This window comes from Bombina bombina, chromosome 6 (assembly GCF_027579735.1).
Source record: "Bombina bombina isolate aBomBom1 chromosome 6, aBomBom1.pri, whole genome shotgun sequence".
Taxonomy (NCBI): domain Eukaryota; kingdom Metazoa; phylum Chordata; class Amphibia; order Anura; family Bombinatoridae; genus Bombina; species Bombina bombina.
The window spans coordinates 651,570,515-651,692,410 of NC_069504.1; the positions used below are offsets into that span (position 1 = coordinate 651,570,515).

Sequence of the window (121,896 nt, forward strand, 5' to 3'; positions counted from 1 at the left end):
AGTTTAAACTTCACTCCAGAGCAGGAATGCACTACTGAGACCTTGTTGAACACATCTGGTGGGTCACTGACAACAGGCATATGTGTGTAGCCACCAATCACAGTAGTGCATTGCAAAGTAAGCAAATTTGATAATGGAAATAAATTGGAAAGTTGTTTAACCCTTTCGTGACAGGGTTAAAGTGCCTACATCGGAACAACTGTTCCGATGTAGACAAATTGAAACTACGTGATCGTGCATACGATCGCGAGATTTCAATTATTGGATCGCATCTGGGGGGCGTCCCTACATTCCTAGGAACGCCCTCCAGACCGCGATTAAATCCCTGAAGCACAGAAGGCTTCAGGACAGCCGTTAGTTATGACGTTCCATTCCGTCATAACGGCTTTAAAGCCCAGTCTAATTATGACGGAATGGAACGGCATAACGGCTTTAAAAGGTTAAAGTTGATTGCATGCTCTATCTGAACCATTAAAACGTTATGTTTTACAGATTATAGATTTTAGACAGACATAGAATGCGTGAATATATTAACAGAGAGTTCATAGCTCAACTTCTTGCACACATATTTTACTATATCACATAGTATATCAAATAGGAAACACAAGCTTAGCAAATTATTTGTATTGTATGAGTAGGGGAGGGGGTGTACATTATAGATACTGCATTTCATTTTAAGAAAACAAGTTTAAAATATTTCACAATGTGGTTTGGTAAACAAAATGTCAACTGCATTTTGATAAAAGTTTTTTTTTAACCAAACCCGAAAGTTTTTTTTTCCCCTTTGGCAGGTCTGTCAGTCAGATGAATTTGCTACAACATATACGTATTTAAATGTAAATAAATCTGAGTTCCTCCCACTGCCTCTAGCCAGAGGTGCAGGAGGGTAAATCCTATCCGTGCTCAGTGACTGATTTCCCGTGTGTGTCACAGGTCTGCTGCGGGCGTGGCTGCAGGGAGTGAGGGCAGAGCTAGAAGTGGAGGTGGAGCGCAGTCTCACAAGCACTGGAAGTTTTGCAACCTTAGAGAAGAGCCCAGCTCTGTCCCAGCATCAGGATTGATCAGGCTCGTTCTGCTGGTTCTTGTTTGGATTACAAATCTCAAGTTTATTCAGGAAGAGGAGCAGGAAAAAAGAAAACGGTGAAGAAAGAAAACGCACAGAGGAGTTATCGGATTTAAAAGGATATACAAACAGCCCTGCATGCTTTCTCAGCCAGCCATGGGGACTACGGTCCTGCTCTTTGTCGTTGGTCACATACTGACCACTGTCTTGACTACGGGAGCCATAGACGAGGTCATTCCAAGGGTCACATTTCACTATGGTAAGTCAACTTTTTCTATTTTTAAACAGTTGTATGATAATTACTTTTTTATTAGCTCTATTTTTTTTTTTTGCTACCTGTCCTGCACATTAAATGTTTACACTATCGGATAACAGAACTCTATATGGTTGTGTATCGTTTTTGGATTTAAATTGACTGTTTATTAGATGTTAGATTTTGCAGATGTGTTTACTCCCTCTGAGAAAGGGAAAAAAAAGTTAATTCTTAACAGAAGCTAAATCTATTAAAATTCATATGAGGGGTGCCAGATGAGTTCAATGCTAGGATATTTTTCAGTAATGGTGTTTCTGGAGGAACGTTTAATTTTCCTTCATTCCCAGATGACAGCACCATTGTATTCATCCCAGCATTTTGATGTACACATTGGCAGAGTGACCATAAGCCCCCTTTGCTAGTTGAAGAATGTAATAGGCTTTCATAGTATACTTTTCACGCCTTGTCATATGCTATGGACTTTGGTAGCTAAGACTCAATTTTAGCCTGTATTGTTTCCAGGACCTATGCTATACATTAATACATAATAGTGTTAATAATTGGTAACTGGTAGGAAACTTCTCAACCTACACTGCTGTGTTTTGTTAGGGTTTAACCCCCTTCACCTCTTCTCTATATAGATTTGACATGTTATGACCAACCTTTCTATTTGGAGGCTGGCCAAATGGTCACTTAACTCTTGCAATGCCTGTATAGTAGAGTAACACATGTAACTGCATGCTTTATAAATAATTAGCTAAAAGGACTTGAATGATCTGAAATACAATTATATATATGTATGGCAGTACATTGTCATAGCATGATTTTTTGCATATCTTTATATCAGTAAGACATTTAAATACTTTCTGTACAATTCTCTTCCTTTTATAAAGTAATATACATTTTTATAATTTATCTTACACACAATACACCCTTTCTATTGCTTGCTCCTGATTTTAGTTTTATCTGTGGAAAATATCTATTTTACTTTCATTTGTGTTTTATTCAGTGTTACCTAAGGCTTGTGTGCATAAATCACATTAGAGAATTCTTCTTTACTTATGGCCAACTGCCAAGGATTTGTAACCATAGGACTTGCACTTTCTTGACAGTCATTAGACATTTATAGCCACTAATTCTGTATTGTTCATTATTTTTACTTATATCCACGTGAATGTAAACCTTTGTAACTTTATCCACTGGCACGTGTGGTGCAAGAAAATTTGTGGCACTGAGCAGGAGGTTATAGGCAGCATAGAGGATATATAGATATATATATATATATATATATATATATATATATATATATATACACATTGCTGGGTTAGTTCAGCTTTTTATGGATCAATATATATATATATATATATATATATATATATATATATATATATATATATATATATATATATATATATATATATATATATATATCTATCTCAATGTAAATATTTGCATAGGAAATTAGTACATCTAGGCAAGTATCCCCGCTTGCTTTTCCCCAGAAATTCTTAATATACAATGTTTCCAATGCACAAGAGAATTGTGGGTAATATATGCAAATTAGATATGCAAATTCTCAGTTTTTTGCTTCAAAAATACTGTTTTGACACAGCGATCCTTTTAAACAGGATTATGACAGCAAACCAGAAATCACTCACTAGACAAGCCTGTTTCGTTCTATTTGGAACTCATCAGTAGGAGATAGATTTCTGGTTGCTGCATTGTTAAAGCTATTTTCATGGTTAAACCAAAATTCAGGGAGATAAAAAACTGAAATTAAAATCCTCCATGTCTCAAAATTAAATCAATGTAAATATTTGCATAGGAAATTTAGTACATCTAGGCAAGTATCCCCGCTTGCTTATATCAGAAAAAAGACTTGCACTCTCTGGTCTTGTTCAAGCAGTTATTTACTGTGAAAAGTAAGTGACGTTTCGGGGACAAAGTATCCCCTTCCTCAGACTATCCACTAGCACCCTGGCAGTTGTTTGACCAAGTGAGAGTGCTCTTCCTTGCTAAAATATACGTGTGTGTGTGTGTTTGTGTGTATATGTATAGAGATAGAGAGAAATCTCTTATTTTAGCGTATTTTATTCTCTATGGGAGAAACAAGCGTTTTAAATTCCCAGCCACTGTTGATGTTTTCTATGCAATGTTTCTTAATACAATGTTGCATCTTGAAGAAACTGCACAGAGAGCTTCTAAAATGAAAACAGCACTGTCCTTAGTGCACATATTGACATACTGAATTCAATCTTTTCTATTAACCCTTGCAATGCCATCAGTTATAAACTATTAACCCCATTACTGTAGGCAATAAAGGGTTAATTTTACAGTGCATAATACTAGTTACTGTAGGCAGTAAAGGGTTAATTTTACAGTGCGTAATACTAGTTACTGTAGACAATAAAGTTAATTTTACAGGGCATAAATACTTTTTAATGTAGGAAATAAAGGGTTAATTTTACAGGGCATAATACTAGTTACTGTAGACAAAGGGTTAATTTTACAGTGCATTATAGTAGTTACTATAGGCAATAAAGGGTTAATTTTACTGGGCATAATACTAGTTACTGTAGACAAAGGGTTAATTTTACTGGGCATTATAGTAGTTACTATAGGCAATAAAGGGTTAATTTTACTGGGCATAATACTAGTTACTGTAGGCAATAAAGGGTTAATTTTACTGGGCATAATACTAGTTACTGTAGGCAATAAAGGGTTAATTTTACTGGGCATAATACTAGTTACTGTAGGCAATAAAGGGTTAATTTTACTGGGCATAATACTAGTTACCCTAGGCAATAAAGTGTTAAAATAAGAGATTTTATTTATTTTTATATATAATAAAATATATATATACACACACACACACACACACACACACACGGAGGTTCACAGTGCCTCACATTTTTGCGTCCACAAAAAAATTAAAGGTTCCTTTATACCATTACATTGCTGTGTTCAAGACAACTTTACAACATAACAGGAATAGAATCTACAGAGACAAAACTGTATATATCTAGAGATTAGAGTTCTGCTATAAACCTCTTTTTTTTGTTTTTTTTTGTTCGAAAGCATCAAACAGGATTAAAGGGACAGTAAAGTCTAAATTAAATTTTCACGATTCAGGCAGAGCATTCTATTAAACAGCATTCAATACTATACTTCTATAATATGATTTACCTAATTTTCTTGATATCCTTTGTTGAGAAGCATACCTAGGTAGGCATAGAAGCAATTCGCTACTGGGAGCTAGCTGATGATTGGTGGTTGCATGTATTTGCCTCTTGTCATTTGCTCACCTGATGTGTTAAAACTATCTCACAGTATTGCATTTCAGCCTTTTCAACAAAGGATTCCAAGAAAATTTGATAATAGAAGTAAATTGGAAAGTTGTTTAAAATGGCATGCTCTATCTGAATAATAAGTTTCATTTTGATTGAGTGTCCCTTTAAACTGGTCTTCTAGAAATGTGTTAATGTTAGTTTGAGTTCCATGATTAGGAAATAAAGGCAAACACATTCCTTATTCCATAAAAGTGATTTTTTAATATTAGTTGAGAAGTGTTTATGTAGTATTCATGTGTTTTCAATAAAAGGTTTCCTAAAAATAAAGACAAGTTTTTTTTTTTTATTATTTTCCTTGGGTATTGACTCATTAGACATATGCTAGTTTTGTAAAGTAGGTAGATCAGTAAAACATTTAGGGGAATGTAAACTGCAGATTCTAGGAATTTGCCTAGCTTTGGAAATCTTTGACCTATTTAATGGGCACACCAGCCGACCACCCATTTAAAATGTAACCACTATTAAGTTAAAATTAACTGATATTACATTACATTTATTTTCAATGTTTGAGCAAATTATCATTGCATCAATTTATATGAAATTATTTATTTGTGCTTTGGATAACTTAAAGGGCCAAAATAATAAAAAAATAATTTGATTATCATTTTAAGACTAGTATTGACCCTGCACTACTGTGTGTTTAACCCTCACAAACACAAAGAAGAAGTACCACTCTGTACCCAAGGGGAAAACTCTTTTCGTTGCAACCTCCTAATTTTAAAATCTCCTATCTTCTGTACAGCACTTGCTTACCACGTGCATGCTGGCCTGCTGCCCACTGTTCATTTCCTTCAGAAGTAGGCTTGAGACACATTGCTTACCTGTGTATGCAAGGGGGTCGTTGTGCTCAAGAGATGTTGTCAGAAGTAAAGTGATATTTTAAGATTATCAGGTTTCCTATTGACGAATGTGGGGTCTGTATATGCCAGCGTTGGAAGGAATTGGTTGCCTTTCTCTTAATGATTTCTCCAGTATTTTTGTTTTCATTTGCACATGTTGCTTTAAAGGGACATTAAAGTCAAAATTAAACTTTCATGATACAGATAAACCACTGGTTTTAAAACCTGTCCTCGGGACGGATTTTCAGGATTGCCTTGGATGAGAGCAGGTAAAATAACAATGTTTACTAATCAGCTGATTGTTTCACCTGTGATCTAGTTTAGAGATCCTCAAAATGTGACCTGTTAGAAAGGCATGAGGACAGTTTTGAAAACTAGTGAGTTAGACTGTACAGTTTTAAGACTTTTCACATTTTTCTTTTTTTTTTTTTAAATCAAATTTACTTTGTTCTGTTTGTATCATTAGTTGTAAAGGATAGCTATGTAGGCTCAGGTGCAGCAATGCACCACTGGGAGCTAGCTGGCGATTGGTGGCTACACACATATTCCTCTTGTCATTGTCTCACCAGTTTTTTCAGCTATAAAGCTGTAGTTTTTATTTCTGTAAATGCTATGGCTCTGCATCTAAAGAGTAGAGGTGAAAGGTGCATACAGCTATTATACTTTTTGTTGCTATATTGTGTTACCCAGTAATGTAAATCAAACAAGCTCTGTGTATTGTGAACAGCAAATGTAGAGTAGTTACATGGGCTCCTGAACACATTATGTAATGCTACATACAAAGAGCCTGGGGTTACATTGATTCCCAGTGAATTTAGATCAGTGGTACCCAGTTAAAAGCATCTTGCTTATGTGTAAAATCAAGCTTTTTTACTACGCTCCCTAGAGAGGTAAAAAGCAAATTGTGTAACCTGGAAATTCTGCTTGGAGGCATTTTGCAACACTTTGAAAGCCTAGCTTGTAGATTTAGCTTTTTGACCTCTCTAGTGAGCGTGGGGTAAAGCAAAATATTTACACAAAAATAATTAATTAAAATCCCTTTTAATAACTGTTCACTGCTGACAACACTCACAGAGATGTGAGCAAAATAGATAGTGTAAGGGTATGATGAATACAACATGACAGTAAATCTTCTTAAAGAGATATAAAAGTGCAAAAAATAATGTATTTTATTATTGCACAGTAACAGTTTTCACCATGTTTGGTATTTCTTGTAGTTCAAAAAATTGCTGTCCTCTGTTCATAGCACCTATCTAATTACAACAAAGAGACTGTGGGTGTAATTCTCCAGCTATAGAACAGACCCATCTAATTTTAAAAGATTAGGATAAATATCGGGGGGAGTTCAGCGGCCATTTCGTTTTGGAAAACACTGCAAAATAATTTAAATGTTGTTTACAATACTCTCTGCTTATGAAAGCTGTATAAGATGCAAGAGGATACTCTGGGGGAAATCATTACAGTGAAGGTAAAGTTTGCTCTATTCTAATCTATCAATGCATTCATTAATCGTACTATAATCTAATCGCTAACTTTATTTTTCAAATTTCTTATTTATTTTTTTGTTTTTATATCACTATTTTTCGTTACCGTTTAGAGGATAGCTCCTCCCGATCTCTATTTCCTGAAGTTATGTCCTCTGACGTATAGAGCGGTCCCACCTGCTCTATATGTATAATCTCACAAGCATGTTCACGAAATACAGTCTAAATGCGCATGCGCAAGTTCACAACTGCTAACGGCAACGCGTGTGTAGTCAGAGAGGAAGTGTTAGACTGTTGCGCATGAGCGCTTAATAAAGTAGGCGGATGACGTGTGGTCACGGCCGCCTAACGGCCAGAGTAAAAATAAATAAATCAGCAAACGGGTTGAATTTGCGGATCGGAAAATAATGAAATAAAAACGTAGAATACTGCATTTAGAAGAAGATTTAAAAAAAAAAAGCATGAATGAAACTCCTATTAAATTTGGATAAAGAATTCAATTTGGGATCAGCGTAAAGGTAACTTTACCTTCACTTTAAAGTGAATGTCAATTTTGATCTTAAAGTGCCCGGTTTTTAAAAATTCAATTAAAAACAGGGGCACTTTAATTCATCAAAATTTACATTTCACTCCTGTTGTGAAAAAAAACTTGCCTTTTAAACTTGACAGCAGCTCCAGCTTCCTCCGGTCGTTACAAGCCATTTCTGATGTCAGAATCAGTGTCTGATTCAACGCCGTGATTGGAGGAAGCCAGATTCCTCATTTTAGACCCAGGAAGAGGCTTTGCGATGGGTGGAGGAAGCTGGAGCGGCTGTCAAGATTAAAAGGTAAGTTTTTTTTTTGTTTGTTTTTTTTTTCACAACACGAATTTTTAAAAACCGGGCACTTTAGCATCAAAATTGACATTCACTTTTAAGAAAAAGTAACTTTATATTCAATGTAGACTGTCCCTTTAATGTAAAGACCATGCTTTAAGACTATCTAGTTTGTGATGTTTTACAATCCTTTATAATTATTAAACATTTCACTCCCTTTTTTATAAGATTGATAATTAGTGCACTCGATCACAAAAATATATATTTAGTTGTTGTTATAACCTCGGTTTGGACTTTATTGTGGATTTGATGATAAAGTGACATTGTGCTGTAAAATTGTCACCACTTTAATGTATTCCAAAGAGCTGTTTTACATGCAGGAATGTTTAAAATTGTTTATAAATCGCTAATTTGCCTTTATTTTTTATTTATATTGGCTGCTTTTTCCTGTTGAAACAACCATCTATACTGAAAATGACTATTTTAGTATTCTCTATAGAAGAGCTATGTAAACAAGAGGCAGCAAGCAATTTCCCAGTGGGGGCGGAAGAGAGGTTATATTTTCCATTTAAATTGCTCTTTATGTTTTGACCATTGTCTATAGACAGAGAAGTAAAGGGACAGCCTACACCCAAAAAGGACTTACATTATTTGAATTCCTGCCTATTGATTACAGCAATGAACATTATCCCATGCAGTAAAAATAGAGTGTTTGGCATCGCTTGCCATTTTGAAATGGCCGCTGTACTCCTCCTACCGTTACGTATGCATGTCCTAGGGGTTTTGGCTGGGGGCTGCGTGTCGTGCACAGCAAGATATACTCATGCACAGCGATTTGCACATCTGCAGTGAGTGCATAGTGGCACGGCAGGACTTTTATAACCTGTAACGAAACTTGATTTCATTATAACAGCAGACAGCAAAGAGGGTGGAATCAATAAAGAGAGTGGAATCACATGACAGATAATACGATTGGATGTTAGGATGAATAGGATATATATTGTATACTGCTACTCCAAAGTTATGATTATGAATGGAGAATAACTGCCTTTTATCATAGGCCAGGTCTCTGTGATTTTAAAAAATAACTATTGTGCATTACTCTTCCTAACTTGTGATCAGATTGAGAATTTGCAGATATTATCCTCGCCTATGCTATTTTCAGCACATATAATAAGGGTTTGGTTTTAGTTTTCAACTATTTAATATATATGTTTCCATTTCATATATTTTTTTTCCACACAATTCAGTGTTTGTCACTACAGGCTGATTATGTGTCCTTTGAGCTTTGTGGGTGTATATATATCAAACATCAATCAGCAAAAACAGCTACTTCATATACAAAAATAAACATAAAGGAGCAATATGCCATTTTATATTATATTAAACTCTTTTTACATTCTTGTTTAAAAGAATCAAGGTTTGTGACTTGAATTAATGAAAGGATTAATTCAGTGAACATTCATCTGACACACTTGGCATATGGCAGTGGTTTGCCATCAAACTGTCAGGGAGGAGAGGTTATTGGAAGTTTAAAATCCACCCACCACTCCCTAGCACAAAGGTTTGCCCATACATAATATTCCTCACCCACAAATCTATAGTAAACTTGAAAAATGTAAATGGAGAGCAATCTTTAAACATGTTAAACTTTTTTCATACAAAAATGTTTTGACTTAGTTGATTTTTTATTTTATTTTAAGGGTAATAGCAAGGTATTTTTTTTAATGCATCTGGACCTCAAGGACTGATTTCTCACTGGCTGATAAGCACAAATCCCACCTCACAGACACATTTAAAAAAAAAAAAAATACTTTTTATGCCAGCCCAGGCACTGAAAATTTTATATCAACCTGATCTAGATAAATCTAGAGATGTAAAAAATCCAGGCTATTCTAGATATGTCCAGAGATGGAAAAATCCAGTATATTACTCGGTCATACAATTCATTCAGTATCAGTATCTCTGTGTTCCATTTACCTGCCAGTTACAAGTTCTGTCTGGCTCTAAACATTCTACCTGGTTTCCAAGGTTTATATATTTGTACCACTACTATCTGTACTTTCAGGTTTGTGAAAATATATCAGGTATCCATTGCAGTATGTATTCAGATTACCTTGTTATCTAACTTTCCACTGAATAAGTGTGTTTTGTTAATGGAGGCAGCATTTTTTTTCATTATCCTCTTGGCTGCCAAAACCCATGCAAGACTTAAAGGGACTTGAAACCCCAAAATGTTCTTTCAAAATTCAGATACAGCATCCAATTTCCTTCTTAATATGAGGAGAGTCCACGGCATCATTCCTTACTGTTGGGGAAATACTGAACCTGGCCACCAGGAGGAGGCAAAGACACCCCAGCCAAAGGCTTAAATACCGCCCCCACTTCCCTCATCCCCCAGTCATTCTTTGCCTTTCATCACAGGAGGTTGGCAGAGAAGTGTCAGAAGATACGGAGGTTCGAGCTTTGAAATTCTATCTTCAAGCTACTAAGGATTTTAGACAAACTTCTTCTTTGTTTATCTACTCTAGGAAGTGTAAGGGTCTGAAGGCTTCTTCGACTTCCTTATCTTTTTGGTTGAGGAGTGTTATACGCTTAGCCTATGAGTCAGCAGGACTTAGACCTCCTCAGAGGATTACGGCTCATTTAACTGGAGTGATGACTTCCTCTTGGGCCTTTAAGAATAAGGCCTCTATGGATCAGATTTGTAAGGCGGCTACCTGGTCCTCCTTACATACTTTTTAAAAATTCAACAAATTTGACGTTTTTGCTTCGGCTGAAGCAGCTTTTGGGAGAAAGGTTTTGCAGGCTGTGTTGCCCTCAGATTAGGGTCCGCATTTCTTTTACCCCTCCCGTTATCATTCAGTGTCTTCTAGAGCTTGGGTATAGTTTTCCTAACAGTAAGGAATGATGCTGTGGACTTTCCTCATATTAAGAAGGAAAACATAAATAATGCTTACCTGATAATTTCATTCTGTATGAGGAGAGTCCAGGGCCCCCGCCTGTATACTCCGATGGGCGGACCAAAATTTATTTTCTCTTCCGGCACCATTTGTACCCTGATATTTCTCCTACTGTTCCTTGTTCCCTTGGCAGAATGACTGGGATATGAGGGAAGTAGGGGGAGTATTTAAGCATTTGGCTGGGGTGTCTTTGCCGCCTCCTGGGGGCCAGGTTCAGTATTTCCCAACAGTAAGGAATGATACAGTGGACTCTCCTCATACAGAAGAAAATGAAATTATCAGGTAAGCATAATTTATGTTTTTAAACAATTTTACAATTTACTTTTATTATCAAATGTGCTTCATTCTCATCGGTTGAGCCAATGACACAAACCATATACGTGCAAGAACCAATCAGCAGCTAGCTCCCAGTAGTGCATTAGTACTCCTGATTCTACCTAGGTATGTTTTTCAACAAATGATACCAAGAAAACAAAGCAAATTAGACAACAAAAGTAAATTGTTTATGATATCTGTATAGCATAGAGTGAGCTTGTGGTAGACAATAATATTTGGTTCCATAGCATTACCTAATGTTTAGAACAAGGAAAAGACAGTAGTAGGAATGAAAGTGGTAAACTGGTAGTCAAGTATTCCTGTGAGAGTACTTACCAGTAAGAATTAGTTAGTTGCTGAAAAAACAATTTCTTATTAATGAAAGGTTTTCCTTTTTTTTTTTTTTGGCTTTTTTTTTTTTATTCTAAGTCATTTTTGACTTCTAAAATGTTACATATAGGCACTGCTTTCAAGTATAATTTGAGGAATTGAACCTTGATCCAGAGGAAAACAAAAAATATATGAATCAAAGAAGACCTCCTTGTAGGAAGGAGAAGCATTTGTAGAGGTTTATTCTGCTTTTTCTGTTTCTGCTACTAAGCATTTCATAGTTTCTACATTGGCAATTCTATACAATTTTAGGAGTCTGACACGTCACAGAATGTGTAATACATAGAGTAATGGGTAATGACTCCTCATCAGTCAAGGTAATTTAGAAGCCAGTAAAAAATGCTAAAAGCTGTGGTCTAAACCTTTTTTTTTTTTTTCTTTTTTTTTTTTTTTAAACCCCTTCACTATTCGGAATTTCAGAGAACAACTTGCCCAAAATACCAAAGAATTTTTAGCATTTCTGCTATCACTCCATTTAACCAGAAATAGAGCCTTGTTTTCTTATTTTCCTATCAAATAAATTATATATATATATATATATATATATATATATATATATATATATATATATTTTAGTAGGCAACCTAAGGTATTGAGCTAGGCCCATTTAGGTATATTTCATGCCACTGTTTTGCCGCCAAATGCGATCATATTAAAAAAAAAAAAAAACCTTTTTCACAAACTTTGGGTTTCTCACTGAAATGATTTACACACAACTACTGCAGTCATCAGACAAATGGTTGTAAAAGGTTCTCTGGGGCCCCCTTTGTTCAGAAATAGCAGACATGCATGGCTTTGCAATAGTTTTTAGCAATTAGATGGCCGCTAAAAGTGTGCACCACACTTCTGAAATTCCCAGCAGTGAAGGGGTTAATTAGTTAGCTGGTAAGGGTAATAGTATTTGAATTCCCACCTGACCCTTCCCACCTCCCAAACAAATGGATGCAAGTTACAGGCAGTGACACAGACCGTGTCACTGTATGTAACGATCAAGCAATCTGCCTTCATATGGTAACGGAGCACCTTTCATGCTCCGTTACCATATGAAGACAGATGCCTGTAGCTCTCGGCTGTCACTTGACAACCAAGAGCTGCATGGGCTTCCTAAAGGTTGGACGTATATATAAGTCATGCGGTACAATGGACTATGCACCACATGACATATATATACGTCCTGTTGGTGCAATGAGTTAAACCAGTTTTTTATTATACACCATTGCAGCGTTATTTGAGGAGTGTAGTGTATATGAAAGCTCTGTTCAAAGTAGTGAAGATATATTAAACTTTTGCCTGAACTAAAAAATAAAAGCTTAAAGGGACAGTCAACACCAGAATGTTTGTTGTTTTAAAAGATAGATAATCCCTTTATTACCCATTACCCAGTTTTGCATAACCAACACAGTTATAATAATACACTTTTTACCTCTGTGATTAAAGGGACACTGAACCCATTTTTTTTCTTTTGTGATTCAGATAGAGCATGCAATTTTAAGCAACTTTCTAATTTACTCCTATTATCAATTTTTCTTCGTTCTCTTGCTATCTTTATTTGAAATAAAAGCCATCTAAGCTTTTTTGGGTTAAGAACTCTGGACAGCACTTTTTGATTGGTGGATGGATTTTTTCCACCAATCAGCAAGAACAACCCAGGTTGTTCACCAAAATGGGCCGGCATCTAAACTTAGATTCTTGCATTTCAAATAAAGATACAAAGAGAATAAAGAAAATTTGATAATAGGAGTAAATTAGAAAGTTGCTTAAAAATTCATGCTCTATCTGAATCACAAAAGAAAATGTTTGGGTTCAGTGTCCCTTTAACTTGTATCTAAGCATCTTCTGACAGACCCCTGATCACATGACATTTTATTTATTATCTATTGACTTTCATTTTAGCCAATTAGTGCAGTGTCTGCCACAATCCACGGGCGTGATCACAATGTTATCTATAGGTTTACCAGAACTAGCTCTCCCCTGCTGTGAAAAGCAAATACAAAATCATGTGATTAGAGGCGGCCTTCATTGGCTTAGAAATTATCATATGAGCCTTCCTAGGTCTAGATTTCAACTAAGAATACCAAAAGAACAAAGCAAAATTGGTGATAAAAGTAAATTGGAAAGTTGTTTAAAAGTACATGCCCTATTTGAAACATGAAAGTTTTTTTTGGACTTGACTGTCCCTAAATTAAAATGTTCGATGGAACTAAAGAGAAGTTTGAGTACAATGCCACCTTAATGTGTTGGTTACTTTTGAATAGTATTCCAGTTCTATTGTATTGTGTTTTAGGTAGTCTTTCCTACAGTCACAGTATAGATCCAGTTGGGGATATGTATAGTCGCCAGAGCCAATCAGTGGAAGACGTTGTACCACCTGGGACTATAAAGTCAAAATTAAATGTTCATGATTATAAAATAGCATACATTTTTAAATAACTTTCCAATTTATTTCTATTATCAAATTTGCTTCTTTCTCTTGGTATCCTTTGTGGAAAATAAACATACCTATGTATTCTTTGGAGCAACAAGGGAGCTAGCTTAGTTTCTGCACATATCTGCTTCTTTTGATTCGCTCACCTGTTGTGTTCAGCTAGCTCCCAATAGTGAATTACTGCTCTTTCAACAGTGAATACCAAGAGAAATAAGCAAATTAGAGAACAGGAGTAAATTGGAAAGCTTTTTTATAATATCGTGCTCTATCGGAATTATGAAATAAACATTTTGGGTTTCATATCCCTTCAATGCGCTGACCTTTGTTTTCAGACGTGCAGCAGTATAGTAAAAGTACTGGAGGCCTTTGTTTTGTAGGGATATTTACATTATATATAAAAGCTTTTCCGGTGTGAGATAGAAATGACTAGACACATTTTAGTAATGGGGTCTGATAACATCCTGTGTATAAAACATATGTTCTATATCACCTGAAACCAGATATTCACATTTCCTTGATAGTGATAACTTCTTATGCTTCCTTCCAATGCTTCTTGTTGCAAGCGTATTGTGCACCTGCTTGTAGTTAACTTGTGCTGCGCCTCTCACGCCACATGGCAGCTTTCCCAGATATGAAAAAGTCATTTCTTCTCAGGCCAGAACAGCCATTTGCGCCAAACTTATTGACTTCCAGTGTTCATCAAGCAGACTCTGATGGAAAATGCTGCTAGGTACTGCTTAATGTGCAAACCTTTCTCATGTGTCTGCAATGAATTTACGTTATTAGCCTCTTGCTTTTTTATTGTGATAGAGAAGATTGTGCTTTTTAAAATTAATTTCTTGTACTATGAGTGAGCCATTAAGATTCCACCTTAAATGGATATTAGGCTGATAGTATACTGGAGCTATCAACAGGGATAGGCACAGACAAAGGCTGTGGCGGACATTTTCCAAAGTACAGACCTTAGTGAAGGACACCAAGGTACATTTGAAATGGAAAATCATTATTTTATAGTGCTTGGTGTTATTATACTGATGCAGATACCACTGATCCTATAACCAGCCCTCCTCTGGCTATACCCATGTGCCAGTGTCACTACTGTGTCATTATATAGCGCTGGTTGTTATTATACTGATGCAGATACCACTGATCCTATAACCAGCCCTCCTCTGGCTATACCCATGTGCCAGTGTCACTACTGTGTCATTATATAGTGCTGGGTGTTATTATACTGATGCAGATACCACTGATCCTATAACCAGCCCTCCTCTGGCTATACCCATGTGCCAGTGTCACTACTGTGTCATTATATAGCGCTGGGTGTTATTATACTGATGCAGATACCACTGATCCTATAACCAGCCCTCCTCTGGCTATACACATGTGCCAGTGTCACTACTGTGTCATTATATAGTGCTGGGTTTTATTATACTGATGCAGATACCACTGACCCTATAACCAGCCCTCCTCTGGCTATACCCATGTGCCAGTGTCACTACTGTGTCATTATATAGTGCTGGGTGTTATTATACTGATGCAGATACCACTGATCCTATAACCAGCCTTCCTCTGGCTATACCCATGAGCCAGTGTCACTACTGTGTCATTATATAGCGCTGGGTGTTATTATACTGATACAGATACCACTGATCCTATAACCAGCCCTCCTCTGGCTATACCCATGTGCCAGTGTCACTACTGTGTCATTATATAGTGCTGGGTGTTATTATACTGATGCAGATACCACTGATCCTATAACCAGCCCTCCTCTGGATATACCCATGTGCCAGTGTCACTACTGTGTCATTATATAGTGCTGGGTGTTATTATACTGATGCAGATACCACTGATCCTATAACCAGCCCTCCTCTGGCTATACCCATGTGCCAGTGTCACTACTGTGTCATTATATAGTGCTGGGTTTTATTATACTGATGCAGATACCACTGACCCTATAACCAGCCCTCCTCTGGCTATACCCATGTGCCAGTGTCACTACTGTGTCATTATATAGTGCTGGGTGTTATTATACTGATACAGATACCACTGATCCTATAACCAGCCCTCCTCTGGCTATACCCATGTGCCAGTGTCACTACTGTGTCATTATATAGTGCTGGGTTTTATTATACTGATGCAGATACCACTGACCCTATAACCAGCCCTCCTCTGGCTATACCCATGTGCCAGTGTCACTACTGTGTCATTATATAGTGCTGGGTGTTATTATACTGATACAGATACCACTGATCCTATAACCAGCCCTCCTCTGGATATACCCATGTGCCAGTGTCACTACTGTGTCATTATATAGTGCTGGGTGTTATTATACTGATGCAGATACCACTGATCCTATAACCAGCCCTCCTCTGGCTATACCCATGTGCCAGTGTCACTACTGTGTCATTATATAGTGCTGGGTTTTATTATACTGATGCAGATACCACTGACCCTATAACCAGCCCTCCTCTGGCTATACCCATGTGCCAGTGTCACTACTGTGTCATTATATAGTGCTGGGTGTTATTATACTGATGCAGATACCACTGATCCTATAACCAGCCTTCCTCTGGCTATACCCATGAGCCAGTGTCACTACTGTGTCATTATATAGCGCTGGGTGTTATTATACTGATACAGATACCACTGATCCTATAACCAGCCCTCCTCTGGCTATACCCATGTGCCAGTGTCACTACTGTGTCATTATATAGTGCTGGGTGTTATTATACTGATGCAGATACCACTGATCCTATAACCAGCCCTCCTCTGGATATACCCATGTGCCAGTGTCACTACTGTGTCATTATATAGTGCTGGGTGTTATTATACTGATGCAGATACCACTGATCCTATAACCAGCCCTCCTCTGGCTATACCCATGTGCCAGTGTCACTACTGTGTCATTATATAGTGCTGGGTGTTATTATACTGATGCAGATACCACTGATCCTATAACCAGCCTTCCTCTGGCTATACCCATGAGCCAGTGTCACTACTGTGTCATTATATAGCGCTGGGTGTTATTATACTGATACAGATACCACTGATCCTATAACCAGCCCTCCTCTGGCTATACCCATGTGCCAGTGTCACTACTGTGTCATTATATAGTGCTGGGTGTTATTATACTGATGCAGATACCACTGATCCTATAACCAGCCCTCCTCTGGATATACCCATGTGCCAGTGTCACTACTGTGTCATTATATAGTGCTTGGTGTTATTATACTGATGCAGATACCACTGATCCTATAACCAGCCCTCCTCTGGCTATACCCATGTGCCAGTGTCACTACTGTGTCATTATATAGTGCTGGGTGTTATTATACTGATGCAGATACCACTGATCCTATAACCAGCCCTCCTCTGGATATACCCATGTGCCACTGTCACTACTGTGTCATTATATAGTGCTTGGTGTTATTATACTGATGCAGACACCACTGATTCTATAACCAGCCCTCCTCTGGCTATACCCATGTGCCAGTGTCACTACTGTGCATTATATAGTGCTGGGTATTATTATACTGATACAGATACCACTGACCCTATAACCAGCCGTCCTCTGGCTATACCCATGTGCCAGTGTCACTACTGTGCATTATATAGTGCTGGGTATTATTATACTGATACAGATACCACTGATCCTATAACCAGCCCTCCTCTGGCTATACCCATGTGCAAGTGTCACTACTGTGTCATTATATAGTGCTGGGTGTTATTATATTGATGCAGATACCACTGACCCTATAACCAGCCCTCCTCTGGCTATACCCATGTGCCACTGTCACTACTGTGTCATTATATAGTGCTGGGGGTTATTATACTGATTCAGACACCACTGATTCTATAACCAGCCCTCCTCTGGCAATACCCATGAGCCAGTGTCACTACTGTGTCTTTGTATAGTGCTTGGTATTATTATACTGATGCAGATACCACTGATCCTATAACCAGCCCTCATCTGGCTATACCCATGTGCCAGTGTCACTACTGTGCATTATATAGTGCTGGGTGTTATTATACTGATACAGATACCACTGATCCTATAACCAGCCCTCCTCTGGCTATACCCATGTGCCAGTGTCACTACTGTGTCATTATATAGTGCTGGGTATTATTATACTGATGCAGATACCACTGATCTTATAACCAGCCCTCCTCTGGCTGTACTCATGTACCAGTGTCACTACTGTGTCATTATATAGCACTGGGTGTTATTATACTGATGTAGATACCACTGATTCTTTATAACCCAATATCACTAGCAGTCTCTTGACAAGCCACTAACTTTATTCACACTGCATTTTTTTTTAAATTTCTATTATTTAATCAGAAAGAAAGATAAAGATATACTAAGGTTGTGGTGGACACTGCAAGGGCTAATCACGGACACCAATGTCCGTGTGTGGACACCTTGCCTATCCCTGGCTATCAAGCAACAGAGTTCAAAGAAAGGCTGCTTTTTTTCACACAACTTTTTTTTATTTTTTTAACACTCCTAGAGTGAAGATCTAAGTGATAGCACAGGTGTCGATTGGTAAGTTGATAGAGAAGTATAATTGACAATCAGCTCCAACGCTTGTGCAAGTGGAGCTGATAATTTGATAGAAAAGAAAAATGCTTATTTAGCCTTTCTTTATTTTCCTTTCCTTTTTTTTTTTTTTCCTTATTATACATTATCAGCAAAATGTATCATCCTTGCAAGCGGACATGTTTGCAAGTAGTGAACCTGTACACCTGCAATCGCCACTTCCCATGCTGCAACACATGGAGAAATATAACCATTAATCAAGAGGTTTCTCGTGCAATGTAACCACCTGCTCCTGCACAACCAATTGCGCAAGAGCAGGGCATGTCAATCACCTTGAATAAGCGAGTGTCGGGGTGATTGATCTTGCTACCTCTGAGGTGGCAGAGAGGAAGAAGAAGCAGTTTCCGCTTCTTAAATATGTGGCAGCAGACTTGTTTATGTGAACCTGCTCCACATAGCCTACAAAGCTGCAAACACAGCTTCATAAATGTAAATATGAGTAAAAAACATTTTCTCTTTAAAAAAAAAAGCTATGTAAACAGGAAACAATGTCCCTAATTAATCTCCTAGTGGGGTAGGAGGGAGATACGGATTTTGTATCTGAAATAGCTGTTTAGCATTTCAATACCTAACATAGATAACATTAGGTAGGTTTATCAAATCATATTAAGGGGAAGCAAATTTATAGTACAGTGTCCTTTTTAAAATTCTGCCAGTAAGTTTTTGAAGGAATGCATCACCCTTTTTTATATTATTTATTTATTGTTCGCTCCAAATTTCTACCTTTTTGCAAATTAAATGCATACCATTTATTTGGTGCAGTTATAACAGGATAGTAATGAGGTGAGAGTAATTATTAAGTTTAACAATTTCTTAAAATCTGAAAAAGTTTTAAGTCTAATAAAACAGGGCTTGACAAATTTAAAGGGCCAGTAAACCTAGAAAATAATGTTATTTAATTCGGCACATAGTGCAGAATTATATAACATTAGCTTAGCGCCAGGTTGCTAAAGCAAATTGTTAGATAGATATTTAGCAAAGAAAACGGAACGCCGCTCCTGGCTCTACTGAGCGGGTCTGTTTTCTTCTCATAAGCGCATCTGGGCACGCGGTCTAATCACAGCCGGCCCGATCGCGCTATTAAACTCAATGTAGCTGGTTACCAGAGTGTGAGCGAGCTACATTGATTTTAATAGCGCGATCAGGCCGGCTGTGATTAGACAGTATGCCCAGATGCGCTTATGAGAAGAAAACAGACCAGCTCAGTAGAGCCAGGTGCAGCGTTCCGTTTTCTTTGCTAAATATCTATCTAACAATTTGCTTTAGAAACCTGGCGCTAAGCTAAGGTTAACTGGCCCTTTAAGAAAGCTGAAGAGCCTAGTTACATATTTTAGGAAATTGGCAAACTTAAGGGATTTGCTTAGTTCTGTTTGTATCCATTGTTGAAGAGTAAATATTCAAGTCTCATATGAGCTCAGGAGCGGGCATGTGTCTCTTATATTCCATGGCAGCAGTGTTTGCAGCATTGTCTGTAGCAGTGTTATACAATGTGCATACTCCTGAGCTAGTATGAGACTATCGATTTAGACTTCAACAAAGGATATCAAGAGAACAAAGCAAATTTGATAATAGAAATAAACTGAAACGTGGTATAAAATTGCATGTTCTATCAAATCCATGAAAGTTTATGTTTGACTTTCTGTCCCTTTTAATATGTATGTACAAATCTGTAAGCTAATCTAAAAAATAGGACTCTGAGGTAATAGTCTAGGGTCTATGATTTCCTTTCTCCCACTTTATTAATGGTCGATAACTTTTAATTCACATGTAGCGGTTCTTCTATTAAAAACATAGCAATGTAGCCTGCACTGCACGAAGTATGATATCCGTTTTGGCTTCAAGGATGGTACAGTAATTTTTTTTTCCTGTAAGGACTCAAAGGAAAAAAATGATTTTAATGGGACAATAAACACCTTGATATTTCTACATAAAATGTTTAGTTATGCATTGTAAAACAACTTTACAATACACTTGACTGTGGTTTGCCTTGTTGTCTGCAAACTCAGGTCTGGATTGGCTCCTCCTAAATGAGGCAGGTGGTGGATGGAGTTGCAGAAAAACAAGATGTTAATTTGTCTAAAAATGTTTAGATATGGCTGCTGTGTTATTCTATAGCAACATAACAGACTTCTTGTAATTACAAGGTATTTCCTTATGTTCTAGAAATAATCTTAGCAGCTAAGAAAGGAGTTAACTTATATTAAAGGGTGGGATGATTCACAAAAAAGATTGGAATATATTGATTAAATGGCAATTTGGAATGTAATGATATATAAAAAAAATAAAAAAAAATAAAAAAAAAAAAATATATATATATATATATATACACACATTACACACATATACACAGACACACATATATACATATTGTCTTTCAAAAACGTAAATGTTTCTAGGTGGTGACTGTTCCTTTAACGACTCACGTGCATGCCATTTTATTTGTTTATGGAGATTAATTGTAGTCAGTTAACTCTTGGGACTTTGGAACGTATCGGGGCAGAGCTGTTGACAAGCTGCAAAAGGTGCATTGTGTGATTATAGATCAAGCCAGGCTGAGATGTGCAGATCAGTTTATCTGGGAGGGGCTGGTCCTGTTCAAACATGTTGCTTTGCCTGCAACTTTTCATAGGACACAAAAGGTGCAGGGAGATGTTTACCTCCTAGAATCAATGGGAATTACTTTCATGGTTAGACCATAGGAATATACAAACTTTTTTTCTTTTTTTTTTTAAAATGTTTTGTCCTCCTGCTTTTTTATCTTCATAGTGTTCTGCTGCTGATCTCTTGTGATCCGTCACTAGCCATAACCGAAAGCTTCTGTATAAGCTCTGATGACCTAACTATAAAATAATTGTGTGTACTGCACCCAGAATGGTTTGAAATGGAGCTTCACATATCCTGGGATCCAATGACAAAAAGAATATTAGTTTGGCTACCAATTTTTTCCCAATGTACAGAAAGTAATAATTGTGTGTGTGTATATATTTTTCAACCCCTGCATTACCCTCTCTAAACAAATAGATAAACAATCATAATAATGTAGTGCTGTGGAATTTTGAAATTTTAAAACATTCATTTCTGCTAATCCATAAACTTTGATGACTGCTTTTTCAGGAGAAAGGCAAGGGGCTTCACAAATCCTGGGAGCCAGGCAGCTTTTTGATTATTCTACATTATATTTTTATAACACACATTATTGCTGGCTCCTAAGTTTGATATAAATGTGTCAACTCCATGACAGACTACAAAGTTCCTGTGCAGAACACAACTGGCGATTTGTGGCTACATGCATATGCTGTCTCTAATATACCAGCCATATCCTGCTCATTATCTGCCATGTGTTGACTATAATAGCCATGTTGACAAACCCAGGCACTAGGGAGCCACTTGTGTCTTTAATATGAAGCCTTGGCGGCCTGGTTCAGAGTCCTCAAGACACTGAGGCTGAATGCTTTCTAGATCTTGTGTTGTATGTGTTTAGCCCGTTTACAATGCTTAAACACATAGCGATATATTCCAGTGTTGTAGAAGAACTTATTTATTAAAGGGACAGTATACACCAATTTTCATATAACTGCATGTAATATAAAGAAGAATATGCACAGATACTGATCTAAATATCCAGTATAAAACCTTTAAAAAACTTACTTAGAAGCTCCCAGTTTAGCACTGTTGATGAGGTAGTCTGGGACACCTAGTGAAAGGGGCTGGGTAAACAAAAAGAGCCGATAACGTGTGTTTCTGGCGTGTCTGAAGGCTCGCCAGAAACACGGGCCTTCAAGCTCCATACAGAGCTTGATAAATAGGCCCCTATAGGCGAATTGTGTAGAAAAATCATTAGATAAGCTTTTGTAAAGAATTAGAATATACCCTACACTTAAAGGGACAATGTACAATAGAATTGTTATTGTTTTAAAAGATACGTAATCCCTTTATTACCCATTCCCCAGTTTTGCATAACCAACACAGTTATATTAATATAATTTTTACCTCTCTGATTACCTTGTATCTAAGAACCTTCTTCCAGCCCCCTGATCACATGACTGACTGTTTATTATCTATTGACTTGCATTTAGCATTGTGCTAAATCTTAAATAACTTTCTGTGCCTCAACACAGCCTTTTTGTTGTGAAAAGCAATTTAAAAGCATGTGATTAGAGGCAGCCCCCAAGGACTTAGAAATTAGCATATGAGCCTACCTATGTTTAGTTTCAACTAAGAATACCAAGAGAAAAAAAGTAAATTGGAAAGTTGATTAAAATGACATGTCCTATCTGAGTAATGAAAGTTTAATTTTGACTAGACTGTCCCTTTAACTAGGGACACTGATGCAAAACTAACATGGGCCACCGGTAAAGGCTGTGACACACTGCAAGCAGAGCAGTGCGCAGCGTTACATGCGGCGGTGCGCGTTCAGTGTGTCCTGCCTTTTCATCTCTGAGCACTCTGCTGCGTCAGGTCGCGTAGCTGAGCGCTCAGAGATGAAATATTTGAACTTCAGAAGCGATGCCTCGCGCCACATCATTTTACAAAGTTACCCACAAGAATATACTTTAAAATTTGTGGAACTACCAAACTCATACTAAGTCACAGTAAGATTTGAAGCAGGTTTCAAAAAAGGAGAAAAACAAACAAAAAAAATCTATAATGCACTAAAATCTATATGTTATGTTTCTTTATGTTACATTCAAAACATTTTGGTGATGATTATGAAGTGTAATTCCCCCCCCCCCCCCCCCCACAAAAAAAAAAATATTATAAGGGACATAAAACCCCAATTTGTTTGATGATTCAGATAGAACATACAATTTTAAACAACTTTCCTATTTTCTTCTATTAGCAAATTTTCTCTTAGTATCCTTTGTTGAAAAGCAGGCAGGTAAGCTCACATGTTTAAAACACTATATGGCAGCAGTTTTGTAAGAATGTTATACATTAGCAAGAGCAATAGAGAGCAATATTTTTCCTGTCATGCAGTGCTCATACAGCAACTTGATGATGTAAGTAAATTGGAAACTTTTAAAAATTGTATGCTCTGTCTGAATCATTCATGCTTCATGCCCCTTTAAAGTTGCTTACATTGAGTGTTGTCCTGTCTTGCAATTAATTAACAAAGTTTTGCTGCAATTGTTTTTATAGCCAGTCTGCCCCATCAGTTGCCATATCGTAAGAACCAATACTGACTTGTTACCCGAGTTCACTAGGTTTGCCGCTGCCATTTTGGTAGCAAAACTTACATTGCTTTGCATTATTTTATCTGATCATCTCTGCTGAGGGAGATAAGAAACAAATATAGCGAAAAGCTATTTTTCAATGCATAATGAAACATTTTCTATTACAATCTCAAGGTGTTCCACATTCCTTTAACATCCATATATGTGGTAAGTGTCCCTTTAAACACTTCCTTTGTATTTTCTGTTACAACTAAACAGACACGTACATATTCTGTGTAATGGATAATCTGGGGTCAATGCACCATGTCAATAATTTACCTTTACTATCTACTACACATAGCTCACTTTAGACAGCCATTAAATAGATACTATAGAGTAAATACATGGCAGACATAATGATGTATTCAAAGCAACTATTAGCCTTATATTTTTAATATTTAAACAAGTAATATAATTGTAAACATATGTCTACATATTATAAGTGTAAAGGGTTTATTTCTATAAAGTAATGGGAGCCGCCATGTTTGAACTAGTTTTCTATTTATCTCTGTTTGTGCAGACAAAGCTGTGTGGGATCCCTTTTTTGGACAGTCTCTTTTATTGCCTGATTTATATCTGTCCCTAATTGTCTTCAGCAGGCGAAACAGATAAGGGGCAACTTAAGTTCAAACATGGTGACACCTATTACTTTATAAAAACTCAGTGTAATTTAGAAAAACAATAATTTAAATTACAGGAAATGGGGAAAAAGGTAAATAATAAAAGTTGTACACAAAATTAAGCATTTTTATTATAATCTCATACTGTTTAATATATCTTTAGTGATCTCCTATTTCCTTATTATTTTATTTCAAGAAAATTCTGGGCTGTCACATACATTTCAAAAGATGCGCCAAGTAGCAAATCAGAAACGGGGTGGGAGCTGCTGCTCTTTCATTCAAATAAAGAACTGAACAACTTGTACTAGTTGATGGGCTCTAGATGTTTTGCCAAAGTCTTCAAAAGCCTGCTCTTAACCTTCAGTCTTTTTGTTAGGTGTTCAGCAAAAAACAACAACAAAACAGTACAATTTATGTAATATATTCCTAAAAACAAGGTTTGTCACGTGGCACATTCTTTTAAGGTAGCCAGGGGGTTAAAAGATGATGCAGAACCTTATTTAAATACAAATTTTTCTTAAAGGTTTGTTGATGGCGAGGAAAATACTTTTCTACTTCTAAGCACAATAGCCTATTCCAGATATAATATACAAAGAGCAATTTAGAAATAGGAGAATTAAGATTCTGCAGTTTTTTTTTTTTTTTTTTTTTAAATTAGACACTAACAACGGCATTTACATGGAACATATAATAGAGCACCTTTAAACAGGTTAAAATCTATTTGTTATGTTTGTTTTGGCATATGAAAAAAAGCTGTTTAAACTGATTTTGAAACAGGGAGTGCATGTGTGAGAAGAACTCCTCATATGAATGGATTTCTCACTGGCTGATAAGGACAACCCCCACAGCTCTGTTATGGACCAGTGTTCTTTAAGTTTCCACAACCTCATAAGAATGCTGGACTGCGTCACTTCTTGTGATGTAGAATCAGCTGTTTGACCACAAATTCCTTGACTATGCATGTGCGTCCCCACATTATTCAGCGCATCACCACGGTCCAGCATTCTTCTGGGGTCGAGAAATTGAATCACTGCGCATGCGCTCCACCACAGAAGCTAATGTCTACAGCGGAACTGCTTACTAACCAGACATATATACAACGCACTGTAATTCCCCCATCAACACTATTTTTTTTGCCTCCGCTTGGGGGGTTCAAGGGGGCAGCCCCGCCTATCCTCTGGCATCCACCCCAAATGAACCTTGGGGAATGAGGTTTACAAGGGGGGGTTGCCCCCCCCTTGAACACTGCAGACAGAGGCTAAAAAGATAGTGAAGATGGGGGAATTACAGTGCATCGTATATATGTTTTATGCGGTGACTTGATGAAGCACATTTGAACTGAGTGGATTTGCAGTAACACACCTCCAACAGCTGATTCCAGCATTCTTATGGGTCAAGGAAAATAATAGAACACCGGCACATCTTCATCAACATGAATATAACAAGTACTTAAATTTGGGGCAGGGACAGTAAAAATAATTAAAAACAAGTAATTTTTAAATGCTTCTTTTTAGATGCAACAAAAGGTGTTTAGTGTCCCTTTAAATATGTAAAGGCAGTGGCAGTGTGATAAGTATAGGTAAAATGGTCAGCAAGCATAATATTTGTTAAATTTGACTCCCATAATGAACTGACTAGAAGCGGTTATATAAATCTGGCTCTTCCTCATTTCATTAATAACACTTATTTTTTTCTGTTCCTTGTAGGCCACCAAATGTTGTTACCACAGCAACAAAAATGAATTTTCACATAGACGAAGCATGTCAGTAAATCTTTAGTATTCGCTGTTTTAGTAAACTACCTTTCATGACTGCCTTTTTCATTTCCAGACTATTGACTTAAAGGAACATTATCTCAAATTCCCCATAAAATGTTTAAACACAGAAAAGGAAAAAAACAGCTATTCAATAATTTTGCCATTTCTAATCACTCCCCTATATTGTTTTCAGCGTATGCTTCATATTTATGTATGCTGCATTTAGGCCTTCCTTTTTACATGCTACAGTGCTGTGACATAGCAAAAAAACTGATAAAAGTGGCATTTTAAATGCTTTGAAGCATTTCTTGTAAGTAGTTATTCTGCTCTTTCTGCATCTTTTGTATACAATATGGTAATATCCATTCAGTTTTCTGGATGTTAACTCAGTCTTTACTCTGACAAAAGGAAAGAGGCGCTTTACGCATGCGCAGTAACACTTTAGCTAGGGGAACACTAGAACTTCTGATTGGTGCATCATACTTAAAAAAGATGAGAGATTGACACTTAGGTTCTGATGATTAAAACTCGCCGGCATGGAGGAAAACTATGCACAATTTGTTTAAGCATGATATTATAGTTGTGTCTCTCCTTCAAATCCAGAGCCTTGCATAGGAAGATTGAAGGGACACTGAACCCAATTTTTTTTTTCTTTCGTGATTCAGATAGAGCTAATTTCTAATTTACTACTTTTATCAAATTTTATTTATTCTCTTGGTATCTTTATTTGAAATGCAAGAATGTAAGTTTAGATGCCGGCCCTTTTTTGGTGAACAACCTGGGCTGTTCTTGCTGATTGGTGGATAAATTCATCCACCAATAAAAAATGTGCTGTCCAGAGGTCTGAACCAAGAAAAAAAGCTTAGATGCCTTCTTTTTCAAATAAAGATAGCAAAAGAACAAAGAAAAATTGATAATAGGAGTACATTAGAAAGTTGCTTAAAATGGCATGCTCTATCTGAATCATGAAAGGAAAAAAATTGGGTTCAGTGTCCCTTTAAGTTAAAATGTGCCTTTCTAAAACTATTTGAGGGACCTAACATTACTGGTAGTTTTGCAGAGATTTAGGTCATTAGGACCTTAAGCTGCAAAACTATATAAATATTTTTTATGTTAAGGAGAAAACAAAGTATGCAGATTCTTTTTAAAGGGAATTCTTGTTTATGTAAAGTAACATATTAAACTTAATTTATATCTTGAATGTCCCATTAGCACTTGGATCAGTCATGCAAATCGGCAAACAGCTCTGAACCTTTGGTAACCTTTTTGCTGATGTGCATCTGTTACAGTCATAACTAAGCATCTAGTACTAGAAGATGCCATTGCACCTACCTTCATAACATGTTGCTACAAAAATGGTGGTGTAAATAAAAATAATTTAGCGGCAATCAGCGCTGTTCTGTATAATTAATTCCAGAAAATTAGAAACTTTACATCAGTTTCAAATATTCTTTTCCATCCATAGTCTAGAGTTTTTACCAAGTCTCTGACATAATTATTGTTATGACATCATAGTTCAAAACTCTCCATTTAAAATGACACTAAATACATTGTCACTACAATATTTTTTCTGAAGTTTTTGAATAAACTAACATAATGCATAAATGTGTGGAAGACATCACCTTTTTGTTGTTGTTTTTCACTAGCCAAACTTCACTCGCCATTTGCCTTATTTGAAGGAGCCAAATCAGACTTGTTATTGGTTAAACAAGGCTAACCACTTTTATTATGTTAGCAACAAATCATTGTTTTGCAGTTTTTATCTTATCAACTCTGCTGAAGCCAGTTAGAGAGAGAGATGGTGCAGCTTTAGTCTTGGGAAGCCTGCTGTGTTATCAGAAATGGAAATCTCAGACTTAAAATACAAGAAAAGATATCAAATTCAATAATTAAAGGGACACTGAACCCAATTTTTTTCTTTTGTGATTCAGATAGAGCATGCAACTTTCTAATTTACTCCTATTATCAAATTTTCTTCATTCTCTAAGTTTAGATGCCGGCCCATTTTTGATGAACAAACTGGGTTGTCCTTGCTGATTGGACAGCACCAATAAACAAGTGCTGTCCATAGTCTGAAGCAAAAATATGCAGGCTCCTTAGCTTAGATTCCTTATTTTCCAAATAAAGATAGTAAGAAAAATTGATAATAGGAGTAAATTAGAAACTTGCTTAAAATTGCATGCTCTATCTGAATCATGAAATAAAAAAAGTGGGTTCAGTGTCCCTTTTAAACTATTCTGCAAGGTTTTTACTACACATTATCTAATATTTTAAATTACTGTTTGAAAGTGTTTGCTGTCCATTTAACTTGCATTTGTCAGAATATACCTGTGAGCTCTGCAGAACATATCCAGCCCCATCTCAAGTAAAATAAAACTGAATTTCCTGGCGTGCACTCATTTGATTGTGTTGCTTGCAGGGAAAATGTAATTAACACCAGATAAAAACCACAACTTCATTGTTTGCCAGGCCCTTGGAGGACAAATAATTGAATACCTCTTATTATAAAAATAACGCAACTGCCAGCATTTTAGTGCCACAAAAGCATCATGGGAGTAACGGGGAGTAGCACTTTTGTTTGTTTTTAATTGTATTTTTGGAAATGATAACAACTATTAGATGTTTGGGACAAGATTTGTTAACCTTTCTCTTCTTTCCTTAAAAGGAAATTTGAATGAATAAATGTCATGCGCTAATTCATTTAAAGGGACGTTTTACACTAGATTTTTCTTTGCATAAATGTTTTGTAGATGATCCATTTAAGAACATTGTGCTGATTTTAAGACTCCTAACTAAGCCCAACAGTACCAGATGTATACACTTGTTTAGACTACTGCAGGCTCCTGTTTATGTTGTCTTTTCATATGCGGGGGGGATGTTGCTCTCTTTGTTTACCCAGCCTCTCTAAGTGGGTTTCCCAGACTACCTCATTAACAGTGCCAAAGTGGGAGCTTCTTAGTAAGTTTTAAAGTTTTATACTGGATTTTTTTTATAGGTATCTGTGCATATTTTTCTTTATAGTAGTGTCTATTAGATGCAGCTATGTAAAAATTGGTGTATATTGTCCCTTTAACCCCTGCCAAGTGGGCAAACACTGGTATAGTACTGCTCTGGGGCTGCAGCACAATGTAAGGCAGAAAGCTGTCTGAGATTGGCAGCTATGTGCATTTGTACTCCTGATTGGCTCACCAGCTTGTTTTCTGCTTGGGTGCTTCAATGCCTTTATCCTTGTGTTTAAACCTTTTAACAAATTACACATAGACGTCTATCACAATCCGAAAAGTTTAATGTGTTTTTTGTTGTTTTGTTTTTTTAACATAATGCTCCATAAAGTCTTTGGGAATTTTAGTAGATATGCAGCATAATAAAGTATATACAGGTGGCCCTCGTTTTACAACGGTTCAATTTACACTGTTTCAGAATAACAACCTTTTTTTCCAGTCATGTGACTGCTATTGAAAAGCATTGAGAAGCAGTGCATTTATTAAAATAGCCAGTAGGTGGAGCTGTCCGCTTGTGTTGCAGCAAAGCCAAGCAAGCTGAAATCAATCAGTTTAACCAGACCTGAGCTATCGAGCAGATTTCAAAGGAACAAGATCTTCCTGTCTATAACTCAGTCCAGATTGGAATGCATAGAAAGAACTGTTTGCAGGAAAATGCAAGTGAAGTCTGTGTTGTGTGATTATTTTATTAGATTTATAATGCTGTTTAGCAAATGTTTTTGTTCATTTAACTTAGTTTAATTATATATTCTGTGTTGTGTGATTATTTTATTAGGTTTACAATGCTGTCTAGCATTTAAAGTCTTCATTTCAAAGCTTTTAAAATAATGTATTAGGTGTTACTTATGACAATTTTGAGAGGGGCCTGGAACCTAACTCCCCCACTTCCCATTGACTTACATTATAAACTGGGTTTCAATTTACAACGGTTTCGATTTACAACCATTCCTTCTGGAACCTAACCCCGGCGTAAACTGAGGGCTACCTGTACATTTATTCTTTATTTCTTTATTTTTTTAAAATAGTTTGTGCTGCCGATTTCTTAAAAAAATTAGTATTCACATAATTTGTTTGTAAAGATATTAAAAAAATGTTCTGTGGTGCATTTACATTTACTATCACTTAACCTTTTTTCATATAACAGTATCTTTGACATGTTTAAGTTAAAGATATAGAAATGTAAAGTGCGACTAACATGAATTGAATTCCTGCGACACTGTGTGCTGGATGATAGGGACATTTCCCACAGACAATGCTGATTTATTAAAGTGAAGGTCCATTTTGATGTATTAGTGCCCGTTTTTTAATAAACCTTTTAAAAACAAGGGCACTTTAATTCATCAAAATTGACATTTCACTGTTTTCTTCAAAAACTTACCTTTTAATCCTGTCAGCCGCTCCAGCACTTCCTCCGACCGTTGCAAGCCGTCTTCGAGGGTCCAAAATGACGAATCCAGCTTCCTCCAATCACAGCGTTGCATCAGGCCAAGATTCCCCCGGGGGGGAAGCTGTGATTGGAGGAAGCCTGATTCGTCATTTCTGACGTCTGCATTGGCTTCCAATGGCCGGGGGAATTGATGGAGCGGCATTCAGGATTAAAAGGTAAGTTTTTGAAGAAAACAGTGAAATGTCAATTTAAAGTGCCCTTGTTTTTAATTGGTTTATTAAAAACCGGGCACTAATTCATCAAAATGGACCTTCACTTTAAGCACTTTTATGAAGACTTTTTCATGGGGCAGAGACAAATTTTTTTGAGTATTGCGTACCTTTAACTAATTGATTGTTAGGCAACTTTTGAAAATATTGACCTCTTCTATTTTTACATCCGTTAAAATATTCCCTCCAGTATTATTTAATGCATTTTTATCTTTATTTTCGCCTTGTTGCAGTTGTTGTTATTAGTCACTGTATAAACATCTTTAAAACTGCCACTTTGCATTTTCATGCACATATAAGATATTCATTTACTTCCTCTATGAATCAATTTGTAAAACTGGTCTAAATAAATAATGCAGCGATCTTCCTATTTACTTGTGTACGCAAGCGTTATATATATATATTCCTATAATTGCTGTGAGGACTCGCATCTCAGAAATGAGTGAATTCTGTGAACTGATTCAATCTGTTTCATTCTTATTCTGTATGTCAGAAGTTCTCATTTGATAGAACGGCTGCTCTGACTTTTTTCTTTGCGCGCAGTCCATTTTTAATGGATGTTTGTGAGTGTTTAGTTAGTCAGTAAAACGGTAGGAAACTTGAATGATGTGCTGTGACATGAATGACTGACAGGAAATCAAGGGTAAGTTGAGATAGCAATTTATTCACAGACAAGCTAGAACACTAAAGTGAAAGATTCAGAAGACTCATAAAACAAAACGAAAAACAGTAAACAAAAACCTGCTTACTTGACATAAAAGTCAAAATTAAACTTGCACGATTCAGATAAAGCACACAATTAAAAAAACTCTTGAATTTACTTCTATTAAGAAATATACTTAAAGGAACAATAACCCCAATTTCTCCAACATAGGTGTGTCCGGTCCACGGCGTCATCCTTACTTGTGGGATATTCTCTTCCCCAACAGGAAATGGCAAAGAGCCCAGCAAAGCTGGTCACATGATCCCTCCTAGGCTCCGCCTACCCCAGTCATTCTCTTTGCCGTTGTACAGGCAACATCTCCACGGAGATGGCTTAGAGTTTTTTAGTGTTTAACTGTAGTTTTTATTATTCAATCAAGAGTTTGTTATTTTAAAATAGTGCTGGTATGTACTATTTACTCAGAAACAGAAAAGAGATGAAGATTTCTGTTTGTATGAGGAAAATGATTTTAGCACCGTAACTAAAATCCATGGCTGTTCCACACAGGACTGTTGAGAGCAATTAACTTCAGTTGGGGGAACAGTGTGCAGTCTCTTACTGCTTGAGGTATGACACATTCTAACAAGACGATGTAATGCTGGAAGCTGTCATTTTCCCTATGGGATCCGGTAAGCCATGTTTATTAAGATAGTAAATAAGGGCTTCACAAGGGCTTATTAAGACTGTAGACTTTTTCTGGGCTAAATCGATTCATTATTAACACATATTTAGCCTTGAGGAATCATTTATTCTGGGTATTTTGATATGATTATATCGGCAGGCACTGTTTTAGACACCTTATTCTTTAGGGGCTTTCCCTAATCATAGTCAGAGCCTCATTTTCGCGCCGGTATGGCGCACTTGTTTTTGAGGACAGCATGGCATGCAGCTGCATGTGTGTGGAGCTCTGATACATAGAAAAGTCTTTCTGAAGGCATCATTTGGTATCGTATTCCCCTTTGGGCTTGGTTGGGTCTCAGCAAAGCAGATTCCAGGGACTGTAAATGGGTTAAATATAAAAACGGCTCCGGTTCCGTTATTTTAAGGGTTAAAGCTTCCAAATTTGGTGTGCAATACTTTTAAGGCTTTAAGACACTGTGGTGAAATTTTGGTGAATTTTGAACAATTCCTTCATACTTTTTCGCAATTGCAGTAATAAAGTGTGTTTAGTTTAAAATTTAAAGTGACAGTAACGGTTTTATTTTAAAACGTTTTTTGTGCTTTGTTATCAAGTTTATGCCTGTTTAACATGTCTGAACTACCAGATAGATTGTGTTCTGACTGTGGGGAAACCAAGGTTCCTTCTCATTTATCTATATGTATTTTATGTCATAAAAAAATTTAGTAAAAATGATGCCCAAGATGATTCCTCAAGTGAGGGGAGTAAGCATGGTACTGCATCATCCCCTCCTTCGTCTACACCAGTCTTGCCCATACAGGAGGCCCCTAGTACATCTAGTGCGCCAATACTCCTTACTATGCAACATTTAACGGCTGTAATGGATAATTCTATCAAAAACATTTTAGCCAATATGCCCACTTATCAGCGAAAGCGCGACTGCTCTGTTTTAGAAAATTCTGTAGAGCATGAGAACGCTGATGATATGGTTTCTGAAGGGCCCCTACACCAGTCTGAGGGGGCCAGGGAGGTTTTGTCTGAGGGAGAAATTTCAGATTCAGGAAACATTTCTCAACAAGCTGAACCTGATGTGATTACTTTTAAATTTAAGTTGGAACATCTCCGCGCTCTGCTTAAGGAGGTGTTATCCAATTTGGATGATTGTGATTATCTGGTCATTCCAGAACCACTATGTAAAATGGAAAAGTTCTTAGAGGCCCCGGGGCCCCCCGAAGCTTTTCCTATATCCAAGCGGGTGGCGTACATTGTTAGTAAAGAATGGGACAGGCCCGGTATACCTTTAGTACCTCCCCCCATATTTAAAAAATTGTTTTCCTATAGCGACCCCAGAAAGGACTGATGGCAGACAGTCCCCAAGGTCGAGGGGGCGGTTTCTACTCTACACAAGCGCGCCACTATACCCATAGAAGATAGTTGTGCTTTCCAAGATCCTATGGATAAAAAATTAGAAGGTCTGCTAAAAAAGATGTTTGTTCAGCAAGGTTCCCTTCTACAACCATTTGCATGCATTGTCCCTGTCACTGCAGCCGCGTGTTTCTAGTTTGATGAGCTAGGAAAGGCGATTATTAGTAATTCTTCTTCTTATGAGGAGATTATGGACAGAATTCGTGCTCTTAAATTGGCTAATTCTTTCACCCTAGACGCCACCTTGCAATTGGCTAGGTTAGCGGCGAAAAAATTCTGGGTTTGCTATTGTGGCGCAGAGCGCTTTGGTTAAAATCTTGGGCAGCGGATGCGTCTTCCAAGAACAAATTGCTTGACATTCCTTTCAAGGGGAAAACACTCTTTGGCCCTGACTTGAAAGAGATTATCTCTGATATCACTGGGGGCAAGGGCCACGCCCTTCCTCAGGATAGGTCTTTTCAAGACCAAAAATAAACCTAAGTTTCGTCCCTTTCGCAGAAACGGATCAGCCCCAAGGGCTACGTCCTCTAAGCAGGAAGGTAATACTTCTCAAGCCAATCCAGCCTGGAGACCTATGCAAGGCTGGAACAAAGGAAAGCAGGCCAGGAAACCTGCCACTGCTACCAAGACAGCATGAAATGCGGGCCCCCGATCCGGGACCGGATCTGGTGGGGGGCAGACTCTCTCTCTTCGCTCAGGCTTGGGCAAGAGATGTTCTGGATCCTTGGGCGCTAGAAATAGTCTCCCAAGGTTATTCTCTGGAGTTCAAGGGGCTTCCTCCAAGGGGGAGGTTCCACAGGTCTCAGTTGTCTTCAGACCACATAAGAAGACAGGCATTCTTACATTGGGTAGAAGACCTGCTAAAAATGGGAGTGATTCATCCTGTTCCATTAGGAGAACAAGGGATGGGGTTCTACTCCAATCTGTTCATAGTTCCCAAAAAAGAGGGAACGTTCAGACCAATCTTAGATCTCAAGATCTTGAACAAGTTTCTCAAGGTTCCATCGTTCAAGATGGAAACCATTCGAACACTTCTTCCTTCCATCCAGGAAGGTCAATTCATGACCAAGGTGGATTTCAAGGATGCGTATCTACATATTCCTATCCACAAGGAACATCATCGGTTCCTAAGGTTTGCATTCCTGGACAAGCATTTCCAGATTCGTGGCGTTTTCTTTCGGATTAGCCACTGCTCCTAGGATTTTCTCATAGGTACTAGGGTCCCTTCTGGCGGTGCTAAGACCAAGGGGCATTGCTGTAGTACCTTACTTGGACGACATTCTGATTCGAGCGTCGTCCCTTCCTCAAGTAAAGGCTCACACGGACATTGTCCTGGCCTTTCTCAGATCTCACGGATGGAAAGTGAACGTGGAAAAGAGTTCTCTATCTCCGTCAACGAGGGTTCCCTTCTTGGGAACTATAATAGACTCCTTAGAAATGAGGATTTTTCTGACACAAGCCAGAAAAACAAAACTTCTAGACTCTTGTCGGATACTTCATTCCGTTCCTCTTCCTTCCATAGCGCAGTGCATGGAAGTGATAGGTTTGATGGTAGCGGCAATGGACATAGTTCCTTTTGTGCGCATTCATCTAAGACCATTACAACTGTTCATGCTCAGTCAGTGGAATGGGGACTATTCAGACTTGTCTCCGAAGATACAAGTAAATCAGAGGACCAGAGACTCATTCCGTTGGTGGCTGTCCCTGGACAACCTGTCACAAGGGATGACCTTCCGCAGACCAGAGTGGGTCATTGTCACGACCGACGCCAGTCCGATGGGCTGGGGCGCGGTCTGGGGATCCCTGAAAGCTCAGGGTCTTTGGTCTCGGGTAGAATCTCTTCTACCGATAAATATTCTGGAACTGAGAGCGATATTCAATGCTCTCAAAGCTTGGCCTCAGCTAGCGAGGGCCAAGTTCATACATCAACCATCAGGGGGGAACAAGGAGTTCCCTAGCGATGGAAGAAGTGACCAAAATCATTCTATGGGCGGAGTCTCACTCCTGCCACCTGTCTGCTATCCACATCCCAGGAGTGGAAAATTGGGAAGCGGATTTTCTGAGTCGTCAGACATTGCATCCGGGGGAGTGGGAACTCCATCCGGAAATCTTTGCCCAAGTCACTCAACCGTGGGGCATTCCAGACATGGATCTGATGGCCTCTCGTCAGAACTTCAGAGTTCCTTACTACGGGTACAGATCCAGGGATCCCAAGGCGGCTCTAGTGGATGCACTAGTAGCACCTTGGACCTTCAAACTAGCTTATGTGTTCCTGCCGTTTCCTCTCATCCCCAGGCTGGTAGCCAGGATCAATCAGGAGAGGGCGTCGGTGATTTTGATAGCTCCTGCGTGGCCACGCAGGACTTGGTATGCAGATCTGGTGAATATGTCATCGGCTCCACCATGGAAGCTACCTTTGAGACGAGACCTTCTTGTTCTAGGTCCGTTCGACCCACTCCAGCTGACTGCTTGGAGATTGAACGCTTGATCTTATCAAAGCGAGGGTTCTCAGATTCTGTTATTAATACTCTTGTTCAGGCCTGAAAGCCTGTAACCAGAAAAATTACCACATAATTTGGTATATCTGTTGGTGTGAATCTGCAGGATTCCCTTGGGACAAGGTTAAGATTCCTAAGAGTCTATCCTTCCTTCGAGAAGGATTGGAAAAAGGATTATCTGCAAGTTCCTTGATGGGACAGATTTCTGCCTTGTCTGTGTTACTTCACAAAAAGCTGGCAGCTGTGCCAGATGTTCTAGCCTTTGTTCAGGCTCTGGTTAGAATCAAGCCTGTTTACAAAATTTTGACTCCTCCTTGGAGTCTCAACCTAGTTCTTTCAGGGGGTTCCGTTTGAACCCTTACATTCCGTTGATATTAAGTTATTATCTTGGAAAGTTTTGTTTTTGGTTGCAATTTCTTCTGCTAGAAGAGTTTCAGAATTATCTGCTCTGCAGTGTTCTTCTCCTTATCTGGTGTTCCATGCAGATAAGGTGGTTTTGCGTACTAAACCTGGTTTTCTTCCAAAAGTTGTTTCTAACAGAAACATTAACCAGGAGATAGTTGTGCCTTCTTTGTGTCCTAATCCAGTTTCAAAGAAGGAACGTTTGTTGCACAACTTGGATGTAGTTCGTGCTCTCAAATTTTACTTAGCAGCTACTAAGGATTTCAGACAAACTTCGTCTTTGTTTGTTGTTTATTCTGGTAAACGGAGAGGTCAAAAAGCAACTTCTACCTCTCTCTCCTTCTGGATTAAAAGCATTATCCGATTGGCTTATGAGACTGCCGGACGGCAGCCTCCTGAAAGAATCACAGCTCACTCCACTAGGGCTGTGGCTTCCACATGGGCCTTCAAGAACGAGGCTTCTGTTGATCAGATATGTAAGGCAGCGACTTGGTCTTCACTGCACACTTTTTCTAAATTTTACAAATTTGATACTTTTGCTTCTTCTGAGGTTATTTTTGGGAGAAACGTTTTGCAAGCCGTGGTGCCTTCCATTTAGGTGACCTGATTTGCTCCCTCCCTTCATCCGTGTCCTAAAGCTTTGGTATTGGTTCCCACAAGTAAGGATGACGCCGTGGACCGGACACACCTATGTTGGAGAAAACAGAATTTATGTTTACCTGATAAATTACTTTCTCCAACGGTGTGTCCGGTCCACGGCCCGCCCTGTTTTTTTTAATCAGGTCTGATAATTTATTTTCTTTAACTACAGTCACCACGGTAACATATGGTTTCTCCTATGCAAATATTCCTCCTTAACGTCGGTCGAATGACTGGGGTAGGCGGAGCCTAGGAGGGATCATGTGACCAGCTTTGCTGGGCTCTTTGCCATTTCCTGTTGGGGAAGAGAATATCCCACAAGTAAGGATGACGCCGTGGACCGGACACACCGTTGGAGAAAGTAATTTATCAGGTAAACATAAATTCTGGGTTTTTTTTTCATGGTTTGGACAGAGCAATTTAAATAACTTTCCAATTTATTTCTATTATCTAATTTGTTTTGCTCTCTCTGTATCCTTTGTTGAAATGTATACCTAGGTTGGTGGCTGCTTTAAGCTAGCTCCCAGTAGTGCATTACTGCTCCTTCAACAAAGGATACCAAGCGAATGAAGCAAATTAGATCCTAGAAGTAAATTGGAAAGTTGTTTAAAATTGTATGCTCTATCTGAAACATGAAAGAAAAATGTTGGGATTCATGTCCCTTTAATTCTCTTGGCATCCTTTTGTGGGAAAGCATACCTAAGTAGGGTCAGAAACAGCATTCAACTATTGCAACCTTGCTGATGATTGTCGGCTGTGCACATATGCCTCTTGTCATTGGCTCACCAGATGTGCTCAGCTAGCTCCCAGTAGTGCATTGCTGCTGTGGAGCTGGCTTAAACTGTGTTTAACCCTTTCCAGCGGTTAAACAGTTATATGCAATAAGATTAGAGCATTTTTATTTCTGTATTTGTATTTCCCTTTAACCCATTTCATTTTAATTAACCTATAATTGTGATCCAAAGGGCCCCATGTATTAAAAGATGTGCGGACAGCTTCTCAAGTTGAGAAGCTGTCCGCACGCCTTTGCTACATACGGGCACTGAATCTGTTAATCCGTTGGTTCATATGCAGCATTACACACTCCACTGAGTGTGTAATGCCTGCCCCTTCACTTGCTCGACCAATCGCGCTAGAGAAGGAGCTCTCAGTGATTTCTCTTCTAATGGCCGCTGCTTTTTACATTGCGAGAAGCAGGCTCACATGTGCGAGCCTGGCCCGCAAGGACTCTGAAGCAGCTTACGCTGCTACGTACATACAGCCCTATGTGTTCAGTTGCAGGCTTTTTGTTCTATTTTTATAACCGTTTTATTAAATAGGACTTGATGGCTCATGCATGTTTTTTTTTAGGTGACATTAAAAACTGAAACACTGAATCTTGGCTACTAACACGACTATATAAGATCATATATAGCCACATTGATTGCTGATCTGTAATGCATAATAATCATATGTAAGGATTTAGTATTTAAATAGCAACAGTAAAATATCCATATCAAATAAAAAAAAGTCCCACTGTTTGCCTACATCATCATGTAAACATTACAAAGTTATACTGACCACACCTAATACCAAATGGTAATCTATACAGAGGCACTTACCTATTCTCTGCATGCTGTTATGTTCTCATTACAGCTAAATCAGCACTTTAACTCTTAAAGGGACAGTCAACATCAAAATTGTTATGTTTCAAAAAAATAGATAACGCCTTTACTACCCATTCCCCAGCTTTGCACAACCAACATTGTTATATTAATATACTTTATAATATTTATACCTCTAAAGTTCTGCCTGTTTTTAAGCCACTACAGCCAGCCTCTTAATCACATGTTTTTATTGTGTGACATATAGATAACATTGTGCTCTCTCCCATGGCGTTGTGCAGGGCCAAAATGTAAGTCAGTAGATAATAAATAAAATGTCATGTGATAATGGGGCTGTCAAAAGAGGCTTAGATTCAAGGTAATCACAGAGGTAAAAAGTATATTAATATAGCCATGTTGGCTGTGCAAAATGGGTAATAAAGGGATTATCTATCTTTTTAAACAATAAAATCTTTGGAGTAGACTGTCCCTTTAAGAGTGTGCAGAGCAAACAATGAAATTGTATCTGTGCTGATTCTCAAGCATTGTAGGCCTGACTTTAGCTATGTGTTAGCCCCTTTGCAAGTGTTAAACACATGGGTATATGCAAGCAGCAGTGCAATAATACAATTCAATAAACGCATTAGAGCATTTTATTTTTGCACTTTTATGTCTCCTTAAAGGGACAGTATGCACCAATTTTCATATAACTGCATGAAAAAAAAGCCAATGAAAGTGGCTGTATAGCAAAAAGAGCAGACCCCCCCCCCCTTCCTCTGCATATGAAAAGACCCTTTACACAAACAGGAGCATGCTGGAGTAGGTAGACAACATTCTACTTCTAAAACTATGGGGCTTGGTTAGGAGTCTGAAAATCAGTGCAATGTTATTTATAAATAAGCAAAACTATACATTGTTACAAAAACATCCCCAGATGGGCTATATAAATAGATCATCTACAACAGTGTTTCTCAACAGCCGGGCCGCGGCCCACTACCGGGCCGCGACGGCCCTGCTGATGGGCCGCGACCCAACATAACCTCCAGACACTCGCTCTGACAGGCCAGCCTTTACACATCTCCGAAATGTTGGACGGGCCTGTTAGAGTGCCACTGCACATGTCTGTTTGCGCAGTGTGAGCGGGTAGCGGTGCACTGTGAGTAGTGGCGTGCAGAGACTGAGTAGCGACGTGCAGAGCATGAAGCATTGTCTCACAGGTAAGGAAGTCCACTGACACCAATGACATATAACTACAGCCACTGACACTAATGTGTATATTTAGGGCGCTCACTGGACACCAATGTGTATGTGTAAATATATATATATATATATATATATATAGATCCCATTGACACCAATGTGTATGTGTAAACTGTGTGTACTGACACCAATGTGTATGTGTGCTGTGTGTATATATATATATATATATATATATATATATATATATATTATAATTATATGATAATTAAGTGGTGTCAGTGGGATCCATAAGCAATATATATATATGTATATAGTTTACAGTGGGTTAATTTTATAATTCATAAATATATATATATATATATATATATATATATACATATATATATATATATATATATATATATATACACATATATATACATATATACACACCCACTCCCGATGCTTACCGGGCCTTGGACAGGTCCGGTTAAAACTTACCGGGCCTTGAGGTCACTTAGGTTGAGAACCACTGATCTACAAAACATTTATGCAAAGAAAAAAAATCTAGTGTATAATGTCCCTTTAACCAATAACAATGCTGCGCTTTGTATAGGCAGTGGTGGAATTGTATTATGTCTGATATTCATATATGATTCTCTGCATGACTAACAAATGACACGGCCAGATGGAATATTGCTTCTGGCTCGTCTCCTGGTGTCTGCTCGTCCAACAGGCTAGATGGGTAGACGACTCGCATCATATAGTAATCATAAAGTGATTGAACTTTGGTCACATAAATGAATGTTTCCATAGCTTTTGCAGCTGATGATGCAAGTTTTAATCAGTTGAAAGTTAATTATTACATGGAAGAAGGGATAGATGTAAAAATACACCACTGTAGACTGATTACTGGTTTGTTAACAGTGCAACTTATTCATCCAGATGGTAATGGCCTCAGAGCTTTAAAGGGATGTGAAAGTCGATTAAACTTTCATGGCTCAACTAGAGCGTGTCCTTTTCAATTTAGTGCGGTTATCAAATTTACTTCATTCTCTTGGTATTCTCTGGAAAAGCATGTCTGGGTAGGCTCAGGAGAAGCAATGCATTACTGGGACCTAGAAGGGGATTGGTGGCTACACACATATGCATCTTGTAATTGGCTCAACTTTTGTTCAGCTAGATCCAAGTAGTGCATTGCTGCTATGGAGCTGACTTTGATAGGGATAGGAAAGTAAAAATTAAATTTGCATGGTTCAGATAGAGCATGTATTTTTAGGACACTTTTAAATTCACTTCTAGCTTTGTTCTCTTTGTATCCCTTGTTGAAAAAGAATATGCACATATACTACACTAGTGGGAGCTAGCTGCCGATTGGTGCCTGCCCACATTTGTCTCTTGTGATTGACTAACTAGTTGTGTTCAGCTAGCTGCCAGTAGTGCAATAATGTTCCTTCAGCAAAGGATAATGAAGCAAATTTGATAATAGAAGTAAATTGAAAAGTTTTTAAAATTGTATGTTCTATCCAAAGCATTAAAGAAAATTTTGGGGTTTCCTGTCCCCTGGCAACGGCTTATATGTGTGTAAACTGCAATATAGTGTAGTCCTCTCTAGCAGCCATATTTTTCCATGATAGCATTTATTGAGTATATGCTGGGGCATCCGTTAGGAAATTATTTTCTGCAGAAACTTTGCAGATTTAAAGGCCATGAAAGATGGAATTAGTGAAGTGAAGGTAGACTTTCAAGAATAAGTGCCGGGTTTTTAAAAACCCTATTAAAAACGGGCACTTTCAATCATGAAAGTTTACATTTCACCTGTTTTCTTAAAATACCTTTTTATTCTTGAAACCGCTCCAGTGCTTCACCAGCCCGTCGCAAGCCTCTTCATAAGTCAGCAATGGCGATTCCGGCATCCTCCAATCCCGGGGAAATCGTTGCCTGAGGCAACGCTGTGATTGGAGGCAGCCAGTTTTGTCATTGCTGGGTAAGTTAATCAGGAAGAAGCAGGCTGGGGCATCGTTTCAGAACGGTGATCCGATGTTTCAGAAGAAAAAGGTAAGTATTTTTAAAATCCGGTGCAATGTCAATTTTCATGAATGAAAGTGCCCCTGTTTTTAATATTTTTTTAAAAAAACTGGACACTTTCACATGAAAATTGACCTTCACTTTAAATAAATGTTGCTTGTTATACTTTATGCAAATTAATTTATACTTTTGTTGGTCTTTCTTGCTAAATAAATATGGCGGATGTAGCGTGAGTAACATTTCACAAGCCTTTGTGAATACTCCGTGGGCTAAGGTAATGGAGATAACTACGTCTGTACAACTTATTCTCAGAAGGGAAAAAAAAATCTAAATTAAATGCTGAAAATAAAAACTAGATTCCATATGCAGAGAAGCCAGTAACACAACATGTACTACCCTTTAGCTATGAGCAAATATTGTATTTTCCATCCCTAAAGCATTGGAGGAGCAAACAGTACTTGTAAATGTGTCAGATGAATTTAGTGGGAAAATGACTTCGTTGTATAATGTGAGGTGAGACTGAACACCGCAAACCTCTCCTTTTTTTATTAGTGGTTCACAACAACCTGCTAGATTAGAGGCAATTCATTATGATGGTTTCCCATTGTTGAATGTGTGAATTTCCAATCGGATAATTGTGTTACTTATCAAATCTGTACGCCGCCAGGGTTTTGTCCCATGGCGCCAGGGTAAAAAGGATTGTTACGGTTTGTAAATTGTGTTTTGTTAAACTCTCCAGAGCACCAAAGCATAACACAGCTCTTTCTATATGAACCATGTCCCTGCCTGCTGTTAAATTTTATAGATTGTCACTAAATTAAATTGCCTGTTGTATTAATAATGGAGAATCTTCAGTCACCAGATTTTGTGAAAAGACTGATATGCTCTGATGAATGTACAGGCAAAATGTACAGCTTCATAGTCATACATAACTTTTTTTTTTTTTTTAAGAAAAGAAATACTTGGAGGGATGTTTAATTCTAAACAAGGAATCTCACATACTGGAAATAGCTACTCTTGTATCATGACATACAGCATTGCTTAGTGGAAGGGACTAGGTAGGCTGGAATATGTTTTTAACTGGACTTTGTAGTATTTTTTTCCCTTTTTGTTTTATCTAAAATAAGTAAATTTTAGAATATATTCTATTTTGTGGGGTCACAAAACTATGGCACATGCCCCTTGTTAGACTAGTGCAAAAGGCTGCATGTGGCCCATTGTCCAGCAGTAGGTCACCCTGGCATAGTTTGCATGTGCAATTAAATACTGATGTGCTGAATTACTGAAAATAAATGTTTTAAAACGGTCCCTTTTATTAAAGGGACATTCAGGCAATTTATAGTATTTTAAAGGAAACCTAAGTTACAGAATATGCTTTTTAGCCTCTCTATAGATACTGATACAAGCACAATTTTACACAAGCAATATATTTTACAACAAAAATAACATATATTACAATTTATTTTAAACAATGCATAATGAAATATATTGCAATCCCAAGTCTTTCACATCCATTTTAAAGGGATATTAAACAGTCGGTTTCATTGTAGTAACAAAAAAAGCATTAAGCAGTGGCTTATACTTAATAGAAATCATTGCAATATCTATTGTTCATTATTTTAGAAGGATTTTCTCTTTAAATCTTTTTTTTTTTATTAACTTAATTTCTGCGGTGTCCTTTACTTCCTGTCCAGCCCCTCAAGGAGGAGGAAGGCTTAGCAGGAAGACAAACCTATAGTGTTTCTTTTGAAGCGTTGCTAGGAGACACCATAAAATAGCTCCAGTCAGTTTATAGCCCATGATCAGTACAGGAGAAAAAAATCATTGAAAGAAAACAAATGTGGTTTGCTTTTTTTTTTTTACAGGCTGTTTCTTTTAAGTAATAATTGTTGTTACTAAAGAAGTACTATTTTATATCCCTTTAAGTTTTCACTTAAGTTATTACAATAACAGAATATTAGTTACTCTGATTTTATGTACATTTTGTGATGCCAACCTTTTTAAAACATGAATGATTATTTTAAATGTGTGTTATTTGGAATCTAAAAGCGCTTGAGCTAATATAGATTTTAGTAGTTATTCTTCTGAATGACTTTTTTCATTGTTAACAGATTTGATGCTTTAATTTACTGACGTGGCGTTGGGTGCTGTTTACTGTTCCATTTTTATTTATTTGTTTTACTGTTTATCTTATAAAAAGAAATGGGAAGCTTCCAAATCACAGCTGGCTTTCCATTCTAAGAAACATCAGAATTGGCTTTTAGTAATTGTTGTGTTTTTCTGTTTCTTTAGTTTTTAATTAGCAAACCCCTGGCATTTCATGTGCACATAACTAGTGATTATTTCACTTTGATAATATTTGACACTACAACTATGGGGCCTATTTATCAAGCTGCGTATCCCCTTCAGGCTCAATAACCTGTCAATAACCTGTCCGCCTACTCTGAGGCGGCGGACAGACACCCCCTGCTGGCGGCCGATTGGCCGCAAATCTACAGGGGGCGGCTTGCACCAGCAGTTTACCAGAACTGCTGGTGCAATGATAAATGCCGATATCGGATCATGTCCGCTCGCACAATGTTAAATCAGCCCCTATGTGTATTTGAAATTCTATACTAACCTAGTCTCATATCTACATGGACAAATAGAATTTTTTTTTTATAAAAAAGAAAAAAAGAAAGAAATTTGTAATCTAAGACACTGCACTTTATTTGATTCGGAAAATGTTTCCTTTCGTTTTACTTTGAGATTAGTTCAAAATGGACCACAAATTATGAGGAACAAACGTCTTCCTATGTTGCTTTTCTAACTTTACATCTGGCAAGTGTTTGTGTCTAATTAATTTGTGTGCAGCGTCCACGTCACGCATTTTGTTTATGGATTGAAGCGCACTTGTTGTGCAGATGGCAAAACATCAGTTATTGTATGAAGGCAGAAAAACAGAAGGCAGATGCAGTTAAAGGGACGTTGTACTGTGAACTTTTCTCCCCTTTTAATGTGTTCTGAACAATGCATTACTTGCTGAATTGGATTAAATGTGTTCCTTTTTTTTATTTATTTGAAATAACTTTTAGCCTGCTTAAACCACCATCCATATTGAAAATATGAATACAGCTGTGCTAATTAAAGGGATAGTAAAGTCAAAATTAAACCTTCACGATTCATGTAGAGAATACAGTTTTAAGAGAATTTCAAATTTACTGTGATTATGAAATTGTGCACAGTAGTTTTATATGCACACATCTGAGGTACCCGCTACTACTAAGCAAGTGCAAAAGTTCACAGTATGTATATGTATATCAGTCTGTGCTTGGCTGATAGCTGTCACATGAGACAGGGGGCCAGCAAATTGAAATAAAATTTTAAATTTAGAAAACTTCTAAAATTCAGAGCAAGTGACATTGCATTGATTTTTTTTATTAGGCAGTTGTTGATTATTCATTACTTATGTATTTAAAGGGATACTAACCCAATTTTTTTTTCTTTCATGATTCAGATAGAGCATGTAATTTTAAGCATCTTTCTAATTTACTCCTATTATCAATTTTTCTTTGTTCTCATGTTATCTTGATTTAAAAGAAGTAATGAAAGGTTAGGAGCCGGCCCATTTTTAGTTCAGCACCTGGGTAGCGCTTGCTGATTGATTTGCTACATTTAGCCACAAATCAGCAAGTGCTACCCAGGTGCTGAACAAAAAATGGTCAGGCTCTAAAGCTTACAGTACTGCTTTTTCAAATCAAGATAGCATGAAAACAAAGAAAAAATGATAATAGGAGTAAATTAGAAAGTTGCTTAAAAGTACATGCTCTATCTGAATCATAAAAGAAAAAAAATGGGTTTAGTATCCCTTTAATGGTCCTTTAACGAGTAAAAACAGCTATTTTAAATAAAAAAATAAACATGAATGAACAATTTTTCCATACATTTAATTCTTTTTTTTAAATAATTGCTTCAGATATAACAAGTCATTTTGAACAAATTAAAGAGACAGAAAATATTGGGGGTGTCATGATTCAGATAGAATTTTTACCAACTTTCTAATTTACTTCTATTACCACATTTGCTTCATTCTCTTGACATCCTTAGTGAACCAATGACACAAGAGATTTCTGTGCAGTCACCAACCAGCTAGCTCCTAGTAGTGCAATGCTGCACCTGATCCTACCTAGGTATGATTTTAACAAATATATGCCAAGAGAAAGAAGCAAATTATATAGTAGAAGTGTTTACGATTCTCTCCCAGGTTTATAGTCTAAAAGGTTGAATCCATCACTTATGTAAGTAGATCATATTTTTTTTTGGATGCTTAAAATCTTCTGCTGCAGAGAATGTATATGGTTTGTAACAGGTGCGTTTTATGATGACATTCAATAAAGATTTTTTTTTTACTCTTATACTTGCGTATCACTTGTAGCTCTTCAGTATTTCATGTATTCTGTTTTGTTGGTTTTCTGCTGGCTCGGGATATACTACATGTAAAGTCTTTTTGAGTTTTGTCGTTTATCTCCTCTGCTGTTCTGCTGTAACCATTTAGGGACAGCTAGAAATGAGCTCCTGCAGTGATCAAGCAATTATGGTGTAACATGTTGCAGGGTCACAGATCTGAAATCTCCAGTATGCACTGCAGCCTCTCTCGGATATTAAAAAAAAAAAAGATCTTTTAGATTTCAGATGCAAATTTCCTGATAAGCAGCCAAAATAAAGATTGAAAATTAACTGCATGCATTTTTTTTTACTACACTTAATTTAATATTTTTGGGGAAATGGAACATTGAGTTTAATATCTCTATATACAATTGTCCTTATATTGTAGAGCTTATCTTACCCTGGTATATGTAGCAGAAATTACATGACAGATACACAAATATGCAGCTCTATACCTTTCTCTCCTGGGTATTTCTTATGTGCTCCTTCTCTTTCTCCCTTAAAGCTGTGTTTGACTGTCTTCGTGCTTGTTCATCTCTCCATGTGTGATATTGCACTTGCGCTACAGTTAGCGCACCACTCGTAATCTAGCCCTTAGTGTTCAGCTCATATAGTGTCTACTGGTGCCATTATCATTAAAGGGACAGTCTACACCTTTATTATACACTAATTTTTTCTTTGCATAAATGTTTTGTAGATGATCTATTTATATAGCTCATAAAGTTTTTTTTTTTTTTTAAATGTATAGTTTTGCTTATATTTAAATAACATTGCTCTAATTTTCAGACTCCTAACCAAGCACCAAAGTTTTATGTGAATACCGTCAGCTACCTTCTCCAGCTTGCTCCTGTTTGTGTAAAGGGTCTTTTCATATGCAAAAGAAGGGGGAGGGGGGAGTGTCTTATTTCCCACTTGCAGTGGGCTTTCCAACTACCTTTTCAACAGAGCCAAACTGACAGCTTCTTAGTAGGTTTTTAAACAGTTTTATACTGGATTTTTATAACAGTATCTGTGCATCTTATTCTTTATAGTAGTGTCTATTACATGCAGTTATATGAAAATGAGTGTATACTGTCCCTTTAACTACCCTATAAGGGACAGTATAGTCAAAATTAAACTTTCATGATTCAGATAGAGAGGCCTGAGGGCAGGTTTGAAAAACCCTGCTCTAACAGGCCAGAATTTCAGGATTACCTTGGGTGAGAGCAACTTGACAATTCAACAAAGCATAAAATGTTTTATTACTGCAAGTAAAACATTATTGCAATTTCTTATATCTGTGCTAAACCACCTTAAGGGAATACAAGCGTGCAGGCTACCCCAGTCTGCACATGTGCAAACAGAGTTTGTGCTGTATCTGAATATTAGTTTGTGATTGGCTAGCAGTAGGGTCTTTTGTTCTGGGGGACAGGGAAATCAGTGAAAAGAATAAATATAAAAAATATACTCATTTCACAAAACAAAGCTGCAGTTTTCATTGCAAAATGATTCTAATATATGGTGGTTTGTAATCATGTAGTTAACAATTTGTGCTTAGTGTCCCTTTAATAACTATGTTTACTAATCAGCTGATTATTTCACCTGTGCTCCAGTTAAGATATCCTGAAAATCTGGTCTGTTAGGGAAGCCTGAGGGCAGGTGTGAAAACCCCTAAGATAAACCAGATCATTTTAAACAACTTTCCAATTTACGTTTATTATCAAATTTGCTTTACTTCTTCTTTTAGTATTGTTTGTTGCAGCATAAACCTGGGTAAGCTGATTTGAGTTCAGGAGCATGCACGTGCCTATCAGTCTATAGCAATAAACAAAGTTGCAAACACTGTGTCAGATGGCTATAGACACATGCTCACTCCTGAGCTAACCTAGAATTTACTCTTTAACAATGGATATCAAGTGAACTAATGAAAATTGATAATAGAAGTAAAAGGTTTTTCTTTTTAAATGACTCATTCTGTCTGAATTATCAAAGTTTAATTTTGACTTTCATAACCCTTTTAACTATTTTTGTTTCTGCTCAGTTTAGGGGATATTAAAATATTTTATACATGGGGGGGCGGAGCCAGCAGCCTAGATGACTGGACGTGCTAATCTGGAGCTCCCAGGCCTAACTCTAAAAAATTATCTTTATTCTTAGAAAAAACTGATTTAATGACACAGGGATGCTGTTTATCTAATCCTTAGCTGAAGGATAACTTGCCGGAGCTAAAACTTGCTTACAGCTTGAAAATTAACGACTTCTCTGCACAGCAGTTAAAAGGGCCTACTCTCTCTAATATAGACCTTAACCGGACCTTGAGGTTACTATCAATATGGCAGAGACTCCGGAGTCACTATACACTTTGCTCCGGGACCTGGACCGGTAGCTAACTAGCTGTTTCCTAGACCTATCGGCTACTCTAAAGTCGGAGGTGAGGGGACCGTCCTACCGTACCCTTTATGGCGAAAAGCTTGGAGCCACGTGGATGGACCTACCTCGAATAATTCAGCCTGTCACACTTGCCCATCCTCCTCCGTTGGGCTTTATTGGTGAAGATGTAGGTGCTACTTCGCGGGCTGAATGTGACACGCTGCTGGGGCATGACCCTTTAGCTACCTCAAGCCTTCCTAAAACACCGGACTCGGTGCAACTAAGTGAGGAAATGGAACAGCCCGCTAGCCCTGACCTATACCTTACAGATCATGAGGAGCGGTGCTTACCGCTCACCTTACCGGCAACGCTGGGGAAAACAATTGCACTCCCTGTCTCTCCAGATGCAGATGGTGGTCGAGTTCCAGAGCTCGCTCGCACCTCGCCCACATTAAAGGGACATACATTAGAGGAACAGGGACCCAATCGGCAGACGCTCCTAGGGGCTTTTACTCTGGCAGCGGAGGCTAGCTGCGACGCGGCTTGCAGTCTCCTAAAGATTGTACCAATGCTTCTATGTACAAGGGTGGGTGGTACCCCTTACCCTTCGGACTGTGCAACATGTGTCTCTAGCAGGGGACTAGCACCCGTACGGCAGTACCTCATGGGATCCTCCTTAGCAGGTATAGACGTGCTCTCAATCCCATATACTCACCAAGCATCCTCTACCCGGGTAGCAAGATTACACTTAGGTCTTCTCCGGCAATATTTTACCATACCTTGCTCAGCCCTTGGACATGACTTTAGCCGTGGGGTGACTACCGCCTCTAGAAGTGGAATTGGGTAACGTTCCAGTACCCCATGCAGTTCCTCATAGCGCACTGATGATCTGTTAGCTTATTACTTCGGTGTGATTTGGGGACATTAACTGCACACACCCGGCTCTATTTGTGGACTTAGCATGAAGAAGCGCTATAAGACACTCTCACTATTATGGATGTTATATATTTATTTTTTTTCTCACCATTTAGGATTTGAGGACTGCTTTGCCTTAACCCTTTAATTCAATGTTGATTGTTTTAATATGTTGCCCACAACTTTAGGCCCATTATATTGTTAATTGCATATTTACATATTTGTAATCTGAGCCTATGGTATGCTTTTTGTTTCTGTATCTCTCATTGCCTGCTTTCTATATTCAACAACATCTGCTCTCTGTTGTGTGTGAAATTTTACCTAAAATGGCGATCTTGAGGTCTGATAAATAAGTTACAGAATGTTATTAAAACTACCTGAGGTCTACATCTAAATCTCTGAATACCTATAAAATTAGAGCCCAATGACCACCCTATGTAAAGCAGGTCTTAATATTTACTATTACTACTATAGACTATTACCTAGATGGGATAAGTACATATTTACTGTATACACTAAAGTAAATGACCTAGCAGTTGGCCTCACTCCCCATCTCCCCACTTTTAATTACTATGAGATATTTCCTGCTGTGAGTGAAATTTTACCCAAATGGGCGATGTGTAAATTTTATTGTTTGGGTCTGTTTAACCATGTCTACCTATAGTTCACTAATAGTTTATATACTTGTAGGGGTAAGCGTATCCTGACACACAGTTAATATCCTCTCCCCTTCTCAAGTAAATATGGTAGTTAATTCGGTTTATAAAGGAAGTGATCCTCCACATACAAAATTATGCTCAGCCTCTTCCCACTTACTCATAGCAATGGGAATATATAGATGCTTACCTTAGACTTACCATTTCGCTAGGAGAATACAATCCCAAGGATATTAATGAACCACTAAAATTTTCTGTAAAATTAAATGAGATTTTAGCTACAGAATTTATGTTTAATAATTATATAGTGAAGGTCTGCAACATAATCCTTAGCTCTCTATTCCTTTCATATTCTTCTTATGGTTTGTAGATATTGTGCAGTGTAGCTCCTGCTCTCTTTGTACTATGAAGACATTCTGTTTCATACCTGATGTACACATGCTGAAAACCACCCTACAGACATTACCTATGTATTAGGTCTAAATTGATGGTTCCATGGAGGTATCAGGGTAGGGCAATTTTAGTAAAGGTAACCACCGTATGTAGCTGCATGTTAGGCACCAGATTGTTTGCTGCTAATATTTGTAAGTTTCTCTTAGGGCTCACCTCCATTCTATACTTTAACTGGTTATATTAATCCTAAAGTTGTATAATGGCGAATCACCTTGCCATCTGCTCTAAATCTATTATACCCTAAATATGTATAGGGGGCTCAGTTTCCTTACGATACCACCTTTTGTGAGCTTATAGGGCACTCCCCCCCACAGAGTTACTTCCCCTTGTTTATGTCGGCTCATCATAGAACTATGGGGACTTGACCTCATGAGATATCACACCATATTCTACTTGGCAGTAGTGGCTTATTGACACCCCCTATCTATGATGTTTCCACACATATGCTTTAGCTAGCTTGTATATTTCACTACACCTTATTTTGAGTGTCAGTAACCTAGGGGAAAAACTAACAAACACCTAAGTATAGATTAACCGGTCTTATCAAAATGTACATATGCCTAACAACACTATATGCCTTGAAGTGAAATTTTAGATAGTAGTGTCCCAGGTAGGGTTTATAGATGAGAACCTGATATATGTATGCAATTATTGCTGGATGCCCTAAATCTGATAGGCCAAAACGCCTAACTCACGTCTCACCTTTATATTTCAAGAAGAACTGTTTTATATTGAGATAATTCCAGGTAAATGGAACATGCCTATAGTGTCTTTTAATTTATAAATACCAGATTATTTGAAACGTTTTGATACCTAATACAGTTAGTTCCCGTAAGGAACGAGTTTGAGTAGCCTCTGCACTATTCCTAGTATGATTTCTAGTATTATAGTATATTATTGACATGGTTATTTTTGTAGATAGTATATCTCGCAACAATTGTATTTTGTATGACAAGGTTACCAGTAAATATAGACATCTTACTCTAACTTACTCTATTACAGCTATTTTTAGCCCACTCCTCACAACCTTTCTCTTTAAGCCCAAATAAGTATTTTCTAACACGTCCTCCTACCTCTCCTAAGCTTGGCAACTAGTGCAGGCCACATCTACTACCCTTCAATGGATTACACACCCTATATGTACAACATTAACTTACACCCCGGCTCCCCCCTAACACTTAAATGCTTCTATATACCCCGGTACTCCCAGACGCTAAAAACCATATGTTCTATGCTGACTTTCGGATCCACTCCTAACCCTTAGGCAACTTTCTTAAGAGATTCCATTAAATTTTTGCTGTTGCCCTTCTATCTGGCTCCGCCCTCCCACACCCACATACCCCCACATTTGACAAGCGGTGCTAACCCGCTGAATATCCCCCCCCCCCCCTCATATTGTTACACCTATTAAAAAGATATCTTTTTGTCCACCAGTTTTCTATTTTCAGAGGCCGTACAGCCTAGGAGTAGGTTCCTAATTGGACAGTTATATACGCTATATATCATAAAATCGAGGTTCCATTAGCTTGCTTTTGTATTTGTTATAAGTTTTGGAATAACTTACTCAATCTCAATTGTATTTTTCATCTATGTTGTTAACAGGCGATTTTTGCTATATCTTTGTTTTGTAAAACCTCAATAAAAAATATATTTTAAAAAATATATATATATTTTATACATTTTGAGATTAATGTCCCTTTTACCCATTTATGCCGCGTTGATAGCAGTGGGTTTAAAGGGACAGTCTACACCAGAATTGTTATTGTTTAAAAAGATAGATAATCCCTTTATTACCCATACCCCAGTTTTGCACAACCAACACTGTAATATAAATACACTTTTTACCTCTGTGATTACCTTGTATCTAAGCATCTGCAGACTGCCCCCCTTATCTCAGTGCTTTTGACAGACATGCAGCTTAGCCAACCAGTGCAGACTCCTAAATAACTCCACGGAAGTGAGCACAATGTTTATCTATATGACACACGTGAACTAGTACTGTGTAACTGTAAACAACTTTCAAAACACTCTGAGCTAAGAGTCGGTTTTCAGCGGTTTAAAAATCAGTTTGAGCCTAGCTCAAATGTTATGATAAAAGTCAATTGGAAAGTTGTTTAAAATTGCATGCCCTATCTGAATCATGAAAGTTTAATTTTGACTAGACTGCCCCTTTAACTCTAGCTGCATGGTAACTGGGTTAAAGTACTTAATTAGATTGGTCACATTTATTTTGTTCTAAAATTAACTTTTTTGGGGGGGGCACAAAGTCACTTTGAACTTTTTTAACTTTGTTTTTCATGGCTGCACACAAGTGATTGAAAGAAAAAAAAATGTCCCAATGTCAAGTTGCTTTTTTTTTTTTTTTTTGTCTTGTTTTTTTCTCTTCAACAAGTTCCAACTGGAAGTTACAAGGCTGCTTCCAACAGCTCACAAGGCAGCAGTAGCAGTGAGGCCTCACTGCGTATGCTGTGAAATGTAGCACGCAGATAACAAAAGGTCACTGCGCTTTACCTCATGGGAGGCCCATGTCTGTGCAGAGAATTCAAGCCCAGGCATCAGTTTCTGGAGGAGGAATCAAACACTATAATCTCTTCAAAGAAGCCATTGTCACTTAGATGTCAGTTTGACTCATTAGGCTTCTTTGCTTTAGGAGGATCCATGCAAGCACTGTAGGTTTATTAGAGGGCTGCAAAATAATTTCATAATCCTAGTTTACTGATCCCAGACACTATTACTATATCCATGTGATTTACCTACTAAATGTAAGCTTTACAACATCACTGAGATTAAAGGCTGCCTGACAATGGAGACAGCTATCCATCTTGCCTATAAGCACCAAAGATGGTGTCTTGCTGTGATGTCCTAACTGCAGCCACTGCACTGTGTGAGTGAATAGCCCCACAACACCCAGTGCTTAGAGAGCTTTGTGTGATACCTAAACAAAGTGACATGCAGATAAAAGTAGCAGCAGTAAGGAAACCCTTCAAAGCAAAAAGAGAGGAGAGGAGGTACAGTATAAATGCACAGCAGAGGTAAACTGTATGCTTAAAGGGACACTGTACCCAAAATTTTTCTTTCGTGATTCAGATTGAGCATGAAATTTTAAGCAACTTTCTAATTTACTCCTATTATCAAATTTGCTTCATTCTCTTGGTATCTTTATTTGAAATGCAAGAATGTAAGTTTAGATGCCGGCCCATTTTTGGTGAACAACCTGGGTTGTCCTTGCTGATTGGTGGATAAATTCATCCACCAATAAAAAAAGTGCTGTCCAGAGTACTGAAACCAAAAAAAAGCTTAGATGCCTTGTTTTCAAATAATGATAGCAAGAGAACGAAGAAAAATTGATAATAGGAGTAAATTAGAAAGTTGCTTAAAATTGCTAGCTCTATCTGAATTACAAAAGAAAAATTTTGGGTACAGTGTCCCTTTAACCCTTTGGCTTCCATTAATAGTGGTAAAATGTGGCTATACAAGAGATTAAAGGTAAAACAAATGTCTTGTTTTGTCTATAGTCCTTCAAAGGCTTCTTCTCTCTTTAATGCAAACTTTTACAGTTGTCTTACTCTTTTGATGTTCAGTTGAGAAGTGAGTTGTGTTACAAGATTATTCATTATTGTTCTCACATTTACAGGGTTATTTTAGGATATCCTAATGCTTTGGAATCCTAACTTGTATTGCTCAATGATGTTGTACTTCTGCAAGCCATCTGTGTCTTTCTGCAGTATAAACACACTTTTTTAAATGGTTCTTCCCATATCCTATCTATCTATCTATCTATCTATCTATCTATCTATCTATCTATCTATCTATCTATCTCTGTATTTAAATACTGTATACGTTTGACTGTAGGTAGTCATGCTGAGGAGCTGCAATGCAACCCTTAGAAGGACACAAACAGTCAAGAGGGTGTATGTGGGAACAAATCAAAAGCCATGTCTTGAGTTGGGTTGCAATAATAAAATTATCTTTAACACAACAATCATTTTTTAAAAATAAATAGCATATGTTATATTCACAACAAATGTAATTCATTATAAAACATATGCATACAAATGTGTTCTGTTCTCTTGTTGAGCTTTGTTGAAGAGATATCTAGATAGTTAGTGGGCACATCTGGAGAACCACATGACAGGAAATAGTGCTGCCATATAGTACTGCAGATGTGCACATTCCTGAACATACTTTCCTGCGTTTCAACAAAGGATAACAAGAAAACAAAGACAATTTGGTAATAGAAGTAAATTGGAAAGCTTTAAAATTATATGCTCTATCTGCAAAATGAAAGAAATTGTTTTGGTTTTATGTCACTTTTAATTACAGCATTTAACATTTTCTGCTAGACATAATTAAACAGTTTTATGGGGATTAAATTTATGAGTTTAAAGGAACATGAAACCCAAAATTTTTTCTTTCATGACTCGGATAGAGAATAACATTTTGAACAACTTTCCAATTTACTTAAATTATTTAATTTGCTACCTTCTCTTGTTATCCTTTGCTGAAAGGTTTATCTGGGAAAGCTCTAGGTTCTAGCTGCTGATTGGTTGCTGCATATATATACCGATTGTCATTGGCTCACCCATGTGTTTAGTCAACAACCAGTAGTGCATTGCTGCTCCTTCAACAAAGCATGCCAAGAGAACAAAGAAAAAATGATAATAGGAGTAAATTAGAAAATTGCTTAAAGGGACACTCTAGGACAAAATAAACTTTCATGATTCAGATAGAAACACACGCATGTAATTTTAAACAATTTTCCAATTTACTTTTATCACCAATTTTGCTTTGTTCTCTTTGTATTCTTAGTTGAAAGCTTAACCTAGGAGGTTCATATGCTAATTTCTTAGACCTTGAAGCCCACCTCTTTTCAGAATGCATTTTAACAGTTTTTCACCACTAGATGGTGTTAGTTCACGTATTTCATATAGATAACACTGTGCTCGTGCATGTGAACTTATCTGGGAGCAGGCACTGATTGGCTAGACTGCAAGTCTGTCAAAAGAACTGAAAAAGGGGCAGTTTGCAGAGGCTTAGATACAAGATAATCACAGAGGTAAAAAGTATATTATTATAACTGTGTTGGTTATGCAAAACTGGGAAATGGGTAATAAAGGAATAATCTATCTTTTAAAACAATAAAAATTCTGGTGTAGACTGTCCCTTTAAAATTGCATGCTCTATCATCTGAATCATGAAAGAAAACATTTGGGTTTCATATACCTTTAATGTTCCTTTAATAAATGCTACCCAGGGTAGAGATCAATGAGCTTTGTCTCCACTGAAGAGTCCTCTGGATTCTTCATGTATCTAGGCCCTACAGATCCTGAATCCGGTAGCCCCCAGTTCATCATGGCTAGCACTTACTACAGAAGGTTTTCATTCAGCACACATAGAACATGTGCACATTATGTTAGTTTATCTTCAGCTCATCAGAGTTGCATCAAACCTTGCCGATATATTCAGTTTCACTATTTGAAAAAGAAGCTGTCATGTTTCTAAAAGTATTCATATGTTTTTCAGCCAAAGATCTCCGTGTCACAGAAAATCCAGGGTTAGCTCTGACACCGGCCTTATAGCTACACAAAAGACTAGCAATCTCTTCTTGATTATTAATGAACCGTACAGCCACGCAAGGGACAGGGCTTGTCCTTTGTTTGCTGTTGTGCGTATATGGCCACTGGGGAAGTGGGTGCTGAGGTGTCTGCTGGCATTTAGGAAGCTGATACTTCATTTCAGAATATCCTACTTTAATTATTCATCTAATCCGCTCTCCTGTGTACCACTACAGCGTGTTTCCAGTTTCCTAATATCTTGTTATGTTACAGTCATTTTCCATGGTCGTTATCCGTGTTTTATTACATTAATTAGCAAATAGCTCTGTAATAATGCCTTTTAATTTAAAACTAGTGGACAAATCTGACAATTTCAGGTGCTAAAATGCCTACATTTCTTGCTTCAAAGTACTTTATGAAGATTTTTGTTTTTAATACTTTTTATTTAAAAATGTAAAAAATAATGCGTTATATCCATGGATCAAGTGCTGACACAGTTCATTTAAAGGGACTTGCAAACACTACTGCCATCTAGTGTTTAAATGTGTATAACATTGTTACAAACTAATACCTACACTGCTTCCATAAAATGGTCAACACCTAGGTTTGCTCTTCAACAAAGAATAATACCAAAAGCACAAAAGTAAATGCAATAGACTTTTTTTTTTTTAAATTGCTTGCTCTGTTTAAATCATGAAAGTTTAATTTTTAAATTTCAAGTCCCTTTTAATTAAAAAACAGAACATTTATAAATTTAAAATAATTCCAATGAGTATTATCTTGTAACCTGGGATAAAAACAAAACTATTCAGTGTGGCATTATGTAGTAGCTGGATGGGCGCAGTATAATATAAAATTTTTTGTTATTTATAAATGTTACTTAAAGGGATACTAAACCCAATTGTTTTTGTTTAACGATTTAGATAGATCATGCAATTTTAAAGTGAAGGTCAATTTTCATGTGAAAGTGCCCGGTTTTTAAAAAAACTATTAAAAACAGGAGCACTTTCATTCATGAAAATTGACATAGCACCGTATTTTAAAAATACTTATCTTGTTCTTCTGAAACACCGGATCGCCGTTCTGAAACTATGCCCCGTCTGCTACTTCCTGGTTTATTTACCCAGCAGTGACGAAACCGGCTTCCTCCAATCACTGCATTGCCTCGGGCAATGATTACCCTGGGGGGGAAGCCGTGATTGGAGGATGACGGAATCATCATTGCTGACGTATGAAGAGGCTTGCTACGGGCAGGTGAAGCACTGGAGCGGCTTCAAGAAGAAAAGGTAAGTATATTTAAAAAACGGCTGAAATGTCAATTTTCATGAATGAAAGTGCCCTTTCATTGTTTTCAATAGTTTTTTTAAAAAAACGGGCACTTTCACATGAAAATTGACCTTCACTTTAAGCAACTTTCTAATTTACTCCTATTATCAACCTTTCTTCTTTCTCTTGGTATCTTTATTTGAAAAAGCAGGAATAAAAGCTTACGAGCCGGCCCATTTTAGGTTCATCCCTGGAGAGCGCTTGCTTATTGGTGGCTACATGTTGCCACCAATAAGCAAGTGTAACCCAGGTTCTGAACCAAAAATGGGCCAGCTCTTAGCTTTAGATAGCAAGAGAACAAAGAAAAATTGATAATAGGAGTACATTAAAAAGTTGCTTAAAATTACATGATCTATCTGAATTGGGTTTAGTATCTCTTTAAGCTACCCTAAGCTAGGGATGGGCGAATGTTTTGCAACATTCAAAAAATGAAACTAATTTTAACACGTTAGTTCGAATCGAATTTCGAATGTTTACATAACATTCTAACATTCGATTTTCGAATGTTCGGTTTCGAATTTTACGATTACATTCGAAAATATTAGTTTAGAAAAATTTGAATTTATATTTGTAATAGTATTTCTAATGCTTTCTTTAAATGTAATACTGTATTCGAATTATGCAATATTCTATATAGAAACATTCAAAATATTATATTTGTATCTATTATGTATCAATTTACTAGATTCCTGCCCTACCACATGAACTGTTGAACTTCTGACTAGTATTTGTTAAATAGAATGTTAAATTCGAAATTTCGAATGTGGACATTCGATATAATTATAAACATTCGAATTCGAAAGTGACATTCAAAAACTGTAAATAGCATTTGATTATAGAATTTTTAAGAATATTCGTTCTTATCAACATTCGGATTTATAATTCGATTTTCGGTAATAACATTCGTTCTAACATTCGAATTCTGAAATTTACACATTCGCCCATCCCTACCCTAAGCACAAATTAATTGCATTTTGAACTTTAATTGAGCATTAAAAACAACTCATTTTAGCATAATATTGGCTATAATAATATTGACATTTTTATTAAACTCAGCTCGGTGACATTCCCATTAAATAGGTCCTGGGGAGAACACTGCTATTCATGGCAAGATAACTGTGACCGTAAGATGTATGAGACTGATGCCAAGGTGACAAATGCATGGTGCATACATGTAAGGTGAGGTAGTTAGTATCATCTTGGCATGTAGTCTTCGATTGGAATATTGCAGTTTCTTTTCATTCTTTTAAAGTAAGTTTATTATTGTATTACTTATTTGTAGTTTAAACCATTATTTTATTGTGCTTGAAGAGACAGCTTTCTTGGATAAAAACAAATTACAGAATTTGGATTTTAAAAGTATAGTCATGGTCATAATGTTAGTATAAAGAGCATTGTTTTTTAGTTATCAGTTAAAGCAGTGTGCTTAGAAAATACATTAAAACATTGGAGGCCAGCCCAGCGATCTAGGAGCTAACACACACCACACTATTTTGTGGCCACCCAAATAAATTCTGGCTCCTAAACTAAATATAGTAATATAAGTTATAATATTTAATAGCAAAAATCCTGCATGAACCTGAGCCTTTCTGGTTAGACAGGATGTCACAGTGAACAACTAACTACAAAAATGATAATGCTACAAATAAGCACAGGGCATAATTCCCAGATGTGTGTGCAGAAACATGCAACATCTAAGCTATGGAATAATCTCTGCCATAGTGAGGAAGTAGCTGAAGCTATCACGCTGGCTGACTGGAACTCCCCAAGTTCAATGTGCACTTCTCTGCAGTAATGTGATTGTACCCAAATCAAGGCACAATCAGGAAGTACTGATCGCCAGTGTGGAATGCACAACAAAGAGCAGCCAGAAACTAAATTTCAACTCATCCAGACCAGTTACCTGGGGATGGACACTGACATCTATCTTCTCATGGAATACCTAATTTTAATTAATTAGCAAAATTAGCAAAAGTTTTTTTTTTCTGGTTAGAATTTAATTAAAATGAATATATATAGTAAATACAGACACAATATTGGAGTGATCTACTCCTCGGCTGCACATAGCCTAGAAAGGATCAAGCTACACCAAGTTTAAAATGTAGTTGTGGCTATGAGAAGCATGTGGCGGTCTGGTGCCCAGATTTGTTGAGCCCTGAGTTAAAACCAATTAGGGAAATATATGTAGCAGAATTAGCCTATATTGGTTACATATCAGCCAAATCTTTAAGTTTTTAAAACAAATTAACATTCTTATTACTGCAATTTGTTTTCAATTGCTAAATTCCACCCACCTTTTTTACCTTATTTGGAGAAGCCAATCTGAGCTTTAGTGAGCAGACAGCAAAGCTAGCCACTGTTGTAAACGTAGTGAATTATTTTTCCAATTGTTGTTTTAAAGCCAATTCGGGACAGATATGTAGCAGGGTTATAGCCCCGAATTGTCAGTAATGTGCATTTCAATTTCTGAGAGTTAGAAATTGGTCAATTTTCAGAGTTAATAACAAGAAAGGGGAGCATAATAAATAATTTAAATATATTGCAAAGTCGTTTCACTACATACAGTTGTATGCAAAAGTTTAAGCACCCCTGACAATTTCCATGATTTTCATTTATAAATAATTGGGCATTTGGATCAGCAATTTCGTTTTGATCTATCAAATAACCATTCCAGAACATTGTACTTGTTCCTCTGCATAAATGCCAGAGACGATTTTGAGCAGTGTTTTGGGTTGTTGGGTTATCCAGCTCCGGCGTAACTTCAACTTTGTGACTGATTCCTCAAAATTATTCTCAAGTATCTTCTGATATTGAGTGGAATTCATGCGACCCTCAACTTTAACAAGATTTCCAGTACCGGCACTGGCCACACAGCCCCACAGCATGATGGAACATCCACCAAATTTTACTGTGGGTAGCAAGTGTTTGTCTTGGAACGCTGTGTTCTTTTGCCGCCATGCATAACGCCACTTTGTTATGACCAAATAACTCAATCTTTGTTTCATCAGTCCACAGCACCTTCTTCCAAAATGAAGCTCGCTTGTCCAAATGTGCATTTGCATACCTCAAGCGACTGTTTGTAGCGTGTGTGCAGAAAAGGCTTCTTCCTCATCAATCTCTCATACGCTGAATTGTTGAATGATGCACAGTGACACCATCTGCAGCAAGATGATATTGTAGGTCTTTGGAGGTGGTCTGTGGGCTGTTTTTGATCGTTTTTACCATCCTTTGCCTTTTGCCTCTCCAATATTTTACTTCTGGCCTTAACAAGAACTGTGCCTGTGGTCATCCAATTCCTCACTATGTTCCTGTCAGGGTTTTTTCCCTGTTTTGTTTGCCATGTGCTGCTGGCAGCCATTTTACTCACCTCTCTTGCTGACTGGTGCACACTGTGTGATGCTGCTCATTTCCTGCATTTCCTTTTATGGCCAGACTGGTGTACATCATCCGTGTGAGACAGGATGCACTCTCAGAATTGTGATGTCATCACTTATTATTTAAAGGGCCTCTGTTCAGTATGCTTTGCCCTTGCGTTATTTAAGACCTGTTTGTGAGAGCTCCTGTGTATTACCTGGCTGTCTGACGTCCCTCCTGGTTCCTGTTCCCTGGCTTGTTCCTGACTCTTCTGTTCTCATTGTTCCTGATTCCGGCTCGTCTGACTACTCGCTTTGGCTCCTGGCTTGGCTCGTCTGACTACCAGCTCTGGTTTTGATTCCTGGCTTGTTATTTGACTTGTGACTTTTTATTATTTTTTGCTATTAATAAAGATGTGATTATTTTTGCTCTTCTCGTCTCAGTCTGATTCCTGGCACCCTAACAGTTCCTCACATTGGACACTGACAGCTTAAATCTCTGCGATAGCTTTTTGTAGCCTTCCCCTAAACCATAATGTTAAACAATCTTTATTTTCAGGTAATTTGAGAGTTGTTTTGAGGCCCCCATGTTGCCACTCTTCAGAGGAGAGTCAAAGAGAGGAACAACAACTTGCAATTGGCCACCTTAAATACCTTTACTCAGGATTGGATGCACCTGTCTATGAAGTTCAATGCTTAATGGGCTCACCAAACCAATTGTGTGTTCCAATTAATCAGTGCTAGGTAGTTACAGGTATTCATATCAACAAAATGACTAGCCCAAATTTATGCACCTATCTAATTTCGTTTTGATGCATATTGCACGTTTTCTGTTAATACAATAAACCTCATTTCACTACTGAACTATTACTGTGTCCTTCAGTTATTTGATAGATCAAAATGAAATTGCTGATTAAAACACACAATTAATTTATAAATGAAAATCATGGAAATTGTCAGGGGTGCCTAAACTTTTGCATACGACTGTATACCTAAAATTTTTTATACCAAAATGTCAATGTGTTTAATTTTTTTTTAACCCACCCTGTAAGGTAACACTGTTGAGAATGTTACAACTGTTGCAGTTTAGCAAGAGGACTCAATCTTCTTTACCTTTAAAGTGAAGGTCAATTTTCTCCAACATAGGTGTGTCCGGTCCACGGCGTCATCCTTACTTGTGGGATATTCTCTTCCCCAACAGGAAATGGCAAAGAGCCCAGCAAAGCTGGTCACATGATCCCTCCTAGGCTCCGCCCACCCCAGTCATTCTCTTTGCCGTTGTACAGGCAACATCTCCACGGAGATGGCTTAGAGTTTTTTAGTGTTTAACTGTAGTTTTTTATTATTCAATCAAGAGTTTGTTATTTTGAAATAGTGCTGGTATGTACTATTTACTCAGAAACAGAAAAGAGATGAAGATTTCTGTTTGTATGAGGAAAATGATTTTAGCAACCGTCACTAAAATCCATGGCTGTTCCACACAGGACTGTTGAGAGCAATTAACTTCAGTTGGGGGAACAGTGAGCAGTCTCTTGCTGCTTGAGGTATGACACATTCTAACAAGACGATGTAATGCTGGAAGCTGTCATTTTCCCTATGGGATCCGGTAAGCCATGTTTATTACGATCGTAAATAAGGGCTTCAAAATAGGGCTTATTAAGACTGTAGTCTTTTTCTGGGCTAAATCGATTCATTATTAACACATATTTAGCCTTGAGGAATCATTTTATCTGGGTATTTTGATATAATAATATCGGCAGGCACTGTTTTAGACACCTTATTCTTTAGGGGCTTTCCCAAAGCATAGGCAGAGCCTCATTTTCGCGCCGGTGTTGCGCACTTGTTTTTGAGAGGCATGGCATGCAGTCGCATGTGAGAGGAGCTCTGTTACTTAGAAAAGACTTTCTGAAGGCGTCATTTGGTATCGTATTCCCCTTGGGGCTTGGTTGGGTCTCAGCAAAGCAGATACCAGGGACTGTAAAGGGGTTAAAGTTCAAAACGGCTCCGGTTCCGTTATTTTAAGGGTTAAAGCTTCCAAATTTGGTGTGCAATACTTTTAAGGCTTTAAGACACTGTGGTGAAAATTTGGTGAATTTTGAACAATTCCTTCATGTTTTTTCGCAATTGCAGTAATAAAGTGTGTTCAGTTTAAAATTTAAAGTGACAGTAACGGTTTTATTTTAAAACGTTTTTTGTACTTTGTTATCAAGTTTATGCCTGTTTAACATGTCTGAACTACCAGATAGACTGTGTTCTGAATGTGGGGAAGCCAGAATTCCTATTCATTTAAATAAATGTGATTTATGTGACAATGACAATGATGCCCAAGATGATTCCTCAAGTGAGGGGAGTAAGCATGGTACTGCATCATTCCCTCCTTCGTCTACACGAGTCTTGCCCACTCAGGAGGCCCCTAGTACATCTAGCGCGCCAATACTCCTTACTATGCAACAATTAACGGCTGTAATGGATAATTCTGTCAAAAACATTTTAGCCAAAATGAACACTTATCAGCGTAAGCGCGACTGCTCTGTTTTAGATACTGAAGAGCATGACGACGCTGATAATGATATTTCTGAAGGGCCCCTAACCCAGTCTGATGGGGCCAGGGAGGTTTTGTCTGAGGGAGAAATTACTGATTCAGGGAACATTTCTCAACAAGCTGAACCTGATGTGATTGCATTTAAATTTAAGTTGGAACATCTCCGCATTCTGCTTAAGGAGGTATTATCCACTCTGGATGATTGTGACAAGTTGGTCATCCCAGAGAAACTATGTAAAATGGACAAGTTCCTAGAGGTGCCGGGGCTCCCAGAAGCTTTTCCTATACCCAAGCGGGTGGCGGACATTGTTAATAAAGAATGGGAACGGCCCGGTATTCCTTTCGTCCCTCCCCCCATATTTAAAAAATTGTTTCCTATGGTCGACCCGGAAAGGACTTATGGCAGACAGTCCCCAAGGTCGAGGGAGCGGTTTCCACCTTAAACAAACGCACCACTATACCCATAGAGGATAGTTGTGCTTTCAAAGATCCTATGGATAAAAAATTAGAAGGTTTGCTTAAAAAGATGTTTGTTCAGCAGGGTTACCTTCTACAACCAATTTCATGCATTGTCCCTGTCGCTACAGCCGCATGTTTCTGGTTCGATGAGCTGATAAAGGCGGTCGATAGTGATTCTCCTCCTTTTGAGGAGATTATGGACAGAATCAATGCTCTCAAATTGGCTACTTCTTTCACCCTAGACGCCACTTTGCAATTGGCTAGGTTAGCGGCTAAGAATTCTGGGTTTGCTATTGTGGCGCGCAGAGCGCTTTGGTTGAAATCTTGGTCGGCTGATGCGTCTTCCAAGAACAAGCTACTTAACATTCCTTTCAAGGGGAAAACGCTGTTTGGCCCTGACTTGAAAGAGATTATCTCTGATATCACTGGGGGTAAGGGCCACGCCCTTCCTCAGGATCGGCCTTTCAAGGCAAAAAATAAACCTAATTTTCGTCCCTTTCGTAGAAACGGACCAGCCCAAAGTGCTACGTCCTCTAAGCAAGAGGGTAATACTTCTCAAGCCAAGCCAGCCTGGAGACCAATGCAAGGCTGGAACAAGGGAAAGCAGGCCAAGAAACCTGCCACTGCTACCAAGACAGCATGAAATGTTGGCCCCCGATCCGGGACCGGATCTGGTGGGGGGCAGACTCTCTCTCTTCGCTCAGGCTTGGGCAAGAGATGTTCTGGATCCTTGGGCGCTAGAAATAGTCTCCCAAGGTTATCTTCTGGAATTCAAGGGACTTCCCCCAAGGGGGAGGTTCCACAGGTCTCAGTTGTCTTCAGACCACATAAAAAGACAGGCATTCTTACATTGTGTAGAAGACCTGTTAAAAATGGGAGTGATTCATCCTGTTCCATTAAGAGAACAAGGGATGGGGTTCTACTCCAATCTGTTTATAGTTCCCAAAAAAGAGGGAACGTTCAGACCAATCTTAGATCTCAAGATCTTAAACAAGTTTCTCAAGGTTCCATCGTTCAAGATGGAAACCATTCGAACTATTCTTCCTTCCATCCAGGAAGGTCAATTCATGACCACGGTGGATTTAAAGGATGCGTATCTACATATTCCTATCCACAAGGAACATCATCGGTTCCTGAGGTTCGCATTCCTGGACAAACATTACCAGTTCGTGGCGCTTCCTTTCGGATTAGCCACTGCTCCAAGGATTTTCTCAAAGGTACTAGGGTCCCTTCTAGCTGTGCTAAGACCAAGGGGCATTGCTGTAGTACCTTACTTGGACGACATTCTGATTCAAGCGTCGTCCCTTCCTCAAGCAAAGGCTCACACGGACATTGTCCTGGCCTTTCTCAGATCTCACGGATGGAAAGTGAACGTGGAAAAGAGTTCTCTATCTCCGTCAACAAGGGTTCCCTTCTTGGGAACAATAATAGACTCCTTAGAAATGAGGATTTTTCTGACAGAGGCCAGAAAAACAAAACTTCTAGACTCTTGTCGGATACTTCATTCCGTTCCTCTTCCTTCCATAGCTCAGTGCATGGAAGTGATCGGGTTGATGGTAGCGGCAATGGACATAGTTCCTTTTGCGCGCATTCATCTAAGACCATTACAACTGTGCATGCTCAGTCAGTGGAATGGGGACTATACAGACTTGTCTCCAAAGATACAAGTAAATCAGAGGACCAGAGACTCACTCCGTTGGTGGCTGTCCCTGGACAACCTGTCACGAGGGATGACATTCCGCAGACCAGAGTGGGTCATTGTCACGACCGACGCCAGTCTGATGGGCTGGGGCGCGGTCTGGGGATCCCTGAAAGCTCAGGGTCTTTGGTCTCGGGAAGAATCTCTTCTACCGATAAATATTCTGGAACTGAGAGCGATATTCAATGCTCTCAAGGCTTGGCCTCAGCTAGCGAGGGCCAAGTTCATACGGTTTCAATCAGACAACATGACAACTGTTGCGTACATCAACCATCAAGGGGGAACAAGGAGTTCCCTGGCGATGGAAGAAGTGACCAAAATCATTCTATGGGCGGAGTCTCACTCCTGCCACCTGTCTGCTATCCACATCCCAGGAGTGGAAAATTGGGAAGCGGATTTTCTGAGTCGTCAGACATTGCATCCGGGGGAGTGGGAACTCCATCCGGAAATCTTTGCCCAAGTCACTCAGCTGTGGGGCATTCCAGACATGGATCTGATGGCCTCTCGTCAGAACTTCAAAGTTCCTTGCTACGGGTCCAGATCCAGGGATCCCAAGGCGGCTCTAGTGGATGCACTAGTAGCACCTTGGACCTTCAAACTAGCTTATGTGTTCCCGCCGTTTCCTCTCATCCCCAGGCTGGTAGCCAGGATCAATCAGGAGAGGGCGTCGGTGATCTTGATAGCTCCTGCGTGGCCACGCAGGACTTGGTATGCAGATCTGGTGAATATGTCATCGGTTCCACCTTGGAAGCTACCTTTGAGACGAGACCTTCTTGTTCAGGGTCCGTTCGAACATCCGAATCTGGTTTCACTCCAGCTGACTGCTTGGAGATTGAACGCTTGATCTTATCGAAGCGAGGGTTCTCAGATTCTGTTATCAATACTCTTGTTCAGGCCAGAAAGCCTGTAACTAGAAAGATTTACCACAAAATTTGGAAAAAATATATCTGTTGGTGTGAATCTAAAGGATTCCCTTGGGACAAGGTTAAGATTCCTAGGATTCTATCCTTCCTTCAAGAAGGATTGGAAAAAGGATTATCTGCAAGTTCCCTGAAGGGACAGATTTCTGCCTTGTCTGTGTTACTTCACAAAAAGCTGGCCGCTGTGCCAGATGTTCAAGCCTTTGTTCAGGCTCTGGTTAGAATTAAGCCTGTTTACAAACCTTTGACTCCTCCTTGGAGTCTCAATTTAGTTCTTTCAGTTCTTCAGGGGGTTCCGTTTGAACCCTTACATTCCGTTGATATTAAGTTATTATCTTGGAAAGTTTTGTTTTTGGTTGCAATTTCTTCTGCTAGAAGAGTTTCAGAATTATCTGCTCTGCAGTGTTCTCCTCCTTATCTGGTGTTCCATGCAGATAAGGTGGTTTTACGTACTAAACCTGGTTTTCTTCCAAAAGTTGTTTCTAACAAAAACATTAACCAGGAGATTATCGTACCTTCTCTGTGTCCGAAACCAGTTTCAAAGAAGGAACGTTTGTTGCACAATTTGGATGTTGTTCGCGCTCTAAAATTCTATTTAGATGCTACAAAGGATTTTAGACAAACATCTTCCTTGTTTGTTGTTTATTCCGGTAAAAGGAGAGGTCAAAAAGCAACTTCTACCTCTCTCTCTTTTTGGATTAAAAGCATCATCAGATTGGCTTACGAGACTGCCGGACGGCAGCCTCCCGAAAGAATCACAGCTCATTCCACTAGGGCTGTGGCTTCCACATGGGCCTTCAAGAACGAGGCTTCTGTTGATCAGATATGTAGGGCAGCGACTTGGTCTTCACTGCACACTTTTACCAAATTTTACAAATTTGATACTTTTGCTTCTTCTGAGGCTATTTTTGGGAGAAAGGTTTTGCAAGCCGTGGTGCCTTCCATTTAGGTGACCTGATTTGCTCCCTCCCTTCATCCGTGTCCTAAAGCTTTGGTATTGGTTCCCACAAGTAAGGATGACGCCGTGGACCGGACACACCTATGTTGGAGAAAACAGAATTTATGTTTACCTGATAAATTACTTTCTCCAACGGTGTGTCCGGTCCACGGCCCGCCCTAGTTTTTTTAATCAGGTCTGATAATTTATTTTCTTTAACTACAGTCACCACGGTACCATATGGTTTCTCCTATGCAAATATTCCTCCTTAACGTCGGTCGAATGACTGGGGTGGGCGGAGCCTAGGAGGGATCATGTGACCAGCTTTGCTGGGCTCTTTGCCATTTCCTGTTGGGGAAGAGAATATCCCACAAGTAAGGATGACGCCGTGGACCGGACACACCGTTGGAGAAAGTAATTTATCAGGTAAACATAAATTCTGTTTTTGTGATTCTCAATACATCATTTGGAAGCTTATGTTAAAAACACTTTAGTCGCTCACTTTATATCTGTAAATAACGCATCCTTTGCAAATAAAATGTTTTTCTAATGTACCTCCGTTATCGCCATGAGCTCCGCCCATACAACACTTCCTTATTCTGCTGTTATGACACCGCATTCTTTCTTTCAAGCGGACTACGCTCGTGCACCCGTGTGTTGTTTCAAATGCGCATGCGTAATATAGATTTTTGGAACCATTATTTATATTATGCAGGATCGAGCGTATATTGTTGACAACGGTGAAGCAAGATAATTATTATTTACTATGTTAGCCCAATACATTAATATCTTGATTATTCGCAAATTATTAATAGATATCTATTATAATGTATCACAATTCGTTGGTTAGATGAGCAGCGTCTTCATTTTTACCTGTTCTTATAGATCGCAGCTAATTTGCTATGATGCGGGAGAGCGATGCTGTCAATTCAATGTAACAACAATTCTGTGAGCAGACAACGCATGAGCGTTACATGAATGAGCATGCCCATGATGATGCCCTGTTTATTTACACGCATGCGCATAATGTTTCAATGACGAAACAGAAAAGGGGCTGGACGCCACGGGGGTAAACAAAAGATTGGAACGAAAAAATGTCAATCAATAAAGGCACTGTGACGGGCGGATTATACAGCTGAAACGGAGCTGATTCAAATCGTAAAAAATAAAACTTTTGATTGTATTTATCTATAATTTGATGAATGAACCTCATACTGATTTTAGCTAACATATTGAAAACTGCTAAGCACAACCCCAGACTTGACCTTCACTTTAAAATCTGTTGAGTGTTCCCTCCCACTTGGCATGTTTCTGTTATAATGGGCTCTTATGTTTCCAGTTTAAAAAAAAAAAAAGCAAACAAAAACAGCCTTTTAAAATAAGTACACAGATGTGATACATAATATGCTTTTTTCAGCCTCATCCATTTACTGGTCAGTGCTTGAAATATCTCCTGGTATCATAATATTCACTATTTCCACACAGATGTGCTAAACCCTTTAGAGGCATTTGCTTTTGTTTTAAACCTATTGTGTTTATTGAATAGGACAATGGATATATACAGTACTGTGTTAGTTATTAACAGAGTTTAAGAATAATTACCCTTGACACAGGGGTACATAAATACTACTTGAGGTATATTTAATTCACCTGCTATTAATATTTAGCTTGTACTGGCTACACTAATCCTATATTTCTATGCACTTATGAAGTCATACATGGTAATTTTGCACTTGATGCCTTAAGTTTTAATCCAGTACCTTTTTTCTTTCATGTAAAACATAACCAAGTGTTAGATTTAATAGTAAAATCAATATGGAGTGGATTGTTATTACGCTTCGTCAAGTCTTTTATATTTCTCATACGAAGAGAGAAGCGCTCTACCTCGGCACTGAAGAAACGCAGAGTTTTTCTGCTCACACAACACCATGGTATCTCTGCTTAGATGGAAATGTTGACATGTTTAGCCATAGCTTTATAATTTATCTCAGTGGTGAATCTCTTGCCTATATAAATTGCTGAAAGAAATCCAATTGTTTCCTGTAATCAATTTTAAAAACAAAAGTTTAAAGGGACATAAATGTGTAAAATAGAAAATACAGGTAGAAAACCCTTTATCCAAACTGCTTGGGACTGAATAGGTTTGGATCTTGTCTCGTAATAGTATGGATTTAAGAATATTTGAATATCTGCATCTGTAAAATGGTACAGTTTGGAGAGGGGATGGAACCAAGTGTAAGCATAGCAACAATATATTATGTCATTTAGGAAATAATTACATGTAACTTAATGGTAGTTTTATATCATTTTTTTATGTTTTTGTATACATAGTACCCTCAGAAAGATAATAGTTGTTATTTTAAATAAATATAGGCTATTTGCATTTTAAAACACAAAAAACAAACCAAAGACACAGGCAGAGAGTATTGTAGCTTACAGGTTGGGAAAAATGAGTAATTTTTGATCATTTTATTTAAAAAAAAAAAAATGAATGAATTAAGAAGTTTGAATTTCAGAATAAGTTTGGATTTAGGAATTCCGGATTTTGCGACCTGTAATGTGTTAGGGAATTGTATCATGGCTCTTTTGCTGCAATTTACTGTAACTGTGTGTTTAACCCCTGCAAATAGTTTAGACATAATTAAAATCAGCTCCAAAGTAGCAATGCATTACTGGGATGTAGCTGAACACATCTGGTGAGCCAGTCACAAGAGGCATATGTGTGTAGCCACTAATCATCAGCTAGCTCCCAGTAGTGCACTGCTGCCCCTGAGCCTGCCTAGGTATACTCTTCTTCAACAAGTGATACCAAGAGAAGCACATTTGATAATAGAAGTGAAGTGGAAAGTTGTTAAAAATTGCGCATGAAAGTTTGTTTGACTTTACTGTCCCTTCTAAGTATTATGGGTAATGGGCCAACTATTCAGCCTGCTGTTGCTGACAAATCTGCAGCCTTTTTCACTTCCATGATTAAATAAATTGTATTTATAATAATATATAAAATGTAATGAGTACTCCTATATATATATATGTGTGTATATATATATATATATATATATATATATATATATATATATATATAGTTTATATTATGCAGATTCAGTTCTACACTCAGGGTCACCAAATCTGTTTTAAATTTAAGAGCCAGTAAGACTATTATAGGAGCTAGATATACTTTTAAGAGCCAGGAAGTGGCATTTTTATACAGAGTGTATGGAGAATAACCCAAATCTTAGGAGCCAGAAGTAAAATTTTAGGAGCCAGTGGCTACCTGGCTCCTGGGTCTCTCTTCTACACTAAGAGTGAATGACTGTTATTTACTATATTGTAGTAATCTAATAGCCCATATACAAGTTTTGAAAAAAGCAAAACATTTCTTTATTTTATATATACCTTTTTTTCTTTTTTAGCTTCTGCAGAGAGAATAGTGAGGAAGTTTGAAATAGATGGAGTTGCTCATTACACAACGTTGCTGCTGAGCCAAGATGGAAGCACCTTGTATGTGGGAGCACAAGAAGCCATATTCTCACTGAACAGTACAGATTTCTTGTCTGGCCGTGAAGCCCACGCGCAGGTAAGCGTTTCCACCTCATCTAGTCACAGTGCGACATAAGTATTGCACCTCCTCTCACAATAAAGGTGTGGTGTTTTTTTGTTTTTAACAGCTCACATGGAAAGCAGATGATGAAAAGAAAAGGGAATGTGCCCTTAAAGGAAAAGATCCTCAGGTAAGTCTTCTTAAACATAACCTCAGATAAAAGTACCATTATAGATTCCTGCTGTCCTGGCACTTGCTCAGTCCGCTAAATTATCTTTCCTTTTTCATTAAAATTTTAAAACATGGTAAAAGCTACATACCATAATCTTCATATTGCCAGCTCTTAAATGCACATGCAAAATTGCACATACAACAAAATGGCTATTTGCTAATGCAACAGCTCTATAATAGTGGATAACTCATGTCTACTGAACAACCATGTTGCCATTAAAGGGACATAAAACCCCAAAGAAAAAATATGGGTTTCATGTCTCTTTAAAGTGGGGGGGGGGGGGTACTGTTAGTAGGATCTGGATTAAGCCAAAGGGTTAATAAGATCCCTGCTAGATTGACAATATTTCAAGGTCTAACTTGCTATGTTGTCACCCCTGGCAACAGTTTAAGTTGCTCTTTTGACACAATGGTAATCTGTAGCTGTTGACCTCATAACCGTACATTATGCGTCCTTCATAACCCCCATATGTACAACTTTATAAGATTTGGCTCCAGCAGGTAGAGATGTCAGTGCGCTTGTGCTTTGTGTTAACTATGACCAGAAAAAACAGTTTTGTGTAGAAATATAGTAACATAACTCATATTTTTTTTTTTTCCCCCCCAGAGAGATTGTCAGAACTACATCAAGATCCTTTTACAGCTAAACAGCACACACCTATATGCTTGCGGGACATATGCCTTCAGCCCCACCTGCACTTACATTGTAAGCACTACAGCTGCTCGACCAAGTGAATGTGTAGCAGAAAGGAAATAATCCTACACACCCTGTACAGGCTATGCTAATGTTTCTGGGGATTAATTTACATAATGTCATTATTAAAAGGGATAGGCATGTAGTGATTTGCTTTTTTTGCTTTGAAAATATTGATTTATAAATAATGACCTATTGTGTTTATACACAGAAGTGACGACAAGTAATCACTGCACTTTTTTTTGTGAAAATGAGGAGGCATTTACACACATGCTCCATATTAAAACACCCACACATACACACGCACCACATTACATACACATGCTTCATATCACACACTCACACGCTTCATATCACAAACCCACAAATACATTAGCACCGTATCACATACACATACTACATATCATACAAACACACACACACACACACACACACACACATACATACACACCGCATCACATAGACACGCTTCATATCACACACCCACAAATACATTAGCACCGTATCACATACACATACTACATATCACACACACATACATACACACCGCATCACATACACACGCTTCATATCACATACCCACAAATACATTGGCACCGTATCACATACACATTCTACATATTACACAAACACACACATACATACACACTGTATCACATACACATGCTTCATATCACACACTCACACGCTTCATATCACAAACCCACAAATACATTAGCACCCTATCACATACACATACTACATATCACACACACACATACATACACACCGCATCACATACACACGCTTCATATCACACACCCACAAATACATTAGCACCATATCACATACACATTCTACATATTACTCAAACGCACACACATACATACGCACCACATTACATACACATGCTTCATATCACACACCCACAAATACATTAGCACCGTATCACATACACATACTACATATCATACAAACACACACACACACATACATACACACCGCATCACATACACATGCTTCCTATCACACACCCACACTCTTCATATCACACACCCACAAATACATTAGCACCGTATCACATACACATTCTACATATTACACAAACACACACACATACATACACACTGCATCACATACACATGCTTCATATCACACACTTACACCCTTCATATCACACACCCACAAATACATTAGCACCATATCACATACACATACTATATATCACACAAACACACACACATACATACATACACACCGCGTCACATACACACGCTTCATATCACAAACCCACAAATACATTAGCACTGTATCACATACACATACTACATATCACACACACACACATACATACACACCGCATCACATACACATACTACATATCACACACACACACCATATCATACGCACCGCATCACATACACATGCTTCATATCACACACACATACATACACACCATATCACATACACATACTACATATCTCACACACACACATACATACACACCACATCACACACACACACACACACACACACACACACATACATACACATACTACATATCACACACACACATACATACACATACTACATATCACACACACACATACATACACACCGCATCACACACACACATACATACACACCATATCACATACACATACTACATATCACACATACATACACACCGCATCACACACACACACATACATACACACCATATCACATACTACATATCACACACACACACACACATACATACACACCGCATCACACACACACATACATACACACCATATCACATACACATACTACATATCACACACACACACATACATACACACCACATCACATACACATGCTTCATATCACACACACACACACATACATACACACCACATCACATACACATGCTTCATATCACACACACACACACATATATACACACCGCATCACATACACATGCTTCATATCACACACACACACACACATATACATACACACCATATCACATACACATACTACATATCACACAAGCACACACATACATACACACCACATCACATACACATGCTTCATATCACAAGCCCACACACACCATATCATACGCACCATATCACACACATACGCTCCATATCATCAAGACCCACACATAAGCAGCACACCACATCGCACAACCACACATACATACACGCCACATCACAGAGCCAAACATACGTACACACCACATAACACACACAATACACTGTGTCACCACTGCATATTTAGTGAATGTTTTTAGAGATCGGGAATAATGAGGGAACAGCCATGCTGTTAGTCTTACTTGCCTTTCCTCACTAGAAATATAGCTTGTAGTTAAGCTTCTACCTCACCCACGCGCTACTTGATAAACTACACCACATGATTATCAAGTAGCTTATACTTAAAAATGCACATCTGGCCACTGCCATACTAAATTTTCTATTGTCTCCAGTGGGAGTTGTCTGCCTTAGCGTCATGCCGACATTTATTACAGCTTAACATAAGCCTCTCATCACCTAAATATTGTAGGTTTATTAAGATTATAAAAGGTATACAATAATGTTTAGATCAGGTTTAATTCTTTGTAACTTTAAGCTTCTTTAGGAACAAACAATTCAGTCCTGCAGTTTTTATCATTTTGGGATGATCCCTCCCCTTTAACAAATATACCAGCTATATTAAAAATGTACACTTTTTTTAAATTTCAGAATTATAACAATAGTTTGCCTTGCCCTTAGGAGACCTTCATGAAAACATTACTCTGTAAAGCAGGGGTGCTTAACCTTAGTGCTTCAGACGTTTTGGAATTACATTTCCCATGGCATAAGCTGGGTGAGCATCATGGGAAATATAGTTTCAAAACCTCTGGAGCACCAAGATTGAGCACCCCTGCTGTAAAGCAATATTATCTTTAATGCAGAAGAACACATGATGACGTCCTGAGGAGAACCATCATATTGACATAAACACTTAAATGAAATAATTACACTGGTATAATAAAGAGTTTTATAGTAGTGCCTATGAATAAAGTTAATAGACGACATTTTGTAGGTGATGATCTTTGTGTTAGCGTCCATTTAGTAATTAAGCATTTTATATTACAATCCAAAGTGTTTACTTTCCCTTTAAAGGGATATTATACTGTAAAAAGGACATACTCTAATTTGTTAGACCACACAATTTTTGCATTACTGATCCTAGCTGTGTGTTTATCCCTAGTTAAAACATGTTGATTGGCAGCTATGTGCAACTGTGGCTCTTGATTAGTTGATTAGTTGAACGGCCATAGGAGTTGGAGTTCTTTCAGCTTCCAAGCAAGATTTACCTGTATTTTGGCCAAGATCTAAAACGCAAATGTACGCCCTGTAACAAATCAGAACATGGCATTTTTATGAAAATGTCCCTTTAAGTGAACATATCCTGTTCATATGAAGACTTCCAGCAATACAAATATTTCTATACACACACAATCCAAATTATAAATATATGCACAGATGCCCAGAGGTACTTAGATAAATATATAGTCACTGTAAGCACACAGACAAAACAAGTAATGTTTGCCTCATCCTTTCCTGCAGGGAAACCAATTTAAAAAAAAAAAAAAAAAAAAAAAACACAGAAAATTTACAGATAATAGAAATGTGTCCTAGATTTTGGTGAACATGGTAGTGATAGAAAACATAAGCGTCTCTGTACAAGAGAAAACCATATAACAAGTAATGCATACTACTTTTGATAGCAATTATTTTCCTTCATATATTTTAATAATGATCTAATTAGGTCTTTAGATGTTTTTCTTCTTAAAAGAGAAGAGTTCACAGCTGCATTCATTACTTTTGGGAATTCAGAACCTGGCCCCAGGAGGAGGCAAAGACACCCCAGCCAAAGACTTAAATACCTCCCCCACTTCCCTCATCCTCCAGTCATTCTTTGCCTCTCGTCACAGGAGGTTGGCAGAGAAGTGTACAGAAGTTTGAGATAGTGTCTTATGGAGGGTAGTACTCTTCGCAATGGGACTGGAGTTTTAAGTAATCCTTTCAGCCTCTCAGTGAGAGCATGGATGAAAGTTAGAGTCCGGAGATGCAGGGAGAGTTTTCCTGCGAACCCATCCCGACTCATATTTACAGCTCCTTTGGTAATCAGCTTTGACGAGTTTCGCTGCCTACCTTTCTTCACTCAAGTCCATGTAAGAAGCGAGGCTACTATCTGTCACACTGGAAGGGCTGTGTTCCTGTTCCATGGCGTAGATTCCGGTAAGATCGTTTAATTTTATTTCAATATGTGAATGTAATGTTAACGAAATAAGGTAGGGTCCCTTTTATCTTAATAAGGAATCATGGGTTAATATCTCCTGAGGGGGGTTATTGAACAGGGGGACTTTTAATCATGTTTGTTATATGGTTCTATCTGCAAATGTGTAGCTTTACTTAGGCTCACAGTCTTTACGGAACATAACAGCCTTCTTTTAATGACGCAATCTTTCCAGATTACGCACCCTTTTGTGACTGGCACGGTGCAACTCGTGACAGGTGCGGTTAGGTTGTTTTTAACTTCGGTATACTGACTGTGTGCGACCGAGAGAGTCTAGCTCGTAGCTTGTCTGGTTCACAGGAGGTGGTGAGTGCCCCAGCCATTGGTGGTGTCAAAGGGTGCCGGTTAGTTTTATCTTTTTGTAATCCCAAGAGTCTGCCGTACTCTCTTCTTTTGAGTTTGGGAGCTTAGAGTGCATTGAGCCATCCACCTCCGTTTCTATGACCCGTGAGGCGCATGCCCAAGACCCTTTCCCGGATACGCACGCAGATGTCCCTAGGGCCTTCACTCCTTCTCCGGAGAGTGGCCTTTTTCTGCCGGAGGTTACGTCACGGTTCCACACGGCCATTTCTATGGCTCTGTCTCATTTATATCTCCCAAGTGAAGTATTTCTCCAATACTGTCCGTGCTCCGTTAACCTAGGCCCATCGAGCGTGGGATTGCCCGATTCAGTTTGGCCTTCCGTGGAAACGTTGGCCCCTGAGGCTCCAAGGGGCCCCAATCTTGGAGCCAAGGTCTCCAGTAGTTTCGGGGAGGGATGATTTTGCCTTCCGTTATAGGCTGACTCGCCTTAAGGGTTCTTTTAAGACATGTTTGGGCAATGTTAGAGGATCCCAGTCCTATTGGGCAGAGGGATCTGAGGCCTTAGAAGTTGGATGACAAAATGGATATGACGTTAGGGGATGAAGCAATCTTCTTATCGTCTTCATTTCTTTCATGTAATTAGCAAGAGTCCATGAGCTAGTGACGTATGGGATATACATTCCTACCAGGAGGGGCAAAGTTTCCCAAACCTTAAAATGCCTATAAATACACCCCTCACCACACCCACAATTCAGTTTTACAAACTTTGCCTCCGATGGAGGTGGTGAAGTAAGTTTGTGCTAGATTCTACGTTGATATGCGCTCCGCAGCAAGTTGGAGCCCGGTTTTCCTCTCAGCGTGCAGTGAATGTCAGAGGGATGTGAGGAGAGTATTGCCTATTTGAATGCAGTGATCTCCTTCTAAGGGGTCTATTTCATAGGTTCTCTGTTATCGGTCGTAGAGATTCATCTCTTACCTCCCTTTTCAGATCGACGATATACTCTTATATATACCATTACCTCTGCTGATTCTCGTTTCAGTACTGGTTTGGCTATCTGCTATATGTAGATGAGTGTCCTGGGGTAAGTAAGTCTTATTTTCTGTGACACTCCTAGCTATGGTTGGGCACTTTGTTTATAAAGTTCTAAATATATGTATTCAAACATTTATTTGCCTTGACTCAGAATGTTCAACTTTCCTTATTTTTCAGACAGTCAGTTTCATATTTGGGATAATGCATTTTAATTTAACATTTTTTACCTTAAAATTTGACTCTTTCCCTGTGGGCTGTTAGGCTCGCGGGGGCTGAAAATGCTTCATTTTATTGCGTCATTCTTGGCGCGGACTTTTTTGGCGCAAAAATTCTATTTCCGTTTCCGGCGTCATACGTGTCGCCGGAAGTTGCGTCATTCTTTGACGTTATTTTGCGCCAAAGATGTCGGCGTTCCGGATGTGGCGTCATTTTTGGCGCCAAAAAGCATTTAGGCGCCAAATAATGTGGGCGTCTTATTTGGCGCGAAAAAATATGGGCGTCTTTTTTGTCTCCACATTATTTAAGTCTCATTTTTTATTGCTTCTGGTTGCTAGAAGCTTGTTCTTTGGCATTTTTTCCCATTCCTGAAACTGTCATTTAAGGAATTTGATCAATTTTGCTTTATATGTTGTTTTTTTCTTTTACATATTGCAAGATGTTCCACGTTGCAACTGAGTCAGAAGTTACTTCAGGAAAGTCACTGCACAGTGCTGGAGCTACCAAGCTAAGTGTATCTGCTATAAACTTTTGGTATCTGTTTCTCCAGCTGTTATTTGTATTGCATGTCATGTCAAACTTATTAATGCAGATAAAATTTCCTTTAGTACTGTTACATTACCTGTTGCTGTTCCGTCAACATCTAATTTTCAGAGTGTTCCTGATAACATAAGAGATTTTATTTTTTAAATCCATTAAGAAGGCTATGTCTGTTATTTCTCCTTCTAGTATACATAAAAGTCTTTTAAAACTTCTCTTTTTTCAGATGAATTTTTAAATGAACATCATCATTCTGATACTGATAATGGTTCTTCTGGTTCAGAGGTTTCTATCTCAGAGGTTGATGCTGATAAATCTTTGTATTTGTTCAAGATGGAATTTATTCGTTCTTTACTTAAAGAAGTGTTATTTGCATTAGAAATAGAGGATTCTGGTCCTCTTGATTCTAAATGTAAACGTTTAAATAAGGTTTTTTAAATCTCCTGTAGTTATTCCAGAAGTGTTTTATCTCCCTGATGCTATTTCTGAAGTAATTTCCAGGGAATGGAATAATTTGGGTAATTTATTTACTCCTTCTAGACGTTTAAGCAAATTATATCCTGTGCCATCTGACAGATTAGAGTTTTTTGAGACAAAAATCCCTAAGGTTATGGGGCTATCTCTACTCCTGCTAATGTACTACTATTCCTACGGCAGATAGTACTTCATTTAAGGATCCTTTAGATAGGAAAATTGAATCCTTTCTAAGAAAAGCTTACTTATGTTCAGGTAATCTTCTTAGACCTGCTATATTTTTAGCGGATGTTGCTGCAGCTTCAACTTTTTGATTAGAAGCTTTAGAGCAACAAGTAACAGATCATAATTTTATAGCATTATAATTATTCTATAACATGCTAATAATTTTATTGGTGATACCATCTTTTGATATCATTAGAGTTGATGTCAGGTATATGTCTCTAGCTATTTTAGCTAGAGAAGCTTTATGGATTAAACTTGGAATGCTGACATGTCTTCTAAGTCATCTTTGCTTTCCCTTTCTTTCCAGGGTAAATAATCATTTTAGTTCCTTTCCTTTCAAGGAACAAAAGCCTGATCCTTCATCCTCAGGAGCGGTATCAGTTTGGAAACTATTTCCAGTTTGGAATATATCCAAGCCTTATAGAAACCTATAGCCAGCTCCTAAGTACCTATGAAGGTGCGGCCCTTATTCCAGCTCAGCTGGTATGGGGCAGATTACGTTTTCTTCAAAGAAATTTGGATCAATTCCGTTCTTAATCTCTGGTTTCAGAAACATTGTTTCAGAAAGGTACAGAATTGGCTTCAAGTTAAGGCCTCCTGCTAAGAGATTCTTTTCTTTCCCGTGTCCCAGTTAACACAGCTAAGGCTCAGCATTTCTGTAATGTGTTTCAGATCTAGAGTTGGCTGGAGTATTTATGCCGGTTCCAGTTCTGGAACAGGGGCTGGGGTTTTATTTTATCTCTTCATTTGTACCAAAGAAGGTCAATTCCTTCAGACCAGTTCCGGATCTGTCATTATTGAATCGTTATGTTAGGATACCAACATTCAAGATGGTTACTGTAGGACTATCCTGCCTTTTGTTTAGCAAGGGCATTATATGTCTACAATAGATTTACAGGATGTGTATCTGCATATTCCGATTCATCCAGATCACTTTTAGTGTCTGAGATTCTCTTTTTAGACAAGCATTACCAGTTTTGTGGCTCTACCGTTTGGCCTAGCCTCAGTTCCAAGAATTTTTTTCAAAGGTTCTCGGTGCCCCTTTTTTCTGTAATCAGAGAATAGGGTTTTGGTATTTCCTTATTTGGACGATATCTTGGTACTTGCTCAGTCTTCTCATTTTCGAAGAATCTCATACGAATCGACTTGTGTTGTTTCTTCAATTTCATGGTTGGAGGATCAATTTACCATTCAGTTCATTGATTCCTCAGACAAGGGTAACCTTTTTAGGTTTCTAGATAAATTCAGTGTCTATGACTCTGTCCTTGTCAGACAAGAGAAGTTTAACATTGATATCAGCTTGTCAAAACCTTCAGTCACAATCATTCCCTTTGGTAGCCTTATGCATGGAAATGTTGGGTCTTAGGACTGCCGCATCAGATGCGATCTCCTTTGCTCGTTTTCACATGCGACCTCTTCAGCTCTGTATGCTGACCCAATGGTGCAGGGATTACTCAAAGATATCTCAATTAATATCTTTAAACCGATTTTACAACACTCTCTGACATGGTGGACAGATCACCATCGTTTAGTTCAGGGGGCTTCTTTGTTCTTCCGACCTGGACTATAATCTCAACAGATGCAAGTCTTACAGGTTGGGGAGCTGTGTGGGGGTATCTGACGGCACAAGGGGTTTGGGAATCTCAGGAGGTGAGATTTCCGATCAATATTTTGGAACTCCGTGCAATTTTCAGAGCTCTTCAGTCTTGGCCTCTTCTCAAGAGAGAGTTGTTCATTTGTTTTCAGATAGACAATGTCACAACTGTGGCATACATCAATCATCAAGGAGGGACTCACAGTCCTCTGGCTATGAAAGAAGTATCTCGAATTTTGGTTTGGGCGGAATCCAGCTCCTGTCTAATCTCTGCGGTTCATATCCCAGGTATGGACAATTGGAAAGCGGATTATCTCAGTCGCCAAATGTTGCATCCGGGCGAATGGTCTCTTCACCCAGAGGTATTTCTTCAGATCGTTCAAATGTGGGAACTTCCAGAAATAGATCTGATGGCTTCTCATCTAAACAAGAAACTTCCCAGGTATCTGTCCAGATCCCGGGATCCTCAGGCGGAGGCAGTGGATGCATTATCACTTCCTTGGAAGTATCATCCTGCCTATATCCTTCCGCCTCTAGTTCTTCTTCCAAGAGTAATCTCCAAGATTCTGAAGGAATGCTCGTTTGTTCTGCTGGTAGCTCCGGCATGGCCTCACAGGTTTTGGTATGCGGATCTTGTCCGGATGGCCTCTTGCCAACCGTGGACTCTTCCGTTAAGACCAGACCTTTTGTCTCAAGGTCCTTTTTTCCATCAGGATCTGAAATCCTTAAATTTAAAGGTATGGAGATTGAACGCTTGATTCTTGGTCAAAGAGGTTTCTCTGACTCTGTGATTAATACTATGTTACAGGCTCGTAAATCTGTATCCAGAGAGATATATTATAGAGTCTGGAAGACTTATATTTCTTGGTGTCTTTCTCATCATTTTTCTTGGCATTCTTTTAGAATACCGAGAATATTACAGTTTCTTCAGGATGGTTTAGATAAGGGTTTGTCCGCAAGTTCCTTGAAAGGTCAAATCTCTGCTCTTTCTGTTCTTTTTCACAGACAGATTGCTATTCTTCCTGATATTCATTGTTTTGTACAAGCTTTGGTTCGTATAAAGCCTGTCATTAAGTCAATTTCTCCTCCTTGGAGTTTGAATTTGGTTCTGGGGGCTCTTCAAGCTCCTCCATTTGAACCTATGCATTCATTGGATATTAAATTACTTTCTTGGAAAGTTTTGTTCCTTTTGGCCATCTCTTCTGCCAGAAGAGTTTCTGAATTATCTGCTCTTTCTTGTGAGTCTCCTTTTCTGATTTTTCATCAGGATAAGGCGGTGTTGCGAACTTCTTTTGAATTTTTACCTAAGTTGTGAATTCCAACAACATTAGTAGAGACATTGTGGTTCCTTCATTATGTCTTAATCCTAAGAATTCTAAGGAGAAATCGTTGCATTCTTTGGATGTTATTAGAGCTTTGAAATATTATGTTGAAGCTACTAAGTCTTTCCGAAAGACTTCAAGTTTATTTGTTATCTTTTCCGGTTTTAGAAAGGCCAGAAAACTTCTGCCATTTCTTTGGCATCTTGGTTGAAATCTTTAATTCATCTTGCCTATGTTGAGTCGGGTAAGACTCCGCCTCATAGGATTACAGCTCATTCTACTAGGTCAGTTTCTACTTCCTGGGCGTTTAGGAATGAAGCTTCGGTTGATCAGATTTGCAAAGCGGCAACTTGGTCCTCTTTGCATACTTTTACCAAATTCTACCATTTTGTTGTATTTTCTTCTTCTGAAGCAGTTTTTGGTAGAAAAGTACTTCAGGCAGCGTTTTCAGTTTGAATCTTCTGCTTATGTTTTTTCATTAAACTTTATTTTGGGTGTGGATTATTTTCAGCAGGAATTGGCTGTCTTTATTTTATCCCTCCCTCTCTAGTGACTCTTGTGTGGAAAGATCCACATCTTGGGTAGTCATTATCCCATACGTCACTAGCTCATGGACTCTTGCTAATTACATGAAAGAAAACATAATTTATGTAAGAACTTACCTGATAAATTCATTTCTTTCATATTAGCAAGAGTCCATGAGGCCCGCCCTTTTTTTGTGGTGGTTATGATTTTTTTGTATAAAGCACAATTATTCCAATTCCTTATTTTATATGCTTTCGCACTTTTTTCTTATCACCCCACTTCTTGGCTATTCGTTAAACTGAATTGTGGGTGTGGTGAGGGGTGTATTTATAGGCATTTTAAGGTTTGGGAAACTTTGCCCCTCCTGGTAGGAATGTATATCCCATACGTCACTAGCTCATGGACTCTTGCTAATATGAAAGAAATGAATTTATCAGGTAAGTTCTTACATAAATTATGTTTTTATTTTTTTTATATGTTTTTTGGTTCCTTTTCTGAGCTTGGGTGAATAAGAACCTCTATTCGGCTGGTCCTGTTGTTGTTCTCATTCACCTTGGGTGTTCACCCGATGGGTGCTGCCTTTCATTTTATTTTTGATCCGGATGGATGTGTTTATTTAGTTTTTTCCTTGAGCTCAGTTTTTCTTGAAACCGATACTTGCAACTCGGGAGTTGCGCACTTGTTGAATATTAGAATTTTCGTTTCTAGTTCATTTATTGATCCTTCAGGACAAAATTTCTTGGACCTTGAACAGTTCCAGAGTGCTTTTATACCAGACTGGTAACTGGTCGGGTGCTTTTTCAGCTGTTACCAGAGTTCATATCACCTTCGTGGTGCTAAGGATACCTCTTGGCCTATTCTATGGACTCCGGGCTCGGATCCTACTGAGGTATGAGGCCTGTGGTTTATATGCAACTTCTCCGGACGGAGGGTTGTGCGTATCACTCTAAGTGTGGTCGATTCGGGCTACTCGCCTGGCTTATGGTTCTGCTTCGGCAGACGACTCTAGGTTTTTCAGGTCCCCGAGACTTAGAACGGTTATTTCCTTAAATGGAAGTTGGGAGATGTGTGTGACCTATTTGGTCTGATGTGCCGGGTGATTAACGCTTGGTTTTCACTCAAGGTTCTTCCAGATGCTGACTCGATGGCCTAATGCGTTCTTTCTCGCAATGGCGGGGGGATCGTCTGGTCAACTGTGCCGGCATGGGTTTCTCTGTTCCTAGTCGTGTTACTCTGAGAGGTGGTGTGCAGGAGTTCCCTGCCTTCTGTGGGAGTTTAAACTCCGTTTGCCTGCTCAAGGTAGTTTTCAAGCTCTCTAACTGTCGTCTATTTCAGCTCGTCCCTTGGTCAGACTACGGTCTTTGCTGTTCGGGTGCTTTGTGTCCTCGATGTTACGCTAGCCTTGGGACTTGTCAGTAGCGGTGTCGAGGTCAGGTCGGGTAGTTGTCCCTTTTTCCTAGATACTCCGTTTGGAGTTTTACGTGGGCGATGCCTTCCGTTACTCTCTGAGATGGCGAGCAGGGCCCTGGATTATAATTTCCTTTGGGTATTGGTGTTATCCTGCCTGGGTATCACGTGTTACTGCTTGCCTACAAGATTTCTTATGATCTATTTCACTGGATGCTGATTATCAGGCTGTTCAGGAGTCCTTCGTGACTCTTGAGTTTGAGGCCAGATTTACAAACTTTAGAGGGCGCTCCTCCTTGGAGGAGGCAGTTAGGGTTCTCTCTGAGATTGGGTTTTTTAATTGTCTATTGTCGAGAACCCTGGCCTGGTCCTCGGCTCTCTGTGAATGGGTGTGAACGGTTCGGTTTTCACTTGAAATTGTGGTCCTGGGAGCCCTCTTCGTTGTGGCTAGGGCTCTGTGAGAGATGCCTTTGTGACTGTGGCTCAGGCTTTAGGCCTTTCTGACGGGCCCCTACCTGTCTTCTGGTGCATTCACAATGTTCCTTTAGACTCCAGGCGCTTTTCAACTGGGTTGGCGATGTGGCCCGAGGGGTCTTGCATCTATGGTAGTTTTTTTTTCTGTTGTTTATTCCCTTCTCTTTCAGAGTAGGGTTTGGGTTCTCCAGGTTCGGAATTACCTTAGTATCGTGGAGTCCTGGGGGTCCTTGGTCCTGCCTTGCAGTGGTTCTTTCCCTTCCTGGGAGGGGAGCTGTGATGCAACGGTTCTTTCGTTCCCTCAGCAGGAGACTGAGGGTTTTGCTTCCGTGGGGGCTTCTATTACGTGTATCCAATATATGAATGCTGAGACTTTTGGCTTCCTGCCTTGGGAAATGTGCCTTTTTTTTTTGTCTACGACTGCGTGTAAGGGGGTCTCGTACCCGAGCACAATGTTTCTATGTCTCTCGGTAGCATCCTGTTTGTAGCAGCGGTATAACAGGGGATTTTGTTCCTCGTTGATCCTCTCTTCTCTCCTGTAGTCTGTCTTCGGTCCTTTGACTAGCCTTGGGCTGGGACCGTTATCCCGGAGGGAAGGTTAGGGATCGGTTACTCTACACAGTGTTGACCGCTTTTAGCCTTCCTTGAGGGGGGACTCTGTATGTCCTGATGTATCTGATGCCGGAGGGGGGCTTCTTTGCGTTATTTGGTGAGCTGCACCCCTTTAGAGCTGGACAGCTAGCTCAGCATGCTATTGCACTGTGGATACTCTGCACTTTAGCTAACCGAGGGTTGCAAGTTCGATCCCCGGAATCGTCTATTTAGCCTTCCTTTTTCGAGGTTGATAAGATGAGCAGCGCCTTGAGTCCCTTAAGGGGGAGTAGCCGCGCTTTACAAGATCATTTATGTTTTACTGGAACCATCCACAGCGATTTGTTTAGTGATGGTGTATCCAGTTACAGATACTTGCTTTTGTCTGGATGCTAACTAGCTTGTCGTACCTTTAGGAGGTTTTGAGTTAGCGATAGGGTCTGCCCTCCTTTTAGAGGCTGGTCTTTAAGAGTTTCTGTTCAGACGTTTTGAGTTCTCTGTGAGAGCCCTGTTCTAGCTGCTGGGATATTTATCCTGTTCCTACTGTCTCCACCTATCTAGCCTCCAGATCTAGATATGTTATGGAGCTTCATGGGATTCAGGAATTTCCTGGCGTACCTCAGGGTATGGTATGAGATTGGGGGACATGAGGGGTTCCTCGAGTCCTTTTGAAGACATGTTCCCTGTGTATGGATCTTTCCTTTTGGGTCCTTGTATTCTAGGGAGTTTGTCTCCCTGGTCGTAGCCTTTGTAAAGACAACCATGGGTTGCTTTTAGGTGTTGAGTGGGAAAAGTTCCTTGGATTTCCTGGTCTCTGGTTCCCTTTTGGGGGACAGATGTGGTCCTTATCTTTAGCCGGTTACCTTCTTGGGTGTCGTGTCCTGTGGGACTGACGCTTCAGAGTTTGTTTGGACCTGACGGACTCTGGGTCTGAGTGCTCTCTAGTTCGGCTGTGCCGGTGGTGTAACTGATGTGTAGTTACCTGGGCTCAGGTTTTTCTCCGTGTCATTTGTACTTAAGTTTTCTTTTTTGGGTGTTGAGTAATTCAGGCTGTGGTGCCTTTCGAAGGGGCCACCTTTTGTACCCACCCATTATTGCATTCAGTTTTCTCTAGCTTGGGTATTGTTTTCCAAAAAGTAATGAATGCAGCTTTTGGACTCTTCCTTTTTAAGAAGAAAAACATAAATTATGCTTACCTGATAATTTCATTTTCTTCTGAAGGGAAGAGTCCACAGCTCCCGCCCATGTTTTTATCTCTATGAGGCGGCTGTAAATTTTTTGTTCTTCTGCCACCTTTTTTCACCCTGATATTTCTCCTACTGTTCCTTGTTCCCTTGGGAGAATGACTGGGGGATGAGGGAAGTGGAGGAGGTATTTAAGCCTTTGGCTGGGGTGTCTTTGCCTCCTCCTGGTGCCAAGGTTCTGAATTCCCAAAAGTAATGAATGCAGCTGTGGACTCTTCCCTTTAGAAGAAAATGAAATGATCAGGTAAGCATAATTTATGTTTTTTTAATAATCCTTATTGTCGTCACTAGTATCACTAGTCATAGGAATAAAAAAGTAATGGTTGGTTTCTTTTTTCCCCAATGTAGAATATTCATGATTTCTCTTTGGAGAAAGATTCATCGGGGAACCCAGTTATGGAAGATGGAAAGGGGCGCTGTCCTTTTGATCCAAAGTATAATTCCACAGCCATCATGGTTGGTAAGTCTTGTACATCATCATACACACGGGTTACTTGAGTACATCAGAGAAGAAGGATGACTTAAAAACAGTTGATTGAATCTTTATATACCTGGGTTGTCCAACTTTGATACAGGGGCCACAATATGATTTCCATTGTTTTTTTGTTTTTTTCTGGTCCTTAACGGATTAATTTGTGTATGGTTGTTCATACATGTGTGGATCTGGGAGGTATTATGCAACAATTTTACAGGCATTCATTACACCCCCAGCTTGCTTTTAAATGGTACATGTTCAGCTTTTCTTACATTGAAATATTTAATTTAGCTGTGGAACTACCTTATTCCTGCACATCATTTGCACAGTGTTTACCTTAAGTACAACTTTCGACTTCTCTAGATATTCGTTAGCATTTTTCAAGTTGATATTTCAACAAAAATAGTCCTATTAGCTTAGCAAATGTGAACATGTGAAAAATAACTGTCTGTTGGATCTGTACGCAGATGCATTTCAGAACACTTTAATTTGGATCTATTGTGTGTTCTGCCTGTCATTGACTTTTCTTCTCTACTCTGCCAGATGGGGAGATGTATGCTGGCACTGTCAGCCATTTTCAAGGAAATGAGCCCATCATTTACAAGAGCCATGACGGCAGGATATCGATGAAGACTGAGAACTCTCTCAACTGGCTTGAAGGCAAGCTTCTAATTGTTTATATCTTGGGTGATTGGTCTAGAATTGAGGTGGAAAACGAAGGTGTCACTATACTGGTTATTTTATTTCTTCTGTTATGTGTGATCAGTCCACGGGTCATCATTACTTCTGGGATATAACTCCTCCCCAACAGGAAATGCAAGAGGATTCACCCAGCAGAGCTGCATATAGCTCCTCCCCTCTACGTCAGTCCCAGTCATTCTCTTGCACCCAACGACTAGATAGGATGTGTGAGAGGACTATGGTGATTATACTTAGTTTTTATGACTTCAATCAAAAGTTTGTTATTTTACAATAGCACCGGAGCGTGTTATTACTTCTCTGGCAGAGTTTGAGGAAGAATCTGCCAGAGTTTTTTACTATGATTTTAACCGGAGTTGTTAAGATCATATTGCTGTTCTCGGCCATCTGAGGGAGGTAAAGGCTTCAGATCAGGGGACAGCGGGCAGATGAATCTGCATTGAGGTATGTAGCAGTTTTTATTTTCTGAATGGAATTGATGAGAAAATCCTGCCATACCGTTAAAATGACATGTATGTATACACTTCAGTATTCTGGGGATGGTATTTCACCGGAACTACTCTGTTAAAGGTCACTAATCCTTTTAATAACTATTTATCATGTTAAACGTTTTTGCTGGAATGTAGAATCGTTTACATTGCTGAGGTACTGTGTGAATAAATATTTGGGCATTATTTTCCACTTGGCAGCCTTTTTTGCTTTTATTTGTGACAGTTTCGTTTCTCTTCACTGCTGTGTGGGAGAGGGAGGGGCCGTTTTTGGCGCTCTTTGCTACGCATCAAAAAAAATTCCAGTCAGTTACTTTTATATTTCCTGCATGATCCGGTTCATCTCTGACAGATCTCAGGGGTCTTCAAACTTCTTTGAAGGGAGGTAAATTCTCTCAGCAGAGCTGTGAGAATTCTTATAGTGACTGTGAATAAAAACGTTGTTTTGTATTTTTTATGTCAAATTTAATTTACATTTAACCAAACTTACGGCTAAGAACTCAGGATTCGCCATACAGGCACGTAGGGCGCTGTGGCTAAAATCCTGGTCAGCCGATGTTACTTCTAAGTCCAAATTACTTAATATACCTTTCAAGGGGCAGTCTTTATTTGGGCCCGGTTTGAAAGAAATTATCGCTGACATTACAGGAGGTAAGGGCCACGCCCTACCTCAAGACAAAGCCAAAGCTAAGGCTAGACAGTCTAATTTTCGTCCCTTTCGGAATTTCAAAACAGGAGCAGCATCAACCTCCACTGCACCAAAACAGGAGGGAGCTGTTGCTCGTTACAGGCAAGGCTGGAAGCCTAACCAGTCCTGGAACAAGAGCAAGCAGGCCAGGAAACCTGCTGCTGCCCCAAAGACAGCATGAATCGAAAGCCCCCGATCCGGGACCGGATCTAGTGGGGGGCAGACTTTCTCTCTTCGCCCAGGCCTGGGCAAGAGATGTTCAGGATCCCTGGGCACTAGAGATCATATCTCAGGGATACCTTCTAGACTTCAAATTATCTCCCCCAAGAGGGAGATTTCATCTGTCAAGGTTGTCAACAAACCAGATAAAGAAAGAGGCGTTTCTACGCTGTGTACAAAATCTGTTATTAATGGGAGTGATCCATCCGGTTCCGCGGTCGGAACAAGGACAAGGGTTCTACTCAAACCTGTTTGTGGTTCCCAAAAAAGAGGGAACTTTCAGGCCAATCTTAGATTTAAAGATTCTAAACAAATTCCTAAGAGTTCCATCCTTCAAAATGGAAACTATTCGGACAATCTTACCCATGATCCAAAAGGGTCAGTACATGACCACAGTGGATTTAAAAGATGCTTACCTTCACATACCGATCCACAAAGATCATCACCGGTATCTAAGGTTTGCCTTCTTAGACAGGCACTACCAGTTTGTAGCTCTTCCATTCGGATTGGCTACGGCTCCAAGAATCTTCACAAAGGTTCTGGGTGCCCTTCTGGCGGTACTAAGACCGCGAGGGATTTCGGTAGCTCCGTACCTAGACGACATTCTAATACAAGCTTCAAGCTTTCAGACTGCCAAGTCTCATACAGAGTTAGTTCTGGCATTTCTAAGGTCGCATGGATGGAAAGTGAACGAAAAGAAGAGTTCTCTTTTTCCTCTCACAAGAGTTCCATTCTTGGGGACTCTTATAGATTCTGTAGAAATGAAGATTTACCTGACAGAAGACAGGTTAACAAAGCTTCAAAATGCATGCCGTGTCCTTCATTCCATTCAACACCCGTCAGTAGCTCAATGCATGGAGGTGATCGGCTTAATGGTAGCGGCAATGGACATAGTACCTTTTGCACGCCTACACCTCAGACCGCTGCAATTGTGCATGCTAAGTCAGTGGAATGGGGATTACTCAGATTTGTCCCCTACTCTGAATCTGAATCAAGAGACCAGAAATTCTCTTCTATGGTGGCTTTATCGGCCACACCTGTCCAGGGGGATGCCATTCAGCAGGCCAGACTGGACAATTGTAACAACAGACGCCAGCCTACTAGGTTGGGGCGCTGTCTGGAATTCTCTGAAGGCTCAGGGACTATGGAATCAGGAGGAGAGTCTCCTTCCAATAAACATTCTGGAATTGAGAGCAGTTCTCAATGCCCTTCTGGCTTGGCCCCAATTAACAACTCGGGGGTTCATCAGGTTTCAGTCGGACAACATCACGACTGTAGCTTACATCAACCATCAGGGAGGGACAAGAAGCTCCCTAGCAATGATGGAAGTATCAAAGATAATTCGCTGGGCAGAGTCTCACTCTTGCCACCTGTCAGCAATCCACATCCCGGGAGTGGAGAACTGGGAGGCGGATTTCTTGAGTCGCCAGACTTTTCATCCGGGGGAGTGGGAACTTCATCCGGAGGTCTTTGCCCAAATACTTCGACGTTGGGGCAAACCAGAGATAGATCTCATGGCGTCTCGCCAGAACGCCAAACTTCCTCACTACGGGTCCAGATCCAGGGATCCGGGAGCGGTTCTGATAGATGCTTTGACAGCACCTTGGAACTTCGGGATGGCTTATGTGTTTCCACCCTTCCCGCTGCTTCCTCGATTGATTGCCAAAATCAAACAGGAGAGAGCATCAGTGATTCTAATAGCGCCTGCATGGCCACGCAGGACTTGGTATGCAGATCTAGTGGACATGTCATCCTGTCCGCCTTGGTCTCTACCTCTAAGACAGGACCTTCTGATACAGGGTCCATTCAAACATCAAAATCTAACTTCTCTGAAGCTGACTGCTTGGAAATTGAACGCTTGATTTTATCAAAACGTGGTTTTTCTGAGTCGGTTATTGATACCCTGATACAGGCTAGGAAGCCTGTTACCAGAAGGATTTACCATAAAATATGGCGTAAATACCTATACTGGTGCGAATCCAAAGGTTACTCCTGGAGTAAGGTTAGGATCGCTAGGATATTGTCTTTTCTACAAGAAGGTTTAGAAAAGGGTTTATCAGCTAGTTCATTAAAGGGACAGATTTCAGCTCTGTCCATCTTGTTACACAGGCGTCTGTCAGAAAATCCAGACGTCCAGGCTTTTTGTCAGGCTTTAGCTAGGATCAAGCCTGTGTTTAAAGCTGTTGCTCCGCCATGGAGTTTAAACTTAGTTCTTAACGTTTTACAAGGTGTTCCGTTTGAACCCCTTCATTCCATTGATATAAAATTGTTATCTTGGAAAGTTCTGTTTTTAATGGCTATTTCCTCGGCTCGAAGAGTCTCTGAGTTATCAGCCTTACATTGTGATTCTCCTTATCTGATTTTTCACTCAGACAAGGTAGTTCTGCGTACTAAACCTGGGTTCTTACCTAAGGTAGTCACTAACAGGAATATCAATCAAGAGATTGTTGTTCCATCCTTGTGTCCAAATCCTTCTTCAAAGAAGGAACGTCTTCTACACAATCTGGATGTAGTTCGTGCCCTCAAGTTCTACTTGCAGGCAACTAAAGATTTTCGCCAAACTTCTTCCCTGTTTGTCGTTTATTCTGGACAGAGGAGAGGTCAAAAAGCTTCTGCTACCTCTCTCTCTTTTTGGCTTCGTAGCATAATACGTTTAGCCTATGAGACTGCTGGACAGCAGCCTCCTGAAAGAATTACAGCCCACTCCACTAGAGCTGTGGCTTCCACTTGGGCCTTTAAGAATGAGGCCTCTGTTGAACAGATTTGCAAGGCTGCAACTTGGTCTTCGCTTCATACTTTTTCCAAATTTTACAAATTTGACACTTTTGCTTCTTCGGAGGCTATTTTTGGGAGAAAGGTTCTTCAGGCAGTGGTTCCTTCTGTATAATGAGCCTGCCTATCCCTCCCGTCATCCGTGTACTTTTGCTTTGGTATTGGTATCCCAGAAGTAATGATGACCCGTGGACTGATCACACATAACAGAAGAAAACATAATTTATGCTTACCTGATAAATTCCTTTCTTCTGTTGTGTGATCAGTCCACGGCCCGCCCTGTTTTAAGGCAGGTAAATATTTTTTAAATTATACTCCAGTCACCACTTCACCCTTGGTTACTCCTTTCTCGTTGATTCTTGGTCGAATGACTGGGACTGACGTAGAGGGGAGGAGCTATATGCAGCTCTGCTGGGTGAATCCTCTTGCATTTCCTGTTGGGGAGGAGTTATATCCCAGAAGTAATGATGACCCGTGGACTGATCACACAACAGAAGAAAGGAATTTATCAGGTAAGCATAAATTATGTTTTTTGGGCTGCCATTTATTTTTTTAATTCAATTTATTAGCAATTTAGCTTTAATTGCTAAAATAAGATATGGTTGTATAATAAAAAAAAATATTACTTTCATGTTTTACTGTCCCTTTGACTTATAAAAAAATACCATGAAAATGCGAGATAATGGTATTTAAATGATTATAATCAATTGGAGCACATCTTAAAAAGGTTTGCCCACTCTGGTCTAGATACAGGAATACTGTTGGTCTAGGAGAGTTCCACCTCAAAGGTGTACAAGTGTCTTGAATGTGAAGAGACATTTAAATGAAAACATTAATTCATTAGTGCATGCAATTGTTTTCATTAGTGTATTTTGCTAATTATATTTTTAACACCTGCAAAATAATTAAACACATAGCTAAAGTTCTGCTCAAGAACTGCAACGCATTGGAGCTCCTAGGCAGGGCACAGCCAGTGATCCAATTAGGAATTGTATATGGATGTACCTGCCAATCACTGCCATGTCCTGATCAGAAGCTTTAATGCATCATTACTTCCAAGCAGGTTTAGTTCTTCATTTAACCCTTTTGTGAAGGTTAAACACAGGGCTAGTTAACATCCTAGTTGTTAAAGCCAGTTCATAAAGTTTACAATATAAGTCTAGGTACGTTTTTGATGTTCTACCAGTCACAGGGCTAGATTACAAGTGGAGTGCTACTTAGCACTTTCGCTCATGTGCAAACACCGCTGGAAGTAAATTTTTAATGCTGGTGGGTTAGCGTACATATTAAAAGTTGAAAGTAAATTGTTTCTCTCTCACTTTCTATCTCTTTCCATTTTATTAGATAGTGTGTAACACTTTATTTCAATGTATTTATGATGTGTTTGATGCACTTTTTTTTTTACCCTTACACTCTTACCCTTTACTCAAGGTCTTCAATCGTACAAACCTAACGAGCGCTAATTTAGTTTGTGCTCGAGTGAATGCGTTCACTTTCAACTTGTAATACACGCGCCAGCCGGTGTGATATTGGTTATCATGACCCTCACTAACAATAGCGCACCACTTGTAACCTAGCCCAGAGTGTTTAAAACTGCAGTGTAAACTAGCCCCTAGTTAGAGGACATCACAGTTATACTATATTACATTTATTATTGCATTACAATGTCTTCTCTGGCTGCTCATTATAAAATGAATTTTCATGTGCATCTTTACTGGTAAAAATGAATAGATGGAAATATCTGCACATAACCTCAGTTTTGAAATTTTAATTCTGAATTTGGTTCTTTTGAATTTCAGTAATATTGATAGAACATACTGTATACGCTATCATTGCATAAAGTTAATCTATAAATAGCATTATTAGGCTTCATATTAGGCAGGAAAGCCTATAAATTACATAAGATAACATTCTAATTTCGGACTTGTCATTGCAGATCCAGCTTTTGTGGGCTCTGCTTATATTCGCGAGAGTCTTCCCAAAGGGAATCCTGTGGGTGATGATGATAAAATATATTTCTTCTTCAGTGAGACCGCAAAGGAGTTTGATTTTTTTGAGAACATCATTGTGCCCCGGATAGCGCGAGTGTGCAAGGTGAGGACTAGACGCATGCTCAGCTGGAACATCCTTTACAATTGCACGTAAAGAGACATTCAACACTAACTAAATTATAATCAATGATACAATGGTCCACAGCACTCCAATATAAAAGTTCACTTTATTGTTGGCAAGATAAAACGGAGCAGTAACGTTTCAGGGTTCTCCCCTTAATCATACATACATACATACATACATATGATTAAGGGGAGAACCCCGAAACGTTACTGCTCCGTTTTATCTTGCCCACAATATAGTGAACTTTTATATTGGAGTGCTGTGGACCTATGTATCATTGATTACCTGCTTGGAAGTCAAGACAGCAACCCCGGGTCTTCACGTTCACCAAAGTGATGTTTTTGTATGCTGTACCATTTTATGCTTACACTAACTAAATTATAGATATAATGATGTATTCAAAGCAAAGAGTTGTCTGAGAATAATATGCAGATAATTATTTTTATATTATATTAGTTGTTTAAATATTGAAAAAATAAGTGTAAAGTTTTAGTCAGTGGGTGCCGCCATATTGTAACCTAGGCTTTCTTCTCTAATAAAGACAGTTAGGTATAGTAATAAATAGTTAACTAAACTGTGCAACCAATAACTGTGTGGAATATAGCAGTGTTAAAGGGGCACTCAAGTAAAGTTAAAATTAAACTTTCATGATTCAGCTAGAGCAGCAATTTTAAACAACTTTCCAATTTACTTGCATTAACACAATGTGCACAGTCTTTTTATATTTACACTTTTTGAGTCACCAGCTCCTACTGAGCATATGCAAGAATTCACATTTACATATATGCATTTGTGATTGGCTGATGGCTGTCAAATGATACAGGAGGAGGGAAAATAGACATAACTTTGAAATTTGTCAGAAAAAAATCTACTACTCATGTGAACTAAATTTGAAATTTGATTGTGTACTTTTGTAATGTATGCATCTCCTTCCCATACGAATATGCAGTATACACCCCTTGGCGAGACACCCTGTTTTCAGGTTAAATATTGGCTTTATGTAATTCCACCAGGAAAATAGAAGTGCTGGCGAGCATTCTTATAGAATCTCACCAGCCCAGGGATCTTTTTAGAATCGGGTCTAAGTGCTATTGCATTGTCTTTTTATCATGCACTTGTTGATTATGCAAATCTACTGAATTTAAAGGTACAGTCTACACAAAAATTGTTATTGTTTAAAACGTTAGGTAACACCTTTATTACCCATCCCCCAGCTTTGCACAACCAACATGGTTATATTAATATAACTTTATAACATTTAAACCTCTACATTTTTGCCTGTTTCAAAGGCTCTATTGACAGCCTCTTAATCACATGCTTTGTATTTGCTTTTCACAACAGGAGACTGCTAGTTCAAGTGGGCCAAATAGATAACATTGTGTTCACGCCCGAGTAGTTATTTAAGATTTAGCACAACCCAGTACTAAATGCAAGTCAATAGATAATAAATAAAAAGTGATGCGATCAGGGGGCTGTCAGAAGATGCTTAGATACAAGGTTATCCCAGAGGTAAAAAATATATTAATATAACCATGTTGGTTAAACAATATAAATTTTTTTGTAGACTGTCCCTTTAAGTCTGGAGTATTCATTTCCTCTTACAGGAGTTAAATTAAAGGAAAATATGACAAAATAAATAATGAAAGTATAATGCAAATTTGTTTTACTACATATAATTAAATATTTTATATTATAATTTCAAATAAAAGTTTTTAAAATGATCTACATTATATAATAAACATATTTATTCATAATCTTAGGGAGACCTTGGTGGGGAGCGTGTACTACAAAGAAGGTGGACCACTTTTCTGAAGGCTCCTCTCCTGTGTGCTCGGGCAGAAGATGGTTTCCCATTCAACGTGCTGCAGGACATGTTTGTGCTCACCTCAGAGGAGCAGCATTGGAAGAATACCATTTTCTATGGAGTCTTCACGTCTCAATGGTATGCAGAAAATAATCAGTATTCTCTCTGCTTGTATTTGGGGAAAATGTGTTTTATTCTGGTCTGTTTAGAATCTCAATATGATAAATAAGCACCACATATTTGTTTATCTCATTTGCAATTTTAAGATTTTAGTTATTTCTTTCCTAAGATATGGAGAGTCCACAACGTCATCAATTACTAGTGGGAATATCACTCCTGGCCAGCAGGAGGAGGCAAAGAGCACCACAGCAAAGCTGTTAAGTGTCACTCCCCTACCCATAATCCCCAGTCATTCTCTTTGCCTCGGTCAATGGAGGAGGTGAAGTTTTAGTGTCTGTAGAAAATTGGATTTCTTTCGCTACAAGCAAGATTTTTGGGTCTAGCCGTAGTCCACCTTTAATCTCTTCAATAGGGTAGTGGTGGCTTTAAAGCAGTTAGGAACTTGTGAGGTGGGCCTTGCTCTGTTTTCCTAACATATTTGCTGCCCATGGTATAGAAATCCAGAGTAGGTTTACTCTGTTCTTTCCCTTTTTACAGGTCTCTGTGAGGAGTATGTGTCCTCTCACACCTTGTAAGCTGTCGTCCTGCCTGACAGCTAGATTGCAGGTAAGTGCTTTCTTGTCTTCTAGGTTCTGGAGAACATTGCACTTAAAGAGGCTGCAACTTCTGGGGACATTTTATATCCTTGGGTTGGGATATCTACTGGCAGGGGTCAGGCATTGGTTCATGTGTGGAGACTAAGGGGTTAATGTAAAATGTTAACCTTTATTTCAATGGCTCATTATTGGGGGGTATGTGTCGTGAAACTCTATCACTGGAAATCGCAAGAGATTTTCTGTGGGAGTAACGGTTTGCTTCATTTTTAGAAATGAGTGATTATACCTTTAACATGCTTTCATGACAGTCGGCTGTTAGACACAGATACTAGAAAACCGCAAGCGATTCACTGTGGCGTTATTTTTCTGTTGCGCTTTCAATTCTAGCACGCAATTGTGTTGGCCGGTTGGTCATGTGACCTGCTCTTCCTCTTTTAGGTGTTAGTGGAGTGGCGTCTTTCCGACATTGCTAGTTTCTCTTGGTCGGCAGGGGATCTGTCATGTCTGCTGTTCTATTCAAGATTTGGTGTACGGAGGTCAGTAGAAGCTGAGGTGTAGAGGTCTCTGTTAGTTTTATTTGGTTAGCATATTTAACGCTCCGAAATTCTTGAGGTAAAGAGACTGTGCAGAGGTCTTTGCTTAGCAGATGTAACGTTTTTAAACGCTTGGGGAAAATTGCCTTTCTTTTTAAAGAGACGGTATTAGAATTAAAATAAAAGGAAAAAAGTTTTTCTCCTGTTAAGTGTAGTCAGTCCACGGGTCATCATTACTTATGGGATATTAACTCCTCCCCAACAGGAAGTGCAAGAGGATCACCCAAGCAGAGCTGCTATATAGCTCCTCCCCTCTACGTCACACCCAGTCATTCTCTTGCACCCAACTAATAGATAGGATGTGTGAGAGGACTGTGGTGATTAAACTTAGTTTTTTATATCTTCAATCAAAAGTTTGTTATTTTAAACGACACCGGAGTGTGTTGTTTCCTTCTCAGGCAGAATTTGAAGAAGAATCTACCTGAGTTTTTGTATATGATCTTAGCGGACGTAATCCGTTTGCTGTTCTCGGCCATTCTGAGGAGTAAGGTAACTTCAGATCAGGTGACAGCGGGCAGGTTCACCTGCAAAGAGGTATGTTGCAGTATATTATTTTCTAAGGAATGGAATTGACTTTGAAAATACTGCTAATACCGATATAATGTAAGTACAGCCTTAAATGCAGTAGTAGCAACTGGTATCAGGCTGACATGTATATATGTTAACACTTAAGTATTTCTGGGGAATGGCACTTCACTGGGAAAATACTGTATGCATATATCTTTTAGCCTAACTTGCAGTGGGAGCGACTAGCAGCAGGCTTTTTAAAGACATTTCATATATTTGATTTTAAACGTTTGCTGGCATGTTAAATCGTTTAATTCTCTGAGGTACTTGGTGAAAATTGTTTTGGGCTTTATTTTCCACATGGCTGTCGTTGTTTTAAATTAAAACAGTTTACTGAGCTCCCCTCACGGTTGTAGTGTGAGTGGGAGGGGCCTATTTTGGCGCTTTTACTACGCATCAGAAATTCAGTCACAGTCTGTCTTTTTCTCCCTGCATGATCCAGGACGTCTCCACAGAGCTCAGGGGTCTTCAAAACTAGTTTTGAGGGAGGTAATCACTCACAGCAGACCTGTGAGACTGTACTTGACTGTGATAAAAACGTTTATATTGTCAATTGTTATACGTTTTTTTCTGATATTAAGGGTTAATCATCCATTGCTAATGTGTGCAATCCTTTGCTAATTTTGATTTATATAACTAATCCGGTTCATTGTTATTCAACTGTGACAGTTTTTGTGTGCTTCTTAAAGGCACAGTAACGTTTTTACATATTGCTTGTAAATTTAGTTGAAAAGTATTTCCAAGCTTGCTAGTCTAATTGCTAGTTTGTTTAAACATGTCTGACTCAGAGGAAACTCTTTGTGCAATATGTTCAAAAGCCGAGGTGGAGCCCAATAGAAATTTATGTACTAATTGCATTGATGCTACTTTAAATAAAAGTCAATCTGTACATGTTAAGCAACATTCACCAGACAACGAGAGGGAAGTTATGCCGACTAACTTGCCTCACGTGTCAGTACCTGCATCTTCCGCTCAGGAGGTGCGTGATATTGTAACGCCAAGTACATCAGGGCGGCCATTACAAATCACTTTACAAGACATGGCTAATGTTATGACTGAAGTTTTGTCTAAATTGCCAGAACTTAGAGGTAAACGAGATCACTCTGGGATGAGAACAGAGTATACTGATAATGCTAGGGCCATGTCTGATACTGCGTCACAATATGCAGAGCATGAGGACGGAGAGCTTCATTCTGCGGGTGACGGATCTGATCCAAATAAATTGGATTCAGACATTTCAAATTTTAAGTTTAAGCTGGAAAACCTCCGTGTGTTGCTAGGGGAGGTGTTAGCGGCTCTGAATGATTGTATCACAGTTGCAATCCCAGAGAAAATGTGTAGGTTGGATAAATATTTTGCGGTACCGACGAGTACTGACGTTTTTCCTATACCTAAGAGACTTACTGAAATTATTACTAAGGAGTGGGACAGACCCGGTGTGCCTTTCTCACCCCCTCCTATATTCAGAAAAATGTTTCCAATAGACGCCACCACACGGGACTTATGGCAAACGGTCCCTAAGGTGGAGGGAGCAGTTTCTACTTTAGCTAAGCGTACCACTATCCCGGTGGAGGATAGCTGTGCTTTTTCAGATCCAATGGATAAAAAGTTAGAGGGTTACCTTAAGAAAATGTTTGTTCAACAAGGTTTTATATTACAACCCCTTGCATGCATTGCGCCTGTCACGGCTGCGGCAGCATTTTGGTTTGAGTCTCTGGAAGAGACCCTTGACTCAGCAACATTAGATGAGATTTCACACAAGCTTAAAACCCTTAAGCTAGCTAATTCATTTATTTCTGATGCCGTAGTACATTTAACTAAACTTACGGCTAAGAATTCCGGATTCGCCATTCAGGCACGCAGAGCGCTGTGGCTAAAATCCTGGTCAGCTGATGTAACTTCTAAATCGAAATTACTTAACATACCTTTCAAGGGGCAGACTTTATTCGGGCCCGGTTTGAAAGAAATTATCGCTGATATTACGGGAGGTAAAGGCCATGCCCTGCCTCAAGACAGAGCCAAACCTAGGGCTAGACAGTCTAATTTTCGTGCCTTTCGTAACTTCAAGGCAGGAGCAGCATCAACTTCCTCTGCTCCAAAACAGGAAGGAGCTGTTGCTCGCTACAGACAAGGCTGGAAACCTAACCAGACCTGGAACAAGGGCAAGCAGGCCAGAAAACCTGCTGCTGCCCCTAAGACAGCATGAAGTGAGGGCCCCCGATCCGGAAGCGGATCTAGTGGGGGGCAGACTCTCTCTCTTCGCCCAGGCTTGGGCAAGAGATGTCCAGGATCCCTGGGCGTTGGAGATCATATCTCAGGGATATCTTCTGGACTTCAAAGCTTCTCCTCCACAAGGGAGATTTCACCTTTCAAGGTTGTCAACAAACCAGATAAAGAAAGAGGCGTTTCTACGCTGTGTACAAGACCTTTTACTAATGGGAGTGATCCACCCAGTTCTGCGGTCGGAACACGGACAAGGGTTTTACTCAAATCTGTTTGTGGTTCCCAAAAAAGAGGGAACCTTCAGACCAATATTGGATTTAAAGATCCTAAACAAATTCCTAAGAGTTCCATCGTTCAAGATGGAAACTATTCGGACAATCTTACCCATGATCCAAAGAGGTCAGTACATGACCACAGTGGATTTAAAGGATGCTTACCTTCACATACCGATTCACAGAGAACATTACCGGTATCTAAGGTTTGCCTTCCTAGACAGGCATTACCAGTTTGTAGCTCTTCCCTTCGGGTTGGCTACGGCTCCAAGAATCTTTACAAAGGTTCTGGGCTCTCTTCTGGCGGTACTAAGACCGCAAGGAATTTCGGTAGCTCCGTACCTAGACGACATTCTGATACAAGCGTCAAGCTTTCAAACTGCCAAGTCTCATACAGAGTTAGTACTGGCTTTTCTAAGGTCGCATGGGTGGAAAGTGAACGAGGAGAAGAGTTCTCTCTTACCACTCACAAGAGTTCCCTTCTTGGGGACTCTTATAGATTCTGTAGAAATGAAAATTTACCTGACAGAGGACAGGTTAACAAAGCTTCTAAATGCTTGCCGTGTCCTTCATTCCATTCAACACCCGTCAGTGGCTCAATGCATGGAGGTAATCGGCTTAATGGTAGCGGCAATGGACATAGTTCCTTTTGCACGCCTGCACCTCAGACCGCTGCAATTGTGCATGCTAAGTCAGTGGAATGGGGATTACTCAGATTTGTCCCCTACGCTGAATCTGGATCAGGAGACCAGAGATTCTCTTCTATGGTGGCTTTCTCGGCCGCATCTGTCCAGGGGGATGCCCTTCAGCAGACCAGACTGGACAATTGTAACTACAGACGCCAGCCTTCTAGGTTGGGGCGCTGTCTGGAATTCCCTGAAGGCTCAGGGATCATGGACTCAAGAGGAGAGTCTCCTTCCAATAAACATTCTGGAATTGAGAGCAGTTCTCAATGCCCTACTGGCTTGGCCTCAGTTAGCAACTCTGAGGTTTATCAGGTTTCAGTCGGACAACATCACGACTGTGGCTTACATCAACCATCAGGGAGGGACAAGAAGTTCCCTAGCGATGATGGAAGTATCAAAGATAATTCGCTGGGCAGAGTCTCACTCTTGCCACCTGTCAGTGATCCACATCCCAGGAGTGGACAACTGGGAGGCGGATTTCCTAAGTCGCCAGACTTTTCATCCGGGGGAGTGGGAACTTCATCCGGAGGTCTTTGCCCAAATACTTCGACGTTGGGGCAAACCAGATATGGATCTCATGGCGTCTCGCCAGAACGCCAAGCTTCCTCGTTACGGGTCCAGGTCCAGGCACCCGGGAGCGGTCCTGATAGATGCCTTGACAGCACCTTGGACCTTCAGGATGGCTTATGTGTTTCCACCATTCCCGATGCTTCCTCGTTTGATTGCAAGGATCAAACAGGAGAAAGCATCAGTGATTCTAATAGCGCCTGCGTGGCCACGCAGGACCTGGTATGCAGATCTAGTGGACATGTCATCCTGTCCACCTTGGTCTCTGCCTCTGAGACAGGACCTTCTAATTCAAGGTCCTTTCAAACATCAAAACCTAATTTCTCTGAAGCTGACTGCATGGAAATTGAACTCTTAATTTTATCAAAGCGTGGATTTTCAGAGCCAGTAATTGATACCTTAATACAGGCTAGGAAGCCTGTTACCAGGAAAATTTACCATAAGATATGGCGTAAATACTTACACTGGTGCGAATCCAAGGGTTACTCATGGAGTAAGGTTAGGATTCCTAGGATATTGTCTTTTCTACAAGAAGGTTTAGAAAAGGGTTTATCTGCTAGTTCGTTAAAGGGACAGATCTCAGCTCTGTCCATCCTTTTACACAAGCGTCTGTCAGAAGTTCCAGACGTTCAGGCTTTTTGTCAGGCTTTGGCCAGGATTAAGCCTGTGTTTAAATCTGTTGCTCCGCCGTGGAGCTTAAACTTAGTTCTTAACGTTTTACAGGGTGTTCCGTTTGAACCCCTTCACTCCATTGATATCAAGCTGTTATCTTGGAAAGTTCTGTTTTTAATGGCTATTTCCTCGGCTCGTAGAGTCTCTGAATTATCAGCCTTACATTGTGATTCTCCGTATCTGATTTTTCATTCAGTAAGGTAGTTCTGCGTACTAAACCTGGGTTCTTACCTAAGGTAGTCACTAACAAGAATATCAATCAAGAGATTGTTGTTCCATCATTGTGTCCTAACCCTTCTTCAAAGAAGGAACGACTTCTGCACAATCTAGATGTAGTCCGTGCCCTGAAATTTTATTTACAGGCAACTAAAGATTTTCGACAAACTTCTTCCCTGTTTGTCGTTTATTCTGGACAGAGGAGAGGTCAAAAAGCATCTGCTACCTCTCTATCCTTTTGGCTTCGTAGCATAATACGTTTAGCCTATGAGACTGCTGGACAGCAACCTCCTGAAAGGATTACAGCTCATTCTACTAGAGCTGTGGCTTCCACTTGGGCCTTTAAGAACGAGGCCTCTGTTGAACAGATTTGCAAGGCTGCAACTTGGTCTTCTCTTCATACTTTTTCCAAATTTGATAAATTTGACACTTTTGCTTCTTCGGAGGCTGTTTTTGGGAGAAAGGTTCTTCAGGCAGTGGTTCCTTCCGTATAGAGATCCTGCCTGTCCCTCCCGTCATCCGTGTACTTAGCTTTGGTATTGGTATCCCATAAGTAATGATGACCCGTGGACTGACTACACTTAACAGGAGAAAACATAATTTATGCTTACCTGATAAATTCCTTTCTCCTGTAATGTAGTCAGTCCACGGCCCGCCCTGTTTTTTAAGGCAGGTCTAAATTTTTTAATTATACTCCAGTCACCACTGCACCCTATAGTTTCTCCTTTCTCGTTTGGTTCCTGGTCGAATGACTGGGTGTGACGTAGAGGGGAGGAGCTATATAGCAGCTCTGCTTGGGTGATCCTCTTGCACTTCCTGTTGGGGAGGAGTTAATATCCCATAAGTAATGATGACCCGTGGACTGAATACACTACAGGAGAAAGGAATTTATCAGGTAAGCATAAATTGTTTTTTTTTGTTTTTTTTCAGCAATATCTCTGATATCATGGATATGAAGCAAGACTCTGTGTCTTTTCCTAAATGCTTGCTGTGCCTTGAGGCGCAAATTGTTTTGCCCATGCAATTCTGTTCTGCATTCTTAAAGGGACAGTCTACACCTGAATTTTTATTGTTTTAAAAGATAGATAATGCCTTTATTAACCATTTTCTAGTTTTGCATAACCAACACAGTTATATAAATACACTTTTTACCTCTGTGATTATCTTGTATCTAAGCTTCTGCAAACTGCCCCCTTGTTTCAGTTCTTTTGACAGACTTGCATTTTAGCCAATCAGTACTGGCTACTAGGAACTCCACATGTGTGAGCACAGTGTTATCTATATGACACACATGAACTAACATCCTCTAGTGGTGAAAAACTGTCAAAATGCCCTGAGAGAAGAGACGGCCTTCAAGGGCTTAGAAATTAGCATATGAACCTCCTAGTTTTAGCTTTCAACTAAGAATACCAAGATAGAACAAAGCAAAATTGGTGATAAAAGTAAATTGGAAAATTGTTTAAAATGACATGCCCTAGCTGAATAATTAAAGTTTATTTTGGACTAGACTGTCCCTTTTAACTACAACTCTTGAGAATAAAAATAGATTGTTGCCCTTTGAGCCTAATGTCTCCCAGGATGATGGCGTCACATGCTGTGCCCTGCGGTTCCTCTCAATCTCCTGGAGGAGTTTATTTGCCTGCAGAAATTTCTGTACAGGTATCTTCAGCGGTATCTGCAGCATTATCTGCTTTCCCTATGTTAGAGGAAAATTAGAGATTCCGATAGTAAGGGTTATGTCCCATCTCCTCTACTCAGGTTTCCCTCCCTCATAAGTCTGATGAGGAGGATACGTCGGTAGCTTCTGAGGGTGAAATCTCAGATTCGGACAGTATAATTCCTTCATCTGATGCTGAAGTAGTAACCTTCAGGTTTAAGCTTGAACACCTTCGTGCATTGTTAAAGGAGGTTTTGGCTACTTTGGACGACTGAGATACTACTGTCATTGTCAACCCTAAGAAGTCTAGTAAATTTAATAAATACTATGATGTTCCTTCCTCTGTGAAAGTGTTTCCTGTTCCAGACCGTGCTACAGAGATTATTTCACAGGAATGGGAGAGATAAGGGATACCTTTTTCCCTGTCTCCCCATCACTGACTCCATTAAAGATTCATGGCACACGATGCCTAAAGTAGAAGGGGCCATTTCTGCTCTGGCTAAGAGAGCTACGATCCCTATAGAGGATAGCTGCTCTTTTAAGGATCCAATGGACAAAAAGCTGGAGGCTTATTTGAAGAAGATGTATGTTCATCAAGGCCTTCAATGACAACCTGCAGTTTGTATTGCCACTGTGTCAAGTGCGGCATCTTATTGGTACGATGCCTTGTCTGATTCCCTTCAGGTCGAGACTCCTTTGGAGGAGATCCAAGACAGGATTAAGGCTCTCAAACTAGCTTATTTCTGATGCTACTATGCAAGATATCTGGCTTTGCTGTGCTAGCCCGCAGAGCGATGTGGCTAAAATTTTGGTCAGCTGATGTTACCTCCAAGTCCAAGCTTCTGGCGCTTCCTTACAAGGGTAAGACCTTTTTTGGACCTTGTCTTGTAGAAATCATTTCTGATATTACTGGTGAAGAAGGGTCTTTTCTACCACAGGACAAGAAGAATACACATAAAGGTCGTCAGAGTAATTTTTGTTCCTTTTGTAACTTCAAAGAAAAGTCTTCCTCTCCCTCTTCCAAGCAGAAACAGTCCAAGTCTTCTTGGAAACCTTAATCTGTCTTGGAACATGGGAAAGCAATCAAAGAAACCCGCAGCTGAGTCTAAATCAGCTTGAAGGTTTGCCCCCGATCCGGGATTGGATCAAGTGGGGGGTAGGCTTTCTCTGTTTTATCAATCATGGATACAAGATGTCCCAGATCCCTGGGCTGTGGACATAGTATCTCAGGGTTACAAAATAAAATTCAAAACTTTTCCTCCTCTGGGCAGGTTCCACCTCTCAAGATTATCTGCAGACCAGATAAAAAGATAGGCATTCTTGAATTGCATTCGGGTCCTTTCTTCTCTGGGAGTGATGGTTCCAGTTCCTGTAAGGGAACAGGGTCTAGGATTCTATTCAAATCTGTTTGTGGTTTAAAAAAAAAAAGGGGAACTTTTCGTCCAATTCTAGACCTAAAGTGTCTCAACAAGTTTTTCAGGATACTGTCCTTCAAAATGGAAACCATTCGTTCCATTCTTCCCTTGGTCCAAGAGGGTCAGTTCATGACGACCATAGACTTGAAGGATGCGTATATTCATGTTCCCATCCACAGGGACCATCAAAAGCTCCTGAGATTTGCCTTTCTAGACAAACACTTTCAGTTTGTGGCTCTTCCGTTTGGCCTTGTCACAGCTCCCAGAATTTTCTCAAAGGTTCTGGGGGCTCTCTTGGCAGTGATCAGGTCTCGGGAATGGAAGTGGCGCACTACCTGGATGACATATTGGTTCAGGCGTCATCTTTACTATCATACAGAGATCTTGTTGTCTTTTCTACAATCCCACGGATGGAAAGTGAATCTGGAAAAGAGTTCCCTTGTTCCAGCTACAAGGGTAGTTTTCTTAGGGACCATAATAGATTCCCTATCTATGAAAATATTTCTGACGGAGGTCAGGAAATCCAAAATTCTTTCCTCTTGCGTTTCTCTGCAGTCTACTGATCGGTCATCAGTGGCTCAGTGTATGGAGGTAATTGGTCTGATGGTTTTCGTCTTGCAGAAGAATTCTCTGAGTCCCTTCTCAGTCTTCTTCGATCACATGAATGGAAGATAAACCTGAAAAAGAGTTCTCTTATCTCAAGTACCAGGGTGGAATTCCTGGGTACTTTAATAGACTCCATATCCATAAGGATATTTATAACAGACAAGAGACTTTGCAAGCTAACTTCGGCATGTCTTGCCCTCCGGACCTCCTTGAGTCCCTCTGTGGCTCAGTGTATGGAGGTGATTGGTCTCATGGTGTCCTGCATGGACATTATTCCTTTTGCCAGGTTCCGTCTCAGACCTTTACAACTGTGCATGCTGAGGCAGTGGAACGGCAATCATTCAGATCTGTCTCAACAGATTGTATTAGACAGCCGGTCTCTTGGTGGCTCTTTTCAGATCATCTGTCCCAAGGGACATGCTTCTTATGACCATCCTGGGAGATTGTGACTACGGACGCAAGCCTATCAGGGTGGGGATCTGTTTGGGGTGCCAGGAAGGCACAGGGGTTGTGGACTCGGGAAAACACTGCCATTCTCCTCCTAACAGTAAGGAATGAAGCCGTGGACTCTCCTTATCTTAGGAAGGAAAACATAATTTATACTTACTAGATAAATTCCTTTCCTTCCGGATAGGGAGAGTTTACGGCCCCCGCCTGCTTTTTCTTATCTATGGGCGGTCCCCTATTATTTATTTTATTCTTTTGGCACCATTTATACCCTAATGTTTCTCACACTTTTCCTTATTCCCTCAGCAGAATGACTGGGGTAATTAGGAAGTGGGAGGGATATTTAAGCCTTTGGCTGTGGTGTCTTTGCCTCCTCCTGGTGGCCAGGTGGTGTATTTCCCAACAGTAAGAAATGAAGCCGTGGACTCTCCCTATCTGGAAGGAAAGGAATTTATCTAGTAAGCATAAATTTACTTTTTCCTTCTCTGTTTGCTTAGAGAACTCCTAATGTCCTGCTGTGTTTTTAGCTTTTTTTCATTTTTTTTTTTTTTTTTTTTTAATATTTTTATCTTATCCTACAGCTGAATAATTGTAGATCAAAACAATGTATTATATTTTGGGCAAAGAACAGTTTAGATTAACATAAAAAAAACATTTTAAAGGGACAGTAAACACCTTGTAATTACAAGATTATTTTTGTTGTCTTGTGGTAAACTAATATATTTGGAATATATTATCAGCTTAATAGCTGCAGTTGTTTCAGAGGAGCCAATCCGGTCTTATTATTACAGTAGACAAGCGTAGCCGTGATCATCATTTGCGCAAACTCAGCATATGCTTGTAAAGCCTACCCTGTGTATTATAAATTCTCAAAATTTGAACACTCTTAATTTTCAGACTTTTATAACAGGCAGAGGGGACAAAATAAATAATAAAAGTATTCTGCGATTATTTTTTTTTTGCTACATATAATATAATGATAGTGCTTCTACTAATATTTTTTTTCATAAAGCCTGGGACTTTGCTGGTGGTTTGAGTGTGATTTCGCTCTAGTACCCTCTGGGATATTGTAAAGGGACAGTCTAGTCAAAAAATAAACTTTCATGATTCAGATAGGGTATGCAATTTTAAACAACTTTCCAATTCACTTTTATCATCAAATTTACTTTTTTTGTCTTGGTATTCTTAGTTGAAAGTTAAATCTAGGTAGGCTCATATTCTAATTTCTAAGCCCTTGAAGGCCGCCTCTTATCTCAATGCATTTGACAGTTTTTCACAACTATAGGGCGCTAGTTTGTGTGTGCCATATAGATAACATTGTGCTCACGCCTGCAAAGTTACTTATGAAAGGGCACTGATTGGCTAAAATGCAAGTCTGTCAAAAGAAGTGAAATAAGGGTGCAATCTGCAGAGGCTTAGATACAAGGTAATCACACTGGTAAAAAGTATATTAATATAACCGCATTGGTTATGCAAAACTGGGAAATCGCTAATAAAGGGATTATATATCTTTTTAAACAATAAAAATTCTGGAGTGGACTGTCCCTTTAAATTTACTTCATATGCAAATGTACTTCCCTGAAGATTTTGCTTCATTCTATTGGTATCCTTTGTTGAAGGAGCATAAATGCACTAAAGCAAACTAGCATCAACGAATACCAAGAGAACTAAGCAAATTGGATAACAGAAGTAAATTGGAAAGGTTTTTAAAATGATATGCTCTATACGAATCATTAAAGAAAAAAAAATTGGGTTTCATGTCCCTTTAAGACTCTTTCCTTACATCAGATTAGATCCTTTTTTTTTTTCTTTCTTTCCAGCCAGGAGCTTTTCACTGGTCCGACAAAAATGCTTTTCCACAATATTTACATTTTTATCGTACAAGCAAAATGAGTCCATTATAATATTGCAGTGCTGTCTAGTCACAGTATAAGATAGCGTGACACGAGTCTGTTCTCCAGACTGTGGATAAGCATTTTCACTCTGTGAAAGGAATTTCAGAGATCGAAGTGTAAAAAGTCTCCTACTTTGTCATCACTAAACCTCAAAGATAAAGAAGTTCACATTTAATCAGTCTGCTCCATAGATGATATCAGGGTAGTGCGTGTGTGCCTGTGTGTATTTCTAGTGACACTTTATTGCAATAATTTAGCCAAACCACTTTTATCTAGGACAGATGGCGACCAGAACAATAAATTTAGATGTAACCTGTAAAATAAATGAAGTTAGGTATAAATAAAATGCTATTGTGCATTCAGTTTGCATTGCGCACGTTGAGGGTGATGTACAGCTGCTTAACCATGGAAACCTATTTAATAAAGTAAATGACGCACAGTTCTTGTGCTGATGTTCCTTCCAGGTGACGTTTAAAAGTATATTATATTGGCTAGAGTACCTACTTTGTCACTTGTTACCTATCATATATATGTTTTTTCCTTGTCTAGGAACAGAGGAAGTTCAGGAAGCTCTGCTGTCTGTGCATTCTCCATGCAGGATGTTGAGAACGCTTTCAGCGGCCTATACAGGGAAGTGAACCGTGAGACACAGCACTGGTACACATACACGCACTCCGTTCCTGAGCCACGGCCTGGAAGTGTGAGTAAAGAAATTGTACTGAGCATTTAGCCTTGGAGTGATCACTGAATTTTTTGGGGGGTTTGAACCACCTAAATTGTGAAATGTATTCAGTGTGTCTGAAAATTGCCTTCCATACCACACAGTATGCAGTGCTGTTATCTTCTAGGGATAGTGAAGTTTGTTTTACAAGCTTTATTAATTCTTTTGAGGTTCCAAGGAATAACATTGAATAACATGTTTCAAGATCTTTCAAATCATTTGACAGTGGAGTAATTGATTCCTGTTTGTTATAGAAGAATCTGACTTGCATTTGTCAATTTTGTTTGTGTTTTAATATTGCCCTCTAGTGGCTAGTAGAATTATACTGCAAGTTAAAGGGACACTGAACCCAAAAATTTTCTTTTGCGATTCAGATAGAGCATGCAATTTTAAGCAATTTTCTAATTTACAAAAATTTTCCTCATTCTCTTTCTATTTTTATTTGAAATAGAAGGCATCTAAGCAACGGAACCAGCCAATTTTTTGTTCAGAACTCTGGACAGCACGTGTTTATTGGTGGGTGAATTTATCCACCAATCAGCAAGAACAACCCAGGTTGTTCACCAAAAAGGGTCCGGAATCTAAATTTGATAATAAGAGTAAATTAGAAAGTTATTTAAAATTGCATGCTCTATTTGAATCACAAAAGAAAAAATTTGGGTTTAGTGTCCCTTTTAAACATTCATGTTTATTTAGACAAACTGAAACAAAACCAATAACTTTTATATATTTTAGAATGGGGATTTATATACTTATGTGATTTAACTTTATTTGGCTTCAGATATATATATATATATATATATATATATTTTTTTTTTTTTAATTAAAATATATATATATATATATATATATATATATATATATATATATATTAATATAAACTTGCTTTCTTATTGTACTTAGAAGTGTGGTTGTCTGTGCATCTGATTTTTTTTTTTTTTTTTTTGTGTATTCCAACAGTGCATTACTAATAATGTAAGGCAAATGAAAATCAATTCCTCACTCCAAATGCCTGACCGAGTGTTGAACTTTGTCAAGGACCATTTCCTGATGGACAGTGAGATCCGCAGCAAGCCCTTACTCCTGCAGGCGCAGATGCGCTACCAGCAGATTAGTGTGCAGCGGGTCAGGGGCCTGAGGAAGACTTATGATGTCCTTTTCTTGGGAACTGGTAAGAAACCAGCAAAATTAAGTGACAAATAAACTATTGTGGCAGAAGTATAATATTCCTTGCTCATAAGGACCATTTAATACAGAAGATTTTCGTAATCCACAAATGCACAATAAAAAGACAAATCAAGAGCCCAAGAAAATGTCAAATTATCAGTAGATTTTTTTAGGACAAATTTTGCTTCTATTGCCTTGCCCCCTGTATCATGTGACAACCACCAACCAATTACAGGCTCATATACATATACAGGTGGCCCTCGGTTTTATGCCGGTTCAATTTGCGCCATTTCAGAATAACAACAAGTCATGTGACTGCTATTGAAAAGCTTTGGAAAACAAAGTGCACTAATTAAAATAGCCAGTAGGTGGAGCTGTCCGCTTGTTTTGCAGCAAAGTTATGCAACTTAACAGCCTGAAATTGATCTGTGTACACAGAGCAGACATTAGCTATCGAGCAACAAGTTTTAGCAGCCACTTCCCTATTATCTTCCACTCCAGCTGCTTGAGGTGAGGGTGCCTAACTGCTTAATCACTGCAGATTGAAATGCATAGAATAGGTGCAGACCCAATATTATCTAACATGCTAACAATGCAGAGAACTGATTGCAGAAAAATGCAAGTGAAAAAACGTTTTTGTTTATTAAACTTAGTTTGATGGTGATGCAGTCTGTTGTGTGATTATTTAAATAGGTGCTGTTAGCAAATGTTTTTGTTCATTAAACTTAGTTTGATGATGATACAATCTATATTATTAGGTTTATAATGCTGTTTAGCATTTAAAGTCTTCATTTCAAAGCTTTAAAAATAATGTATTAGGTGTTACTTATGACAATTTTGAGAGGGGCCTGGAACCTAACCCCCCTCACTTCCCATTGACTTACATTATAAACTGGGTTTCAATTTACAACCATTCCTCCTGGAACCTAACCCCGGCATAAACTGAGGGCTACTGTGAACTCTTGCACGTGCTCAGTAACAGCTGGTGCCGCAGATATAGTGCATATAAAAATACAGCGTACAAAATGAAAATGAAAGTAAATTGGAAAACTCTAAAAATGTCTAGCTAAGGTGTATGAATATAATGTTTGTCACATACAGGCATGCACTGAAAAAGCGGATGTTTAAATTATTATGCTGTGCTTGAATCACGGGAAAAAAATTATAAAAACTATACAGAAAAGCTTTGTCCTTACATTACATGGCATGAAGAAATCACAAATCTGGACATTATTAATCCCTTTGGCTGCCAAAGAAAGATGCATCTACCCAGGGTTACAAACTTATTAACAAACTCTTTTTTTATTTAAAACATGATAGGTTTTCTCTATCTTATGTTAAACTTTTTTTTTTTTTTTTTTTTTTTTTAATAATAATAATAATAATTTAAAAAAAAAGGAAATTGATAGAGTTTAAGATCACAGTTCTCTTAACAGTATCACATAAAGCATGAGCATAATAATATTTGAGTACACTGTCACTAGTTAATTATGTTATTTATCTCTACTGCTGTGGCCAATTATCCACAGTTATAAACGAGCACATGTGATGATCAAGCAATCATTGCGTGGAATATTACAGGGTCAAGATTTTAGAAAAGCAGACAGGGGGATTCAATTTTACTTTTAGCTCTTTCTGACATGCAGAACATATATGCAAACAATTTGACAATTGTGGTTTAGAATTGGCCTAAACTTAGAAATGTGGAGATGTTATTGCTTGTTTTAGTGAATTCATTTCCCTCTCAAACATAAATGTGATGTTGGTTTCAAGAATCTTATTTCATTTTAATCTGCAGATGATGGCCGACTGCACAAAGCTGTCAGTGTCAATGAAAAGGTTCATATTATTGAGGAAATTAAGCTCTTCCAGAACCAGCAACCAGTACAGGAGCTACTGCTTGATCATAACAAGGTAATGGGAAACATCAAATGGTTGGCTGACTTACTGGACATCTTTATTAGGGCAATATGGCCAACATTAAAGAGTTTAACAGTTTTTACTGAAAACCATGTACAAATAAAGTTTTAATATTTAAAAAAAAATGCAATTTATTATCCTGTTCAGATGTGTTTATGAAAAGGTACTTGTAGTAGACACTTACAGTACTGGCAAGTAAGGGACATCAATATCTGCAGTTTACTTCCCCAGGGTTCTGCTAACCTAGAAAATTGCTTTATGTTAGAGACAGCACACAAATAATAATAAATGGCTGCAATAATGAAATGTACTAAAGCTTTAGAGCATTTTTTTTATTGTACTATTGCTTAAAGCCTTAACTGATTCAGATAAAGCTTTCAATTTAAAGGGACATTAAACTGCTAGGCACAACTACTCTAGAATGGTTACTACTACTCACCATATTATTGCATTTCATTGTATTCCTGCAGCTCTTTATAAATCATTTCTCCTGTTTTAATAGTGTAAATGTGCCAGATACTGCTCTTTGCATGGGGGCTGCCATATTGGGGCTTAGGTATTCTCACAACCTGTGACATAAGCAGTGCACAGTCACAGATCATTAATATTTTTCCTATTTTTTACAGTTGAATAATGTGCTTCAGGTTAGGGTGCATAATACAAAGCTACATTTTCTAGTGGCTGCATTGCTCTATAATAATGCTGAGTGATTTTCTTTAAATTTATTTTGTGTAAATGTAAAACTGTGTAAACAATGTAAAGCTCATGCTTTTGTATTATGCACCCTAAACTGAAGCACATTATAAATAGGAAATGTTACTGATCTGTGAGTGTGGACAGCTTCTGCCACAGTGTGTGAGAATACCTGAGCTCCAAGATGGCAGCCCCCAGTACAAAGAGGCAGTGCTTCAGTATCTTGCACCTTTAAGCTATTAAAACAGGAGAAATTATTTATGATGAGCTGCAGGAACAGGATGAAATGCAATAACATAGTGAGTAGTAACCCTTCTAGGGTAGTTGTGCCTAGCAGTTTAATTTCCCTTTAAAAAACAAAATTCCAATATATTTTCATTATCAAAACAGGAACATTCTTTTTATATGCACACTTTCTGAGTCTCCACCTCCCACTAAGCATGGCTGTCACATGATACAGGAGGAGGAAATTTGGATTAACTTTAAAATTTGCCAGAAAATATACTGCTCAATTCAAATGCAAAGTTAGTACTATTGCATTGTCTTTTTTGTTGTGTATTTCCCAGTTATTCAATTCTACGGTCCTTTAAAGGGACAGTCAACACCAGAATTTTTGTTGTTTAAAAAGATAGATAATCCCTTTATTACCCATTCCCCAGTTTTGCAAAACCAACACAGTTATATTAATACACTTTTTACTGCTGTGACTAGCTTGTATCTAAGCATCTCCTGACCGCCCCTAATCACATGACTTTTAGTTATTATCTATTGACTTGCATTTTAGCCAATTAGTGCAGTGTCTGCCACAACCCACGGGCGTGATCACAATTCTATCTATATGGTTTACCTGAACTACTCTCCCCTGCTGTGAAAAGCAAATACAAAGCATGTGATTAGAGGCGGCCTTCAAGGGCTTAGAAATGATCATATGAGCCTTCCTAGGTTTAGCTTTCAACTAGAATACCAAGAGAACAAAGCAAAATTGTTGATAAAAGTAAATTGGAAAGTTGTTTAAAATTACATGCCCTATTTGAAAAATAAAAGTTTTTTCTGGCCTTGACTGTCCCTTTAAGTCAGCGCCTCTGAAGGGGTAATACACTGTTGATCTTGAGTTAAACACAGCAAATAAGTCAAACAATGTCTGTGTTCAGCACAATGCCGCTCTAGACTTTAACTTGTGTGTAAATTCCCTTTGTGGAACGGAAGATGAATAATGCATTGGTGCACATAGGCAAACCATTTGTAAAGTCTACCTCTTGTGTTTCTGATGGGATTGATCATACACATAACTCTTTTCACCAATAGCAGTTTACTGGCTGTAGTAACATATTGTGCTAGGCTAGTGTAACTGTTTACTTATTCACATTGTCTTCTATTTCCTAATGAGTATCCCTTTATTTGTCACAGGGTCTAATTTATGCCTCTTCGCACTCTGTGGTGGTTCAGGTTCCGGTGTCAAACTGCAGCATATACAGAAGCTGTGAGGAGTGTGTCCTGTCCCGAGACCCTTACTGTGCTTGGAATAGGAGAGTCTGTCACAATGTCCGCCATCATATACATGACATGAACACTCAGTGAGTGATGTTCTTATTAACATTTGCATGCTGAAATGCATTACTATTGCACAAATTGCATTAAAAAAATATATATATATATATTTATTTATTTATTTTTCTTCTGTTTTAAGGCACTGGGTTCAAGATATAGAAGGAGCAGATACAGAAAAACTATGTTCACAAATAAACTCAACCGTGCCCCATGGTAGAGTGAACAGAACTGGTACGTAATTTTTTAGCCCATTGTCCTTATCAATCTCAATAGCTAACAAATGAAATACATTTTATAATGGATGTTTTTAGTAGCATTTAAGGGTTAAAACATTTCATGGAAGTGTTCATGCTTCTGCCATCTTTAACATTTTTTAGATGAACTTGGGTATGATTCCATTCAGTTTGCACCAGTCCGCTTAAAGGACCATTATAGTGGAAACTTTTAATGCTCTAATTAATATTAGCATGTCATTTTAACACTAGCAACTTTCCATGTTGGCTAAATACATGGTTAAAGGGAAATTGACAGTCACAAAATCAGCAGCAGTAGTAGCGCAGCTGTGTCGTGCAAAGGCAGCTGCTGATTGGTTTGGCTGCAGATTTATATTATTTGTATAAAACTTTAATGCTGGAGGGTTGCCACTTGCCTGCTAATCTAATAAATGAATAATAATACTGTTAAATGATAATTGTAAGTTGGTTGAAGTGTGTATGAATCAGTGTTGCAATGCCCACCTGGTGATATATCAATCCTGAGCTTCAGAAGAATGGCTGGTTTTACTTGAGTAAAAAAATGAAGAACAGTGATTTAAATGCTTCTTTAATGTATAGCATGTTTCTTTGTTATTTAAATATATAAGTGGGTTGTTACTGTTTGATTTAAATTATGGATCTGATTTCTGCTTTGCAGAACCTGAGTGCCAGAAGATTTCCCTGGACTTTGACACAGTTACGTTACCCTGTAAACTTCTATCTAATTTGGCATCACGTTTGTGGATCCATGATGGGAAAGTAAATAACTCCTACTTTGTTTTGCAAACTGGTGACTTAATTCTTGTGAGGAGCCCGGATAGCTTGGGAACATATGAATGCTGGTCAGAGGAAAAGGGCTTCAGGAAGCTAATGGGCAGGTACTGCGTGGAGTCCAGCAACTATATAAAGACATCAACCCAGCGTACAGACACAGAAAGAACAGTTCCAAAAATAAATGATTTTGAGATTTTCCTAAACACTTCAAAATCTGTGTCTTCCTCTGAGAGCCATTCTGCAAAGCTGACTGGGAAGTCTTACTGGAACGAATTTCTGATTATGTCTACCCTATTTGGTTGTGTATTAGTCATCTTGGCTCTTTTCATCTTGTACAAACACAGAAAAGGGATGAAAACGTTCCTTAAGCCAGTAGAACATCCAGATAAGCAACCCAAAATGCTACGTAAAAATGGCAAACCTGCAGAAAGCCTGCCATTAAATGGGACAAGCGCTCCTGTTCCAGCAGCTGATCATAAAGGCTACCAAACTCTAAATGACAACTACATCATCAACACTCCTGTTCATGAGGCTTTAGTAGGTAATAACATCTTGTCAGAATCTGAGAAAAGGCCATTAAATATCAAGGACACTATAGTAGAGGTATCACCTGTTAGTCCAAGACCTAGGGTACGACTGGGCTCCGAGATAAGAGATTCTGTGGTATGAGAATCAGATAATTAAACTAAATAAACTATGTGAATACAGTTTGCAGGCCACAAAAGGTATCAGACTGTGAACTACAGAATGTGGGCTTTTGCAACAACGAAACAAGCTGGAAAACCTATATGTGTGCATGCTACTCAGATGATGACAGTGAATGTACATTGTCAAACCAGTCTTTGTACAGCTTCTTTGTGCAAACTGTAAAAAGGTGTGTTGTAATATGATGAAAAAGGTTATTCCTGCTGCAAGACGCACTCGGATCCATGAAACTCATTGTCTGTGGTAAGAAAAGGCGTGCAAGCCAGTCATGAAAGTAAATCTCATCCATTTCATCTTAGCAACAGGTACACCTCAATTCAACATTTTGGAGTATTCTTTTGTTTTTAAAAATACAGAACAACTACTAATGACCATGAGTTTGTTCTAATTCAAGACACTAAATGCAGAAAGTTCCACAGGCTGACAAAATGATGTTGACCTGTGTGTTGAAACGCGTTAAATGACCAATATGGGATCAGTGGAGTTGAGTCCGATTTACACAGATTTGTGATGAAAATTAAGGAAAAGGAGTTAATCTTAGAGAAGGCCAGATCACGCTTCATAGTAAATAATGGTCAGTAAGAAATGGGCGTTCAGGTACAAAACACAACTTAAAGTCCAGCACAATACTAGGGCAAGTCAAGTATAAGAACATGGAAGCCAGAATACCGTGAAGCTAAGAGAAAACAATGGTACTTCCATTCCGAACTATGTGAACAGTCTGAAAATATGATTAATAGCACACTTTTGGAGAACACAGTGAATCATATTTTGATTAAACAATTTATTTTTTTATAATATTGTGGTATTATTTTGTTATTTTTATGGACAATCACTGTAGTTTCATCTATTTTATGGCACAAATCAACTAGTTTTTTTTTTTTTTTTTTTTTTTTTTAAAAACAATGTGAAAACAGGAATTGATGCTTGTATAACATTACAACCAGCTATACTCTGCCTACGTATGATAGACACAATAGGGTGTATGATTTATGAAGCAATTGCAAGTAATAAATGTATCGAGGATTTTTATTTTTGGACTTGTACATATAAAGGGATTTTGTTTGTATTTGTTTATTGTTTAGTTGTTTAAGGAAGTCTATATTTAAAATATCTTGTTAAATTTCTTTTCACCACTTACTTGTCTTTCAAAGAGATCTACAGTTGGAAAAAAAGTATAATTTAGTTTCATGCCTCGGACCCCTCTAGTGCCTTCATAGTACAGCAGCACAGTCACAATGTGACCACTTATCATTGCTCAATAAAGATGAATACTTTAACCAAATTATTAGACATAAGGTGCTTCTCAAATATTGCTCCCCATTGTAGTAGCTTAGATTGAAGATATAGATAATCATACACTAAAATAAGGCGTGTGAGAATCTTTCCTACATACTTTGCAGCAGACATACGTTAGGAGAAAAATGTGATGAACTGAAATATACATAGAGTCTTCTAGCAAGTAGATTTGCAATTTTTGTTTTGACAACTGCATTTTTTTATGATTAAAATAAGGAAATGCAGGTGATTTTTTTTGAAGGATAAAGAATTATTACTTGTCTCTCACTGTGGGCTTTATGAGCTAAAGTTCTTGGTTCTGGCCGGATGATCTTAGAAGTCTCGGCATTACTATAAGGTCCCTCAAATAATTTTACAACGGAAAATGTTACCTTGCGAACTGTTTACCAACCTATGCAGGGTTTTAGATGTGAAAGAGAGAAGCCTACATTAATATATAATGTCAGAAAGTAACCCCCAAAGATTTTGTGGATTCTCTTTCCATGCAGGCAAGTTTTTGTTCATCATGCCCGTATGTGTTTAGTGCCTGGAAATGGGTTAAACAAATAGTTAAATGGACATGCTACCCATAAGCTAAATCATTTTATAGTAATGCAGCATATCTGTAAAAAGGAAAAACAAAGACCATTGACTAGAAAATATCACAAACATCTCTATGTAAAGAAGGAAGATATTTTACCTCAAACGTTCTTCAGTAGCCACATTCCTTTCTTCAATTTAAAGAAGTTTACTATGAAATCTCACAAAATTATGCCCGAATTCTATGAGATCACAGTAAAGCAACATGTAAACTTAAAGCTTCTGATGCAGGTTGTTTTTTGTTTAACGATGCAGAAAGTAAAAAGTAGCAGAATGGTAAATTATTAAAGAACAGTTGATGGTGTTGATATTAAATCTAGAAAACCCATGTAACTTTCTTTTTTTTACACCGTTGCATTATGTATAAATTAACATGTCCCTTTAAAGTCTGCTCAGGAGCCACAGTGCATTGCTATTACTAAGTTGGACATATTGCAGCTTTGTGTTTATGCCCTGCAGGGGTCAAACACATAAACAGCACATTTTATTACTACCTATGTTTTAAACATTAGATCATTTTATTATTGAGTTATGTCTATTTTACTGTATGAGGGCTGTAATGCATTTCATAGCAAAACTTCCTGAAAGCCAATGGCCTCTTAAACCTCATAGTCTTAAAAGTATTTGTTGGCAATAATTTTACTAGTTTAATTAAAACAGTATTTGCTGTCTCCGTCCCAATCTGAAGCACAATATGATAGTTTGACTAGGTATGTGTGAAGTGTTACTTACAGAATAGTGCTTAACACGTTACGTAGATATTCTTAAACTTTACTGCCATTTCTGACGTTTGAAGTTTTCAATATAAAAGTACTGAGCATTATGGCTTCTGGACTTGCACCTATAATGAGGAAAAATGCACAAATCTAAGATTTGGTCATTATCTTGACTAGAGGATATGGTTAACGGCAACTAAGTGGAACATAAAGTATAAAAAACAAAATGCCATTAACAGTTTGCATCAAAACCTATTAAACACTTCTTCCTGTGAAACCACAGCCACAAAATACATTCCTTTTCTTGAAAATCCTAATGCAACAGACATTGCATCTGTTGACTTAGCTACGTCTATGATTGTTAAAATCTCCAAGAGATTGCGAATCAAGGACACAATTGTCTAAATTTTCTATCATGCACTTTAAGAATAACCTTTAAATATTACAAGACTAGGGAGCTACAGTTCAAAAAATGTGCAGCTCGTTTACAGTAAACTTTCAGCTAAACTTTACTATGATATCACAATTTTGCAATAAGAAATTAGTGTCAATCAAAGTCCCTTTCTGAGAGTTTTGTAAGAATGGATTAGGGTGCGACAAAGTTTAAGAGAATGTAAATATGTGCCTGAATCAAATGGTTAAAAATAAGTGTTTTAAACTAAGACACTAATTTGTTAGCCAAAAGCCCTACATTTTTAGTATTTAAAAACAAGATTTCTTTTAAAATGCATGATTGAACATTTGTGACTTCTGTCATTTTTGCTTTTTAAATACACTGTTTTAGCATTATTCAAATCAGTACAAATGTATTAAATATGTTTGGTACCTTTTTATAAAGCATTTGCTTAAATATATTACGTGAATATAAATGGTGCAAACACATACTTATTTGAGACACAGGTATGCTATGACCAGCGGTTGTGTAAATGTTAGCTGGATCAGAAGCAATCTGCCAAAGACCTTAAGATGCATTTTTCATGCATGCTGCATATCAGACAGGGAAAACTTTCCTATCCTGGTACAAGGTTAGTAGCAGAATCGCTCACTATAATTGGAACGTCAAAAAGTCATTTTAAGTATGACATCAACTAGCTAAATAATGTGCACCTTACTAGAATGCATGTTTGTAAATAATACTAGGATGTAAATAGCAACATTCTGCTTTTGTGCCAAACTAATCTGTGGTATGAGAGTCTCTTAAAAGGTTATGAAACCCAACATTTTTCTTTCATGGTTCAGATAGGGAATACAATTTCAAACAGCATTCCAATTTACTTATATTATTTAATTTGCTTCATTCTTTGCATATCCTTTGTTGAAGAAATAGCAATGCAAATAGGTGAGCCAAACACATGAGGCATCTATGTGCAGCCACCAATCAGCAGCTATTGAACCTATTTAGATATGCTTTTAAACAAAGGATATCAAGAGGATGAAGCAAATTAGATAATAGAAGTAAATTGGAAAGTTGTTTAAAATGTCATGCTTTCTAAATCATGAAATAAAAAAATTGGATTTCATGTCCCTTTTAACTGTGTTTTATGTCCCTTTTTTTTTACATATCTTGTTCAGATATAATTAAGCTTTCTATGAGGTCTGTATTGTTATTTTAAATGTATGTATGTTTTTTTTAATGCACTTTATAATTTCTAATAAAACTTTTGAAAAATATTGATTTTGTTTGTGTTACATTCATGCATGTTTTATTCTAAATCAAAACAGGAAGGAGCTGACATGAAACAAGCACCTATTGCGTTTACGCCAGCGTTAATAGCAGAGATTATATGGTATATATTGTAATGAAAGAATCTGATCATTTCTTTCATAATGGTTTAGAGTCCACACATGTGGGATTACACTCTAGGAGAAGGCAAAGCAAAAACCTACATACCAGAACTTTAATCCCTCCTACTCTCCCAGAAAGCCTTAGTCATACTTATGGCCAACTAGAGGAGGAAGAACTAGAAAAGGAGGAAAGGACAAAGCGGGGAAATTAAATGCAAATGTCCTGCCTCCATCTGTACAGAATAATGACAGGACTCATGGACTCTCACCACCATGAAATAAATTAATTGATCAGGTAAGCATACATTTTGGTTTTGGTAACCAAGCAGTAAAGTACATAAGACTGCCATGAAATGTGGGGGGCAAATACAGGTAAAGTAGGTATGATGCTGATTATGTGCAACAGGGCTGTCAAAAGCAGCCTCTAAAGAAGCATACACTTGCAAGGAAGTCCAGGTAGCTGCCTTCACTTCTTGGGCCTTCCATAATGTAGAGTCTATAGACGAGATATGTAAAACTGCTCTAGTGCTCGAGATATGTAAAACTGCTCTAGTGCTCGAGATATGTAAAACTGCTCTAGTGCTCGAGATATGTAAAACTGCTCTAGTAAGACTAACAAATTAAGGCCATAAAGGGATAGAAAGACCTATTTAAAATCCAAATGCATTATGCACATTTAAATGTTGAAGTATTTTTGAAATATACAAAGAAAGACACTATAGATATGAGAGTCTGTGTGTGAAAGAAAGGGAATTCAGCACTCTTTTCGATTCAAAAGTTTTATTTTTAATTAATGATTATCAAATCTTCTCTGAGAAACCAGATAATACATGCTGTCGTCAAAGCACAACAGTTCCAAAAATGTTGCTCAAAAAGACACATATAAAACAATATTATAACAATAAGCCACTCTGAAGAAGAAAATAGCATGCAACACCCTGCTGAACCAAACCCTATATAATTAATAGTTATTGTCTGGCCAGGTATTTCGTGGGGATCTATGCATGTACACCATTCATGTTAACATGATTATATTGATGGAGCTCATTGATGAAAGGAAAAGTCATCCTTATAGTAATGCAATATCAAAGAAGCTTGTTAAAGGGACAGTCAAGTATAAATTAAACTTTCATTATTCAGATAGGACTTTTAATTTTAGTCAACTTTCCAATTTAGTTTTATCATCAAATTTGCTTTTTTCTCTTGGTATTCTTAGTTTAAACTAAACATAGGTAGGCTCATATGCTAATTTCTAAGCCTTTGAGGGCTGCCTCTTATCGCATGCTTTTTAAATCTCTCTTCAACACAAAGAGACAGAAAGTACACGTGGGCTATATAGATAAAACTGTGTTCAGGCACAGAAAGTTATTTAAGATATAGCACAATACAATGCTAAATTTAAGACAATAGATAATAAACAGTCACAGTCATGTGATCAGGGGGCTGGAAGAAGGTTCCTAGATACAAGGTCATCACAAAGGTAAAAAGTACATTAATATAACTGTTGGTTATGCAAAACTGGGGAATGAGTAATAAAGGGATTATCTATCTTTTAAAACAATAACAATTCTATCGTTGACTGTCCCTTTAATAAGCAAAGAGAGTAATGCAAGTTCCATGCACAGGGAGCAAACAAGTTCACAAAATAATTGGTTATCAAGGACAAAGATTACAGGTAGTTTTCCATGTGGAAGATGTGTTACTTGTGATTTCATGGAAAGGTCCAAGAAATTTTCTGTTGATGGGAAAAAGTTTTACAACATTAGATTTTTCTTTAATTGTAATACTGAAGGTCTAGTCTATCTCCTTCATTGT

General features: G+C 38.5%; 1 protein-coding gene across 1 annotated transcript; it reads left to right on the plus strand.

The window, feature by feature from the left end:
- Positions 1-980: 980 nt before the first annotated feature.
- Positions 981-119,967, plus strand: LOC128663385 (semaphorin-4B-like). The gene is made up of 14 exons (XM_053717691.1): positions 981-1,322; positions 70,817-70,980; positions 71,072-71,134; positions 71,783-71,881; positions 86,477-86,588; positions 87,147-87,263; positions 93,406-93,563; positions 95,345-95,526; positions 108,470-108,620; positions 109,602-109,812; positions 111,607-111,722; positions 113,829-113,995; positions 114,109-114,200; positions 114,882-119,967. Exons 1-14 carry the CDS (start codon positions 1,202-1,204, stop codon positions 115,664-115,666), a joined length of 2,538 nt encoding a protein of 845 aa, XP_053573666.1. The 5' UTR covers positions 981-1,201; the 3' UTR covers positions 115,667-119,967.
- The last annotated feature ends 1,929 nt before the right edge of the window (positions 119,968-121,896 follow it).

What these genes read in the sequence shown, in the direction of transcription:
- LOC128663385 (XM_053717691.1), top strand. Translation starts at nt 1,202, where the DNA reads ATGCTTTCTCAGCCAGCCATGGGGACTACGGTCCTGCTCTTTGTCGTT. An exon ending in AAGGGTCACATTTCACTATG is followed by an intron (nt 1,323 to 70,816) that starts GTAAGTCAACTT and finishes TTTCTTTTTTAG; the next exon opens with CTTCTGCAGAGAGAATAGTG. An exon ending in CTGAGCCACGGCCTGGAAGT is followed by an intron (nt 108,621 to 109,601) that starts GTGAGTAAAGAA and finishes GTATTCCAACAG; the next exon opens with TGCATTACTAATAATGTAAG.